At 39.4% G+C, this 144,179-nt stretch overlaps 1 protein-coding gene across 2 annotated transcripts; it reads right to left on the reverse strand.

Annotated features, from left to right (window-relative positions):
* Nucleotides 1-60,247: 60,247 nt before the first annotated feature.
* Nucleotides 60,248-89,438, reverse strand: VSIG4 (V-set and immunoglobulin domain containing 4). 2 transcript variants are annotated; one of them, XM_079910368.1, is made up of 8 exons: nucleotides 89,326-89,438; nucleotides 83,264-83,620; nucleotides 82,215-82,496; nucleotides 64,515-64,577; nucleotides 63,902-63,979; nucleotides 63,469-63,573; nucleotides 61,219-61,240; nucleotides 60,248-60,879 (listed from the first exon to the last, which is right to left on the reverse strand). In XM_079910368.1, the coding sequence occupies exons 1-8, from the start codon at nucleotides 89,378-89,380 to the stop codon at nucleotides 60,642-60,644; spliced, it is 1,200 nt and encodes a 399-aa protein (XP_079766494.1). In that variant the 5' UTR covers nucleotides 89,381-89,438; the 3' UTR covers nucleotides 60,248-60,641. The 2 variants fall into 2 exon arrangements, with proteins under 2 accessions (XP_079766494.1, XP_079766493.1); XM_079910367.1 differs by lacking the exon at nucleotides 61,219-61,240 and having other exon boundaries at nucleotides 60,248-60,921; nucleotides 63,465-63,573.
* Nucleotides 89,439-144,179: the final 54,741 nt, after the last annotated feature.

Here is a 144,179-nt window from a genome sequence, read left to right on the forward strand (position 1 = left end):
ATATATGTATAAATATAACTGATTCATTTTGTTGTGAAGCTGAAACTAACATACCATTGTAAAGCAATTATACTCCAATAAAGATGTTAAAAAAATAAAAAAAATAAAAACCAAAAAAAAAAAAAAAAACACAGTCCATCTCCTTTCCTTCTTCAGCAGGTGATATCTGATCTAGGGGTTGTTTGATGTGTTACAATTTAACATAGATGCTTTTCAGTTTGACAGGCTCTGCCTGTTAAGATACCTACTAGCCAGTTGTTCCCAATGTCCTTCCTCAGGCTGATGGGGTCTGCTGCCACAGGCTCCATTTTTATGGCTTTTAGTATCTCTGAATCTGTGGTCACTTGCCAGTTCAGTGTCTGGCCTCTGCTGCTGACTCTTTACATGGGACTTGGCTCCCAAGCTTTTTGGACTTTCCCTACCTTCTGATACTCAGGGCTAATATTCAGGAAGTTCAAACCTGTACCAGCTTTTAAATATTGAAGTCTTCCTATACCAGCTGGTAAATAGTCACTGCCCTAAGCTCCCTACATAACCCCAACTGCCCTAGTCCCTCACCTGGAACCCCTAAGCCCTCCTAGAATCCAGCAACTAAAGGGGTAATGTTTCTAGAACCTTGTTTCAGCATCACAGGCCTATATTCATTCAGATACTTTGGGGCCATTGCTATACATGTTGTTAAATATTTTGAATATTACTCCTATGTGTGCCCAATCTTTTACAATATACTTGACTACTTGGGATCCTGTCTTGTCCCTAGCTGTCTTGGTTCTAGTATCAGGCCTTAAGATCTCCAAATTTTTGCATTCAAAGCCCAGTTTTGGGGTTCAAGATTTCGTAGTCTATATAAGGAATTCTAGGCAGGTGAGAAGGCCTTGAGAATTTTATGGTCCACTTGCTGCCTATAAAAATCATACTATGCCCAATTATAAACCTATCCAAGGGTTATCCAGGCTGAGATTTTAGAAAATCAGAGGTTGGCTTACTATCAGATGGATCAATTTAAGTGTAGACTCTGTTCCATACTAATTGTGTAACATTAGATGAGTCACTCAATTTTGTGAGTCTCAGTTACCTTGTCTATAAAATTGAGATAATGCTATTATAATAGGGTTATTATATGAAACAAATTAATTGATCTAACAAATACTGAGGTCCTACTATGCGGCAGTAATTGTTCCAGGTCCTTGCTCCTCAAAGTGTCGTCCATATCGACAGTATTGACATCACAGAATACCAGTCCCACCGCTTAATCAGAATCTTCATTTTAACAAAAATATCAATAGACATTAAAGTTTGAGAAGCACTGATCTAAACAGACCACATTCCTCGAATATAGACATGATCATTCCTAGATAAAACACCTGTTTGAAGGAGTAGACATTTTGGTTTTGGTGTCCTGGAACCATGGAGTTAGAATAAAAATGAAGGTCAGAGAGCGCTGAAGAGTAGAAATCATGGTTCAGATGTTTGCTGGAGCTAAGCAGGAGCTACTAGGCAGGTGCTATGTCCCTAGAAAACAGCAGGTGCACCCAGCTCCAGTTGATTGTTGCAAGGTAGAAATGCCAGCCTAGGGATGCTAAACCTGATTTTTCAAGAGAAGCTAGAAAGCCAGAGGTCCACAGAGAAGGGCACAAGCTCTTTCAGGTGGATCTCAAATTCTTTCACTTCTACCTAGAGATCTCTATCATCTTGCTATTCAATGCATGGTCTGTGGATGAACAGTATCTGCATCACCTGGGAGCCTGTTAGAAATTCTGAATTTCAGGCCCCATTTCAGACCTTCTGAATCAGAATCTAAATTTAAACAAGATTCCCCAGGTAACTTTTACACACAAAGTCTGAGATGCATGATTTAGCTGCTGGAAATATAATAGTGAACAAGGCCTTTTGTTCTCATGGACCTTACATACTAGTGGGACAAGATATACAATAGAACTGTAAACTAGTGTATAAACAAGGGTAGTTTTGATGGTGATAAATACTATGAAGAAAATAAAATGTCCAGGATGGCTTCTTTCCTCACATGGATGGTGTTTAATCTGGGGCCATAGACAAACTAGAAGGATCCAAAATGGGATGGCTAGAAACACTGGCTTGGCATGTCTCTCTTCATGTGACTTCTCCACATGGCTAACATGGGCTTCTTCATAGCATGGTGATCTTAGGGTAATCATACATCTTACATGGTGGTTAGCTCCACCCAGAATAAGCATTCTAATAGACCGGTGAGGCAACTCATTAGTCCAACAGAAACTGAGGACCTACTCTGTGCAAAGCACTATTCCAGGCCCTGGCTACAAATATTCTTCTGATGTAGCCTCAGAAGTTATACAGCATCACTTCTGTCACATTCTATTAGTTACAAGGGAGGTACAGGACCATCCCAAATTTAAAGAGATAAGCTATACAAGAATACGAAAAATGAAGCAGTGTGATTCCTTGGGGAGTCATCTTTGGACACTGACTACCACAGGAGGTAACATCTGAGCTGAGACCTGAATAGAGCAAAGTTGCCAACCATGCAAAATTCTCGGCAAAAACACTTCAGGTGGAAGAAACAGCCTGCAAAGGCCCTGAGACAGGAGAGAGCTTGAAATATCCAAGAGATATAAGGAGGACAATGTTATTAGAGCAAAGTGCATGGAAGGAAGAGTCATAGAAAATAAAACTGGAGAGGTAGGCAAGAGCCATAATATAGGTGAGAAGTTCATATTTTACTCTAATCACCATGGCAAGGATTGGAGGGTTTAAAGCATGGAAGTATTAAAAGATAATCTGAGGCATATTACAAACTTTGAGTTTATTTGAACAAAAATCATTTGGAATCAGACAGTGCCAAACTGAAAATGGTTAGGAGTGTTCCACGAACAGGAGCTAAAGGAAAGACTTTATAGAGAAAAGGCAGGCAGATGCAAAGAAGAAAACCCATTATTTACTTGGCTATAGTTTAAGCAGTTGCATTACTTAACTGTTTGTGATGGGTTGTCCTTAGGTTTTAATTTGTTAACCTTGAGACATTACAGGCTTAGGTTTTGGTTTGTTTACACAGACGCCTAAGGCATTCAATCCATCTCTGTTTAATGGCTTTCTTATTTAACTAATTTAACAATTTCTCTGTTTTGGTCACCCTATCAGACATGACAGATTGACCAAATATTTGGTATTAGCACTACTCTCAGTCACCATCAGGGTTAAGTTGTTCTTGCCTCATAATTGTTTTTGCTGCTCATCTTGCTTCTGTTTCTCCAAGTGCAGTGAGACCATCTGATGTACTGGTGATGGCTGCAAATATATATTTAATACACTTGAAAGAACATAGCACTCCAGGGAGACTACAGTGATAACTATAAGGAGGAAAAAAATCAAGAGACTGAAATATGATCCTTAGTTAGGGACCCCATGGACCAAACAAATTTGTATCAAATAAAGAATGTACCTGAAGAGGAAGTAACCTGTTTTAGTCAAGTGTCTTGTTTGCTAACTTCTTATATTTGTTGTCATACCATAGCTGTTGATTCAGGTACAGTGGGAGGTATTTACTGTGGCACAGACTCCTGCTTGTTCAGCTAATAAGTAATCTAAAGCAATTTTATTATCTAAAACCTTCTGAGCAAGAAAGCCTGGGAATTTTTTCTGTGCATCTATGACCTTAGTGGTAGATTCAGTAATAGAGTTGCCAGAATTAATATATATTATCTTCCCAAGCATTAACAGAAAGGAAAAATAAAGTAGCAAAAAGGCAAAAGGAATAAAGTTTTCAACTAGATGAAGATATTGATCTGTAATCTTGGGAGATCTTGTCCACCACAAGATGTTGTCTGCTTCTGGGGAGGAAGCTCTCTGGTCAATTTTAATTTTAGGTCTCCAGCTGGTGTGCAGTTGCAAGAGTCTGGAGGAGCCTTTTTAAATTGGGACATGTGGTCCTGAGGTTCAAAGCCTTAAAGTTTGGCTGCCCTCTGGATAGTGAGGATGACCTCATATGGCCCCGTGTATAATAGCAAGTTTCAAGGAGAGTCTTCATCCTTAATGATTCCAAGACAGAAGGTTGGGGAAAAATTGGAAACATTAGTCTGAAGAGTCCTAAACAGATATTTGAGGAAATAAGAAAAATTTAGTATCCAGTCCAGTTTACAGGTAGATAACAAAACCTCAAAGACAATGAACAGGACTAGAAATTAATACCCACAAGAGTGTGCTATAGTTTTCCATTGAAACATAACTTTTCTTTCTACAGTAACACCCATTTCTACCAAAGATAATCCAAATTCTGGAGGCATAAAGTAGGGGGGAAAAGTAAATGTCTCAATTCTGTTTACAAAGGTATACCTTACCAAATATCTCTAAGTTATATATAGCTTAGAAAAAAGATAAAAATGTTTTCCTTAAATGTGGAAAACCAAAACTTTAAAGAACCAGCAATGTTTCAAATAAAAAGTCATTAAAAATGATAATCATCCTCATCAGTTCAAGATATCCCATGTTATTAATTCTTGTTCTGCCTGAATCCAGTTTTTCATTTTTATTTCTTTGTGTTTAAAAAATTTTTTTTTAGTTTTATACAATTTTTAAAGGTTACACTTCATTTACAGTTATTACAAAATATTGACTATATTCCCCATGTTGTACAACACATTCTTGAGCTTATCTTACACCAACAAGTTTGTTCCTCCCACTCCCCCACTCCTATATTGCCCATCCCCCTTCCCCACTGAAAACCACTAGTTTGTGAGTCTGCTTCTTTTTTACTATATTCACCAGTTGGTTGTGTTTTTTAGATTCCACATATAAATGATATCATACAGTATTTATCTATCACCATCTGATGTATTTCACTTAGCTTAATGCCCTCCAAGTCTATCCATGTTGCTGCAAATGACAAAATTTTGTTCTTTTTTATGGCTGAGTAGTATTCCATTGTATATATATACCACTTCTTCTTTATCATTCATCTGTTGATGAACACTTAGGTTGTTTCCATGTCTTAGAAATTGAAACTAATGCTGCAATAAACATTGGGATGCATGCATCTTTTCAGATTAGTATTTTTGTTTTTTACAGGTATATACCCAATAGCAGAATTGCTGGATCATATCAATTTTTAGCTTTTTGAGAAACCTCCATACTGTTTTCCACAGTGGCCAATTCACATTCTCACTGACAGTGTAGGAGGGTGCCCTTTACTTCACATCCTCACCAACATTTTTAATTTGTGGTCTTTCTGATGATAGCAGTTCTGAGAGATGTGAGGTGATATCTCATTGTGGTTTGATTTGCTTTTCTCTGATGACTGGCAATGTTGAGAATATTTTCATGTGCCTGTTGGCCATCCGTATTTCCTCTTTGGAAAAGTGTCTATTGTTCTTCTGCCCATTTTTTAATTGGGTGGTGTGCTTTTTGACGTTGAGTGGTATGAGCTGTTTATGTATTTTGAATATTAATTCCTTAGAAGTTATATTATTTGCAAATATTTTCTCCCATTGAGTAGGCTGTCTTTTTGATTTGTTGATGCTTTCCTTTGCCATTCAAAAGAGTATTAGTTTAATTAGGTCCTATTTGATTCTTTTTGCCTTTATTTCCATTACTCGAGGAGACGTATCCAAAAATCATACCTGCAGTTTATTTTTTTATTTTATTTTATTTTTCTTTACTTCTTTATTGGAGTATAATTGTTTTACAATGGTGTGTTAGTTTCTGCTTTATAACAAAGTGAATCAGTTATACATATACATATGTTCCCATATCTCTTGCCTCTTGCGTCTCCCTCCCTCCCACCCTCCCTATCCCACCCCTCCAGGCGGTCACAAAACACCGAGCTGATCTCCCTGTGCTATGCGGCTGCTTCCCACTAGCTATCTACCTTACGTTTGGGAGTGTATATATGTCCATGCCTCTCTCTCGCTTTGTCACAGCTTGCCCTTCCCCCTCCCCATATCCTCAAGTCCATTCTCTAGTAGGTCTGTGTCTTTATTCCTGTCTTACCCCTAGGTTCTTCACGACATTTTTTCCTTAAATTCCATATATATGAGTTAGCATATGGTATTTGTCTTTCTCTTTCTGACTTACTTCACTATGTATGACAGACTCGAGGTCTATTCACTTCATTACAAATAGCTCAATTTCGTTTCTTTTTAAAGCTGAGTAATATTCCATTGTATATATGTGCCACATCTTCTTTATCCATTCATCCAATGATGGACACTTAGGTTGTTTCCATCTCTGGCCTATTGTAAATAGAGCTGCAATGAACATTTTTGCACATGACTCTTTTTGAATTACGGTTTTGTCAGGGTACGTGCCCAGTAGTGGGATTGCTGGGTCATATGGTAGTTCTATTTGTACTTTGTAAGGAACCTCTATACTGTTCTCCACAGTGGCTGTATCAATTTACATTCCCACCAGCAGTGCAAGAGGGTTCCCTTTTCTCCACACCCTCTCCAGCATTTATTGTTTCTAGATTTTTTTGATGATGGCCATTCTGAATGGTGTGAGAGGATATCTCATTGTAGTTTTGATTTGCATTTCTCTAATGATTAATGCTGTTGAACATTCCTTCATGGGTTTGTTGGCAGTCTGTATATCTTCTTTGGAGAAATGTCTATTTAGATCTTCTGCCCATTCTTGGATTAGGTTGTTTGGTTTTATGTTATTGAGTTGAATGAGCTGCTTATAAATATTAGATTAATCCTTTGTCAGTTGCTTCATTTGCAAATATTTTCTCTCATTCTAAGGGTTGTCTTTTGGTCTTGTTTATGGTTTCCTTTGCTGTGCAAAAGCTTTAGTTTCATTAGGTCCCATTTGTTTATTTTTGTTTTTTTTCCATTTCTCTAGGGGGTGGGTCAAAAAGGATCTTGCTGTAATTTATGTCATAGAGTGTTCTGCCTATGTTTTCCTCTAAGAGTTTGAAAGTTTCTGGCCTTACATTTAGGTCTTTAATCCATTTTGAGCTTATTTTTGTGTATGGTGTTAGGGAGTGATCTAATCTCATACTTTTACATGTACCTGTCCAGTTTCCCCAGCACCATTTATTGAAGAGGCTGCCGTTTCTCCACTGTACATTCCTGCCTCCTTTATCAAAGATAAGGTGACCATATGTGTGTGGGTTTATCTCTGGGCTTTCTATCCTGTTCCATTGATCTATCTTTCTGTTTTTGTGCCAGTACCATACTGTCTTTTTTTTTATATTTATTTTACTTTTTATTGAAGTATAGTTGATTTACAGTGTTAATTTCTGCTGTACAGCAAAGTGACTCAGACACATATATACATTCCTTTTTATATTCTTTTCCATTATGGTTTATCGAATATATTAAATATAGTTCCCCATGCTATACAGTGTTATTATTATTAAATTTTTGTAGGAAATGACCAAGTGCACTCCTGGACACTCGTCACCAGCCAAGCCTTAGATACCGCGTGGAGAGTAGGAAAGGGGTCAGTGACACTGGCAGTTTCATTTCTGGTGGGCACCCTCTGCTACTTCAGAAGGCTACATTTATATTTAGGGCACCGGCTGAAAAGGTATGTGGCTATGTCATCTTTAATTTTCAAAAATGCCCTTGCTGTTTAAAATAGAATTTTGATATTATCGTTCCCTTATCTTTTAGGTGGATTGGATATCTGCAGAGGAGATTCAAAAGTAAATATTTTCATGCATATGTTTCCTTATTTTTAAAGTGCAGAGAGGGTTCAAGAAGGGAAAGGAAAGGGAAAATTCACCACCTTGTATCTTTGATTTGGTCCAGGGAACCTCAGTGTGGAGGCAGAAGTTGATTTACTCAGTTATTGTGCAAGAGAATGGAAAGGAGAGACACCCCATGCCAAGCTGATGAGGAAGGTGTGTCTGTTTATACAGCTCGTGGTGGGTGGAGAATTTGTGTGTAAAAATCGGGAAACACGCATTCCATTCTGCTTTACGAAATGTGGCACCAAGAACAACTGTGGCTCTGATTAAAAGCCAAAGAGCTGCTAGACATTGCCTTCAGGCCTTTCACCTAGAGCTAGTGCCTTCGAGGACTTGGGTAAATTAGGCCCGTAATTTCAGGACACTTGAGCGTTGTACCCTTTTCAGCTCCCTGCTGACCAAGCCTATGAACACATCTGCACATGCAGTGGAGACTTCTGTCCTTGAAGGGATTCAGGCACCTTGACATAAAACATTTTGAGGATTTTTAGAACTTTCCATCAGACCAATCTTGGTAAATATTCCCAGCAGTGCTGTCCAACCTTGTCACTAGATATTCAGTCAGTCCTGGACCAGAAGGCTCTGTAGAACAGCCAGAAGTGCGTGCCATATGTCTGCACTGGAAGACCATAGAATGCACTTTAGGAAACAAGAGCTCAGCATGGAATGAGTGTGGTTCAAAGCCAGCGTGGATGAGTGGACCACATGTGGGACATTCAAGTTATATTCCTATCCGGTGTCTCTGGAGAAAATACCACTCTCTTCAAGTCTCGGCTTTTGTCCACTGCTCAGGGTGTGCATGGACTTCCTTTGGTTGCTGGCTTCTCTGTTGGACCGAACTTCATGGGAAGGACCCCAGGGCTAGGTGATGAGAAGCAGCTGGTGTAAACTGACGGTGGGGGTGAAGACCTGAAAAGCTGCGTGAATGTTCTGGAACTTCCCGTATGTGATTCCAAGTAGACACATTTATGACTCCCTGGTAATTAATGACCCACTATCCGCCAGCCACTTCTCTTCACAGGAGCATTCTAACTGTTTCTCAGTATCCAGCCATACGTTGGGTCCCTCTATGCAACTGCAGGAAACCTCAGTTCCATGTTCCCTCACAGCAACTCTTTGGTCTCAAGCAGCCCGAGAGGCTTGTCTGCTCACCCGCCGGGGCGGGCGGGGCTGGAAGCCGAGGCTCGGGCTTCGGTCGGAGCACCAGGAGAGGACCGGGGCCGGTGGCGTGAACACAGCCTGCAGGGGGCCAGTGCACCACGGCTGGCCGGAGGGGAGTCCGGAAAAAGTCTGGACCCGGAAGAACACACGGCATGCCCCAGGAGGGTGCAACGTCACGCCGGCCTCCCTACCATACTGTCTTGATTACTGTAGCTTTGTAGTATAGTCTGAGGTCAGGGAGCCTGATTCCTCCATCTCCGTTTTTCGTTCTCAAGATTGTTTTGGCTATTCGGGGTCTTTTGTGTTTCCATACAAATTGTGAAATTTTTTGTTCTAGCTCTGTGATAAATGCCAGTGGTAGTTTGATAGGGCTTGCATTGAATCTGTAGATTGCTTTCGGTAGTACAGTCATTTTCAAAATGTTGATTCTTTCAACCCAAGAACATAGTATATCTCTCCATCTATTTGTATCATCTTTAATTTCTTTCACCAGTGTCTTATAATTTTCTGCATACAGGACTTTTGTCTCCTTAGGTAGGTTTATTCCTAGATATTTTATTCTTTTGGTTGCAATGGTAAATGGGAGTGTTTTCTTGATTTCACTTTCAGATTTTTCATCATTAGTGTATAGGAATGCCAGAGATTTCTGTGCATTAATTTTGTATCCTGCCACTTTACCAAATTCATTGATTAGCTCTAGTAGTTTTCTGGTAGCATCTTTAGTATTCTCTATGTATAATATCATGTCATCTGCAAACAGTGACAGCTTTACTTCTTCTTTTCCGATTTGGATTCCTTTTATTTCCTTTTCTTCTCTGATTGCTGTGGCTAAAACTTCCAAAACTATGTTGAATAAGAGTGGTGAGAGTGGGCAACCTTGTCTTGTTCCTGATCTTAGTGGAAATGCTTTCAGTTTTTCACCGTTGAGGGTGATGTTGGCAGTAGGTTTGTCATACATGGCCTTTATTATGTTGAGGAAAGTTCCTTCTATGCCGAGTTTCTGCAGGGTTTTTATCATAAGTGGGTGTTGAATTTTGTCAAAAGCTTTCTCTGCATCTATTGAGATGATCATATGATTTTTCTCCTTCAACTTGTAAATATGGTTTATCACATTGATTGATTTGCGTATATTGAAGAATCCTTGCATTGCTGGAAAAAATGCCTCTTGATCATGGTGTATGATCCTTTTAATGTGCTGTTGGATTGTTTGCTAATATTTTGTTGAGGATTTTTGCATGTATGTTCATCAGTGATATTGGCCTGTAGTTTTCTTTCTTTGTGACATCCTTGTCTGGTTTTGGTATCAAGGTGATGGTGGCCTTGTCGAATGAGTTTGGGACTGTTACTCCCTCTGCTATATTTTGGAAGACTTTAAGAGAGATAGGTGTTAGCTCTTCTCTAAATGTTTGATAGAATTCGCCTGTGAAGCCATCTGGTTCTGGGCTTTTGTTTGTTGGAAGATTTTTAATCACAGTTTCAATTTCAGTGTTTGTGATTGGTCTGTTCATATTTTCTATTTCTTCCTGATTCAGTCTTGGCAGGTTGTGCCTTTCTAAGAATTTGTCCGTTTCTTCCAGGTTGTCCATTATATTGGCATAGAGTTGTTTGTAGTAATCTCTCATGATCTATTGTATTTGTGCAGTGCCAGTTGTTACTTCTCCTTTTTTATTTCTAATTCTATTGATTTGAGTCTTCTCCCTTTTTTTCTTGATGAGTCTGGCTAATGGTTGATCAACTTTGTTTATCTTCTCAAATAACCAGCATTTTAGTTTTATTGATCTTTGCTATTGTTTCCTTCATTTCTTTTTCATTTATTTCTCATCTGATTTTTATGATTTCTTTCCCTCTGCTAACTTTGGGGATTTTTTGTTCCTCTTTCTCTAATTGCTTTAGGTGCAAGGTTAGGTTGTTTATCCGAGATGTTTCCTGTTTTGTAAGGTAGGATTGTATTGCTATAAACTTCCCTCTTAGAACTGCTTTTGCTGCCTCCCATAGATTTTGGGTCGTTGTGTCTCCATTGTCATTTGCTTCTAGGTATTTTTTGATTTCCTCTTTGATTTCTTCGGTGGACACTTCATTTTTAAGTAGTATATTGTTTAGCCTCCATGTGTTTGTATTTATTACAGATCTTTTCCTGTAATTGATATCTCATCTCATAGCGTTGTTGTCAGAAAAGATACTTAATACAATTTCAATTTTCTTAAATTTACCAAAGCTTGATTTGTGACCCAAGATATGATCTATCCTGGAGAATGTTCCATGAGCACTTGAGAAAAATGTGTATTCTGTTGTTTTGGGATGGAATGTCCTATAAATATCAATTAAGGCCATCTTGTTTAATGTATCATTTAAAACTTGTGTCTTCTTATTTATTTTCATTTTGGATGATCTGTCCATTGGTGAAAGTGGGGTGTTAAAGTCCCCTACTATGAATGTGTTACTGTTGATTTCCCCTTTTATGGCTGTTAGTATTTGCCTTATGTATTGAGGTGCTCCTATGTTGTGTGCATAAATATTTACAATTGTTATATCTTCTTCTTGGATTGATCCCTTCATCATTATGTAGTGTCCTTCTTTGTCTTTTCTAATAGTGTTTATTTGAAAGTCTATTTTGTCTGATGAGAATTGCTACTCCAGGTTTCTTTTGGTTTCCATTTGCATGAAGTATTTTTTTCCATCCCCTTACTTTCAGTCTGTATGTTTCACTAGGTCTGAAGTTGGTCTCTTGTAGATAGCAAATATATGTGTCTTGTTTTTGTATCCATTCAGCAAATCTGTGTCTTTTGGTGGGAGCATTTAGTCCATTTACATTTAAGGTACTTATCAATATGTATGTTTCTACTCCCATTTTCTTAATTCTTTTGGGTTCATTATCGTAGGTCTTTTCCTTCTGTTGTGTTTCTTGCCTAGAGAAGTTCCTTTCGCAGTTGTTGTAAAGCTGGTTTGGTGGTGCTGAACTCTCTCAGTTTCTGCTTGTCTGTAAAGGTTTTAATTTCTCCATCAAAGCTGAATGAGATCCTTGCTGGGTAGAGTAATCTTGGTTGCAGGTTTTTTTCCTTCATCACTTTAAATATGTCCTGCCACTCCCTTCTGGCTTGCAGAGCTTCTTCTAAAAGATCAGCAGTTAACCTTATGGGGATTCCCTTGTGTGTTATTTGTTGTTTTTCCCTTGCTGCTTTTAATATGTTTTCTTTGTATTTAAATTTTGACAGTTTGATTAAATGTGTCTTGACATATTTCTCCTTGGATTTATCCTTTATGGGACTCTCTGTGCTTCCTGGACTTGATTAACTATTTCCTTTCCCATATTAGGGAAAATTTCAACTATAATCTCTTCAAATATTTTCTCAGTCCCTTTCATTTTCTCTTCTTCTTCTGGAACCCCTATAATTCGAATGTTGGTGCATTTAATGTTGTCCCAGAGGTCTCTGAGACTGTCCTCAGTTCTTTTCATTCTTTTTTCTTTCTTCTGCTCTGCAGCAGTTATTTCCACTATTTTATCTTCCAGATCACTTATCCGTTCTTCTGCCTCAGTTATTCTGTTATTGATCCCATCTACAGTATTTTTTACTTCATTTATTGTGTTGTTCATCATTGTTTGTTTCATCTTTTGTTCTTCTTTCTAGGTCCTTCTTAAATGTCTCTTGCATTTTTGTCTATTCTATTTCCAAGATTTTGGATCATCTTTACTATCATTATTCTGAATTCTTTTTCAGGTAGACTACCTATTTCCTCTTGATTTGTTAGGTCTGGTTGGTTTTAATCTTGCTCCTTCATCTGCGGTGTGTTTTTCTGTATTCTCATTTTGCTTATCTTACCATGTTTGGGGTCTCCTTTTTGCAGGCTGCAGGATCGTAGTTCCCATTGTTTTTGGTGTCTGTCCCCAGTGGCTAAGGTTGGTTCAGTGGGTTGTGTAGGCTTCCTGGTGGAGGGGACTAGTGCCTGTGTTCTGGTGGATGAGGCTGGATCTTGTCTTTCTGGTGGGCAGGTCCACGTCTGGTGGTGTGTTTTGGGGTGTCTGTGGCCTTACTGTGATTTTCGGCAGCCTCTCTGCTAATGGGTGGGGTTGTGTTCCTGTCTTGCTAGTTGTTTGGCATAGAGTGTCCAGCACTGTATCTTGGTGGTCGTTGAGTGAAGCTGGGTGCTACTGTTGAGATGGAGATCTCTGGGAGATTTTTGCCATTTGATATTATGTGGAGCTGGGAGGTCTCTTGTGGACCAGTGTCCTGAAGTTGGCTCTCCCTCCTCAGAGACACAGCACTGACTCCTGGCTGCTGCTCCATGATCCTTTCATCCACATGGCTCAGAATAAAAGGGAGAAAAAGTAGAAAGAAAGAATTAGTAGAAGTAGAAAGAGAGAAAGAAAGAACGAAAGAAAGAAAGGAAGGAAGGAGGGAGGAAGGAAGGAAGGAGGGAAGGAAGGAATAAAAGAAAGGAGATGAAGTAAAATAAATTAAAGTAAGATAAATTATAATAAATATATTAAAATGAAAATATAATTAGTAAAAGAAAAAAAATTAAAAAAACAACAACTACAAAAGAAAAGGACAGATAGAACCCTAGGACAAATGGTGGAAGCACAGCTATACAGACAAAATCTCACACAGAAGCATACACATACATACTCACAAAAAGAGTAAAAGGGGAAAAAATCATAAATCTTGCTCTCAAAGGCTACCTCCTTAATTTGGGTTGACTCGTTGTCTAAAGGAGGGAAGGAAGGAAAGAAAGAAAGAAAGCAAGAAGATAAAGTAAAATAAAGTTATTAAAATAAAAAATAATTTTTAAGAAAAAAAGTTTTTTAAAAATGGATGTATAGAACCCTAAGACAAATGGTGGATGTAAAGCTATACAGACAAAACCTCACACAGAATCATACACATACACACTCACAAAAAGAGGAAAAGGGGAAAAAATAATAAATCTTGCTCTCAAAGTCCACCTCCTCAGTTTGGGATGATTCGTTGTCTATTCACGTATTCCACAGATGCAGGGTACATCAAGTTGATTGTGGAGCTTTTTTTTTTTTTTTTTTTTTAATACGGTACGCGGGCCTCTCACTGTTGTGGCCTCTGCCGTTGCGGAGCACAGGCTCTGGACGCGCAGGCTCAGCGGCCATGGCTCTCGGGCCCAGCCGCTCCGCGGCATGTGGGATCCTCCCGGACCGGGGCACGAACCCGTGTCCCCTGCATCGGCAGGCGGACTCCCAACCACTGCGCCACCGGGGAAGCCCTGATTGTGGAGTTTTAATCCACTGCTTCTGAGGCTGCTGGGAGCGATATCCCTTTCTCTTCTTTGTTCTCACAGCTCCCAGGGGCTCAGCTTTGGATTTGGCCCCGCCTCTAAGTGTATGTCGCTGGAGGGCGTCTGTTCTTCGCTCAGACAGGATGGGGATAAAGGAGCCGCTGCTTCGGGTGCTCTGGCTTACTCAGGCTGGGGGAAGGGAGGTGCACGGAATGCAGGGCGAGCCTGCAGTGGCAGAGGCCGGCGTGATGTTGCACCAGCTTGAGGCACACCGTGCGTTCTCCCAGAGGAGTTGACCCTGGATCCCGGGACCCTGGCAGTGGCGGGCTGCACAGGCTCCCCGGAAGGGGGTGTGGAGAGTGACCTGTGCTCGCACACAGGCTTCTTGGTGGCAGCAGCAGCAGCCTTAGCGTCTCATGCCCGTCTCTGGGGTCCGTGCTTTTAGCCACGGCTCGCGCCCGTCTCTGGAGCTCCTTTAAGCAGCGCTCTTAATCCCCTCTCCTCGCGCACCAGGAAACAAAGAGGGAAGAAAAAGTCTCTTGCCTCTTCGGCAGTCCAGACTTTTCCCATGACTCCCTCCCAGCTAGCTGTGGCGCACTAACCCTCTGCAGGTTGTGTTCACGCCACCAACCCCATTCCTGTCCTGGCGCTCCGACCGAAGTCCGAGCCTCAACTCCCAGCCCCTCCCGCCCCCGCGGGTGAGCAGAGAAGCCTCTTGGGCTGGTGAGTGCCGGTCGGCCCTGATCCTCTGTGCGGGAATCTGTCCACTTTGCCCTCCACAGCCCTGTGCCTGCGTTCTCCTATGCAGCTCCGAAGCTTTCCCCCTCCGCCACCCGCAGTCTCCGTCCACGAAGGGGCTTCCTAGTGTGTGGAAACCTTTCCTCCTTCACTGCTCCATCCCACTGGTGCAGGTCCCGTCCCTATTTTTTGTCTCTGTTTATTCTTTTTTCTTTTGCCCTATCCAGGTACGTGGGGAGTTTCTTGCCTTTTGGGAGGTCTGAGGTCTTCTGCCAGTGTTCAGTAGGTGTTCTGTAGGAGTTGCTCTACGTGTAGATGTATTTCTGGTGTATCTGTGGGGAGGAAGGTTATCTCTGCATCTACTCTTCCGCCATCTTCCCGGAAGCCTCCATACCTGCGGTTTATGTCAAAGAGTGTTCTGCCTAGGTTTTCCTCTAAGAGTTTTGTATTATCCTTTCTTACTTTTAGGTCTCTAATCCATTTTCAGTTTATTTTTGTATATGGTGTTAGAGAATATTCTAATTTCATTATTTTGCATGTAGCTGTCCAGTTTTCCTAGCATAATGATGTACTGAAGAGACTGTCTTTTCTCCATTGTATATTTTTGCCTCCTCTGTCATAGATTAACCAACCAAAAGTGTGTGGGTGTCGCTGTGGGCTTTCTATCCTGTTCCATTGATCTATCTTTCTGCTTTTGTGCCTGTACCAGACTGTTTTGATTACAATAGCTGGGTAGTATGGTTTGACGTCAAGGAGCCTGATTCCTCCAGCTCTGTTCTTCTTTCTCAAGGTTGTTTTGGCTATTCAGAGTATTTTGTTTCCATACAAATTAAAAAAAATGTTCCAGTTCTGTTGTAAAATTCCATTGGTAATTTAGTAGGGGTTGCATTGAATCTGTAGATTGCCTTGGGTGGTATGGTCATTTTAGCAGTACTTATTCTTTCAATCCAAGAACATTGGATTTCCATTTGTTTGTGTCATCTTTAATTTCATTCATCAGTGTCTTATAGTTTTTGGAGTACAGGTCTTTTGTCTCCTTAGGTAGGTTTATTCCTAGGTATTTTATTCTTTTTGATGCAAAGGTAAATGAGATGTTTCCTTAATTTCTATTTCTGATCTTTCATTGTTAGTGTATAGAAATACAACAGATTTCTGTGTGTTAATTTTGTATCCTGCAACTTTACCAAATTCATAGATGAGCTCTATTAGTTTTCTGGTGGCGTCTTTAGGATTTTCTATGTATAGTACCATGTCACCTGCAAACAGTGACCGTTTTACTTCTTTTCTGATTTGAATTCTTTTATTTCTTTTTCTTCTCTGATTTCTGTGGCTAGGTCTTCCAAAACTATGTGGAATACTAGTGGTGAGAGTGGGCACCCTTGTCTTTTTCCTGATCTTAGAGGAAATGGTTTCAGTTTTTTCACCATTGAGAATGGTGTTGGCTGTAGGTTTGTCATACATGGCCTTTATTATGTTGAGGTAGGTTCCCTCTATGCCCACCTTCTGGGGAGTTTTTATCATAAATCGGTGTTGAATTTTGTCAAAAGGTTTTTCTGTACCCATTGAGATGATCATGTGGCTTTTATTCCTTAATTTGTTAATATGGTTACAGTTTTACTTCCTCCTTTCCAATTTGGTTTCCTTTTATTTATCTATTTTTTCTTCTCTGATTGCTGTGACTAGGACTTCCAAAACTATGTTAAGTAAAATTGGCGACAGTGAGCATTCTTGTCTTGTTTCTTGATCTTAGAGGGAATGCTTTAAGTTTTTCACTGTTGAGTATGATGTTACCTATGGGTTTGTCACATATGACCTTTGTTATGTTGAGGTAGGTTCCTCTATTCCTACTTTCTGGAGAGTTTTTTTAATCATAAATCGATGTTGAATTTTTTTTTTTTTTTTTTTTTTTTTGCGGTATGCGGGCCTCTCACTGTTGTGGCCTCTCCCGTTGCGGAGCACAGGCTCCGGACGTGCAGGCTCAGCAGCTATGTCTCACGGGCCCAGCCGCTGCGTGGCATGTGGGATCTTCCCGGACCAGGGCACAAACCCATGTCCCCTGCATCGGCAGGTGGACTCTCAACCACTGCGCCACCAGGGAAGCCCTGGATGTTGAATTTTATCAAAAGCTTTTTCTATTTCTTTGGGAGGTAGGTCAAAAAAGATCTTGCTGTGAGTTATGTCATAGAGTGTTCTGCATATGTTTTCCTCTAAGAGTTTGATAGCTTCTGGCCTTACATTTAGGTTTTTAATCCATTTTGAGCTTACTATTGTGTATGGTGTTAGGGAGTGTTCTAATTTCATAGTTTTACATGTACCTGTCCAGTTTTCCCAGCACCACTTATTGAAGAGGCTGCCTTTTCTCCACTGTACATTCCTGCCTCCTTTATCAAAGATAAGGTGACCATATGTGTGTGGGTTTATCTCTGGGCTTTCTATCCTGTTCCATTGATCTATATTTCTGTTTTTGTTCCAGTACCATACTGTCTTGATTACTGTAGCTTTGTAGTATAGTCTGAAGTCTGGGAGCCTGATTCCTCAGATCCGTTTTTCTTTCTCAAGATTGCTTTGGCTATTCAGGTTCTTTTCTGTTTCCATACAAATTTTGATTTTTTTCCCCTAGTTCTGTGAAAGATGCCATTGGTAGTTTGATAGGTATTGCATTGAATTTGTAGATTGCTTTGGGTAGTATAGCCATTTTCACAATGTTGATTCTTCCAGTCCAAGAACATGGTATATCTCTCCATCTGTTAGTATCATGTTTCATTACTTACAACAGTGTCTTATAGTTTTCTGCATACAGGTCTTTTGTCTCTATAGGTAGGTTTTTTCCTGGGTATTTTATTCTTTTTTTGCAATGGAAAATGTGAGTATTTCCTTAATTTCTCTTTCACATTTTTCATCATTAGTGTATAGGAATGCAAGAGATTTCTGTGCGTTAATTTTGCATCGTGCTACTTTACCAAATTCCTTGATGATCTCTAGTAGTTTTCTAGTAGCATCTTTAGGATTCTCTATGTATAGTATCATGTCATCTGCAAACAGTGACAGCTTTACTTCTTCTTTTCCAATTTGCATTCCTTTCATTTGTTTTTCTTCTCTGATTGCTGTGGATAAAACTTGCAAAACTATGTTGAATAATAGTGGTGATAGTGGCCAACCTTGTCTTGTTCCTGATATTAGAGGAAATTGTTTCAGTTTTTCACTGTCGAGAAAGATGTTGTCTGTGGGTTTGTCATATGTGGCCTTTATTATGTTGAGGTAAGTTCCCTCTATGCCTACTTTCTGGAGGGTTTCTATGATAAATGTGTGTTGAATTTTGTCGAAAGCTTTTTCTGCATCTATTGAGAAGATCATATTGTTTTTGCCCTTCAATTTTTTAATATGGTTTATCACATTGTTTGATTTGCATATTTTGAAGAATCCTTGGATTCCTGGGATAAAACCAACTTGATCATGATGTATGATCCTTTTAATGTGCTGCTGGATTCTGTTTGCCAGTATTTTGTTGAGGATTTTTACATATATGTTCATCAGTGATATTGGCCTGAAGGTTTTTTCTTGTGACATCTTTGTCTGGTTTTGTTATCAGGGTGATTGTGGCCTATTAGAATGAGTTGGGGAGTGTTTCTCCCTCTGCTATATTTTGGAAGAGTCTGAGAAGGATAGGTGTTAGCTCTTCTCTAAATGTTTGATAGAATTTGCCTGTGAAACCATCTGGTCCTGGGCTTTTGTTTGTTGGAAGATTTTTAATCACAGCCCCATTTCTCTGCTTGTGATTGGTGTGTTTATATTTTCTGCTTCTTCCTGGTTCAGCCTCAGAAGATTGTGCTTTTCTAAGAATTTGTCCATTTCATCCAGGTTGTCCATTTTATTGGCATATAATTGCTTGTAGTAATCCCTCATGATCTGTATTTCTGCAGTGTCAGTTGTTACTTCTTGGTTTTCATTTCTAATTCTATTGATTTGAGTCTTCTCCCTTTTTTTCTTGTTGAATCTTGCTAATGGTTTATCAATTTTGTTTCTCTTCTCGAAGAACTAGCTTTTAGTTTCATTGATCTTTGCTATTGTTTCGTTCATTTCTTTTTCATTTATTTCTGGTGTGTTATTTGTGATTTCTTTCCTTCTGCTAACTTTTGGGGTTTTTTGGTTCTTCTTTCTCTAATTGCTTTAGGTGTAAGGTTGGCTTGTTTATTTGAGATGTTTCTTGTTTCTTGAGGTGGGATTGTATTACTATAAACATCCCTCTTATAACTGCTTTTGCTGTGTCCCATAAGTTTTGTATTGTCATGTTTTCCTTGTCATTTTTTTCTAGGTATTGTTTATTTCCCCTTTGATTTCTTCAATTATCTCTTGGTTATTTCATAGTGTATTGTTTAGCCTCCATGTGTTTGTATTTTTTACAGATTTTTTCCTGTAATTGATATGTAGTCTCATAGCATTGTGGTTGGAAAAGATACTTGATATGATTTCAATTTTCTTAAATTTACCAAGGCAAGATCTGTGACCCAAGATATGATCTATCCTGGAGAATGTTCCAGGAGCATTTGAGAAGAAAGTGTATTCTGTTGTTTTTGGATGGAATGTCCTATAAATATCAATTAATTCCATCTTTTGTAATGTGTCATTTAAAGCTTGTGTTTCCTTATTTATTTTCATTTAGGGTGATCTGTCCATTGGTGAAAGTGGGGTGTTAATGTCCCCTACTTTGATTGTGTTACTGTTGATTTCCCCTTTTATGGTTGTTGTATTCGCCTTATGTATTCAGGTGCTCCTATGTTGTGTGCATCAATATTTACAATTGTTATATCTTCTTGGATTGATCTGTTCATCATTATGTAATGTCCTTCTTTGTCTCTTGTAATGGTCTTTATTCTAAAGGCTATTTTGTCTGATATGAGAATTGCTACTGTATCTTTCTTTTGATTTCCTTTTGCATGGAATACATTTTTCCATCCCCTCACTTTCAGTCTGTATGTGTCCCTAGGTCTGAAGTGGGTTTCTTGTAGACAGCATATATATGGGTCTTGTTTTTGCATCCATTCAGCCTGTCTATGTCTTTTTTTTTGGAGCTTTTAATCCACTTACATTTAATGTAGTTATCGATATGTATGTTCCTGTTACCATTTTCTTAATTGTTTTGGGCCTGTTATTGTAGGTCTTTTCCTTCTCTTGTGTTTCCTGCTTAGAGAAGTTCCTTTAGCATTTGTTGTAAAGCTGGTTTGGTGGTGCTGAATTCTCTTAGCTTTTGCTTGTCTGTAAAGGATTTAATTTCTCTGTCGAATCTGAATGAGATCCTTGCTGGGTAGAGTAATCTTTGTTGTAGGTTTTCCCCTTTCATCTCTTTAAATATGTCCTGCTGCTCCTTTCTGGCTTGCAGAATTTCTGCTGACTGATAAGTTGTTAACCTTATGCAGATTCTCTTCTATTTTATTTGTTGCTATTTCCGTGCTGCTTTAAAATTTTTTCTTTGTAGTTAATTTTTGATAGTTTGGTTAATATGTGTCTTGGCATGTTTCTCCTTGGATTTATCCTTGTTGGGACTGTTTGTACTTCTTGGAATTTATTGACTATTTCCTTTCCCATATTAGGGAAGTTTACAAATATAATCTCTTCAAATATTTTCTCAGTCCGTTTATTTTTCTCTTCTTCCTCGGGACCCCTATGTTTCGAATGTTGGTGTGTTTAATGCTGTCCCAGAAGTCTCTGAGACTGTCCTCAGTTATTTTCATTCTTTTCTCCTTATTTTCCTCTGCAGTAGTTATTTCCACTAGTTTATCTTCCAGGTCACTTATCCATTCTTCTGTCTCTGTTATTCTGCTATTGATTCCTTCTAGAGAATATTTAATTTCATTTATTGTGTGTTCATCATTGTTTGTTTGCTCTTTAGTTCTTATACATCATTGTTAAATGTGCCCTGTATTTTCTCCATTCTAATTCCAAGATTTGGATCATCTTTACTATCATTACCCTGAATTCTTTTGCAGGTAGACTGCCCATTTCCTTGTCATTTGTTTGTCTACTGAGTTTTTACCTTCCTCCTTAATCTGCTGTGTGTTTCTCTGTCTTCTCATTTTGCTTAACTTTCAGTGTTTGTGGTCTCCTTTTTGCAGGCTTCAGGTTCATAGTTTCCATTGTTTTTGGTGTCTACCTCTGGTGGCTAAGTTTGGTTCAGTGGCTGTGTAGGCTTTCTGGTGGAAGAGACTGGTGCCTGTGTTCTGGTGGATGAGGTTGGATATTTTCTTTCTGATGGGCAGGGCCACGTCCAGTGGTGTGTTTTGGGGTGTCTGTGACCTTATTATGATTTTAAGCAGCCTTTCTGCTGATGGGTGGTGTTGTGTTCCTGTCTTGCCAGTCATTTGGCATAGGGTGTCCAGCACAGTAGCTTGCTGGTGGTTGAGTTGAGCTTGGTCTTAGCATTGAGATAGAGATCTCTGGGAGAGCTTTCATCATTTGATATTATGTGGAGCCAGGAGGTGTCTGGTGGACGAATGTCCTGAACTCAGCTCTCCCACCTCAGAGGCCCAGGCCTGACACCCAGGTGGAGCATGAAGACCCTGTGAGCCACATGGATTATAGGAAAAGGGATTAAAAAAACAATGAAAGAATAAAATAAAGTTTTAAAAATTAAAAAATTATTAAATATAAAAATTAAAAAGTAATAAAAAGATAGAAAAAGGAAAGAAGAGAGCAACCAAACCAAAAAACAAATCCACCAATGATAACAAGTGCTACAAACTATCCAAAAAACAAAAAAGCACGGACAGATAGAAACCTAGGACAAATGGTAAAAGCAAAGCTATTCAGACAAAATCACGGAAAGAAGCATATACATACACACTCACAGAAAGAGAAAAAGGAAAAAATATATATATATAAAAAGGAAGAGAGCAACCAAATCAATAAACAAATCTACCAACGATAATAAATTCTAAATACTAAACTAAGATAAACATAAAACCAGAAACAAATTAGATGCACAAAGCAAACCCCAAGTGTACAGTTGCTCCCAAATTCACCACCTTAATTTTGGGATGATTTGTTGTGTATTCAGGTATTCCAGAGATGCAGAGTACATCCAGTTGATTGTGGAGATTTAATCCACTGATCCTGAGGCTGCTGGGACAAATTTCCCTTTCTGTTCTTTGTTTGCACAGTTCCTAAGGTTCAGCTTTGGATTTGGCCCCGCCTCTGCATGTAGGTCACCTGAGGGCATCTGTTCTTCACTCAGACAGGGCGGGGTTAAAATTGCAGCTGATTAGGGGGCTGTGGCTCACTCAGGATGGCAGGTGGGAGAGGGAGGGGTATGCAATATGAGGCGAGCCTGCGGTGGCAGAGGCCGGGGTACGTTGCAACAGCCTGAGTTGCACTGTGTATTCTCCTGGGGAAGTTGTCCCTGGATCACAGGACCCTGGCAGTGGTGGGCTGCACAGGCTCACAGGAAGGGAGGTGTGTATAGTGACCTGTGCTTGCACACAGCCTTCTTGGTGGCTGCAGCAGCAGCCTTAGTATTTCATGCCTGTCTCTGGTGTCTGCAGTGATAGCCGTGGCTTGCACCCTTCTCTGGAGCTGCTTTAGGTGGTTCTCTGAATCTCATCTCCTCGCGCACCCCGAAACAGTGGTCTCTCTCCTCTTAGGCAGTTCCAGACTTTTTTCTGGGACTCCCTCCTGGCTAGCTGTGGCACACTAACCCTTTTCAGGCTGTCTTCACGCATCCAACCCCAGTCCTTTCCCTGGGATCTGATCTCTGAAGTCCGAGCCTCCAACTCCCAGCCCCCGCCCACCCCACCGGGTGAGCAGACAAGCCTCTCAGGCTGGTGAGTGCTGGTCGGCACCAATACTCTGCACGAGAATCTCTCTGCTTTGCCCTCTGCATCCCTATTGCTGTGCTCTCCTCCGTGGCTCTGAACCTTCCTCCCCCCCCCCATCTCCACCAGTGAAGGGGCTTCCTAGTGTGTAGAAACTTTTCTTCCTTCGCATCTCCCTCCCAGAGGTGCAGGTCCCATCCCTATTCTTTTGGCTCTGTTTTTTCTTTCACCCTACCCAGGTACGTGAGGGTATTTCTTGCCTTTTGGGAAGTCTGAGGTCTTCTGCCAGCATTCGGTAGGTATTATGTAGGGGTTGTTCCACATGTAGATGTATTTCTGATGTATTTGTGGGGAGGAAGGTGATCTCCACATCTTACTCCTCCACCTTCTTGAAGGTCTCCTATGGATATTTCTAAAAATACAAATGCACTGGGGCAGGCCCCAGCCCCTGATGCTTCCAATATCTATAGCTGAGGAAGCAGTATATCAGTTGGCTTTCTTTGGGGTTAACACAGCGTGTTTAGCCCAAGACCTAATTGGAGGAAGATATACAGACAGAGGCTACAAAGTCCATAAATCTTGTGACTTTTGTCTGTCTTCTTCCCACAGGGCTATCCTCTGGAAATAGGAAGCAATGTTCGAATTGCGTATGTGTTAGTCACAGCACCCCAAAGCACTGTGGCACCAACAAATCTCCCAGCAACCCTTCCTTTATAGATGTGCTGGGGACCCCAGGCTTCCAGATGTGTTGGTTGGCAATCTCCTTTGTGTCTGCAGGGCCATCAGGAGGGGCTGGACTGCACACAAGCAGCCTGCCTTTCAGTGCCATGCAGCAGAGGCCAGCTCACCCATAGAGTGTGAATTCCTGCCTCTTCCTTCACACCAAGTCCTGTTTGCTTAGTGCCTTCCTCTCCTTCCCTGTTGTGCCCCTTGTAGCACAGTTCATGCTAAAAATGGACTGAGGAGAGACAGGAAAGTGGCTGTATTGTCCCAACCTGCCTCAGCATCCTCTGGATAAGAAGCAAAGAGCTTGCAGGAAGCAACTCTGGTTAGAAAGAGAAAATTGTACATTGACCTCTGTACTTTTTCTGCCTGAGTTGTCACACCAGTTAGTCATAATCATTTATGGAGCAAGTGAAAGAAGAGAAATATATGGAAGACTTGGTTTCTTCTTTCAAACAGTTCACAGCCATGGCTAAAAGGACTGAGGAGAGTACCTGATATGCTAATTGATTATAATAAATTATAATCAATGTTATTAAAGACAGATTAACTAAATTTAGGATGAAACAGCAAATTTACTTTGGGAAAGTTTGGGAAGATTTCACATTTAGAATTAAATTTGCAGTGGGTTTTGAAACTGAGTTTTGTGTACTGAGGCAGCATAATGTGCAAAGAAATGAAAGGGCATAGCTAATGGAAAGTAATTTTTAATTGCCAGGGATTAGGGTATGTGTCAGTGGGAGAATGGAAGATGGTAGAAGGAGTGACTATGAATAGGATGTTTGAGATCCAATTTTGATGCTGCACTAAGAAGTTGGCCTTATTCTGTTGATGATTGGGAATCATTAAATTCCTATCAGAAAAGTGACATAAACAACTAATTATCAGACAGAAGTATAGAGGATGAAAGGAAAGTTGCAGTTGAAGTCTTGAAAGAAAATTTTGTTTAAAAAATTAAAGTGAATTAATTTAATTAATTCACTTTAAATAAATCACTTTATTTAAATCACTTTATTTAATTCACTTTAAATAAAATTAAAGTGAATTAAAAAAATTAAAATGAAATAAATAAATTACAAAGACATAGAAGTGGACAAATGAAAATAGTAGATAATGTATGTATTAAGAACCAAATTCTAGCCATAGGATGCCTTATTTGATCCAATTTCTGGCTATGGAGACCCCGGGCAGGTGGTGGAAGTGGCTCAGATAGCTTTTGATTCAAAGACAACCAAAGCATATTGACAAACTACTATACGTCTGGGAACATGCTAAGCAATTTTACATATATTTGATGATTTTCCTCTGGTTTTGGGATATCAGATTTGATTGTTCCTCTATGCCAGGTTACCACTCATCCCCCTCTGTACCCCCTGTCCCAACATGGATGTAGGGATAAAAGCAGGAGAACAAAAATCAGGAGACCTTTGATCTAGTCTCAGTTATTACTTTGCTCTACTGTGTGACCTTGGGCAATTCCTTTCCCCTTTCTGGGCTCCATTTTACCCATTAGTGCAAAAGTTTGAATTATCTCTAAGGATCCTTCCTACTCTGTCATACAATTTTCTAAGTAAGTAATTCAGATACAGTGAGTACTACATAAATTCTGAGCAGAGAGAATCCTATGGGCTGGGCTGATCAAGAAGGGGTTCTTGGAGGAGGTTAAATATGAGCAGAAGCTGGTAGAACTGGGTATGTCTTTCATAACTTTGTTCTCCTTTCCCTATTGTACTGAGAATAGCTGAGAGGCAGGGACATGTACTTAAAAGTATACCATAATAGAAAAATATGAGTTTTGGAGTTGGATGAGTTTAGAGAGGAATCCTGGATCTGCTATATTATGTGACCCCAACTGATACTTCCAGCCCTAACAAACATCTTGATTTCAGCTTTATGAGATCTTGAAACAGAGGACCTCGTTAAGCTATGCACAGACTACTGACCCACAGAAACTATGAGATAATAAATCTGCTAGATTTATAGTAATATTATTACAGAGCAATAGATGACTAATACTATGGAACAAAATGAAATTATTTCAAAAGCATGCTTAGTGAAAGAAGCCAGATCCAAAAGTGTACATATTGTGTGATCACATGTATGTAAAGCTCAAGGTCCTTTCTAAATTGAAAATTGCTTGATTCTAGAAATACCATGTCTACCATATAAGGAAGACCCTTACAAATCTAGCTCACATTATCTCCACTTCCAGACACCATAGAGAGTTTTCATCACATTGGCTGGAATAACTTAGCCTCTAGTGTTTGTGTCAAAATGTGATGAGAATTTGGTTCAGGTTTACTTTAAAAAATGTATCTTCAGTTCCAGAGCATTGTATAGAGCCTGGTGGCCCCAATCTTGCTCTTCCAAACAGTTTGATTTCTACTCCAACACAGTATCTGAACATCCAGGCTGGGATCCTGTTGCCCAGCTGCTCTCCCTTTGTGCAGCTCAGCCTCAATGCCCTCTGCTCTAAGAACTTGTGAAAAATGGCCTTTCAACTTCCACAAAGAAAAACACTGTCTGGAAATTATAATTTTCCTTTCCTTTCCTTTTCTTTCCTTTCCTTTCCTTTCCCTTCCTTTCCTATTCTTTGCCCTTCCCCCTTGGCAGTAGCAAGGAAGAAGAGCCAAGCAGAGGAAGTGGGTAGTTACAAATTGCTTAGAGGTCTCAGAGCAGCTCATTGGTCATTATGCTTGTTGCTAAGGCAAATGTTCCAGGCTATGAGGTAACTTTTGCAAAAGTATACATGTTCGAGATTAAGACTAAATGACGAATGATGTCAATTGGGGGCCTGTTTATTCTCTAAAGTGAAGGGTAATCATTTGTTAGCTGATGTAAGACAGGGTGCCTTGATGACAGGGAATATATTCAATTCTACTCAACAAATATCTTGTAGGTTCTGCCCCAGATCTGGCTCCAGATCTTTAGCTAGTCACTTCTCCGCTTTCGGTCTCATTCTCCCCATGCATATAATGGGATCTAGATCTTTCTTAGTGTTCCTCTGAAACCAATATGCTGGAGTTATGTCAGATCTTTACTGTTGAGGGGGAGATCTCAGCTATGATGAGGACTGTTGAAGGTTTTGAAGTATGAGATGTAGAGGAAGTGCACTGAACTTTGAGTTCACAGTCTTAACTTTTATACTAACAAGGAGGATGACTCTGAGCAAACCACCTCATTTCTTAGAATTTCCTTTTCCTCATTTGTAGAGCAAGGGCTAGATGATCCTTAAGGCCCCTCCAACTTTGGAACACTACAAATGCATACATTTCCAATAACAAAGACTCTATTTCATGTGCTGTGGAGACATAATTGGATAAGACAATTTTTGCTCTGAAACAACTTCATATCTAGTAGGAAAAATGGATGTTTACTGTAATTGTCCTCCTTATATCACTTGGAATCCTTGGCCCAATTCACAAATTATCAGCCCTCTCCAATTCAAAAATTCATTCAAATGACATTTTCTACTGATTGAGTGATTCACTAAACACATGTTAACATGCTAAGTATTTGAAGAAAATTTATCCTAAGACATATCTTAACTCTTATCTGGCTCTAACCTAGTTATCTCAGTCCTTTTGTATACCTCTATTATCACATAACACATATACTACTAAGATTTTGTGATATATCTGTCATTCTCCAGGTGGACACTTAACTTCTGGAGGGCCATGACTAAGCCTTGGTAATTTCTGAGCTCTTTTCATGGCACTTGGCACATAATAAATGCCCAATAAATATATGCTAAACAAAAGAATAAATGAATAAGTGAATGAATGAAACAAATGTAATATAAGTGAGAGGCGTATATAAATCACAGAGGAGATTCTAGCTTCTGGTAACTTGTGACTAGTGGAATTAAAGGAGGTTCCATGGGAAAAAATGTTATGTAACAATGTTATTAAAGATTATTAGAGTCTCATCTTGGGGAGTATTCCAATGGAAGGAGCCAAGTAAAGCCAATAGAATTAGGCAGGGAGGGGTTATGTTCAGAGACTGGGGAGCAGTTCAGCTTGGCCATTCCATGCAGGTTGATGAAAAGGTAAGGAGTGACACAAGAAAAAGTTCTTTGGGAACAGATTATAGTAAATTTCGAGTACCAGGCTAAGGGTTTTTAACTTCCTTCTGTAGGCAATGAAGAGTTACTTGTGGCTTCTGAGCACGTAAGTACTGTAATCCAAGGTGTGCTTGATGGAAAGGATTGTGGGAATGGGGCTGAGGAGGCACTGAAAGTTTGGGCAGTGACATGAGACAGCCTCAGAGACAGGAAGACAGACCCAAGACCCTGCTGTGAGATGACAGAAGAGTGGCATTCTAGCGTGCTTGTGAGAACTCAAACCATCATAATTGTGATAGATGCCAAAAATTTCATGAAGGATGGCCTTATTTTCAACAAATAAATAATGAATCATTCTTTCCAGCTGTGAACACTAAGGCAGCTGTGGCCCATATATGTAGTGACAACCACCCGGGACATGACATACCAGTTTAACAGGGGACTCTAAAGTTCTGACTGAGGCTCCCTTCAGCAGTACTAATTCCTGTGTGACTTGGCCCATTCCAGCTGTGGGCTGTTCCCTGTACTACTGGGGAAATTGTTATTGTCATAATATTGCCCTCTAGTGGTCTTTATTCTTCCTACAAGCAGAGGCACTCAACCCCATCTTTAAACTGTTCCCCTTTTCTCGCAAGTTGCAGTTTTCTTTTATGTCATTCTCTTCTTTCTCTCTCATCTCTACTTCCTTTCTCTCCTTCTCTTGTTCCATGGTAGAATGAAGTAAGTGAAGCAGACAGGACTAGACTGTATTCACCCAATATTACAGATAAGGAAATTGAGGCTTAGAAAGTTGAAGTAATTTGCTCTATATCACTCAGTTAAAAAGAGGCTGGAATGGAATTCAAACCTTATCACTTGACGTAGAATTCTGGGTTCCTTCCAGGTGTCTTTCCTCATTCTCTCCTCTCCTTTTCCATACTCTCTCTTTTCCCTTTCTTTCTTTCCACAAATGCCAAGTGACTAGTCTGTACCAGTGACGGTGTTAAGACCTGGAGATGAATAGATCCCACCTTAGAGGGAACTCCCAGTCTCTCTCTCAGTACAGGCAGACATATAATAATTATAACCCAATGTGATTAAAGCATTGATAGCATCATATTGAATGTGCTGGGTCACCAAGGACGTAGGGTAATTTACCTGTCAGAGAAAAGGGGGAAAGGGAGGTGAGTTCAGGACAAGGGACCAGCAAGCAATAAGGCTTGAGGAAAAGATACGGCATTTTCAGAGAAAGGGTAAAGGGGTGGAAGAAGGAGTGGGGTCTGCAGCCAGATTGTAGCAGCCTTTGTGTGCCAGGCAGAGTACTTTGGACTTTAACCTCTTTATTTACACAATTTCTGAAGCTTATAGTCAAATATGTTTTCTAAGTTATTGCCACCCACCCACACCCCCAGATACACACTAACTAAGCTGTTTCGTTCATTTGTCAGGCAGATCAAAAAATAACAAGAAAATTATTATTACTATTATTAACATCTTTATTGGAGTATAATTATTTTACAATGGTGTGCTAGTTTCTGCTTTATAACAAAGTGAATCAGTTATACATATACATATATTCCCATATTTCTTCCCTCTTGTGTCTCCCTCCCACCCACCCTCCCTATCCCACCCCTCTAGGTGGTCACAAACCACAGAGCTGATCTCCCTGTGCTATGCAGCTGTTTCCCACTAGCTACCTATTTTATGTTCGGTAGTGTATATATGTCCATGCCACTCTCACTTTGTCACAGCTTACCCTTCCCCCTCCTCATATCCTCAAGTCCATTCTCTAGTCGGACTCTGTCTTTATTCCCATCTTGCCCCTAGGTTCTTCATGACCTTTTTTTTTTCCTTAGATTCGATATATATGTGTTAGCATACGGTATTTATTTTTCTCTTTCTCACTTACTTCACTCTGTATGACAGACTCTAGGTCCATCCACCTTACTACAAATAACTCAGTTTTGTTTCTTTCTATGGCTGAGTAATATTCCATTGTATATATGTGCCACATCTTCTTTATCCATTCACCTGTCGATGGACACTTAGGTTGCTTCCATGTCCTGGCTATTGTGAATAGAGATGCAATGAACATTTTGGTACATGACTCTTTTTGAATTATGGTTTTCTCAGGGTATATGCCCAGTAGTGGGATTGCTGGGTCGTATGGTAGTTCTATTTGTAGTTTTTTAAGGAAACTCCATACTGTTCTCCATAGTGGCTGTATCAATTTACATTCCCACCAACAGTGCAAGAGGGTTCCCTTTTCTCCACACCCTCTCCAGCATTTAATATTTGTAGATTTTTTGATGATGGCCATTCTGACTAGTGTGAGAGGATATCTCATTGTAGTTTTGATTTGCATTTCTCTAATCATTAATGTTGTTGAGCATTCTTTCACGTGTTTGTTGGCAGTCTGTATATCTTCTTTGGAGAAATGTCTATTTAGGTCTTCTGCCCATTTTTGGATTGGGTTGTTTGTTTTTTCATATTGAGCTGCATGAGCTGCTTGTAAATTTTGGAGATTAATCCTTTGTCAGTTGCTTCATTTGCAAATATTATCTCCCATTCCGAGAGTTGTCTTTTGGTCTTGTTTATGGTTTCCTTTGCTGTGCAAAAGCTTTTAAGTGTCAGTAGGTCCCATTTGTTTATTTTTGTTTTTATTTCCATTTCTCTAGGAGGTGGGTCAAAAAGGATCTTGCTGTGATTTATGTCATACAGTGTTCTGCCTATGTTTTCCTCTAAGAGTTTGATAGTTTCTGGCCTTACATTTAGGTCTTTAACCCATTTTGAGTTTGTTTTTGTGTATGGTGTTAGGGAGTGTTCTAATTTCATATTTTTACATGTACCTGCCCAGTTTTCCCAGCACCACTTATTGAAGAGGCTGCCTTTTCTCCACTGTATATTCTTGCCTCCTTTATCAAAGATAAGGTGACCATATGTGTGTGGGTTTATCTCTGGGCTTTCTATCCTGTTCCACTGATCTATATTTCTGTTTTTTTGCCAGTACTGTACTGTTTTGATTACTGTAGATTTGTAGTATAGTCTGAAGTCAGGGAGCCTGATTCCTCCAGCTCCGTTTTTCTCTCTCAAGATTGCTTTGGCTATTCAGGGTCTTTTGCTTTTCCATACAAATTGTGAAATTTTTTGTTCTAGTTCTGTGAAAAGTGCCAGTGGTGGTTTGATAAGGATTAAAGCAAATTATTTTTAAACTTATCCAGAGACACAGTGTAAGCCCAGGGCCAAAAGGGGACCAAACACTGATTTCCTACCTTCCAGGTGTCCTGATGTTGATCAAAATTGAGGAGAAGAGGCCAATGTGGAGAAAGAAATTCAAAAACAATGAGAGATATTCCAAACATCTAGTCCAATCTCAGGTAAATAATTATTAGCCTGGGGCTTACCATGAGCGAAGTCCTCTCACAACCACTGGGGTCTTCAACAATCCTAAGAGGGATGTTAAGAGGCAAGTTCAGCTCTTTGTTTTCCAGAAGAAACAAAGGTTCAGAGACTGACTTGCTCCATGCTAAGGGAAGGAGGCAGAACAGGATTCCAAGTTCAGTACTGTTGATAACCATCTAGTTCCTGTCAAGAAATATAATCAAAAGAACACTAAAGCCTCAAGGTTTTTGAAGATTCATTAACAACACTTTAATTTAAAATACCTCAAAGTCAATTTCCATTTCCTGCACATTTTCTTCAGACTTATGTTCTTAGGACCCAGAGAAGCCACATTGAGCTGTGGCTGTGACCAGTATAACACATTTACATTCTGAACCAAAATATCAACAAAGGTCATTCTTACTCAGGGCCAGTTGAGCAGCATTTAGGCCTAGGACTCCAGGAACAGGAAACATACCAAGAAATTGACTTATTTTCCCCCACCAGATAAAACAGTGCTTGAAATTTGTTCAGTGATCTTTAGACATTCTTCTGCCTTTAGATGCTTCTCCTTCATAACTGACTTTCTCTCTGTTTGCACCTCCTAACCTCAGGGCATGGACCTCAGGGATCTGCTACTGTTCTCTAAATGCTCTGTCTTTTTGTGTCTTATATCTCCATCACTCTATGTGTATGTATCCATCTCTAAGAGAGATCTCATCTCCTCTATGCTGAGACTCCCACATGTCCTCATGTGGTACCAAGCCATAAACATTTATAAATTCCTTATAAATCCTTACAAAACACTATGAAGCATGTGTGTAGCATCAATAACGTTTTTTAACAGATGAGGAAACTGAAGCCCAGGAAGGTTAGGTTATTTTTCCAAAGTCAAACTGTTTAGAAATGCAAGATTTGAACCCAAGTAGTAGATTCTAGAGCCTGTATACTAAAGCACTGTCCACGTTATCTTGCTTTTAATTTCAACATTCAGGGCCTCTCACCTCTTGCTTTCACCCCTTGGCCCAATCAGTTATCCTAATATATTAGGTTCATTTCAATCTTTATATATTGGTTTAAGCTGCTTCCCCTACTCCCAACACCAGCCGGTTTTTATTTCTCTGTACCTATACAGATATTTGGAGGATTAATTCAAAGTCCTATGTTTTCCACAAAGCCTTCGCTAAACACTCCAGGATACATAACAACATGATTGCAGTTAGCATGAAATCTTAGAATGTCTTTTCACTGATCTTTTAGTATTCAGGGATAGATATCTTTTCAATTCTATCTTAGTTTTTTCAAGAACAGACACTTCTTTCATGGCAGTCAGATAGCTTTAGCACAACACTTAGGTATATACTTCTAGTGAACCGATTTTCCAAATCTAAGTAAATACTGGTGTGACAACAGGTCAAATTTCTTGAATCTGGAATGAATTGTCCCAGTCCACAGGGTAGACTTTAGCTTGTGCAATAAATAATTTAACCAATGGTTAACTAAATAATCGTCTTAGTTAATCAACTCATGTTTATCAGAATGTTAGCAGATTTGTTACAGCAGGCAGATAGCTAGATATGAGCAGAGAAAGGGGGGGCAGGGGCCAGGTGACAGGAAAGCATGCCTCTTGTAAACAGCGGGGGTCCATGGGCAGACAAAGAAAAGTAGGAACCTCCAGACTGACAGGAAACCACACATTTTGGGGGAGAAATGTCCTGGAGGTGGACAGGCTGGACAGGTGGGTGAGGTTGGTCTAAGAGGCTTGTTCAGGCTTCCTGGTGGGAGGTACTGGTGCCTGCCCACTAGTGGGTGGAGCTGGGTCTTGTGCCTCTGGTGAGCAGGGCCATGTCAAGGGGTGTGTTTAGAGGCAGCTGTGGGCTCAGGAAGACTTTAAGCATCCTGTCCACTGGTGGGTAGGGCTGCATTCCTGCCCTGTTGGTTTTTTGGCCAGAGGCATCCCAGCAGTGGAGCCTATAGGCTATTGGGTGGGGCCAGGTCTTGGTGTCAAAATGGCAGTCTCCAGGATGGCTCATGCCAGTGAGTACTCCCCAGTACCTCTGCCACCAGTGTCCTTGTCCCTGCAGTGAACCACAGCTGCCCCCCATCTCCCTAGGAGACTCTCCAAGTCCACCAGGTACGTCTGGCCCAGGCTCCTATGAAGTCACTGTTTTTTATCCTGGGTCTTAGTGTACATGAGACCTTGTGTGTGCCCTCCAACAGTGGAGTTTCTGCTTCCCTCAGTCCTGTGGAGTTCCTCTGATCAAGGCCCACTGGCCTTCAAAGCCAAATGCTCCCCACTAGCTATCTACCTTACATTTGGCAGTGTATATATGTCCATGCCTCTCTCTCGCGCTTTGTCACAGCTCACCCTTACCCCTCCCCATATCCTCAAGTCCGTTCTCTAGTAGGTCTGTGTCTTTATTCCTGTCCTACCCCTAGGTTCTGCCGTATAGCACAGGGAGATCAGCTCGGTGCTTTGTGACCGCTTGGAGGAATGGGGTAGGGTGGGTGGGAGGGAGGGAGACGCAAGAGGGAAGAGATATGGGAACATATGTATATGTATAACTGATTCACTTTGTTATAAAGCAGAAACTAACACACCATTGTAAAGCAATTATACCCCAATAAAGATGTTAAAAAAAATGCCAAATGCTCTGGAGGCTCCTCCTCCTGATGCCAGACCCCCTAGGCTTGGGAGCCTGATGTGGGGCTTAGAACTCTCACTCCTGTGGGAGAACCTCTGCAATATAATTATTTTTCAGTCTGTGGGTCGCCCACCTAGTGGGTATGGGATTTGATTGTATCACAGATGCACCCCTCCTACCATCTCGTTGTGGCTTCTTTTTGTCTTTGGAAGTAGAATATCTTTTTTGGTAGGTTACAGTCCTTTTTGTCAATGATTGTTCAGCAGGTAGTTGTGATTTTGGTGTTTTTGTGAGAGGAGGTGATCTCAGGTCCTTCTATTCCACCATCTTTTTCTCAGACCTCGTGCCCCAGCCCAGGCTCCCTCACCCAGGGCAGCACCCGCCCATTTGCTGTGGGTCTCTATGAGGAGCACTCAAGACAGAGTGCAGGGCCTGCTCCCCGTGCCAAGGTCACAGTCTTGGAGAGGTGCCCATCCTTAGGTCCAAGCCACAGCAGACCCAGCAGATCCTCTATATATTTAACAAACATCTGTTTTTCCTTTTCCGTGAAATGCCTGTTCAAATCCTTTTGCTGATACTTCCATTTTGGTTTATCTTTTTTTTTTTGAATCACATTAGAGGTTTATATATAAAATGCCACTAAATAAATGTACACAATGTTAGCTTGTGTTAGCATTTTCAATGTTAAGAGGCAAGTGGACTTTTCTTAATATCCATTGATTCTTTTTTCAACTATTTGTTGAACACCTGCTATCTTCCAGACTCCAGAATATATAATGTTGAGCAAAAGAGATATAACTCCTGCCCTCATGAAAATTATGATCAGTTAAATGGGTAGAAAGATATTAATTAAACTATTAATTAAATAGTTACAAATAATTATAAGTGCTGTAAGAGAAAAGTACCTTGACTAAAAGGATTGAGGAATCCAGGCTGGTGGGCCATTAGGTAGGCTGCAATAGAGAAAGGATGAGTAGCAGTGCTCCCATTCAAAGAGCCAGAAGCAATGGGAAAGGATCTCTCATCTCCTGAAGACAATCACCTTCTAAGGCTCTTTCTCATTAGCTCTAGGATCACAGTCTGCTTGAAAAGTATGCTTTATGAAATAAAGTTAGCTATAAAAGTACTGGGTGAATAGAGAATCTAGCACTTCACTATTAATCTTTGGCCAAAAACGAGGAAAAGACTATCCTCTGTATCCCCGGCACAAGTCCACTGCTGGAATCCTTCTAGGAAAGCCAGGAGAAATATGTGATGGGTAAACCAAATGTTTTCTGCAGAAACTAGGGAAACTGTGACTTGTGGAAATCCAGTAGGACTGTGTACTCCATTATAGCACTATCAACACCAGCAAGAGCAATGATATTAGCAACATCAAAACTCAGAGCAATGGCAAGAATATCAAGATGCTTAAAAACAGGAGCAACAATATCAACACGAACAAGAACATCAATCACAACAACAGGCAGTATAATGACAGAGGATGATAAGAGCACCTCAGACTGTTTTGTACTTACTCTCAAGAAGACAGTAACAGCATGTTCAAGGATGCTTGCCACTTCTGTCATGCTATGCACTGAGAAACCACCTTCAACCTCAAGAAACATGGAATGGAAGATAAAGTGTGGGCCCAGAGTGTGATCCATCAAACTCTTATGATCCATTGGAGAGACACCATCCACTGTGAGGAAAACCACAATCCTGAGCAAGAATTGCTCCTAAGAGTTGTATGAGGAAATCCAAAAAATTTGGAGAAGTTGTCCATTTCATCTGGTCTCTACTCCCACATTTCCAGCCTTTCCATGCTTGACTGAGAAACCCATCTAGGCTTGGGACCTAAGAAAGTCTTCCTAGCACAGAAAACAGTTTGGGTTGTGGTAGGCAGCATTGGCCTAAATAGTTTCTATTTATGATGCTTTATAACAAAATAGAATGGCCTTTACTTTAATTGACTCATCATTTTAAGACCTTAAAACTTAAGAAGCAGAAGAATATAAGACTTCAAATTCTCCAGGACTCATGGCTCTCTGGCTGATGCAAGCTTCACAATATGGTTTGAGGCTAGGCTGTGATAAGGGCTGGGCTGTAGTGATCTTGGAAGTTAGGGCTGCTCCAGGGAGAGGTTTGAACCCATAGCCCCTCTAGGGAAATGTGGGGGCCTTGGCTGTCCCAGTTTGTCAATGTTCCTCTCAGAGTGTGGTGCCCATAAGGGAAAACATTCTGTAGTCTGACTTTTTGGCCACCACATTTCACAATTGATGCATACTGAGCTCACTGTCCACCGAAATCCCAAAGCTGTATTACACATGCTTCCTCTAAGCCACATCTCATCAGTGGCCCTTCTCCTTGGATAGTGTCAGCAGCACATCAACACATTCTTTTGTTTTTGTCTCCTCTTTCTCTAGCCTCAAAGGAGACTATCCCCCTCAACCTCCTGTCTGTTGTGACAACACAACAGTAACTTCAGCCAAATTACAACGTAATTGAATAGGTTACTGTTTTCTATATACTAAATTCCATTCCTGCTATGTCTTCCTAAACACTGGACTTGGGATACAACCTGGTCCTTTCATCGAGACTTGGGACACATTCGAGTTCCATCACACCAGTAATATGTGTCCAAATCCCTTTATCAGGCTCAACTCTTTCTGCAAAAGGCTGAGCTCATATGTTTATTGTTGATTATGTTTGATTCATTTTCCAAACAATCAAATTTGGTCTAATTTGACCTCTGTAGGAGCAAGTAGAGGAGATGGGGTTGGTTGGAGGATGTGATCCTTGTGGGATTTGGCACACCTTCACGATAACTATACAAAGTTCAACTCCTCCAGAATTTATAATAATCAGCTCTTACATACCATTTCTTTTGAAAGGTTAAACAAGTCTGATTTTATTATAAAGAGGCTTTACTATTTATTTATTTATTTATTTATTTAGGGCTGTGTTGGGTCTTTGTTGCTGTGCACAGGATTTCTCTAGTTGTGGCCAGCAGGGGCTACTCTTCGTTGCAGTGTGCAGGCTTCTCATTGTGGTGGCTTCTCTTGTTGTGGAGCACGGGTTCTAGGTGCGCGGGTTTCAGTAGTTTTGGCACATGGGTGCAGTAGTTGTGGTTCGTGGGCTCTAGAGTGCAGGCTCAGTAGTTGTGGTGCACAGACTTAGTTGCTCAGGCAGGTTCTTAACCACTGCGCCACCAGGGAAGTCCCTGCATATCATTTCATTTAGTCTCTGTAAGAGTCCAGTGAGATACACATTGTCACCTGTTTATTGATGAGAAAGCCAAGGTTTAGAGAGACTAAGGGTTGTGTTTAAGAGTTACACAACTAGTTATGAGCAGAGCTGAACACAGAAACTCTCTTGAATAATAATGCAAGACTTTTCTGCCTTTCCATTTGGCTTTACCTAAGAGTTGGTGGGACCTCCCAGCTATGCTACTCCTGCCATGACTATCCTGTTTCTGACTGTTTATGGAGACCTCACAGTGGGACAAAATATGCCTGTGACAAAATCATGTGATGCCTTGTCCAGACCTGAAGTAGAAGAGAAAGGAAACTGGCCTCATTGCTTAGGTGCTGCTGCCAATGAGGTGGCCTGGTCATAGTGCTTAAAGAGGAGGAGAGAGATTTTACCAGACTACTAAGAAGGTCTCCCTTTGCCAGGGACTCATAATGCCCTGAGAGAGACATCAGTGGACAGTGGACTAAAAAAAAAATTGGTCTCTGCCTGTATTAGTTTTTTAGGGTTGCCATAATAAACAATTCAGACTGGGTGGCTTAAAAAACAAACAAAAAATATTTCCTTATAGTTCTGGAGGTTAGAACTTTAAGGTGTCAGCAGTTTTGGCTTCTCCTGAGGCCTCTCTTTTGTCTTGGAGGTGGCCACCTTCTCACTGTGTCCTCACATGGTCTTTCCTCCATGTGTACACATTCTTGGTGTCTCATTTTGTGTCCAAATTTCCTCTTCTTATAAGGATACCAGGCGGATTGGATTAGGGCCCATCCCAATGGCCACATTTTAACTTAATTACCTCATTAAAAGCCCTATATCCAAATACAATCACATTCTGAGGTAGTGGGGGTTCAACATATGAATTTTATAGGACACAACTCAGCTCATAATACTGTTCCTCAGAGTTTGGACTGAATCTAGTCCTCCTTTTAGTTTTAAATACATAAAGAATAGCTGCATAAAGAGACACATAAATAAGGTAGTTTTGAGAAGAAGGATGTGTGGTGAGAGGGGTCAAGATATTGATTACCATCTAGTATCTATACCTGTTCTGCCAGGTTCCAATTCCTTCACCCCTAGGACTAGAATTTCAGAGTTTCTTGGCAACCCCTTATTGCCTTCTTGCTACCAGAATCTTATTTTTCTTGCTGAACTGTCTCTTTTCTCCTGTTTGGCTAATATTTGATTCTTTGAGAAAGTTTGGTTTTCTGGAAACAAGTATACAAAATAAAATTTTGATCTATATTTATAGATCTTTGATCCAAAAATGGACATTCTATCTTTAGACAGTGATAATCATAAATATGGTAGACATAGATTTCAGATTTCCCAGCATAACTTCAGGTCTAAAAGTTTGGTCTTATTGCTCCCATAATTACATACACATTTGTTAGACTGTTTGTTTGCATCTGGGTTCAGAAAATATACTTCAGGAAGTTACTAAATAAATTTTAGTATTCCCTTCAATAACTTTCCATTATTTGGGGGACAAATTCTAAACTCAGCATGACATTCTATGTTCTCAGTGATTTGGACCTGCACATCTATCCAGTTTCATCTCCTGCCACTCCTCAACATAAATTTTGTGATCAAACCACACAGAATTTTAGTCACCCAAAATTACCTGCTTCATCTACATTTCTGCACATGTGTTTTAGGATACTCTTCTAGAATGCCTATGATGTTCTTCTTCCCACCCCTACCCGTAAACTGCCTGCTATCATCTTATTTATCCTTCAAGTCTGATTTAAAAGTTTCTTCTCTGTGAAACTGCTCCTGCCCTCCCCAGGAAGTTAATCACTTCTGTTTTGCCACTGTGGTTTATACATACTATATTACATATTATATATACTATAATATAGCTTATACATATTGTATTACATATTACACTTGAATATATCATAGTGATTAGCACTTTGTACTAATTGAACAATTCTGTTTATTTGGCTATCTTCCCCACTAAACAGGGACCTGACTCAGAGTAAGTACTCATGTGTTTGTAAATTAATGAATAAAAAAATATGAAGAGGACATTGCCAAAGATGTGTGTCTTCCCCTTCTTACCCTCCAACATGATCAACATAATTCCTGTGATTAATGATATGGGAGTGAGGTAGAGATAAGAATAGCTAAACCTAGGCTTCTAACCTGTTTACCAATTATGGGATCTGATCTGATCTAAGCTGAATTACCAATGCTGGGCCCTAAGAAGACCAATCCAAGTTGTCAAATTAACCTAAACTCCAAAAGGTATAAGTAGTTCAGGGGAAGGCAGGATGGCCTGATAGACATGTTCCCAGACAGGCCAAGTGTCATGTTGAGGGTTTCAGAAAACCTGGCTTCTCCCACCTCCATCACCTGAGGTCCCCATCCCAGGGTCCCTGAGACTCTGAGAAACCAGAATATTGCCACAGAAGTGGGGAAATACCAGCTTGGAAATTACCACACATAGGCTTTGGGGAGGTAGTATGGGGGTAGGATGGAGGAAGAATGGTACAGAGGGACTGATGCAAAAGCCAACTGTCATTCTTGAGCAACTGAGGAGGTATGGGCTAGAAGTCCAGACTGTTGTTGCTGGGACTTCCCTTTCACAATGACTCTGCAGTGAGTAACCGCTGGGGAGGCGGTTACAGAGGCCACCTCAGGCCAAGCGTGGGCTAGGGGTGGTGGCAGATAAGCCACCCACTCATGAGTTCCCACACCATCCTACTTTCCTTCTTCACATCTGTTATTACATCAGATCTGACAACAGCCTTGTAGTGTAGGCAGGGCAAAGATTATGACCTTTGTTTTATATTTGAGGATGTTGAGGCCCAGAGCAGTGGTCCGTAAGGCAGCCTCTTTCCCTACTAAACTGCTCAACTACACTCAACTAATGGTCCCTCCATGCCCAGAGCTTGAGCTCTGCTCTTGGTGGAGCCTCATGTCCATCCAACTTAATAGCTGTTTGACCTTTCCATGACTTCAACTTCTCCATTTCAGCCTAAGCATAACACTGACCCCAGTAATGTCAACTTCTCTCATCCTGACTTATGTTGGGTCAGAGGCAGCAGTCATTTACTCACTAAATATTATTTAATGTCTCCTACCATGTGCCAGGTACTAAGCACTAGCTAATATATCAATGAATAAAACACAGTTTCTGTTTTTCTCACAGAGCTCACAGTCACAAAATGCAGTGTCCAGAACCAGGGAGGTGACCAGCAATAAACATGTAAATTGACTCAAAATTAAATTATTCCAAATGGTAGGAAGCAATATACTGTGAAAAAAATCAGTACGGTTTTTACTATGTGAGAGAAAAGGGATAAGGAGAGCTACTCTTGGGTTGGAAGGGGGGCCATCCCATGAAAAGGATATTTTAACACCTGAAGGATGAGAAGGATTCAGCCATGGGTTGAAAGGAATTTCAAAGGTCAGGAGGTAAAAAAGAGCCAGAGATGTACATAGTCCACCTGACTAGGGTTAATAGCCATCTGGAGGCAGTGTAGTATGCAGGAACAGCACTGGATGCAACTTGAGGAATCCCTTTGCTTTTAGAGCCATTCCTGCTAAAAGTTCTTTAAATGGCACAGAAAGGAGCTGGCATTTAGTAAGTGTCTACTATGTGCCAGGCATAAATTAATCCCTTTCCCGCATGGATTTTTAAATTTTGTTCAGTCTCAGTATTCTCATCTGTATAACAAGGAAGTGGGGATATTTGTTCCCTAAGAGCTCTTATAGCTTGGAGACATTAACTAGTCCATGACCCCATCTTCCTGTTAGAAAGTTGAAGCCTGCAGAGATGAAGCGCTTTTGCCTCAGGTTGTCTGATGGATAAGAACATCACTCTTCAGCTCTAGGCCTGATCAACTAAGGTAGGACTGAGATAGTCTCATCTGAACTAAAAACTAAATGGGCACACCGGACTCTTGGCACTGCTCAGGAAGAAGTGTACGGGGGGGACTCCATCTTGGATGCAGAGGGAGGAAGTCATCTGTGAACCCATTGACAGTATGGTTTTTCCTTTGGATGTCAGCAAAGCTTTTCTTAGCAGCAGATATTTCCAGGAAGAGCAGAAACTGCAACACAGTGTTTTGGGTAGATAAGCTTTATCCTGGTCGGGGCAGAGGCCTTGGAAGAGGGTTAGATATAAAGTCCAAAATCTTTGTGCTTTCATGGGAGGAGATCTGATGAAAGCTTCAAATCCATTTTCATTTGTTTTCTATAGCCCTCTTTTCTTCTACTTCTCCTCTGCCTCCTTCTCCTCCTCCCCTCCCCCTTCCCCCTCCACCTCTTCGCCCTCTTCCTCTTCCCCCTCCCTCTCCTCCTTCTCCCTCTTCTCCTCCCCTCCCCCTCCCCCTCTTCTCTCTGCAACTCAAAGTGCTACAGCCAGTTATAACCTCAGGCTCAGGTTTACCTTAGCACTTAGTCCTAATATCTATCCCATCTCCCAGCTTGAGGGAGAGAATAGAAGAAGATAAAGGAGAGAAGGAGAGGAAAATGGGAGAAGAAAGAAGGAAGAGAAGATGAGAGAGGAAGAAGTAGAAATAAAAAGGAAAGTAGAGGAAAGGAGTGCAGGGGAAAGAAGGAGAGGATAACTTCTCTTTGAACAGTATTCTCACCAATACTGCCTCACCATGAAAGCAACTTCAGCGAGGCCTAAGGCTTTTCCTATGAAATAGTATTTCACCTTGATAATAATGCAACACTTTGGTTACCAAACTTCTCAAATCAATAACCTCAACAGAAATAAAATGCATCTGCAAATCCCCTGAATCTTCCAGAGTCCCTTGAGCTCACTCCAATTTCTATCAGGGGAGAGAGCAGAGCTCTTTGTACATAGGAGTAGGGGCAAAGTGAGACCCTCTTCCTCCTTTCCCTCTACCCAAAGCAAAGGTTCCTCTGAGATTTTGCTCAGTAAAATCAGCATGTACTAGATTAGCCATCTGGAGAAGTCCTTAAGGGGATAGAAGCTCTCACTAATCAAAGTAGGAAAGAACAGAGCCTCACAGAAATCAAAAATCTAATTAAGGTGGAATTTCAAGAGGTCTGATAGGATATTAAAGAAGTTCTAGAAGGCTCATCAACAAGATTAGCTCATCTGCAGAAATAACACAGAAGGGTGGGTGGGGATTCTGTATGAACACTGGAAAAAAACAGGACCTAGAGCTGAAAGTGCTCATTGTATCCATGGTAGTGTCTCAGGGACAGAGAAAATAAATAGGTTACCCTGACCCTCCTTTTCACTCCATTTTAGTTGAGGCAGTTTGGGGAAAGGAAGAATTCATTAAGTTCATCTAATGTCCTTTGTCCGGTCTGTGTTTTCATCAAGCAATTTTGTGATTAATTTGGCTTCCAGAATGAATTTTTCTGAGCAAGAGAGAAATTGTTGTTCAGCTAACAACTCCTCAGCTGTTTGGGGATTATATTTGTTCTGGAATTAAAAATACAAAAAACAAACAAAAAACCCTTTGTTATTACATCCATTTCCTGTGATTTTGCCTTGTATGAGTCAGTTCATTGACTACGGTCAGGTCAACTCCAGGTATCTTCTCAGAAATGGAGTTTGGAGGTCATGTAAAACTGAACCCTGTACCCCAAGATGAGAGATCTCTGAGAAGTGTATGGTCAGGCCACTCAAGATGGCTGTTCTCTTGCTTTCTGTACATCCCTGAGTCGACCAGTGCCTGCTTTACCTACACCCTACTAACATGACTGACTTTCCTACATACTTGCCCCAGGCCCCAGCTAGTGACTGTTCTTATCAAAGGGGCTGTGTGGGGCGTTCCCCTCTGCTAGTTTCCCTGGTAACTGGTGAGTTAACCTGACGTCAATTCCCACTATAACTGGCAACCTCCCCTTTACCCCTAGGAGCGAGGCCTGCTGCCACGTCCTGCCCATCTTCCACCCCACACGGTGTGGTGCTGCTCCAGCACCTTGCTTCAGACATGTAAGATCCCCCATCCATTAAACCACTGATGTCTCTGTCGCTGACTCTGCACACTTTATTTGGTCTTGAAGCTGGGCAAGCACAGGGGCTTGTAGGCCCGTGGATTGCAGCCCAAGAAGTAAGCCCAAATCCTTAGAAGGCACTTCTATCTCATTCTGTAATGTCAAGTAGCCAATTTATTTATTTTGAAGATGGGGACAGTGAAGTGCAAGAGGGTAAGAAACTTGCCCAAGTGTGTCAATGGCAAAGCCAGGATCTAGGCCTAGGTCATAACCTTGTTCTACCTAGGCTCTTGTCCTATACCATTCTATGTCTGCATTTTGTAAACTCTCTCTTAGCCTCTAAATAAGGATCAGGAGTTCTGTGAACTCTCAGAAAAGTAGTCATTAAATCAATTGAACCTAGTTACTTTTCTAGTAACTTCCCAAGGGACAGAAGTCTATTTATAACTTTGCTCCTTTTGACTTTAGATGACAGATTTCCTCCATCTACTGCCCCCACCCCCCATGCCTGGGTTTTCCCTTTTCTCTCATTTAATTTCCTTCTCTTCCTTACTTAAGGTGACAGGAATATAACCCTGATTGAAACTGTGTTCATTCCTTTTCAAATTTTCTATCAGTATGTCCATGGGAAGAAAGTAGAAGTTTAGAAGAAAACCCAATTGCTGTGCCATCCTATTTTCACCTCCAGCCAGAATCTGATTCTAGGTCTTTCACTAAGAGCCTACTCTGGGCTAGGTATGGAGCCTAAGAAAAGAGATAACCCTGTCATCTGAAGAGATTTGGACTGGAGCAAGACTGGAGTTGGAGACTGAACATGTATGGAAAGGATCTTTCAATAAGCATTTTAATCAGATTTAGCAAGAGTTTACAGAAAGTCTGCTTCATGCTGGAACTTACTCTAAAGGCTCTGGGAATCCTAAAACAAGTTAAGTTAAGGTCCCTGCCTGATAGATCTCTCCTTCTAGCCATGTAAACAGATAACATAAATGCAATGTTTTCAGGCCATAATTGGGGTATATACATAGTACAGGAGACTTCGTCTAGGGGAGCAAAGAGTGGTCCCAGAGATGATAATTGAGCTGAGCCTGAAGAACAAACACAAGGTCACCTGTCAGGATAGATGTGACGGGGCCAGGAAACCTTCCAGGTCCACAGAGAGGCATATAGAAAGGTCAGAGGTATACTACTAGCGTATAAGGGGTGTCGTAGTTGGAGCATAGGATGTGTGGATAAGGGTGAAGACATAGGTTGTAGACAGGTTGTGAAGGGTCCTGACTAATTGGTTGAGGAATTTTCAACTTTTAGCTTCAGGCAATGGGGAACCACTGATCCTTTTTAAGCAGTGAAGTAACACCATTAGAACAGTGTTGCTGAAAGACCGTCCTGGCAATAAATACCAAACCTTAAGGAGAAAGAAATCATCAACTGAAAATAAGCATTATATATATATATATATATATGTATATATATATATATATAAATTATATATATTCATTTTCATCTTAATCATTAAGAATAAGATTATCCTCTCCCTTAATACAGGTGCTCTGGGGGCTGACCTAATTACCACTCATTCATTCAGCTATCATTTCTTAAATGCTAACTTACTTTGTGCCCCAAACTGAGGATACAGAAATTAACCAAGAGACCCTTGCCCTTGAGGGAACTCCAGGCTATAATGAGAGGAAGGCAGGGGCATAAAATATCATGATACAAGGAAGTGTTATAATCAGAGTATTAATAAAAATATATAATGGTGGTCAAAGATGACTGATCTCTCTATCTTGGATTCCCTTCATGGAGATATGGATTCCCTTCAGGATGATGAGAAGGTTTGAGGTATAGGGTCAGGGACATGAGGACTTAGACATTCAGGGAGATATGCTCAATATTCAATTGAATCTACTAATGTAGATGTGAGGGAGATAGAGGGTGAGCAAGCTGCAGACACATGCACATACACACAGAGAAAGATACAGAACTCAGGGAAACACTAACGTAATAAGGAGTAGGAAAAGAAAGAGGAATTCATGAAGAAAACAAAGGAAAGTAGTCAGGAAGATAAGCAAATCAGAGGAATATAGGCAAGCAAATTCAACTATTCTCACCGAACACTACTCTGGATCAGGTGCTGTGTTAGGGACTAGGGAAACAAATGAAGAAAACAGTCCCTGCCATAAGCTATGATCTTCTGGCAGAAAGTTGATCTTTACATCTCATCTGAACCATGCTTGTGTGACACTGATGACAAAATTCATTCTGAAGAGAGAGGATAACTTCTAAACCACAGGACTTTGAGAAAGAAGGAATGGCTGACAGAGTCATCTGTTGCAGAGACATTGAGGGAGATGAGAGCTAGTAAAGAGGCTTTTGGCTTTGTTGAGAAGGCGTTCATGGTAATTTGGTGACACCAGATAGCAGGGTCAGTGCAGAAAGGGGGATAGAAAACAAATAGGAAGCTAAGTTATGGTGAATTAGGAGGATAAACAACGAGTCAACATTTAGAAACTACTTTTGCAAGAACTTTGAGTGAACTGAAGAATGATGGAGTGGGCATTGGAAAGAGATTTTTTTTAAGTTGGTTGTGATCAACATATGAAGGACCAAACAGGATGACATCTGAGAAGAGGCCATTGAGTTGGATGAAGTTTCTGTGAGCAGAGCCAGTGGAGTAATGGAAGCAGGTGAAGTGAGAGTGGCCTTAATCTGAGTTCTGAAATGCCTTTGTTTGGATTAGGAGTCAAAGAGGGAGGTTCAAAAGGAGCACAAGAGGCTGGAGGCTTACAACTCAGGGGCGAATGTTTGGAGGAGAAGTAGGATAAGGGGAGAGGAAGTTGACTTAAACCACAACAGGCATGGTTCAGATGAGATGAGAGGATCAACTTCCTGCCAGAGGAAAATAGCTCATGGCAGGAGAAGTGAGAGAAACTCTATATTTGCAATCTCCCCAAATTTACAAACAATTCGCCCCCTGCTTTGCAATAAAAATTGGTACTGTCCACCCTGGAGGTAGTGGAAGTTACTAAAATGACTCTTCCAAGTGGCATGTGGTATAGAAGAAAGTGGGAAAGTTGGTTTGAACTTCAAACACTCAGCTGCTAACTGAGTGGCTTGAAATGAATCATTTGAGCACTCTGAACTTCATTTTTATCATTTGTGGAAAGGGAAGAACAACTGCTACCTCCTAGAATAGTTGTGAAGGTTACATGAGAGGATGTGCATAAAGCATCCAGCACAGTGCCTGGGACATAGTAGCCATTAGCCAACTGTTGGCACCCTTCCCCTACTTGCTGTATCCCTAGTCCTATCAACACAGTGTGCTAGAGTCTCCAGATGCCAACCCCCTTTCTTCTCCCTGTTTACACTTAATAGATAATGAGAATATGGGAAAACCTGTGGATGCTGGGAATCCATGCCACAATGTCCAAGAGCTGACCATCTCCTGGAAAAGGTCAAGTTGTCCAGAGGGGCCCACAAAGTAACCCTCATCCTACCTCCTTTATCAAGCATTGAGACAAGCCAAGCTGCTTTCCAGGATATCTGATAGCATCAGTGAGTCAGAGAAGTGGGCCTAATATGTAGTTAGGGACACTCTCAGGCTCCAAAACAGGTCTTTGTTTGTCAGAGACAGATGGTATTTGCTTCACACTACTAAAGGAGCAGCAGATCCCCCTATGAGTCTCAGGTTCAGGCTCAGGTTCAGCCTCAAAGGGTCCTGGAGTAAAAGCCACCCACGAAGTTCCAAACAGGTCCAGAGAAATCCCCAGCCACATGAAAAACGTCATCCCTCACATTCATATTATCATTTTATAGTTTAGAAAACTTTTCTCACACATGTTAGGTTAGGATTTATATGTATATGTTTGTGTTTAACATAATATAAATATAGTTTATAATAAAATTATAAATTGTATAATAAATATTATATATAATAATAAAGAATATATAAACGATATAATTAATATTAATTATATATATAATTAATATATATATATATATATAAAAAAGAACCAAGGCCCAGAAAACTTTACTTAGTCTGGATCATCATTCAGATGTCAGTTTTAGGCCGTTTGGAAGAAAGACTTACCTAAACTCTTATATAAGATTAGATTTACTATTATTTTCTCTCATAACACCCTATATTTATCTTACATAACCTTGTATTTTTACTGTGAGATTGTTTGGTGAGTGCTTTTTTCTCATTAGACCGTGAGTTCTGGGAGGGTAGGGTTCTAGTCAGTTGCATTATCTTTGGTATCTCTATCACCCATACCATTTCAAAAATTCTTAAATGGGAGAAGGGGATTCTTAAAGACCATATAGTCCACCACATTTATAAAGAAGAGCAAAGAAGGAAATTTCCCAAGTTCATACTACAAGCCATGGCATAGCTGGGCCTGGAACTCAGTCTTCTGCCACTGTGTCTAGGGCTTTCTTTAATGAATCTCCAATCTCGATTAATTCTGGGTCCTAGGTCATTAGGCACCAGGGTCAAGGGATGGTCAAAGCTTTCAATATTTACATGTCACCTCATTTTCAGGCCTGTACAACAGGAATAATTATTTTTCATTAACAAATATTTATTGAACACCTACTAAAAGCAAGGCATTAGGAATATAGTTGTGAATAAGATAAAATCACTGCCCTCATGGAGCTTGGTAGAAGACACAGACAATAAACAAAAATATAAAATGCTAGAAGCAAAGTCAAAAGACGAATGATAAACTAGTGAAAATATTTGCAATTCTTATTACATACAAAGGGGGGAATCTCTCTAATATATAAAGAAGTCCCAAACACAAGAAAAATAAATTAACAACTTTATAGAAAACTGGATATAACAAACATGGTTCTTGACCTCATGGAACTTGTAATCTAGCGGGAGAACCTCCTTTTCTCCAAGGCTAGGGAGTGGCTGGACTGCATGGTTTTAGGACACCAAAGGAGATGGTGAGTCCTTGAGTAGCCCCTCTCATGTCTTCTTAGGTACACAGCTAATAAAAGTCCAAATATCAACTCTGTCACTTACTAAATATGTAACTTTGAGGGGAATTGCCTTTTTTTTGAGCTTCAGTGTCTTTATTTTGTGAACTGGGAATAATTCTAATTCTACAGGTTTGTTGAGAGGACTAAGTGATATAATAGATGTGAGAGTATGTGGTACGTAATAAACACTCAACAAAACCTTTTTTCCTTCCATTTCCCCCCTCTCATTCTGCCTAGAACTGAGAATAGAGGAGCAGTGCCTCTTCTTCTGTGAATATTTAGTTTTTTTTTTTTTTTTTTTTTTTTGCTTCTTACCGTGTAATGTCTGGCCTTGAGAGTTCTCAGTTATACCACTTTCCTGAAATCCCATGAGGTACCTATTTATTAGCTCAGTTTTGAGATGGGTAAATGGATAGTCAGAAATATTAGTAATTTACCCAAGGCCCCACAGCTGGAAAGTGGCAAACTGAAATTCAAGTCCAGGTCTTTGAACTTCAAGCTCAATGTTCTTGTCACTATAGCACAAGGCCTTGGGTGACAATCTGCAATGCCTGCCACCAATCAAGCGCCCACTTTTAACATCTTTGATATTTTTATTTCCCACTTAATCAAACTGTAACACTCTTTATGAGTAAGAGACATTAGACCCTCTACAGCATAGCATCTGCTTTGGGATTAGAAAAGTTCAGGTTATACATTGGAGATTCTGAACTACCTATTGCCATACACATTGTGATGGTTGACACTCTTTAGATGAGACAGTGGAAGCTAACATATGCAAATAAGGGACAGGAGCATTAAGGAAAGCTGTCTGTGGTGACTAACCCTAGAGAGAAGTATGTAAAAATTGACTACCTCCTAAATCAGTGCTAAACTAAGTTCTGGCACCCTAGTTCTAGAAGATGTTTAGCTGTGATGTAAGCACAAAGGCTTGGCCTAAATTCTCTTTTTGTCCCCACAAATGCACCATTCTTGCCCTTTGTTTAGTCAGAGGAAACTCTAAGAAGATGAAAATGGTCTGTGTGTCAAGTCAGTGAAACCAGGGGCACCCATCCCAGTCTGAATTAGAGACTATATATTTTAAAGAAATGCTGTTTTGTTCCTTCCAAATATATGCAATGGACTATCACAAGTTTTTCCTCCTTCCTTCCTTCCCTGTCCACAATTGTTGCCTAGGGGTTTTTACCTTTAGGTGGGCCATTGTGGAAAATAGATGAGTGGTTGGCTAGTTATTTCTTCTGTTATTTCTGTCATAGATGGAAGTTTCTGAAGGACTCTGATTGGGAGTAAGGTATAAGAAGTGAGGAGCACAATCAGTTTACTTTTCTAAGTCTTTAAACTCTCTGGAACTCCTATCTTATCTTATCTACCTTTTTTTTTTTTTTTGGATCACACCGCATGGCTTGCAGGATCTTAGTTCCCTGACCAGGGATGGAACCTGCGCCCTCAGCAGTGAAAGCGCAGAGTCCTAAGCACTGGACCACCAGGGAATTCCCATTAATTAGTTTATTTTTTTCTTTCCAAGAAGCTAAGCAAGGGTCAGCTCAGCTCAACCCCTCTAATAGTCATAAATTGGAAATTAATTGAGTTTTTTCTGAATAAGACTGCCCTTGTAGACTGAGATGATAACTGACTTGAATTTGCTACTTCTTAACCAGAGCCATATTATATATTTTTGTAGATTGCTTCAAAATTCCTACCTTTCATAAATTGTTGCATAGCATTTGGGCAAGTGACATGACCTCCCTGAACCTCAGCTCCTCTTATGTCATATGGGGATAATTTTAGTATCTCCCTTATAAGGTTGTTATGAGGATATTACTAAACTAATACATGCAAAGGGCTTGAGACAGTGCCTGGCACTTACTAAATTCTCTTGGTAGGTCCAAGGTCTTTGCCTGGTTTCTCCCAGAACACATTTTGTGAGTTGGATAGGCTTTGGGGTGGCTATTGTTCTAGTGCATCTATAGATATTCAAAAATATACTTAAGCTTATATTTACCCTGTTACATCAGTTGTCCCTCCATTCACACAAGCTCACCATGTTCTTTCCTACCTCTGCACTTTTACTTGTGTTCTTCTTTTTGTCTGGAATGCTCTTCTCTGACTATTGATCTTACTATCTTTCAAGGCTCTTTTTAAATGCTGCCTCTTCTGTGAAGTCTCTAGTCCACCCAGTTGGAATTAACTTTTTGTTCCATGGCCTAAACTCCAGAATTCCTTGTCTTGAAGATGGAAGAGTATTGCACCACTTGTACATTCTCTTGTTTCTCATGTCACATTGGATAAGTTTCAAACCCTCAACATAGTATACAAGGGCTTCCTCAGTTTGGCCTCCTGTTACGTCTCCCACTTTGCTTTGAGCTATTCTTTCCTTTGCTTGCTCTATTCCAGACCACATCAGCCTCCTTATCTTCTTGGAATATGCCACATATTTTCCCATCTCAGAGCTTTTACACATGCTGTTTCTTCTGCTTGGAATGGGTTTTCAACAATTATTCACTTGGCTCACCTGGTCATTTGTTCTTATTCTTCAGTCGCACTTCAAAGGTCACTTCCTTTGAGAGGTTTTCTTGACCTATCCAAGCCTTGTGGATTAGGTTCCCTGTGTTCTCCTAGCTTTCTGTGATTCCTCCTTTCTTTTCATATTTACCTGTAATTATTTGTTCAATAGCTATTTTCCACCACACTGCAAGTGCCAAGAAGGTAGGCATCTTATGTGTCTTGCTCTCCTCTGTATCCCAAGTGCCTCGCACCATGCTTGATACTTAGAAAACTCTCAATATATATTTGTTGAGTGAATGAATCTAGTCCAGCCTCATTGTAGATATGGCCCATAGAGGGAGAGGGTTTTACTCAAGGTCACACAGATAATCAGTGGCAGAGAATAGACTGTAGTCTGGGTCTCCTGACTTCAGGTGCACTGCTCTTTTCCATACATTCACCTCCACTATAGTATTTGTTCTTTGTACATGCTTATGTATTAATTTGGATCCTGGACTAGGCTGTAAATTCCTTGAGGGCAGGGACTACATTTTATACTTTTGTTGTCCCACATGGTAACTACTAGCTATGTGTGGCGATTGAACACTGGAAACATAGGTAGTCCATATTGTGGTGTACTGTAAATTTAAAACACACACCACATTTTAAAGAGTGTAAAATACCTCATTAAAACATTTTTACATTGTTTACTGGTTAAGATAACATCTTGGATGCATTGGGTTAAATAAAATATACTATCAAATTACTTTCACCTATTTATATTTCAAATTTTTAATGTCGCTATTAGAAAATTTGTGGCTCACATTGTATTTCTGTTAGATGTATAATACTGCTCTGCTGTGTATTTATTTTTCCCCTTGGTGCCAACCATAGAGCTTTGCAGCCAGTAAGTGCTCAACACACCCTTGTTGAATAAAGTTGACCTATAGTTGGTAGGTTAATTGCTGCCACATTTCTTGTCATTGTGACTGGGTTTGTGGGGAACCTCACAGTGAAACATCTATCCCCAAGCCCATGAGTACATGAAGTTCTTCAGTCTTGGCCTGGAGGTGCCCTGTACATTGCATCAGTCTTTGTATTTCCTTTCAGAGGAAGCCCCAGTGCAATCATACACATAGCAATCACCAGGGATGAGGTGGAGTGTGTGGACACTGGCTTCTTGCACAGGAAGTGGCCTCAGCTTTGCAGTTGTCCCTGGGGCATTTTCTTGACAGGCTTCCTATAGGAAGTGGGGGTAGGTGAGCACGAAGTTGAACTCAATGTTGAGAGGGGCTTCTCAGTTCCTTCATGAAGGTGAGGTAAGCTAAGGAATGTGAGGATCTTGGGCTCTTTCATTTGCTTATGCACTGATGCATTCACTTATTCACCTCACAGTTCTGGGGCAACTATTTCATCCTTGGACCTGTGAAGAAAGGTAGGGATCAGACACAGCCCTATTTTTGGCAGTTCTTGGTCTTTTTGGAGAGACAGACACATAAATGCAGTGTGGAGAGGTTTTTGAGACTAGAGGCAGGCAAAGCCAGGAGCCATTAATTTTGTCAGGAAAGGGGTGGTCATGAAAGCTTTCTAGAGACAGTGAGCATCATTATTTTATTTCCCCATCTTTTAGAATCTAGCTAAAATCCTACTTTTCTATGAACCTTTCTAATCACCACCACTTCCTCACTCTCTGCCCTGGAAGAATCATGTCTTTCTTACCCACTCTTCTGATTTCACTTTGTACCTTCATCAAATCACTTGTCTCACACTGTAGAGATATATATTTCCTTGGGTGCATGCCTGAATCCCTCTCCCCTCTAGCCTGACAATCCCTCAGTATGATGTAGTGACTGATGCTCAGACAGGCTGTGCATGATTTTTCAAGGGTGTATAGTTAATGTTACAGAGGTTGGTCTATAACCCAGGGTCTATAACACAGGATCCAAGACACAGGGACTCAGACTCAAAATTCAGTGTTTATTTTCATTCCAGCACTGAGTGAATAAATGCATGTATCTACAGTGTGGGACTCCCGCACTGTCTGCCTGCTCCCCCTATCCAACTCTCTTCTCCCTCATCCCGCCTCGTAAGCATGGTCAAGCCAAAGAGCATCCAAAATGGAAGAACTCTATGTCTTTTGGTTGGACAACAGACCTGAAGGAAAAGTCCCGTTTGTGCTGTTGCTGCAAATTGGCCCTTCCAAGCATGCTTTGTGTTTGTGAGGTAAAGAGGAGCTCTGAGGAGCCCCATGCCATTTTCTCTAATTCAGACCTTTTGCATAGTAGGTATGATTTGTAGATCCTCCTGGCTCCTAATGCTTTTTTAATTCAGGTATAGTTGTTTTACAGTGTTGTGTTAGTTTCTACTGTACAGCGAAGTGAAGTAGAGTTCCCTGTGCTATAAAGCAGGTTCTTATTAGTTATCTATTTTATACATATTAGTGTATATATGTCAATCCCACCCTAAAGTTTTTTTTTTCATGGATCTACTATGAAGCTCAAGTTGGCCATCATTAATTACTACTTTAATTGAAGGCATTGTTTCCAGAGGGCCCCTGTTAAAAAGCTAGGAGAGTACCTTAACTGATAAGAGGAAAAAAACCTGAGTGGGTAGCTGAACTTAATCTCTAGGATATGAGTAGGGAGGAAGGGTCCCTCCCTAGAAAAGTGCCCACAGGACAACCCTGACTCCACCACAAGCTTTAGTCAGAAACCAAAATAAAAAGGAATTGAATCTTTCTAGAAGCCAGATCTGGGGAAACTGGTTTCAAGGACTAAGCCAATAAATTATTCTGGTAGAAGGAAGTTTTCTGCAGAGTAGTGTGAGTGTAAGTGAATTCCTATCCCAGGTAGTCCCCTAGAGCCTCTAGGCTCTGCATACACAGGAAAGACCATAGTGAGAGAGGGGCAGGTATGGAAGGGGTTATAAAGGAACCAGGGAATGTTTGAGTTGGAGAGGCCACCAAGATCATCTAGTTCAGCCTCTGTTGGTTAAATGGGAAACTAAGACTAAGGGAGGGAACAGAGCTGACAGATCTGGGAGTAGGACACCAAACTCCTGGCTTCCAGGATGTGGTCTTTTCTCTTGAACCCGAATTTATATGACTGTATGTAGCTTAGATAGATTATTCACGGAGGCTTGAGTACTGTCAAGGGTCTTATTTCTTCTATGTAGACTAAGGACTGAGACTTGGGCACTGCAATCATTGAAGGTGATCCTGTAAGTATACCCTGAAAGCATTGCAAGAACTGCCTCTCCCGTCTGCCATATCATCAGGATTTATGATGTAGAGCACTGCATAATGGGAATCCAAAGTCTTCCTGGCTGTGAATGGGGACTGCCCAAGGATTGCAAGCATAAGGCTCTAGGAAGTCATTCACTTTCTTCTCATAACTGTCATGTCCCTCATGAAGCCTAAAGGTCACAGTTGAACTTAAGTGTCTGGCACTATCTTTTCCTTCTCAAGGTCAACCACTTTCTTCATAACCAACATAGGAGAGTAGAAAAAGCCTAACATTTTAAGTCAGAAAGACCTGAGTACAAATTCTGCCTTCTCCATTATTTCCTAGGTTTGTGTCCTTAGACAAGCCACTTTACTTCCATGTGTCTCAGTTTCCTCACCTATAAATAGGAATAATGATAATACCATATTAGATGGTTGTTGATTAAATGAGATAACACATGTAAAACACATAATAAATACTTTCATAGATGTGAATTTTCTTTTTTCTGTCTGTGAGCTCCCTGGATGCCAGAATGTGACCTGTGGGCAGAGCTGTGCTAGCAGGCCCAGCTTCATAGGCATGTGACCTGTAAATTTTCACAGGTCCTCATACTTAGAAAGACCCCAAACTTAGCTTAATGTTCTGCTGTTGCCATCTGGAATTTTTAATTTCTTTTTTACAAAGGGCCCTTCCTTTTCATTTTTCACTGGGCCCTGCTAATTATGTTTGTGTGCCAGGGGAGATAAAATGGGTGTTTCAGGACTAGGAGGCATTCTGACAGGGTGAGAGAACACATGATTTGGAGTTGACAGAAATGGATTCAAATTCTAGATATACCACTAATTTTCTTTTTGATATCAGGCATTTCCTTTTATCCCTCAGGGGGTCAGTTTCTCAATTTTGACAATGGGGATTTTTATTTGATAATGTCTCAGCTTTGACATTCCAGGACTCCTTCAGTAAATCTGGGGAAACCTCCCTGTCCATAGGTCGAGCCTAGGGCAGCCAGGGCTTTCTGCTCAGACTCTCTGCAGCTTGGGGAGTTAGTATCTGTTGGAGTTCAGCTGGCAGTGGGTGAGGACATGGCAGTGAGGACTGTTGCTTCAGTAGGAGACCCTTTCACAACGGCACTCTTTTGTCATTTTGCACCCAGATTTCCGTTGGCTAACCTCAGCCTTATCTTCCTCATTTCTGTTTCCTCTTGAAGACACCAAGGGCCCTTCAAAACATAGGACCTTCCTGCTCACAGCATAAAGCCCAGTTCCCTCTGGTCTCTGCAGTTTGACTCATCACCAGGGAACCTATGCCTCCTACAAGATGAAGGCACCACTCCAGTAACAGGTATAGTATCAACTTGTCCTCTCTGCTTGGATTCCCAAACTGGGGCAGTGTCCATGGCTACCAAATATGGCTTGGATCTGCTCATCCCATTCTCCTTGGACCCTTCTCAGGAATTCTGGATCAAGGGTGGGGGAGAAGAAGTGTCCCATTTGTACCCTTCTCTCCTGGAGCCTATAATGATGAGAAAGGAGGATGACATTTCCTCTCCAAACAGGCTGTTTAGGGGACAGCAAAATGGAAGTGGAATGTTCTCTGGAACCAGGATCAGGATATTTAAATAATGGTCCTGGTTTTGCCATTTACTCATTGTGTATCTTTGAACAAGTCCTTTCTCCATTCTAGGACTCATATTTTTGACCACTTCTGAAAAGAAGAGGAGGGGAAGGATTAGATGGACAGTGTCTAGAGACTCTTTTAGTTTTTATATCCCTTATTTTGATAGTTTTTAGCCCTCTGTTGAGAAAGGACTTGAGAGTGATGCTGAGTAAATATCTCTGGGTAGGGTTGAGCAGGGGGTTGAACTATGCCTGAAAAAAAGTCCATACTGCTCCCAGTATGAGGGGGCCCAACTGGGTCAGTTGCAGAGCAGGTCTTACTGCTTGGTGTGTTAGCCCTCCCAGGGTAGACAGGGAGCAAATGATATTTTATGTAGTATAACAGACCAAGAGAAAACTTTCAGAGACCCTCAGTATCACTCCACGTAGATATCCATCTTTTCTTCCTATGGGTCTGGCCAACCTTCCTCAGCTGAACCTGCTTTCCTTATATACACTCTGTTGGAGAGGCATGGACTAAAACATCCAATGTGGAAATAAAACCAATATAGTTTCAGCTCAGCCACTGCCTCTTTCCATTAATACTGGGGCAAAATGGTCTATAAGGCTCTTAAACTTCATGTACTAAGAAAGAATCTTTAACCTCCTCATACCTGTCTTCCTTTTTGATGAAGTCAGAAAGGGCATTCAGGAGGCTGTGGACATCTTCAGTTTATCCAGGTCTTCACACAGAAGCTGGTAGCCAGTAAGGGTAATGATAGAAGAAAGGCATCAGTCCAGTTCTCTCTCTCCCACCACCCTGAACTCAAACTCTATTAATCAGCTTCCTTGATTGGCTTCCACTCACAGCTCCAGGGACTGAGCCAAGGTGCCTGTGAGCTCCTATATGAGAGGCTCTGGAAAGCTCACCAAACACTTTCCTGACAACTTTGCCAGGTAAGTCTTCTTGTCCCCATTTCCAGAGAAGACAACTGAAGCTCAAAGGGCAACTGAAGCCTAAAGGAAAACTTTCCCAAAGCCATGATTGGCTAATTAGTGCCCCAAGCAGCATTAGAATCCAAGTTTGTCTGATTCTTTCCACTATGCTATATCTGGTGACCAAGATTGTTGCTTTGGCTGAAAAAGCCACACTTCTGGGTGGCTTGGAATGGCTTGGGTAAGTAGAGAGGGAAATGAGGGGATGGAAAATATCATTTAGAGCTTTAGGTTTGAAGTCACTCTCAGATATCAAATTGGAGGAGCATGTCATCTGCTTACCAACATACATTTACCTGAAAGGGTTAAGTGTTTTTTTTTTCAATGCACTATGATTTTTTGCTGAAAGACAAGTCCCTCTGCCTTGTCTTAGCTGGGATAAGGCTTTCTGGCCTCATAGGGTAGTTTTATGTTCCTCGGAATGTTTGCCTCTTTTCATGCCGGTATATAATATAAGCCAGCTACTTTCTCACAGATCAACTACCACATCTGGAAAAGGGAGGAATTTAACACGGACTATCTGGAATTTTTAGCAACAGTATCTGGGTATTGCCAAGTGAATTCTCTCGGAAGTTCCAGGCCTGATCATGCTCCTGGCAGCTTCTTTATTTCTCTGATGGCTGTGGGTTGAATGATCCCAGTACCTCACTGCCAAGTCCACTGCCTATATTTTGCCTTCCGTTTTGATGTGTCTCCCTTTTCCCAGAGAGATATACAGAGCATGGAGGTAAAAGGACCAGTGAGGAAAACTGGAGGGCATAATAAGGTGACATAGGGCACAGCCCCAAACTGTGTACAACTTGTATGATCTTTAGCAACTCTCATCCTCAGTGTGAGCCTTCATTTCCTCATTTATAACATGAGTAGGTGAAACTAGATGAAGGTCCTTTTATAGCTGCTATTCTTGAGTCCTGATTTGTTAAGTGCATCATGTTAGGTAAGTCTGAGACCATAAGAAATTCCTGTTTCATTGTCCTGACCCTGTTAAGTCAGTGGTCAATGGCCCTTGCTTTCCTTGTGGTAGTTCAACCACCTTTTGTTTTTCCTTTGGAGCATTTGTTATGTATCAAATACTGACCTAAGGGCTTTACATACATTATTTCATGTCATTCTCACAATAACTTATTAGGTAAGTACTATACTTACGCCCATTTTGTGGATGTGGAAAACTAGAGCTCAAAGAGATGAAATGATTTATCCAAGATTTCTCAGCTACTCAGTGGAAGAGCCAGAATTCATGCCCATGCTTAAACTCAAAGCCTATGTCCATAGTCATAACACTGTGAGAACATAAACTGAGAGAGTTGGGAAGGTGGGACATGGACATTGACTCTGGGACCTGGTCCTTTCCTGAGGTCAGGGAGGCAGGACAATGACCAAATTGTACATTCTCTGCTGCATAGAGAATCTCATTGGAGCTCCGGATCCCTAGAAATGCCATAGCTATAGGACTCAGGCCTGAGGACCTCCCCAGCTGAGCACTGGGGTTTCACCTGCAGTATCAAGTGGGCTTTTCTTACATACCCTAAGGATGCCTCTTCTGGTTAGAAGCCTTATTGCCTATTTTGTTCACTTCCTTATTCCGGTGCTTCAGCTAGTCCCTATAGCCTCTGCAGTTTCCCTGGTGCTCAGGGTGTGACTCCTTTCTCTTTCTTTCCCTCCAGGGCCATATCTCCCAGGAAGATCTTGCCTCCCCACTGAAGCCCCTGGCCCAGCCTCCTGCAGTGCCACGCTCCGTGTATTTGACAAGCTGAGTTAGACACTCCATGTAGTAGAGTGTCAGTTTGTCAAATACCCCAAGTGCGGCATATGCCTAGCAGCTCCAGGCCAGGACAGTTGAAATACATCTGATAGACTGACAGCTGGATGCAAGAACACACACCAAATACCAACTAAGCTCTCAGAAGTTATTTTCGGTGACTTTGAGGGAATTAAAGCATTGTACCTGAGGGTGTTGGGGGGCGGGGAAATGAAGCAGCTCTGCTTATACACAGTGGGAGCCCTAGGTGGATACAATAGTCTTGAAAAGGCATATGGGCCCCAGGGATGGCAGTACTCCTTTATTCATTACTTTCTTCCTTCACATTCCCCTCCCAGAGTCCCCTAAAAAGGACATCTGAATTCTCACACAAGCATCATCACAGGGCTTAGACACCCAGTTTCTGGACACTTAACCTTGGCTTCTAAACACACTTTGACCTTACCTATCTCTCTCCTTTTCTTCATGCTTTTTCTCCTCCTGGGAACACCTTCTTCATTTCTCTCTTCTTATCCAATTCTTTCCCATACTTCTTGGCCAAGCCAAAGTCCAGTCTCTCCAAGGACTTTTGAAAGTCAACCTATACTCTTTCCTTCTTCATTCTCAAAGCACTCCTTGCCTGGATGCTTGTATGTACCCTTTTATCTCCTACTGCCAAATGGTACACCTTGAATTGTTAGTGGACTTTTGCAGGGGATATTTTTGAATTCCCCACTAGATTGTGAGCTCCTAGAGAACAATACTCTTTCCTTAATTGCTGTCTCCCCATTCCATCCCTACTCCAGCCCCAGAACAGTACTCAGGTAACAGAAAATACTTAATAACTGTTTATTGGTTGATAGACTTTCCACTAGTCTATTAGTTTTGGGCCTTTGGGCCAAATGCTACCCAGGAATTTTGTAAGAAAACAATTAAACTTTGGTCGCTGCAGTGCTATAGGGTGTGTGAGGCAATTGCCAACATGGAGGGTTTTTCTTCCTGAGAAATAGGGTCAAAAGTCAGAGAAGGAAGGCAAAAATGTAGACTCAGAGGGCAAGTAAGTTTTGGAATTACTTGGTAACAAAAAGTTATACAGATGCTTTATTGCAGGATTTTTCAGAGACTTTAATATTGTAATGTTCCATTGGAAATCTCCAAGAGAGGGCCATAGAATGAAGCAGTTCCCATGCTTATCTGATCATGGAAATGTTTTTCTGTGGGCCATTTCCTGGATCGAGTGTTCCATGGAACAAAATTTGAGAAATTGCCTTAGAGGAACTTCATATCTTTCCTCTCTTCTGGAGATCTTGTCTTTTTACTCTTCTACTTTTCTCCACCCAGCTACCTGCCTAAGACAGGTCCTGTTTCATTATACCATTTTTGTTTAGCCTATCCTGCATATTTGGGCTAGCCTTATACTTAGGACTTTCTCACTGGCTTGTCTTGCATGAAAAAGATTATCAGGTTTTAGGCAGAGATGATCTCTAGAAGTTTCCTGCTGCAATAAGTATGTGCTCCTAGGTCTGTAATTTTATCTTGTTTTATCTTGTTATCTTGTGGCATTTAATAAACTTGCAGTATCAGTGTCAACCTGCATCATAGAAAGAGTTTAGAAGTTTACTTTCATTTTTTCCTACTCTGGAACAATTTATGTAGCAACAACAAAAGGCTTATGGGTCCCAGGGATGGATGTACTCCTTGATTCATTACTTTCGTTCCTTCCTGTAAAGCGAAGGACTCTTTGTTCACTTTTATGTATGATTTTGACTTCTGTAATCAATTCATAGGGGAGCAGCTGCTGGTTAAACCTGAGCTGACCTTGGAATTGCATTGTAACCAAAAGTGGCACATGTCAGCTTCCATAAAGGGTGAAGAAGTTGATTTGACATGCATTACCTGAGGGAAAGGAAACAGTGTTGAACTGACCCAGAACAGTTCCTCTCTGAGGACACTGATTTAAAGGTGTATTGTGTGTGCACATATACAGACAGATAAACACACACACACGCACACACACACTCACACTCCTAGTGTTTATTCCTGTTTGAGAAGAGAGACTTCCCTGCTCTGACCTCTACCCCACAGTGTAAGAAGGGGCCAAGAGATAAAGACGATCTATGAAGAGTACAACTACTCCAAAGATTTTAGGATTCTAGGAGGTGGAAATCCTTGAGGGTGATGCATTCATACTTTGGAGAAAGGGGGATCTCTTTATCTCTGCACCCACAGTCCGCTTTTTTAGGTTTCCAATTGACCTGGGAAGAGTCACCCAGGTGGAGCTGGCAGGATGATTAAAAAGGGAATAGAAGGCAGTTGAGTACTGTTTTACCAAATGTTCATTGTGTTCCAGTGAGCTCACTGCTGAAATGAGGTAAGGGTAGCATAGGTGGGAAGAAGGAAAAAACAAAAAAGCAAAGGTGCTATCCATACTCCCAGGGCCCCAACCATCTCAACTAGTCTCACTTTAATCACTCTTGGTAGGTCATTGAGAGAGGACCAATATGACCAAAGTTGCTGTTATGTTTAGATATTTATTGAGCATCAGAAGAATACCAGAGCACTAGACTCACAGTACAGGAGCAGAACTGAACCCTGGCCTCTTACATGACAATCTCAATTAAAAGCTATCTGGCACTAGAGAAAAGGAAGTGATCCTAAACCTAACTGGTTCCCTGAGCTGCCAGAGCTGAGCCTCCCTCTGGTCATTCAGTGGTAAGAGGCCAAAGTTGACTGGTGTCTGGATGCATGATGACCAAGTCCTAGTGCTATAGGCACTTCCCTCTGGTGTTTGGAGTGAAGCAATGGAAACTCCAGGCAGGGACACTAGAAGGACCTAAGGCATGATCCAGCAGCAGGCTTGCTTGAGGTGCATATGGTAACTTCTTAGGCAAAGCCATTCACTCTTAGCAACCCCAGTGTTGGCAAGGAAGACACTTTGGACTATCCAGGAATAAAGATAGCAGGGAAAGGGGCCATGCAGAATGCCAGGGATGAATAGGCAATTATGTCAACAGACTTTGACCCAGTAGGACATTTTTAGCAGCTGCTCTTGCCCTTGGTGACCAGAAGCTCATAATCTGGGGGAACCGTGTGCAGCAGGCGAGCATAGTCACCGTTGATCTGGGCGATGATCTGGTACTCCTGGCCCAGGCAAGGTTCATCAGAGTAGTCGTTGTCCAGTGTCTGGGAAGCTGGCTCTTCACTGGAGCAGCCACTTGTGAAGATGGCCACCCTCATGGTTTCACCAGAGTCACTGGCCTCCCCGGCATGCACCCTGTGTTCCAAGAGCCCACCATCCATGAGAAGAAACTTGAATCTGGTACCCTGGTTTCCCACTTTTCTGCCCCAATTCTTGCCAACTGACCCTCAGGCACTTGCCACCCAGGGATTCTGGGAATGGAGGGCTAGAGGACCTGAATTATTTTGTGTGTTCAATAGGCCAGGACAGTACCACAGAAGATGCTTCAGAGAGGGAAGAAAGTTGTGCCCTGACCCTGAAGGCCTCTGGGCTTAAGATTGGGCCTGTGCCAAACCCCCTTTCCTCTATGCCAGTGACGAACAAAATCGAGGGCAAGGAATGGGTCAGAAGATAAAAGAAGAGAGGTTATCTTACCTGACCACTTCACAGACATGCTCTGGAAAAAAAGGAAGAATCAAGTCAGAAGTCTCCATGGGGAGTGAGTAAGAGCCAAGCATGAGTACTTGTCAAAAGGTAAGGGAAGGGGAGACAGAAAGGGGGATCTCAATATGTCTCAGCCTTCCAACAAATAGGAGCTGTTGGGAAGGTGAGTTGAAATACAGGGATGCAGATTTATCAGGGAAATGAAAAGGAAGCACACTTTATCACTGTCATCTTTGACTGACTCTGGACATTGGGCTGGAGCATTTGCTTGGTATGGTGGGGGGAGGGACACTGGAACTGGATCCACTCTCCACCCAGGAATCTTGCCAAAGATCCCCAGGCAGTCCTTGTGAGAAACTTGGCAGCCATCCAGAGCCCAGGTAAAAGGGTCTGAATTAGTCTGATGTCTGGGACTTTGGTTTGAGCCATTCCCAAATTCACTTATCCCCACCCTGCACCCAGGAAAGATCTTGGAATAAGTCACCATTGCCCCCTAGTGTCAGTGGAGGAGAAGTATCTACATTCCATGCAGGCTTAAAGGCTCTAGCCTAGTACAAAGATAGATATCTCTTGGTACTGCCCTCTAGGAGCTTGTAATCTTTCGGAGATGCAACAGGGAATGCATACATTAAACCACAACAAAGCAAACATGGCATGCTGCAGCAATTTTGCTTTGTGATAGAGCCCTGTATTTCCATGTCTTACCTCCCCAGTTGGCCTGGCAGCTCCTATATTGTAGGGTCTTTTTCATTTTTATATGCCTAATGCATGGTACATAGTAGGCACTCAATAACTACATGTTAAATTGGATTGATGCCCTAAGGCTGTCTCCCTTATAGAGAGGTAGAAAGCAGGAATTCTGGGAAGGCAATCCAGGAAGGAAAAATTATAAAGGCATGAGGTGTGTGGCCAATTTGCCTGCTTGACTCCAGTGTCTGGAAATGAAAATGAGTATAAAGGCATGGTGGGGATTGACAAGATAGGCCAGAGCCACATTATAGAGGGCTTTGAATAGAATGCTACATTTTGACCTCTACCCCCTGAGTCATGAGGAACCCTGGACTGTTTTTGAAAGGAAAATAATCATATGATTACAGTTTATATCCAGTCTCATTAAGACTATAATGAATGTTTTCCTTTTAGTACTCCTGGGATTTGTGACCACTTGAGATATCTCCACATCCAAGTTTAGCCTCATGGGTCGTAGCCATGGCAGTTGGCCAAGACCAGAGCTTACACTTGAGACCCAGGAAAAGGAAACACTCAAGGCTCCCTTCTCCTTTTTGGTTGGAGAGACCCATGGTAGAAACCAGACTATTTGGGAGTAAGAGCTACTACAAACGAAGAGACACACAAATGCTAGTTAAAATAGCTAGTGCAACAGGAACTGAAGTGCAGTTAGGTTTTACTTATAAATCAACATTCAAATTCTTTTTCCTCCTCTGCTGGCAAATAGATGTTAAATGACCCTGACAACTACACTGTAATCATGTCACTCCTCGGCTTAAATATTTTTTAGTAATTTTTAATGCAAGGCTTAGAGAAGAAAGTCCAGATTCCTTAACCTGTCATTCAAGACCTTCTATAATCAGGAATAAGCTTTCCTTTTCCCCTGTATTTCTCTATTGCTTGGTTACATGAATTTTCTTTATTGATGACCCCACTCACATTCATATTTCACCATTTTACCCATTTATTCTTGTAGTTTCTCCTTCCTAGACTATTGCTCCCTTTCAAATGGTTTTCATCCTCCAAGGAATGGTCTAAGCCCCACCTCCTTCTGAAATCCCTTGCTAATTACTCTAGCCCTAACTGACTCCCCTGTCCTCTGGATACCTTTAGCACTGATTGTCTTCTCCAGGCTTTGAGTCCATAGCCTTTATAGCTATGTATTGTTATTGATAAACTCCACGCTTCTACCTTGATTCCATTAATCAAATTGTAAGCAACTTGAGGTCAAGGACTGTGACTTCTCCTTCTCTTGCATCCTCATTAGAAAACTCATTACATAGATACTGTACTCAGTTGGGTACCAAAGATTTGTGAATTAACTTTCATAAGTTGTATTGTCATTGTTGCCTTGCAGGTCTGTCTCCATGGACCCCCTACCTTCACTTTCAAACTAGGCTAGGAGCCCTTTGAAGTGCCTAACATAGTGCTTGATACTAAGTTTATGCTCAACTATACTGCTGAATGAATGAATAAATGAGCAAGAACCACCCAATCATACTTATCACTCACCCTGTTGGGATGTCTTCCGGCAGACCATGATATAAGTCATTGTGGTGACCACAATACAGCAGAAGGAGATGATGAGAATTATGGCAAAGATAGGCAGACCATTTCCTAGGAGGTAAAACAAGACCAAGTGGTATCTGGTTGAAAATGAATCTAGCAACTCCAGGGATCAGTCCAGACCAGCTCACACTTCTTTCTTTTCCATCTTCTCCTAAATTTCTTAGCTAGCCAGAGAGACAAACAAAACCCTAGGCCCATGAGAAAGACTTGAGAGAAGCTAGAGACTCCACGTATAAACAAGTTATTTCAGACCCACTGGTTGATGGCTGATTGGCCTGGGCATTTGAATGACATAGAACATTGTATATAGTGGAAAATTTCAGTTACAAAGTTCACAGCCAAAAGGGAAAGCTAGAAGTCTTAACATTGCCCTTACCTGGCCCAGCACTTGTCTTTCCAACGTAGCCATCCACTTCAGTGATCCAGCCCTGGGATGAGTTCACTGTGGATGTTGCTATGATAACAAGTGTGTTAGGGTTAGAGGCCTCTCTTCCAGCAAGTAACTGTGAGGTGAAGGGTGGCTGCAAAGTCTGAAGTCCTTCTGTGGGTATCTGTGCTAAGCTTTCTGCAATTCCTGGCCATGTCACTGACCACTATTACCATAAAGTGAGGTATCTTAGTTTTTCACTGTTTATGATGGGAAGAACGCCAATAGAGGGGAGACAATATACCTAAAGTCCTATAGCAAGTCAGACTAGGAGCAAAGCAGAAGTCACAGTTTTTTCTTTTTTCACTTTTCCCATGGGATTATTCAAATTCTCTCCTTCCTTTTGCCTCAAACATTTTCACGAAGAAGAATATATATATTCATGATTCCACTTCATCATGACCCTTAAATCTTTCTTATTTCCATTTCTTTACTACTAATTTCTTTCCGGAGAACACAATGACCTCTTATTACCCATCTAATGGCATTGGGCCTCCTCTCTTGGCTTCTATGAAGCCATTTCAGACCTTTCCTACTCCCGCAGAACCCTAGTAAAACTCACCTTCGAAGGGGGATTGCATGGTTGGAGGTGCCTTAGTCTTGGTCTCGAGTGGCTTTGAGGAATCTGCAAGGAAAAGGGAGTCCATTCAAGGGCCCTGGCACCTTTGAGTGAACAGTTGAATGCCTTAGGGAAAATGGGAAGTAAGTTAGGGCCAGTCAGGTCCTTAATTAATCTGGATGGGAAAACATTTTGTTTTAACTAACTTCTGATTGAAATTTAGCTATTCATTCTCTTGAGAGGGTCTTAGAAGGATTACAAAGAAGGTGGGTGTGGTGATGTCAGTAAAAATGGTAGAGTAATGACCTCCAAATATTCACTTCTTCACAAAAGCAATGAAATAACTGAAAAAAATTCATAACTTTTTTTTTTCAGATTTGGGGAAATTAGCCAAAGATTTGCATCAACCCAAGTAGCATTTATGGAAGAAAAACACCCCAGTCGTGTTAAGAACAGGGAGCTCTGTGGCATTTTAACTTACCCCAACCCTATCACCCTGCCCCAGGCCAGTAGTAGCCTTGAAAATAAACCCCATTCTAGGTGCTGGAGTGGACAGAGCAGATTTAATTCCCAAACAATTGTCATTATTTGACCTGTGTGGTGGTTCCCTGAAAGACCTGACTCAAAAGCCTTATATTTATTGGTCACCCAGTGCTAAAACTGTCCCCAGGGAAGGGATGTATTTATCACACAGCTGCCTGAGGCAAGAGATAATAGTTGAGGTAAACAAGAAACTAGCCAGAAAACTTAAAAGAAAAAAAAGTAATTAGATGTTCATAGAGACTTTGAAAATCTCTGACACATTCCTGGTAATCTAGAAGACCACAGACATGCCTAGGGTTTTGTGCATGCTCAGGAAAGACATGAGAACATCATAAGTTCTTTCCTCTGGCTAACCTTGAGGCTCTGCATTAGCAGGAAGTAAAGGCTACAGCACAGTTATAAACTTCCTGGGTAAGTGTTGAAGACATAGTTCAAAAGGCAACAGAGCCCTGGGAGTTTTAGTGGTTCTAAGTATTTAAGGAGATATCTACCCAATCAGTAGCTGACCACTAAGCTACCAAGCAGAGACTTCAGTGGCAATCCATGACAAAGAATACAAGAGACTACTTAAAATTATCTTAGAAAAGTTACTGAACAAACAAACAGTAACTAGTACAATAAGCAGTGCCAAAAACAAGCCCTGGAGAGAGAAAGGGAGAGTCAGATTTCTAGATTTGCCATATTATATTATTTAAAAAGTCAAATTTTCAACAAAAATATGAGATATACAAAGAAACTAGAAAGTAGAGCCCATAAACATATAAAAAAGCAATGAATACAAACCATCCCTGAGGAAGCAGAGATACTGGACTTACTAGACAAAGATTTTAAATCAACTAAATTTGTTAAAAAAGAAATAAACCAAAGGAAAGATTGTGCAAAAATCTAAAAGAATGAGGACAATTCAAGCCAAATAACGAATATCAATAAAGAGACAGAATTTATAAAACAGGAACCAACTAGAAATACTAGAGTTGAAAAGTACAATAACTGAAAGGATAAAAATCAATAAAGAGAAGAAAAATTCACTAACGGAGATTAAAGCAGGCAGAAGAAGAATCAGTAAACTTGATAACAATTGAAATTAACCAATTAGAGAAACAGAAAGGAAAGTGAATGAAGAAAAATGAGTAGCACCTCAGAGGTCTGTGGGACACCTTCAAGTGTACCAACATACACATAATGGGAGTTGTAGAAGCAGAGGATAGAAAAGGGTAGACAAAATATTTTAAGATATAATGTCAAAAAACTTTCCAATTTGATGGAAAACAATCTGCAAGTACAAGAAGCTCAATGAACTCCAAGTAGGGAAATATTTTTTAAATTCACACCTAGATACATACTCAAAAGCCAAAGCCAAAGAGAGAATTTTGAAAGCAGCAAGAAAGAAGCAACTCATCATGTACAAGAGATTCTCAGTAAGACTAATGGCTAAGACCATAAAATTCCTAGAAGAAAACATAAGCAGAATACTCTTTGACATAAATAATAGCAGTATTATTTTAGATCTGTCTCCTAAAGAAAAGAAAGCAAAAATAAACAAATGGGAACTAATTAAACTTAAAGACTTTTGCACAGCTAAGGAATCCATCAACAAAACAAAAAGACTGCCTACTGAATGGGAGAAAATATATGCATAATATGAATGATAAAGTGTTAATGCCAAAAATACATAGATAGCTCATGTAACTCAATATCAAAAAATAAAAACAAAAAACCCATTGGCTTAGTTTTGTTTTTATTTCCCTTTCTCTAGGAGGTGGGTCAAAAAGGATTTTGCTGTGATTTTTGTCACAGAGTGTTCTGCCTATGTTTTCCTCTAAGAGTTTGATGGTGTCTGTCCTTACATTTAGGTCTTTAATCCGTTTTGAGTTAATTTTTTTGTATGGTGTTAGGAAGTGTTCTAATTTCAGTCTTTTACATGTAGCTGTCCAGTTTTACCAGCACCACTTATTGAAGAGGCTGTCTTTTCTCTACTGCATATTCTTGCCTCCTTTATCAAAGATAAGGTGACCATATGTGTGTGGGTTTATCTCTGGGCTTTCTTTCCTGTTACATTGATCTATATTTCTGTTTCTGAGCCAGTACCATACTGTCTTGATTACTGTAGCTTTGTAGTATAGTCTGAATTCCGGGAGCCTGATTCCTCCAGACCTGTTTCTCTTTCCCAAGATTGCTTTGGCTATTCAGCGTCTTGTGTGTTTCCATGCAAGTTGTGAAGTTTTTTGTTCTAGTTCTGTGAAAAATGCCATTGGTAATTTGACAGGAATTGCACTGAATGTGTAGATTGCTTTGCGCAGTAGACTAATTTTCACAATGTTGATTCTTCCAATCCAAGAACATGGTATATCTCTCCATCTCCTTGTATCATCTTTAATTTCTTTCATCAGTGTTTTATAATTTTCTGCATACAGGTTTTTTGTTTCCTTTCATAGGTTTGTTCCTAGATATTTTATTCTTTTTGTTACAATGGAAATAAAAACAAAAATAGACAAATGGGACCTAATGAAACTTCAAAGCTTTTGCACAGCAAAGGAAACCATAAACAAGACCAAAAGACAACCCTCAGAATGGGAGAAAATATTTGCAAATGAAGCAACTGACAAAGGATTAATCTCCAAAATTTACAAGCAGCTCATGCAGCTCAATACGAAAAAAATGAACAACCCAATTCAAAAATGGGTGGAAGACCTAAATAGACATTTCTCCAAAGAAAATATACAGATTGCCAACAGACACATGAAGGAATGCTCAACATCATTAATCATTAGAGAAATGCAAGTCAAAGCTACAATGAGATATCACCTCACACCAGTCAGAATAGCCATCATCAAAAAATCTACAAACAATAAATGCTGGAGAGGGTGTGGAGAAAAGCGTACCCTCTTGCACTGTTGGTGGGAATGTAATTTGATATAGCCACTATGGAGAACAGTATGGAGGTTCCTTAAAAACTACAAATAGAACTACCATACGACCCAGCAATCCCACTACTGGGCATGTACGCTGAGAAAACCATAATTCAAAAAGAGTCATGTACCAAAATGTTCATTGCAGCTCTATTTACAATAGCCAGGACATGGAAGCAACCTAAGTGTGCATCAACAGATGAATGGATAAAGAAGATGTGGCACATATATACAATGGAGTATTACTCAGCCATAAAAAGAAACAAAAATGAGTTATTTGTAGTGAGGTGCATGGATGTAGAGACTGTCATACAGAGTGAAGTAAGTCAGAAAGAAAAAGACAAATACCGTATGCTAACACATATATATGGAATTTAAGGAAAAAATGTCATGAAGAACCTAGGGGTAAGACAGGAATAAAGACACAGACCTACTAGAGAATGGACTTGAGGATATGGGGAGGGGGAAGGGTGAACTGTGACAGGGCAAGAGAGAGGCATGGACATATATACGCTAACAAACGTAAGGTAGATAGCTAGTGGGAAGCAGCCGCATGGCACAGGGATATCAGCTTGGTGCTTTGTGACCGCCTGGAGGGGTGGGATAGGGAGGCTGGGAGGGAGGGAGATGCAAGAGGGAAGAGACATGGGAACATATGTATATTTATAACTGATTCACTTTGTTATAAAGCAGAAACCAACACACCATTGTAAAGCAAATATACCCCAATAGAGATGTTAAAAAAGAAAGATACATGCACCCCCATGTTTATTGCAGCATCATTTACAATTGCCAAGACATGGAAAGAACCTAAATGTCCATCAACAGATAAATGGATTAAATAAGACGTGAGAAGAATGGAATGACATAGAAACAAAGTTTTTATATGCTATTGAAATTAAGTTGACATGAATTCCACCTAGATTGTAGTAAATTAAGAGTTAATGGTAATCCCCATAGTAACCACCAAGAAAATAACCAAAAATATATATGGAAGAAACAACAGAGGAACTACATAGTACACTATATTATATTTATTTACTACCAAAGACAGAAGTAATGAAGGAATAAAGGAATGAGAAAAGACAATATATATAGCAAGCTGGCAGACATAAACCCTACCTTACCAGCATTTACATTAAATGTAAATAGCTTAAATTCTCAAATTTAGAGACTGGCAGAATGGATAACAAAACACAATTCAACTATAAGCTATGTATATGTATGATTCAAAAGACACAAATAGTTTGTAAGTAAAAGAATGGAAAAAATATGCCATGCAAATAGTAACCAAAATAGAGCTGGAGTAGCTATACTAATATCAAACAAAATAGACTTAAAACCAAAAAGTGTTATTAGAGAAAGAGAATCACATTTTATAATTATAAAAGGATCAATCAATCATAAGACACTACAATTATAAATATATATGCTCTTAACAACAGAGCCCCAAAACACATGAATCAAACAGTGACTGAATTTTTAGGAGAAATAGACAATTAAACAATAATAGCTTGAGATTCGAATACTACACTTTGAAGTTTGGATAGAACAATTAGAAAAAAGATGAACAAGGACATCATAGAACTGAACAATACTGTTAACCAATGGACCTAACAGACAGATACAGAACACTTTACAAAGCAACGGAATACACTTACTTTTCAAGTACGTATGGAACATTATCCAGAATAGACCATATGTTAGGCCATAAAATAAGTCTCAATAAACTTGAAACAATTGTAATAATGCATCACAATAAAATAAAATTAGAAACAAATAACAGAAGGAAATTAGGGAGATTAAAAAATATGTGGAGATTAAATAACATACTTCTAAATAACCAGTGGGTTAAATAAGAAGTCATTAGGAAATTAGAAAATACTTTCAGATGATTGAAGATAAAAACACAGCATACCAAAACTTATTGGATGCAGTGAAAACAGTACTCAGGGTTCAGATGTAAATACCTACATCAGAGAATAAGAAAGGTTTCTGATAATAATTTGATCTTCCACCTTAAAAATAAAATTAAAAATAGAAGAGAAAACTAAACAGAAAACAAAGCAGATGGAAGAAAATAAATATTTAGCAGAGATAAATTAAATAGAAAATAGAAATCGATAGAGAAAATCAACAAAACCAAAATCTGGTTGTTGAAAAAGATCAATGCAATTGGCAAGCCTTTAGCAAGACCAACCTACGAAAGAGAGAGAGAGAGAGAGAGAGAGAGAGAGAGAGAGAGAGAGAGAGAGAGAGAGAGAGAGAGAGAGAGGGAGAGAGAGAGAGAGAGAAAGAAAGAAAGAAAGAAAGAAAGAAGAAAAAAGAAAAAAAGCAGGCTCAAATTATTAAAATCTTTGATGAAAATGGGGACATATCTACTAACTTTGTAGAAGTAAACAGAATGACAAGGGAATACTATGAACAACCATATGACAGTGGATTAACTAAGATATAAACAACAAATTCCTAGAAATGCACAATCTACTGAAAGTGACTAAAGAAGAAATAGAAAATCAGAATAGGCAGAACTTTAACAAGTAAAAAGGTTGGATTGCTAATCAAACAACTTCAGATAAAGCAAAGGCTAGGCCCAGGTGGCTTCTCTGGTGATTTCTATAAAGGTGTTTTTTTTTTTTTAATGGCAACTCTTCACTAATTCTTTCAAAAAGTAGGTGTGGTAACACCTTCAAACTCAGTATATGAGACCAGTATTATCATGATACAAAAGCATAGAATGACATCAAAACAAAAGAAAACTAAGAACCAATATCCCTTATGAATATAGATGCAAAACTCCATAACAAAATACTAGCAAACCAAATCCAGCAGCATATTAAAAGGATTGTGCACCATGATTAATTTATCTCAGGAATGCAAGATTGGCTCAATATTTGAAAATGAGTCAAGGTAATGCAGTCTCTTAATAGAATAAGGACTAAAAGAAACACAAAATCATCTCAATAGACACAGAAAATGAACTTGACACAATCCAATTAACTTTTCATTATAAAAACACTCAACAAGCTAGGAAAAAAAGAAGTGGTCTCAAACCAATAAAGGGCATCTACGAAAATAAAGGCATCTATCATCATAATGGTGAAAGAAAGAATATTTTCCTGTAATATCAGAAACAAGTCAATTATTTCCATTCTTTCCATGCTTATTCACCATTGTACTGTAAATACTGGCCAGGAAAATTATGCCAGAATAAGAAGTAAAAGGCATCCAAATTGGAAAGAAAGGAATAAAATTATTCCTATTTTCAGATGACAAAATCATATATAGAAAAGCCACAAGAATCCACAAAACAGGAGGGAAGATGGCGGAAGAGTAAGTCGCAGAGATCACCTTCCTCCCCTACAGATACAGCAGAAATACATCTACACGTGGAACAACTTCTACAGAACACCTACTGAATGCTGGCAGAAGACCTCAGACCTCCCAAAAGGGAAGAAAGTCCCCACGTACATGGGTAGGGCAAAAGAAAAAACAGAGACAAAAGGATAGGGATGGGACCTGCACCAGTGGGAGGGAGCCGTGAAGGAGGAAAGGTTTCCACACACTAGAAGCCCCTTCGCGGGCGGAGACTGTGGGTGGCGGAGGGGGGAAGCTTCGGAGCTGTGGAGGAGAGCACAGCAACAGGGGTGCGGAGGGCAAAGCGGAGAGATTCCCGCACAGAGGATCGGTGCCGACCGGCACTCACCAGCCCGAGAGGCTGGTCTGCTCACCCACCGGGATGGGTGGGGCTGGGAGCTGAGGCTTGGGCTTCGGTCAGAGCGCAGGGAGAGGACTGGGGTTGGCAGCGTGAACACAGCCTGCAGGGGGTTAGTGCACCATGGCTAGCCAGGAGGGAGTCCGGGGAAAAGTCTGGACCTGCCGAAGAGGCAAGAGATTTTTTCTTCTCTCTTTGTTTCCTGGTGTTCGCGGAGAGTGGATTAAGAGCACTGCTTAAAGGAGCTCCAGAGACGGGTGTGAGTCACGGATAAAAGTGCGGTCCCCAGAGACGGGCATGAGATACTAAGGATGCTGCTGCCGCCACCAAGAAGCCTGTGGGCGAGCACAGGTCACTATCCACACCCCCTTCTGGGGAGCCTGTGCAGCCCACCACTGCCGGGGTCCCGGGATCCAGGGACAAATTCCCAGGGGGAGCACACAGCACGCCTCGGACTGGTGCAGCGTTACGCCGGCCTCTGCCACCGCAGGCTCTCCCCGCACTCCATGACCATCACCCGCCCTGGCCTGAGTGAGCCAGAGCCCCTGAAGCAGCTGCTCCTTTAACCCCGTCCTGTCTGAGTGAAGAACAGACGCCCTCCAGCGACCTACACGCAGAGGAGGGGCCAAATCCAAAGCTGAGCCCCAGGGAGCTGTGAGAACAAAGAAGATAAAGGGAAATCTCTCCCAGAAGCCTCAGAAGCCGTGGATTAAAGCTCCACAATCAACTTGATGTACCCTGCATCTGTGGAATACATGAATAGACAACGAATAATCCCAAATTGAGGAGGTGGACTTTGAGAGCAAGAATTATGATTTTTTCGCCTTTTCCTTTTTCTGTGAGTGTGCATGTGTATGCTTCTGTGTGAGATTTTGTCTGTATAGCTTTGCTTCCACCATTTGTCCCAGGGTTCTATGCATCCGCTTTTTTTTCAAAAATAATTATTTTTTATTTTAATAACTTTATTTTATTTTACTTTATCTTCTTTCTTTCTTCCTTTCTGTCTTTCTATCTTTCCTTCTTACCCTCCTTTAGACAACAAATCATCCCAAACTGAGGAGGTGGACTTTGAGAGCAAGTTTTATGATATTTTCCCCTTTTCCTCTTTTTGTGAGTGTGTATGTGTATGCTTCTGTGTGAGACTTTGTCTGTATAGCTTTGCTTCCACCATTTGTCCTACGGTTCTATCCGTCCGTTTTTTAAAAAATTATTTTTCTTAATAATTATTTTGTATTTTAATAACTTTATTATATTTTATCTTATTTTATTTGATTTTACTTTATTTTCTTTATTTCTTTTTTTATCCTTCCCTCCTTCCTTTCTTCCTCCCTCCTTTCTTTCTCTCTTTCCTCCTTTCTTTCTACTTCTACTAATTAGTTTTTTCTACTTTTTCTCCCTTTTATTCTGAGCTGCGTGGATGAAAGGCTCTTGGTGCTGCAACCTGGAGTCAGTGCTGTGCCTCTGAGGTGGGAGAGCCAACTTCAGGACACTAGTCCACAAGAGACCACCCAGCTCCACATAATATCAAACAGCGAAAATCTCCCAGACATCCCCATCTCAACACCAGCACACAGCTTCACTCAACAACCAGCAAACTACAGTGCTGGACACCCTATGCCAAACAACTAGCAAGACAGGAACACAATCCCACCCATTAGCAGAGAGGCTGCCTAACGTCACAATAAGTGCACAGACACCCCAAAACACCCCACCAGACGTGGACCTACCCAGCAAAAAGAAAAGATCCAGCTTCATCCACCAGAACACAGGCACTAGTCCCCTCCACCAGGAAGCCTACTCAACCCACTGAACCAACCTTAGCCACTGGAGAGAGACACCAATAACAGCGGGAACTATGAACCTGCAGCCTGCAAAGAGGAGACCCCAAACACAGTAAGATAAGCAAAATGAGAAGACAGAGGAAAACACAGCAGATGAAGGAGCAAGATAAAAACCCACCAGAGCTAGCAAATAAAGAGGAAATGGGCGGTCTACCTGAAAAACAATTCAGAATAATGATAGTAAAGATGATCCAAAATCTTGGAAATAGAATAGACAAAATGCAAGAAACATTTAATAAGGACCTAGAAGAACTAAAGATGAAACAATGATGAACAACACAATAAACGAAATAAAAAATACTCTAGATGGGATCAATAGCAGAATAACTGAGGCAGAAGAATGGATAAGTGACCTGGAAGACAAAATAGTGGGAAAAAAATTGTGCAGAGCAGAATAAAGAAAACAGAATGAAAAGACCTAAGGACAGTCTCAGAGACTTCTGGGACAATATTAAACGTACCAACATTCAAATTATATGGGTTCCAGAAGAAGAAGAGGAAAAGAAAGGAACTGAGAAAATATTTGAAGAGATTGTAGTTGAAAACTTCCCTAATATGGGAAAGGAAATAGTTAATCAAGTCTAGGAAGCACAGAGAGTCCCATAAAGGATAAATCCAAGGAGAAATATGTCAAGACACATTTAATCAAACTGTCAAAATTTAAATACAAAGAAAACATATTAAAAGCAGCAAGGGAAAAATAACACAAAAGGGAATCCCCATAAGGTTAACTGCTGATCTTTTAGCAGAAGCTCTGCAAGCCAGAAGGGAGTGGCAGGACATATTTAAAGTGATGAAGGAGAAAAACCTGCAACCAAGATTACTCTACACAGCAAGGATCTCATTCAGTTTTGATGGAGAAATGAAAACCTGTACAGACAAGCAAAAGCTGAGAGAGGTCAGCACCACCAAACCAGCTTTAAACCAAATGCTAAAGGAACTTCTCTAGGCAGGAAAAACAAGAGAAGGAAAAGACCTATAATAACAGACCCAAAACAATTAATAAAATGGGAATAGGAACATACATATCTATAATTACCTTAAATATAAAAGGACTAAATGATCCCACCAAAAGACACAGAATGGCTGAATGGATACAGAAACAAGACCCATATATTTGCTGTCTACAAGAGACCCACTTCAGACCTACAGACACATACAGCCTGAAAGTTAGGGGATGGAAAAAGTTATTCCATGCAAATGGAAACCACAAGAAGGCTAGAGTAGCAATTCTCATATAAGACAAAATAGACTTTAAAATAAAGACTATTAGAAGAGAGAAAGAAGGACACTACAAACTGATCAAAGAATCGATCCAAGAAGAAGATATAACAATTGTAAATATTTATACACCCAACATAGGAGCACCTCAATACATCAGACAAATACTAACAGCCATAAAAGGAGAAATTGACAGTAACACATTCATAGGAAGGGATTTTAACACCCCACTTTCACCAATGGACAGATCATCCAAAATGAAAACAAATAAGGAAACACAAGCTTTAAATGATACTTTAAGCAAGATGGACTTAATTTATATTTATAGGACAGTCCATCCAAAAACAACAGAATACACATTTTTCTCAAGTGCTCATGGACCATTCTTCTGGGTAGATCATATCTTGGGTCACAAATCAAGCCTTGGTATGTTTAAGAAAATTGAAATTTTATCAAGTATCTTTTCCAACCACAATGCTATGAGACTAGATATCAATTACAGGAAAAGATCTGTAAAGAATACAAACACATAGAGGCTTAACAATACACTACTTAATAACGAGTGATCACTGAAGAAATCAAAGAGGAAATCAAAAAAATACATAGAAACAAATGACAATGGAGACACGATGACCCAAAACCTACGGGTTGCAGCAAAAGCAGTTCTAAGAGGGAAGTTTATAGCACTACAATCCTACCTTAAGAAACAGGAAACATCTCGAATAAGCAGCCTAACCTTGCACCTAAACCAGTTAGAGAAAGAAGAACAAAAGAACCCCAAAGTTACCAGAAGGAAAGAAAGCATAAAACCAGATCAGAAATAAATGAAAAAGAAATGAAGGAAATGATAACAAAGATCAATAAAACTAAAAGCTGGTTCTTTGAGAAGATAAACAAAATTGATAAACCATTAGCCAGACTCATCATGAAAAAAAGGGAGAAGACTCAAATCAATAGAATTAGAAATGAAAAAGGGCAAGTAACAACGGACACTTCACAAATACAAAAGATCATGAGAGATTACTACAAACAACTCTATGCCAATATAATGGACAACCTGGAAGAAATGGACAAATTCTTAGAAATGTACGACCTGCCAAGACTGAATCAGGAAGAAATAGAAAATATGAACAGACCAATCACAAGCACTGAAGTTGAAACTGTGATTAAAAATCTTCCAACAAACAAAAGCCCTGGACCAGATGGCTTCACAGGCGAATCCCATCAAACATTTAGAGAAGAGCTAAGACCTATCCTTCTCAAACTCTTCCAAAATATAGCAGAGGGAGGAACACTCCCAAACTCATTCTACGAGGCCACTGTCACCTTGATACCAAAACCAGAAAAGGATGTCACAAAGCAAGAGAACTAGAGGCCAATATCACTGATGAACATCGATGCACAAATCCTCTACAAAATACTATCAAAGAGAATCCAACAGCACATTGAAAGGATCATACACCATGATCAAGTGGGGTTTATTCCAGGAATGCAAGGATTCTTCAATATACGCAAATCAATCAATACGCAAACAATATGGTGTATGTGATACACCACATTAACAAACTGAAGGAGAAAAACCATATGATCATCTCAAGAGATGCAGAGAAAGCTTTTGACAAAATTCAACACCCATTTATGATAAAAATCCTGCAAAATGTAGGCATAGAGTGAACTTTCCTCAACATAATAAAGGCCATATATGACAAACCCACAGCCAACATCGTCCTCGATGGTGAACACCTGAAAGAATTTCCACTAAGATCAGTAACAAGACAAGGTGGTCCACTCTCACCACTCATTTTCAATAAAATTTTGGAAGTTTTAGCCACTGCAATCAGAGAAGAAAAAGAAATAAAAGGAATCCACATTGGAAAAGAAGAAGTAAAGCTGTCACTGTTTGTAGATGACATGATACTATACATAGAGAATCCTAAAGATGCTACCAGAAAACTACTAGAGCTAATCAATGAATTTAGTAAAGTAGCAGGATACCAAATTAATGCACAGAAATCGCTGGCATTCTTATGCCAGGAATAGGATGAAAAATGATTTTTCATAACTAATGATGAAAAATCTGAAAGTGAAATCAAGAAAACACTCCCATTTATCATTGCAACAAAAAGAATAAAATATCTAGGAATAAACCTACCTGAGGAGACAAAAGACCTGTATGCAGAAAAGTATAAGACACTGATGAAAGAAATTAAAGATGATACAAATAGATGGAGAGATATACCATGTTCTTGGATTGGAAGAATCAACATTGTGAAAATGACTCTACTACCCAAAGCAATCTACAGATATAATGCAATCCCTATCAAACTACCACTGGCATTTTTCACAGAACTAGAACAAAAAAATTCACAATTTGTATGGAAACACAAAAAACTCCGAATAGCCAAAGCAATCTTGAGAACGAAAAATGGATCTGGAGGAATCAGGCTCTCTGACTTTAGACTATACTAGAAAGCTACAGTAATCAAGACAGTATGGTACTGGCACAAAAACAGAAAGATAGTTCAGTGGAACAGGATAGAAAGCCCAGAGATAAACCCACACACATATGGTCACCTTATCTTTGATAAAGGAGGCAGGAATGTACAGTGGAGAAAGAACAGCCTCTTCAATAAGTGGTTCCGGGAAAACTGAACAAGTACATGTAAAAGTATTAGATTAGATCACTCCCTAACACCATACACAAATATAAACTCAAAATGGATTAAAGAACTAAATGTAAGGCCAGAAACTATCAAACTCTTAGAGGAAAACATAGGCAGAACACTGTATGACATAAATCACAGCAAGATCCATTTTGACCCACCTCCTAGAGAAATGGAAATAAAAACAAAAATAAACAAATGGGACCTAATGAAACTTCAAAGCTTTTGCACAGCAAAGGAAACCTTAAACAAGACCAAAAGACAACCCTCAAAATGGGAGAAAATATTTGCTAATGAAGCAACTGACAAAGGATTAATTTCCAAACTTTATAAGCAGCTCATACAGCTCAATAACAAAAAACAAGCAACCCAATCCAAAAATGGGCAGAAGACCTAAATAGACATTTCTCCAAAGAAGATATACAGACTGTCAACAAAAACATGAACGAATGGTCAACATCATTAATCATTAGAGGAATGCAAATCAAAACTGCAATGAAATATCATGTCACACAAGTCAGAATGGCCATCATCAAAATATCTAGAAACAATAAATTCTGGAGAGGGTGTGGAGGAAAGGGAACACTCTTGCACTGCTGGTGGGAATGTGAATTGTTATAGCCACTATGGAGAACAGTATGGATGTTCCTTAAAAAACTACAAATAGAACTACCATATGACCCAGCAATCCCACTACTGAGCACATACCCTGAATAAACCATAATTCAAAAAGAGTCATGTACCAAAATGTTCATTGCAGCTCTATTTACAATAGTCAGGAGATGGAAGCAACCTAAGGGTCCATCATCGGATGAATGGATAAAGAAAATGTGGCACATATATACAATGGAATATTACTCAGCCATAAAATGAAACGAAATTGAGCTATTTGTCATGAGGTGGCTAGACCTAGAGTCTGTCATACAGAGTGAAGTAAGTCCGAACGAGAAAGACAAGTACCGTATGCTAACACATATATATGGAATTTAAGAAAAAATAATATCATGAAGAACCTTGGGGTAAGACAGGAATAAAGACACAGACCAACTAGAGAATGGACTTGAGGATATGGGGAGGGGGAAGGGTAAGCTGTGTCAAAGCGAAAGAGAGGCATGGACATATATACACTACCAAACGTAAGGTAGATAACTAGTGGGAAGCAGCCGCATATCACAGGGAGATCAACTCGGTGCTTTGTGACCGCCTGGAGGGGTGGGATAGGGAGGGTGGGAGGGAGGGAGATGCAAGAGATATGGGAACGTATGTATATGTATAACTGATTCACTTTGTTATAAAGCAGAAACCAACACACCATTGTAAAGCAATTATACTCCAAGAAAGATGTAATATGTATAAATAAATATATAAATAAATAAATAAGTATATATATATATATATATATATATATATATATATATGTAAAGAAATTATGCCTCCTATAAACAAGAAACCAAAGTGGTTATCTAGGGGTCTGGTTTTCAATGTTTTATATAAAAAAAATGAATCCGCAAAACAATGATTAGAGCTAATAAATGAGTTTAGCAAGATTGCAGGATATAAGTTCAATATACAAATATCTGTTGTATTTCTGTATGCTAGCAATGAATAATCCAAAATTAAATTTAAGAAAATAATTTTAGAATAAAAGCCTCCCAAATTGGAATGGAAGAAGTAAAATTTTCACTATTTGAAGATAGACGTGATACTATATAAAGACAAACCTAAAGACCACCAAAAGTCTTTTAAAACTAATAAATGAATTCAGTAAAATAACAGGACACAAAATCAATATACAGAAATTTGTGGCATTTCTACATACTAATAATGAACTATCAGAAAGACAAATGAAGAAAATAATCCAATTTATAGTTGTATCAAAAATGTAAAATACTTAGGAAAAAATTTAACCAAGATGGTGAAAGACCTGTACACTGAAAACTGTAAGACACTGATGAAAGAAATTGAAGACATAAATAATTGGAGAGATATCCCATTTTTATTGATTGGAAGAAGTAGTATTGCTAAAATGTCTATACTATCCAAAACAATCTACAGATTTGATGCAATCCTTGTCCCAATTCCAATGGCATATTTCCCAGAACTAAAACAAATAATTCTAAAATTTGTGTGGAACCACAAAAAATGCAGAATAACCTAAAACAATCTTGAGGAAGAACAAAGCTGGAGGCATCACAGTCCCTGATTCCAAACTATACTACAAAGCTGTAGTAATCAAAAGAGTATGTTGCTGGCACAAAGACAGACACACAGATCAATGGAACAAAATTGAGAGCCCATAAATAAACTCACACTTATATGGACAATTAATTTATGACAAAGGAGCAAAGATGTGAATAAAGATATCTTGGGTTTTGGAGATTTGGAAGTGATGACTCCAGTTTACAAAGTTATGTTGTGCTAAATAGGGAGAGACAGCCAGTGAAAACTACCGTTTTTAGTAGGTTGGTAGTGGCCATAGGAGAGAGGTGGTGTGGCAGATGAAGAAAACGTTTATTTTTTATTATTTTTAATTTTTTTGTGGAACGCGGGCCTCTCACTGTTGTGGCCTCTCCCATTGCGGAGCACAGGCTCCGGAAGCGCAGGCTCAGCAGCCATGGCTCACAGGCCCAGCCGCTCCGCAGCATGTGGGATCTTCGCGGACCGGGGCACGAACCTGTGTCCCCTGCATTGTCAGGCAGACTCTCAACCACTGTGCCACCAGGGAAGCCCGAAAACATTTTTTAAAATAACATATATATGTATGTTATTTACATATATATGTATATTAGGCTTACATTATACATATATTATACATACATACATACACACACACGTACATACATACATTTTAGGCTTATGTAGAGGATAATGGGTGAAGCAGGGAGTTGGAGTAGTTGAGGTAAAGAGCTGAGGTAGAAGGTTTACTGTGGAGAGAAGAAAGACACATCTTACTCTGAGCCAAGAGAGAATAGGCAGGGAAATGTCAAAGTAGAGAGGGTGGTTGATAGAATTCACATCTGAGGGCAGGGGTCTGGGTCTTCTCAAAGAAGGAGAAGGTGACCTCATCTTCTGGGAGCAGGGCTGGGGACATGAGATAAGGCAGAAAGTATTCTGAATAGCTGTTATAAGGAATGGAACATAGATGAGCAAATTGATTGGCATACAGCATGGGGACAGGCAGTTGATGTCACAGAGCATGAAACTAAAGTGGCATCAATGCATCTCTGCTTTTTCCAGAATTAAGGAACATCACAGAGGGTGAGGGGATGGATGAGGAGCTGAGAGCTATGTAGGACAGAGATGAAACAAGTGACCAGACTCATGGGACCAGGTTGAGGTGCAAAAGAGGCAGGTAGAGGAAGCCAAGAGATAGTAGCTTGGCTTAGAGAACAGGGAAGGGTGTAACTTCTCTGAGCCTCAATTTCCTTATCTGTCAGAGAGCTCAATTGTGAGCACTGCCTAACAGCTCTGTGACCTGTGAACATGGACTAGATAAGGAATAGACAGGCTGATTAGTTGTGAGCAAGATCCTCCCCAGATGGACTAGAAACAAACTCAGAAAGGTGAGAATGTTCAACTTGTCCCTTTATGAAGTACACATTCTTGAACTTTCTGGCCATGTCTTGCTCTCTCTGCTTGACCAGATTATCGACTCTCAGAGAACTGGGCCAGTGTCCATATAATTCTCTCAGAATGAGACTGCCCTTATTCCCACTTAAACTAACAGACCAAATCCTACAGCACACACATCCTCATTACAATTCAATTTTGGGAAACAAATCCTTGCAGGCGAAACAGGAGTCTCAAACCAACATCAGTCTCCTAACCCAAGTGGAAGGAGACAGTTTGTTCACTTTTGTTATACAGAGTTGGCCTCAGAGGATAATAATTTTCAGGTGGCTCTGAGGATAATCTCCTAAAGGCAGTTAGTACTCAACATGTTTTTGGAAATAGAAACCTTATTGAAATAAGTATCTTTCCTTCCAAGGAGATTTCTTGAAAGGTAACAAGACTCATTTGGACATATCACTGCTGAGCTGATCACTTAAATCCCAGCCTACAATCTTTATGTAAACAGTTTGTAGTATTCCCAAATAATTCTTTAATAAATAATCTGACCTTGATTAAGCATAGTCAATCTTCATCGAGACTTCAACCAGAACTTGCATTTGGCTTTAGGAAAAAAGAGCAGGGGGGGGGATTTAAAGAAACTATGCAGAGATCTGGGCTTTATTTCATAAAGCAAAACCAAACAAAATCAACCAAAAAAATAACAACAAAAAACACACCAAACAAAGCACAACAAAAAGAAACAAACAAAAAGTATCCCGAAGGGTGCCCAGGAGCTGGTACAGGTTCCACCATGAGAGGCAATCAGACATAGTGGAAAGAGCATGAAATCTGAGTACAAATACCGCCTTGAACTTCCAAGCTCTGAGCCCCTGGACAAGTAGGTTTCCCTTCCTGACTTTTAGTTTCCTCTTCTGTAAAATAAGGGTATCTCATGAGTTATTTGTGGGATTCAATGAGAAGACATGTGCCGACTTCTTGTGCATTGTATCTGGCAAATAAATGTACCAGTAAATGTCACTTTTCCCTTTACCATTTTCATCTACTTAACCTACAACATGACAGGCATTGTCTCCACCCCTATTGTCCCCAGTGCAGAATTTTTTCTTTGTGATTGAACAACACAGGACTCCCTTCCCACCGTGCCCCAACTTCTCTTCTCTGGAATAAAGACATATACTGACGTATCTCTGGAACAAGGTAGTCCATTGAAATGCTCACCAGGAAAGAGAATTGCTCACCTTTGACCACAAACTTCACAGTGTCACTGTGCTGCTCAGAGCCTAACCGGCCCTTGGCAGTACAGAAATAGGAGCCTGAGTCTGTCACCACTGCAGGCTTGAAGAGTAAGGTACTCAAGACTCCTACTTTGATGGGTTCTTGGTTGTTAGTCTGTTCCTTGTACCAAACATAACTGATGGGAGGAGAACCCCGAGCCTGGCATTGAAGGCTAATTCTCATTCCCTGGGGTACCATGAAGCCATAGCCACTGCCAGTCGTCACTGTGGGCTTGGAAACAGAAACTGCAAAGGGAAGACAAGAGAGGAGGCTCTGAGAAGTTACAAGGGTATGGGAACACAAGGCTGAGTCATCCCTGCTGAGTCTAGGGGTATGAATATATCTGCAAAGGGAACTAAAAGGGACTCCTGACATGGGGAGGAAAAAGGGAATAGGACAACTTAAATAAAAAGAACTTCTTTTTGGAAGATTAGGTACCATTTTGGATTATCTGGGGATTTGGGTTATCTGGAGTTAAAACAATCAACTGACTAAAAACAACAACAACAACAAACAGGCTTTGTTGTTGTTGTTTTGCTCAAGTAGAGTTTTTGGATTATATGCAGTTTGGGATTACCAGGGGTCAGAACTCTGTAAAATTGTCAAGCCAGTTAAGTTTATCTTGGCTAATCCATGCATTCCTTTTCCCAGAGTTTCTCTGCCAGCATCTATCCACTCTCCAATATCCTGATCAGATATACTCATTTTTATGGATTTTAAGACTCAGAGTCCAAGGAAGCAATCAGGCTATCGATGCAGGAATTTCTGGGACACTTGAAGGGGTAGAGATTTGAAGGCCAGAAAGCCTTCCTAACATTTATTAAATTCTGCCACGAGAGTGATATCACTGAGGATGCTCTGCCTGTCCACTTCCTCTGATTAGCACATATAACTGAAGAGAGACTATGTAAATGTAAACAGAGGTCTCTGGGTTTCTCAGGGTTTTCTAGGATTACAGTCCTCTCTCAGGTTTTTGCTTACCAATACTTTCCTAACACCCACAGTGACTCACGTTTCTGGACACGGAGTTCAATGATCTTATCTCTCACGACTTGCTTGCCATTAGGGGTCTGCCAAGTGACTTCACATGTGTAGTGGCTCCGGTCATCCATCTCCAGGGTATTCAGTTGGAGGGACACATCTCCTGGAACCTTGTCGTTTACATGCAGGCGGCCCCGGTACTTTGCTTGCTGGATATGGTCTCCAGAAGCGTCACGTAAAAAGATGGTGACTGGGTCTGAGCCACGTTCTACCAGCCACTTTACCAAGACTTGTGTATAGCCTTGCAGAGGACCATAGGTGCAGGGAATATTTACATCCCCTTTCCAAGGCCCTGTTACACTCTCAGGCACTTTCAGGATGGGATGGCCTGAAGAGGGGGAACAGAAGAAGGAAGCAGACACAGATGGCACACCCACCTGGGTGCTAAGATGGCAATGGAAGAGAGGCTTTTGAGAAACACAGCCTTAACTCATAGTTTCAGATTTCCCATGCCCTTTTGTTCTCTGCCAGCCCTCCCATCAATCAGAACCAGTCCTTAGAAGGAAAGCCCTTAAGGTTGTTTAGCTCTTGTGAGTTTCAAGTCCTTTCCCTGTCACTGCCTTGCTGTGAGGTGACCCTGGGTAAGTCACCTTTCACCATGGAGGACCCATTTTCTTTGTATATAATGTAGAGAATCTGAATGGAATGATCTCTAACGATTCTACAAACTCTAACATTCTGTAAATCCATGAAAGATACGTCTTTCAACATTTTGCAAAAGAAGTGTGGAAGCAAATGCTGAGCAGTTGGGTCTGGGCTATTTTACTGTATGTAATTATGTACCTGGAGAAATGTGGTGGCTTCAAGGCTCAGAAAGAAAGGGCTATCTGCCCCACTAATTCCCCATTGCTCCTTCAGAAAGGCTCAGATTGGGTCCTTAGACTAAAGCTCTTTTCTGGAAGGGAGGAAAGAGGCAGACAAAGGACAATTTTGAGGGTGGAAACTTGTGTGAGATGCATTCCTGTTTAACAAAATCTTTAGTTATTGTTAAGTGTTAAACCTGTAATTTGTAAGCTTGACTTTTTTCTTCTGATTTCTATCCTTTCTTTGTTTATTTCCCTATTGGTTTCTCTGAGTTCTCAGCAAAGGTACATTGGAAAATTTCATCCTGAGGAGGAATGGAGATGAAAAGGTCTGGAGGGGAAAAAGTTCTGAGTATAATCCTAGAACTGGCTGTGGTAGGAATGATGGTAGGACCAAAGGGTGATTAATTCTTGGCTTGCTGGGAAAGGAAACTAAGGGGGGAAATTTGTGGGTGTTGAGAGAGCCACCACCTTCCATCAGCAGTTTCCATCCATAAGCTAATATCTTGAGGATTTTGTGTTTTATTTAACTGGGGTCAGGAGTGAGAGATTGTATTTAGATATGTCTTTATATCTCTCTCAGGAGAGGTTGTTTCAAAGTGTAAGCTATTGCTGAATAAAAACTTTTTATATAGCCTAGTATTCCCAGGCTTCAGTCAAGCAGATGGAAGTTGGGGTGGGGGCTAGCTCCCATAATGTATTGCCAAGTACCAGGGCTTCTATCAATGAGGTTACTAAAGTTTAGCCTTTGGCCTGTGCCCTCACCTGGGACTCTAGTACATAACCAGCATATTTTGGCCAAGATAAAAGCCTTGAATAAACAATAATAAATAAACATGGGTCCATGTTGCTAGGTCCACCACATTCTCTCTGGAGAGTTTCAAACTGGGCAGAGAGAAAAACTCAGATCCACAAATGGGAGCACAATACAGGCAGATTTTGGTTTTCCCTAAAAATGAATTTTGTAATTAATCAGAGCTGTCCATGATGGACTAAGCTGTCTAGGGCAAGTTCTGAGCTTTGTTTAGGTCTTGAACAGAATTATTCTTTAAGGTCTCTTCCAATCTTAGATGGTTCAGTGCTAATAGACTTAATGAAAGCATAAATTAAATAATTACATGTTCTAGCTGGTGGTGAGCTTTCACCAGGTAGTGGGTTTCACTGTGCTATTGACAGTTCCTGCCTCCATATGCATGCAGATACAGCTTATCATCGTCATGAGCACACATGCCCATATATATTTTTGCTCACCTGTAAGCACAAGCCCCTTGAAAACCATTTGACCCTTTCAGTTTAATCTTTCTCCAGCCCTCCCAAATATCCTTCTCCAACTCTGAAAAGTATTCTCATACTTCCCTTCCTTCTAGGGCAACAAAACAGCATTTTGCTGTGAGGACAGCTGGAGCAGCCAAAAATGCCTGTCTGTGAATATATATGTTTTCCCTTTGACATAGGGGGACTGCAAGGCCTGTCATGCATTACTCTCTCTGGAAACTTGCTAGAGATTCTCACATAGCTCACTCTGGTCTGTCAAAAATATGGGCAGTCAGTCCCAATTTCCCAGTCTCACTTCTAGAAGTGGGTCAGGCTTCACTTCTCCATCCCAGAATAGGAGAGTGGGGCGTAGTTAGTAACAAGACATCCAAGAATGGCATATTTTCCCCCTTTTACTCTTTTTCTTCCCTTCTCCTTTATTCCTTTCACCCATTATTCCATCTTGCTCCTACTACTCCTCCTTTTTCTTCTTGTTCTGCTCTCCTCTTATTCTTCCTGTTTCATCAGTAGCATGAAGAGACAGTGTATGGTAGGCACAGGGTATCACAAGAAAGAGGACAATGTACCATTCCTCATGTACCCTGACCTCCAAAATGAAGGTAACTTCAATAGCATAGGTTTTTACTTTCCAACTCTTCCTCTGGTGCACAAAGAGCCTAGAGAAACACTGAGTAGGAGCACTGCACCTAGTGAGATCAGGAGGACAGTGAAGGACTGCATGATGTAGTAAGAAGAGTAACACCAATCTAAGTTTAAGGTCTGCCTTACCATATATCTCTCTGTGTGACCTTGGGTAAATTGCTAAGCCTGACTGAGTTTTAGGTCATTATCAGCAAAATAGAGGTAATAGTAAACCTTCCATGGAGTGTTATTATGATGATAAAATGAGCTCATAAGTGTGAAAGCACCTAGCATAGTGGCTGGCATTCAGTAGGTGTGGGATAAATGCTAGTCCTGTCCCATGCCTCAAGAGAAACTTCACATATTTGTATTGATTCTTCTTATCCTGGAAATCCTCAATACGTCTTACCCACGGTGGACAGATTCATTAGATTGGATCATTGTCTGCTTTAATAATGACCTGAAGGAGAAGTTAATACATGAGAAAGTAAGGAGTTTGCCTTTCCATTCTGCTGGGACCTACCAAGTTATGGGTAGGTAATAGGTCATCCCTGGGTTATAAGGAAACCAGAGAGGACACTTTAGCGACAGGACTGGCTTGGCAGCCAATGTGAAATGTTGGCCAAATTAAACAATACTCCTGACTTTCCTGGAAGATTGGGTAGAGGAAAATCTATTTCAGGAAAGTCCCAACTCTTAGGGGGATGTTCTGCCCATTATGGATCTATGCAGACCACCAAATGGTGAGGTACTTGGTACAACAGGGTTTGAAGTATCAGGCAGGAGAGAATTTGGAGACTTCCAGTATGGCATAGCTCAAAGGGCTTTTAGAAACCACTTAGTCACACTCTCTCACGGTACATGTGGACAAGCTGAGGCCCAGAGAGAGAAAGTTGCTTACTCAAAGTCACACAGAGAGCAGGAGCAAAGCTTGGCCTGGAGGCCTAGAATGAAGTCTTTCAGCTCCTACACTGCCTTTTTACTTTTTTAACTGATTAATCCACCAGCCACAACAGAAACCAGCAACCCCTTATCTGGGCCTATTTGACATGGTTTAATGGGTGTTATCCTAGGGCTAGATAATATCCTCCTGACTTCCTGAAAAGTAATTCCCCCATCTGCCAGCTGCTTCCTGAGAAACCTTTCCCAGAACTTCAGAGCTTAGCTCTCCTCCCTCATGGAAGGATTGAATTTCCTGCAAATATTGCATCCCCTCAGAAGAAAGAAAAGGGCTGAGCATGGACTCAAAGGGCTTTGTTGAAAAAAGTTTTGGCTTGAGAAAGAACGCATATTACTGAGGCCCACTCTGGTCCTGGGACCTGGACTTTGAAAATCAAAGTTCTGTGGTCTGTGTGATGATACTAAATCAAGAAAAGGCCTAGTTTGGGGTATGTGGCCCCTTTTATGAGATCCATTATGGGTCCCATCTTGAATTTTCCTTCTCCCATCATTAAACAAAGATGGTGAGATCTTCCAATGACCCTGCACCTCTGTGTTTGGCCTCTCTCCCCCTCTTGGGATGCTTCCTCAAAAGAGGATTAGCTAAGATAATAGGTATTTATAAAATGTTTATAGTTTTTATAAAATGCAAATATTAGGACTTATTTTTATTGTGATTATTTCAACATATGTCTTAGATCTAGAGGCTTTTTAGAAGTTAAGCCACAGTCTTACAGATCTGTCCAGCTGACAGGATCTTCTAAGGCCAGCCAAGCTGATCTAACTATATAGATGGGTTGGGGATACTGAGATGAAGGGAGACAGAAAGCATTATTGGCCATTGAGTTTGTCCACAGTCTCAGGTCTGTGGTGTAAGACCCTCCATGCAAATGGAAGACCTGCTTCCAGGTCTAAAGGACCCTCACAGGCTGTGGAGGGAACATGCACACACACACATACACAAGTGATTTAAATTTAACATTTACAAAATGTTCCTCTGAGCTCCAGTCCTGCCTCTTTAATTCCCAGCTCAAATCAACAGATTTGGAGAAGGTAGAGTGGTGCACTCTAAAACATGTTAGATAGTGAAAATATTGTAGTTGTAGAAAGAACGGTAATTTTTAGGAACATTAACTCTGCTGCTAATGCTCTGTGCCCTGGAGCAAATTATTTTCCTTCTTGGGTGACTTAACTCAGTGTCTCTTTTCTAACTTTGAGGTTCTAGAATTTAATGGGTCACAGAGCCCCAGGACAAGGTGGTTTAATCTGAGTCAGTTATGGAAAGTTGGGTTCTTTCTAACCACACAAAGCGCACCAAGTTAACACTCATCTAGTCTCTCCCTCTAAGGATATGGAATAAACAGGGGTGCATCAAAGAATCTTTTACCCTATCCTGGATTTCACTTAGCTATTATCAGGCTCAGTTTCCTAAAAAAGCTATTTCAATTTTCAGGGGTATAAATGAGGATGGAGTAAGACCCCACAAAATAATGCTACTATGGGATAGTCAATCCTCCTTTGGGGTATGTGTCCAGCATTAAGCCCCCACAAATAGCCCAGACAAACTGGGCTATGTCCACAGGGAAGTGAGATAACCCAGGAAGTGGTAAGAAACCAAGTTCTGTGAAGAACAGTTGAAGGAGCTAAGGCTGTTTAGCTTGGAGAAGAGATGAATCAAAGGGACATGGTTTCTGTCCTCAGGACTCTAAAGAGCTGTCACAGCATAGAGGGAGAAGATATATTATCTGTGTCTCCAAGAAACAGGGCTGGGGTTTTTGGATGGAAGCCACAGGGAATTTGATTTAGTTCAACACAAGGAAGAACTTTCTAACAGTTGAAGCTGCCTTCTTAGATGGTCTGGACAAGTAGTGAATTCTCAGTCACTGCAAGAATGTGAACAAATATTCTGAACACCTGTTCATAACAGTGAAATGTGGATCTAGGTTACTTCTAAGGTCCCATCTAGCTCCTGACAACATTACTTCTTTTGGGGGTTGTATACCTTAACAAGGATCAAAACCTGGTAGCATAGGGGTAAAGGTATAGTGGTAGAATTTAAGATGAAGGGCAACAGATTGGGGAGGGATTTGGGTGGCATTGGGCACATTTTTAATGCCCCTGAGATATGACAGGTACTAGAAAATCATGTGGATGTTTTCCGAGAGAGAATCCTTTCCAATTTCTACCCAAAATTATCTCCTAGCTTCTTCAATAGACTTCAACCTCCTCCCTTCCTTCTGCCAAAAGCTGAGAAAGCCGGGAGCATTGGCTGAGAACACTCACCTAGTCAGCAGGAGTAGGCTTTCCTCAGTAGGCGTTCAATCCCGCCTCTCCCCAACCCCCAGCTTTTTGCCTGTGCCAGCAGTGGCAGCCAGGCCCCCTTTTGCTACCTTACCATAGGTGACCACCAGTAGGTGGCGCAGGAGCAGTAGGCCCAGTAAGAGCTCCATCACAGCCAGAACCACGTCTGTCCTTTCTTCCAGCCTCCTGCTGTCAAAAAGACTTGAACTCCTGATGGCTGCCAGTGTCTGTGCCTGCTCACTTCCTTTTCTTCCCTATATCTCTCGCTCGGACTCCCAGTCCCATCTCAAATTCCCCTTCCTTCCCTATTTCAGCACAAGTCACATGAGCACACCCTTCCCTCCCCTGCCTGGGGTTGGAGGTTTAAGTGTGAGTGAAGCAATTCCTCCCCCTGCTAGACTATTGACTTGACTTTCCCTGGAGCCAATAGGGGTTTCTGGTCTTTGATCTCTCAAGCTGTGTTTACTTGTGTTTCCTCAACAAGATGAGGTTGAGGAATGACTTTTGGGATGAGTCTGCTCCCTTCAGTATGGGAGTGTTTTCCTTTCTGGTGGGCCCAAGTAGAAAAGATCAACTTTGCTGGCCTATGCAATATTCAGCAGTCATAGAGTTAACCCCGTCTGTTCAGCGTATGCAAATAAAGAGTGTTGGAGGTGGGTGCCTATGGGCCTCAGAATACAGAAATTAAGTTCATGAAAGACATTTTTATACACCAATGCTTAAATAATTTGTAAGCCCATGAGTAAGATGGTTATGAGGGAATATACCCCCATATCTCATATAGGGAAAGCTCTTTGAATTACTTTCTCCAATAGCTCTGCCTCTTTGGTGGTAAGGGTACACATTAGTTCCCATTACTGCTCACAAGGAATCTATTATTTATTTATTTTGTGGGAAAGTTAAGTCTAGCATCCAATATACTTGCCAATTGACCTGAGTGGTACGCTCTATTAGGTTGATGTTTTCAGTGGCTTTCAATTGGTACATACCCCTGATCTGTGAGAGAGTGATATTAAGCCTTATGGGAAGCTTAATTACTTCTTTTCACATGCCCAAGAGTGACTGTAAGTCCACCAGAAGTCTACCTCCAAGTTTGGCACTGACAACAATCCACTAATATTTGAAAATATAAACACTTCCAAAAGAAAAATACATCCAACAAATTCATACTGAAGTGTGGGTAACATCTGAATTTAGCTTTCTTTTTGATTAGAGGGATAGAGAGAACTTGGTTGGGGAGGCATGAGCTTTAAAGAGAGGGGGAGTGGGACTCCAAAGAGAGACATTATCTCCTCCACATGCTTGTCAAAGCATGTTTACATACAGATGATTTGGAGCTGTTCAAGGGCTAAGAGGAGACTTCAGATTTTCAGGCCCTGCCATTATCACAAGGAATTCTGTCAAGCCCCTCTGCCTCCCAGTTTCAATCCCACTTGTCTGGTTGTCCCTTGATTTTTGGTTACTTCATTCAGTCTACCTCACTGGAACTTCTAGTCATTCATTCCCATAGGGTCCTCACTCAGGGAACTCTGAACTTTGGAGAACTCTCCTATTGTATTTTCCAACCAACACCCTACCACACTACCACCATTCACATACAAACACACACTCACACACACACACACACACACACACTCCTCTTCACCTATACAGTCTTTCCTGATGAAGAGCTGGAAGCCCATGCCCTCTTGGACTGGTGTCAATTTCTGTCTGGCCTGGTGACTGTATTTTTTAACTGCCTCTTGCCTCTTGTTAGGATCTCCTAGATCTGAAGATAAAGAAATATCCTCGAGAGCATGCACAGCATTTCTCTGGGGAAGACTTCCAGTCCTGCAGTGGGCTCAGTAACTGTTGAGCAAGAAGAACATTGAAGGTGAAATTAGGAAGCCCAGAGACAGGCCGGGCTCTGCATCTATTTCATTCTGAGACTTTAGACAAGTTAAATCTCTCTGCGCCTCAGCTTCCCCAATTGTAACATGAGCACTGTTAGCCTTGATATTTGTATCTTTTCTGATCTTTAAAAATCAAACTATAATATACATACAATAACAAGTATAACAATGACAGCTACTATTTCTTAATCATTTGCTCTTCCAGGCACTGTACTAAGCACTTAGTGCAGATTATTTCATTTGGCATTTACAGTCACTCAGGTAGGTATTGATATTATTGTATTATTGTACTTACTCTTGTGTCTCTTTTATCACTCTATTCCCTCTTATGCTGTTATTCTTTTTCTTTGTAGAAATCACTTGGCATGTTGCATTTTTATTGGTTTATTTGTTTGTTGTCTGTCTTCCACTCTAGAATGTAAACACTATGAAGTCATGTTCACTGCTATATACCCAGTGCCTAGAACAGCGACTAACATATAATAGATACTCAGTAAATATTTTTTGATGAAGGAATTGAATAAATCACCATTTTACAAATGAGACTGAGGCCCAGAATAGTGAAATCACTTACCTGTATAGAGCTACCTAGACAAGATCCAAATTGTTAAGCACAGTGTGAATGTACACCTTGGGTTTGGCTGAGCTGGAAGGAAGCAGTGGTGCAAAAAGGAAATCCACACAAATCCTGCTCAAGAACATGCATACACACAAACCCATAAACCCACAAATATCATATATAAACATAGATACATATGGACACATAGTTATACATATGTGTATATAATGACCATAGGCATAAAATATTAGCACATTGACACACAATACATGAAATGTACATGCAGAGATACACAGACACACAAAACAGTCATACAGACATGCAAATATACACAGACATGCACATGGACACAAAAACAAGGATTGAAACACAGATCCATTTATCCAAGCAGAACACAAGCAGACAGTACATGCATATAAGCATGTAAACACACAGATACACACATACAAACATTAACTCAAGGAAACATTTAAAAAGAGGGAGATGTATTTAAAAGTAAACTAACAATAACAGGCCTCACATACTAAGAGAGAAGGGAATGACAGAAACTTATTTGTACAATGGGAATACAGAGGTGGTAACAAATCCCATGAACTTCATTGGTCTAAGAAAACTTCTGAGAGGAGCTGGAATGTGGGCTGGGACCTGAGATTTGGTTAACACTGTCTAGGCAAAGAGAATGGGGAAGGAATTCCAGATAAGATGGGTAATGAACAAATGCATATTATTTACCTTTAACATTCCCGACACTGTTCTAGGTACTGGGGATATAGTACTGAACTAAACAGACATGGAGCTTATTTTTCTAGTGGAAAGTATCTATTAAACAAACAACCAAACAAATAAATATGGAAATGAAACGTTATATATGATATGGCTCAGCCACGAAGTCTCAGCATCATAAACACTGAATCTTACTCTTACCAATAAAATTATATTTGAATGCATTGAGATAATGGGAAGACAGGAAATATGCATGAGTTTATGTGTGCAGGACTAGAGTGAATGGATACAGGGGAACAAATGAGAGCTAGATTCTCATCTTCTATATAAGATAGAAGAAGGAGTAGCAATATAAGCATGTTATTTAGAGTTATGGAGTCAAAGCTCCCCCAAATCAGTTAAAAGCGTTGATAATATTTGTCTCTGAGGACGGAAAAATGTTTTAACAAGCATCATAGAACTATTTGATTGTTTTGATTACATGCATGTTTAACTAAAACATACGTGTGTTGTATATACTGCATCAGGCGGTGATGAGTACCATGAAGTTAAAATGAAGCAGTGCTGTGGGACAGTGAGTATGGTAGGAAGAATACTGGACCCCGAAAAATGTCTATATGCTAATTCCAAAATTTTGTAAATATGTTAATTTACATGGCAAAGGAGGATTAAATTTGCAGATGGAATTAAGGTTGCTAGTTAACTGACTTTAACAGAGAGAATATTTTGGATTATCCAGGTGATGTCAGTGTAATCACAAGGGTCCTTAAAAGTGGAAGAGAGGGAGGCAGAAGAGTCAGAGTTATAGGAAAATGTTACTATGAAAAAAAGGTGCAGATAGGTGCAACATTGCTGGCTTTGAAGATGGAGGAGGAGAGCCATAAGCCAATGAATGTGGGTGGCCTCTAGAAGCTAAGAAGGACAAAGAAATGGATTATTCCCTTTCAAAGCCTTCAAAAAGGAATGCAGCTCTGCTCACATCTTGATTTTAGTTCAGGAATATCCCTGGCAGACTTCTGACCACTAGAACTGTGAGGTAGTAAATTTGTGGTGTTTTAAGCTACTAAAATCATGATAATTTGTTATGGCAATGATAGAAAATTAAACAGAGAGTAATAAGGTGGCATGTACTCTTGGAGGAAGTAACATTTGAATAGAGGCTTGAATGAAGTTAAACAGCAGGTTTGGCCAATATCTGGGAAAGATAATTCCAGGAAAGGAGGACTGCAAGTGGAAAGATCCTGAGGAGGGAGTATGCCTGGCATTTTCAAGTATGTGTGGTTGGAGTACAGTGAGTGAAGGGGAGAATTGTTAGAGGATGTAATGGGAAAGGGGATGGTTGAGGGGGAGTATATCATGCAGGGTTTTGAGGGTCATTTAAAGAATTTTAGCTTTTACTCTGAGATAAGGAATGATTGGTTGTATCTGAACATGGGAATGATGTGATCTGGATTGTGTTTTAAAATCATTTCCATGACTTCTCTATGGTAGACACTAGAGGGGCAAGGGTAGAAGCAGGGAGACCAATCTGGATGCTTTTGCCACAAATGAGTAAATGTACAATGGTGGCACTTTAATCAGAGTAGAAACAGTAGATGCCAGAGACTGAGGAAAGAAGAGTGGCTAGGACTTGACAATGTGTCAGAGTGAATCATGGTTAAGTGTAAGGTGCAGATATTGTTCATGTGGTAGATCTGGATGGCGTGGGCAGCAACAAGGCCACAAGTAAAACTCAACGAATTCTGGACGGGAAGTGGTGGTCTTTATGAGAAAACAGTTTGGAACCAGCTTTATGGGAATAGAAGTGATGGGACTTCTGCACTGAGATGTCCTCGTAGGGAGAATATGAGAGGACTGGAAGTCATAAGAGAGGTCATGGCTAGAGGGAGAACTTTGAAAATCATTTAGAAAGAGATGATGGTGAAGACATGGGAGTTTGCCAAACCGCTGAGGAGAGTAGAGAAAAGGAGCAGAGAGTCAAGGATGGAGAACCAAGAGTTCCTAGAGGACACCCAGCTCCCTCCTTTACCACTAATTCCAGACCCATACTTAGAATCATTAAAGGTCAGAGCCTAGAGAACCTTTGAGGTCACCATGGATCTTACATTGTCTCAATTGTACAGGTGGGAAAAACTGAAGCCTAGAGAGAGAATGGAATTTGTTCAAGTCTACAGAGTGAAGGTCAGTGTTAGAGGAAGAACTGGAACTCAGAATACTTTTATTTACTTATTTACTTATTTTTTTCACATCTTTATTGGAATATATTTGCTTAACAATGGTGTCTTAGTTTCTGCTCTATAACAAAGTGAATCACTATACATATACATTTACCCCCATTTCTCCTCCCTCTTGCGTCTCCCTCCCACCCTCCACATCCCACCCTTCTAGATGGACACAAAGCACCGAGCTGATCTCCCTGTGCTATGCGGCTGCTTCCCACTAGCTATCTATTTTACATTTGGTAGAGTGTATATGTCCATGCCACTCTCTCACTTTGTCACAGCTTACACTTCCCACTCCCCATGTCCTCAAGTCCATTCTCTACATCTTCGTCTTTATTCCTGTCCTGCCTCTAGGTTCTTCAGAACCTTTTTTTTTTTTTAGATGCCATATATATGTGTTAGCATACAGTAATTGTTTCTCTCTTTCTGACTTACTTCACTCTGTATGACAGACTCTAGGTCCATCCACCTCACTGCAAATAACTCAATTTCATTTCTTTTATGGTTAATATTCCACTGCATATATGTGCCACATCTTCTTTATCCATTCATCTGTTAATGGACACTTAGGTTGCTTCCATGTACTGGCTATTGTATATAGAGCTGCAATGAATATTTTGGTACATAACTCTTTTTAAATTATGGTTTTCTCAGGGTATATGCCCAGTAGTGGGATTGCTGTGTCGTATAGTAGTTCTATTTGTAGTTTTTTAAGGAACCTCCATATTGTTCTCCATAGTGGCTGTATCAATTTACATTCCCACCAACAGTGCAAGAGTGTACCCTTTTCTCCACACCCTCTCCAGCATTTATTGTTTGTAGATTTTTTGATGATGGCAATTCTGACCAGTGTGAGGAGATATTTCATTGTAGTTTTGATTTGCATTTCTCTAATGATTAGTGATGTTGAGCATTCTTTCATGTGTTTTTTGGCAATCTGTATATCTTCTTTGGAGAAATGTGTATTTAGGTCTTCTGTCCATTTTTGGATTGGGTTATTTGTTTTTATAATACTGAGCTTCATAAGCTGCTTGTATACTGTGGATATTAATCCTTTGTCAGTTGTTTCATTTGCAAATATTTTCTTCCATTCTGAGGGTTGTCTTTGAAGCTTGTTTATGGTTTCCTTTGCTGTGTAAAAGCTTTTAAGTTTCAGTAGGTCCCAGTTGTTTATTTTTGTTTTTATTTCCATTTCTCTAGGAGGTGGGTCAAAAAGGATCTTGCTATGATTTATGTCATTAAGTGTTCTGCCTATGTATTCCTCTAAGAGTTTTATAGTGCCTGGCCTTACATTTAGGTCTTTAGTTTATTTCTGTGTATGGTGTTAGGGAGTGTTGTAAATTCATTCTTTTACATGTAGCTGTCTAGTTTTCCAGCACCACTTATTGAAGAGGCTGTCTTTTCTCCGTTGTATATTCTTGCCTCCTTTATCAAAGGTAAGGTGACCCTATGTGTATGGATATATCTCTGGGTTTCTATACAGTTCCATTGATCTATATTTCTGTTTTTGTGCCTATACTATACTGTCTTGATTACTGTAGCTTTGTTGGATAGTCTGAAGTCAGGGAGCCTGATTCCTCCAGCTCCATTTCTCTTTCTCAAGATTGCTTTGGATATTCAGGGTCGTATGTGTTTCCATACAAATTGTGAAATTTTTTTTCTAGTTCTGTGAAAAATGCCATTGGTAGTTTGATAGCGATTGCATTTAATCTGTAGATTGCTTTGGATAGTATAGTCATTTTCACAATATTGATTCTCCCAATCCAGGAACATATTATATCTCTCCATCTGTTTGTATCATCTTTCATTACTTTCGTCAGTATCTTATAGTGTTCTGCCTACAGGTCTTTTCTCTCCTTTGGTAGGTTAACTCCTAGGTATTTTATTATTTTTGTTGCAGTGGTAAATGGGAGTATTTTCTTAATTTCTCTTTCAGATTTTTCATCATTAGTGTATAGGAATGCAAGAGATTTCTGTGCATTAATTTTGTATCCTGCTACTTTACCAAATTCATTGATTAGCTCTAGTAGTTTTCTGGTAGCGTGCTTAGGATTCTCTATGTATAGTATCATGTCATCTGCAAACAGTGAGAGTTTTAATTCTTCTTTTCCTATTTGGATTCATTTATTTCTTTTTCTTCTCTGACTGCTGTAGCTATGACTTCCAAAACTGTGTTGAATAATTGTGGTGAGATTGGGCAACCTTGTCTTGTTCCTGATCTTAGTGTAAATGCTTTCAGTTTTTCACCTTTGAGAACAATGCTGACTGTGGGTTTGTCATATATGGCCTTTATTATATTGAGGTCAGTTCCCTGTATGCCTACTTTCGGGAGGGTTTTTTTTATCATAAATGGGTATTGAATTTTGTCAAAAACTTTTTCTGCATCTTTTGAGATGATCATATATATTTTGTTGACAATACAAGAATTTAGGAACTTTATTGGAAATATGTGTGATATACAGTGGGAGCACAGGAGACCAGGACGAAACCTGTAAGTCAGGAAGATAAACCCAATTTTATCTAAGGGAACCTGTCCTAAGCTTTTAAATTAGTAAATTTCCAGGCCCACAAGGCTCTTCCATTTCTTCCAGATCCCCCGTCCCAGTCTGGATGGCAGGTCTCCTCTACACCCTAGAATATGCACTGTGTACCATAGCCTGGCAGGTTATGCAGTGCTTCTCATCTGGGGCAATTTGCCCCCCAAGGACATTTGGCAGTGTCTGGAGCATTTGTGGTTGTCACAATGTGGGAGGTGGGTAATGGGGAGAGGACACTGGCATCTAGTGGGTAGAAGCCAGGGGTGCTGCTAAACATCCTATAATGCACAGGACAGCGCCCACAACAAAAAAACTATCTGGTCCAACATGTCAACAATGTCAAGGTTAAGGAACCCTGGACAATGGTGATGTCTTCATATTTTATTCTGAGTCAGATGCAAACACAAGCACCTTCACCATTTCTGCCTTAATTCAGAACCACCTTCCTTCATCCATCCATCATATCTAATTACAATGTGTGACCAACCCTTCCAAAGGATAATCTTGCTGCCTATTCTACCGTTTACATTGTCACCTTGGCCTTTGGGGCTTGATGTTGGGTACCATTTTCTAAGACAGGACCCTGGCTATTTCCAGTTCAACCCCCAAGTCCTCTAAACTTGGGGCTGCACTCCTGAAACATGTTCCCACTGGGCTCATCCCATTTCCACAAATATGCCTCCCAACTACCTCTGCTCCCAAACTTGGTCTCCTGCCCCCACCCTATATTCAGCTAAAACTGTGGACACATCACTAAAACTACCACTCCCCAAGTCTCTAACCAGAATCCCTCCCTCCCAAAGGTCACATCCTTCAGCACTACATCTCACTTGGGCACAAACACAGGTGGTCCTAGCACACAGAAAAAGGTTGGGTGAATGGGTGTCACCCACATTTGCCAGCACCTGGCTGGGTCAGGGTATTGACCCAAGGATATGCCTGCACCCAAAAGTTTTGAGTCATTTCCAGTGTCTTAATTTATTTTTATTTTTTATGATTGTGTAGCACAGGGAAGTATATTCAATACCTTGTAATAAAGCATAACAGAAAAGAATATGAAAAAGAATATATATATATATAAAACAATCATTTTGCTGTACACCAGAAACTAACACAACATTGTAAATAAACTATATTTCAATTAATATATATATTATATATATGCATATAGTTCACTGATTTTTGACAATGGGGCAAAAACAATACAATGGAGCAAAGGTAGGCCCCTCAACAAATGCCGCTGAAACAACTAGACATCCACGTGCAAAAACGTGAATCCAGATACAGACTTTACACCCATCACACACAAAAAATCTCAAAATGGATCACAGACCCAAATGTAAAACACAAAACTATAAAACTCCTAGAAGATAACATAGGAGAAAATCTAAATGACTATTGACTTGGCAATGACTTTTTCTTTTTTGGGGGGGGTCTAGGGGAATTATTTTTGGTTTTGAATTTTATTTTATATATATTTTTTATACAGCAGGTTCTTATTAGTCATCAATTTTATACACAGCAGTGTATATATGTCAATACCAATCATCCAGTTCACCACACCCCGCACCCCCCTGCCGCTTTCCGCCCTTGGTGTACAAACTTTTGTTCTCTACATCTGTGTCTCAATTTCTGCCCTGAAAACAGGTACATCTGTACCATTTCTCTAGATTCCACGTATATGCATTAATATACGATATTTGTTTTTCTTATTCTGACTTACTTCACTCTGTGTGCCAGTCTCTAGATCCATCCACGTTTCAACAAATGACCCAATTTTGTTCCTTTATATGGCTGAGTAATATTTCTTTGCATATATGTACCACATCTTCTTTATTCATTCGTCTGTCAATGGGCATTTAGGTTGCTTCCATGACCTGCCTATCGTAAATAGTGCTGCAATGAACATTGGGGCGCAGGTGTCTTTTTGAATTATGATTTTCTCTAGGTATATGTCCAGTAGTGGGAGTGCTGGATTATATGGTAATTCTATTTTTAGTTTTTTAAGGAACCTCCATACTGTTATCCATAGTGGTTGTATCAATTTACATTCCCACCAACAGTGCAAGAGGGTTCCCGTTTCTCCACACCCTCTCCAGCATTTGTTATTTGTAGATTTTCTGATGATGCTCATTCTAACTGGTATGAGGTGATACCTCATTGTAGTTTTGATTTGCATTTCTCTAATAATTAGTGATGTTGAACAGGTTTTCATGTGCTTCTTGGCCATCTGTATGTCTCCTTTGGAGAAATTTCTGTTTAGGTCTTCTGTCCATTTTTGGATTGGGTTATTTGTCTTTTTTAATACTGAGCTGCATGAGCTGTTTACATATTTTGGAGATTAAGCCTTTGTCCTTTGATTCCTTGGCAAATATTTTCTCCCATTCTAAGGGTTGTCTTCTTGTCTTGGTTAAGGTTTCCTTTGCTGTGCAAAAGCTTTGAAGTTTCTTTAGGTCCATTTGTTTATTTTTGGTTTTATTTCCATTACTCTAGGAGGTGGATCAAAAAGATCTTACTGTGATTTATGTCAGTGAGTGTTCCTCCTATGTTTTCCTCTAAGAGTTGTATAGTGTCCAGTCTTACACTTAGGTCTCTAATCCCTCTTGAGTCCATTTTTCTGTATGGTGTTAGGGAGTGTTCTAATATCAGTCTTTCACATGTAGTTGTCCAGTTCTCTGAGCACCACCTATTGAAGAGACTGTCATTTCTCCATTGTATGTCCTTGCCTCCTCTGTCATCGATTAGTTGACCATAGGTGCCTGGGTTTATCTCTGGGCTTTCTATCTTGTTCCATTGATCTATGTTTCTGTTTTTGTGACAGTACCAAATTGTCTTGATTACTGTAGCATTGTAGTATAGTCTGAAGTCAGGGAATCTGATTCCTCCAGCTATGCTTTTTCCCCTCAAGACTGCTTTGGCTACTCGGGGTCTTCTGTGTCTCCAAACAAATTATAAGATATTTTTTTCTAGTTCTGAAAAAATGCCATTGGTAATTTGATATGGATTACAATAAATCTGTAGACTGCTTTGGGTAGTATAGACATTTTCACAATATTGACTCTTCCAATCCAAGAACATGGTATATCTCTCCATCTGTTGGTATCACCTTTAATTTCTTTCATCAGTGTCATAGTTTTCTTCATACAGGTCTTTTGTCTCCCTAGGTAGGTTTACTCGTCAGTATTTTATTCTTTTTGTTGCAGTGGTAAATGGGAGTGTTTATTTAATTTCGCTTTCAGATTCTTCATCATTAGTGTATAGAAATGAAAGAGATTTCTGTGCATTAATTTTATATCTTGCAACTTTACCAAATCCATTTATTAGTGCTAGTAGTTGTCTCGTGGCATCTTTAGGATTCTCTATGTAGAGTATCATGTCATCTGCAAAGAGTGACAGTGTTACTTCTGTTACAATTTGTATTCCTTTAATTTCTTTTACTTCTCTGATTGCTGTGGCAAGGACTTCCAAAACTCTTGAATAATAGGTATGAGAATAGGACATCATTTTCTTTTTCTTGATCCTACAGGAAATGCTTTCACTTTTTCACCATTGAGAATGATGTTTGCTGTGGGTTTGTCCTATATGGTCTTTATTATGTTGAGGTAGGTCCCCTCTATGCCCACTCTCTGGCGAATTGTTATCATAAATGGGTGTTGAATTTTGTCAAAAGCTTTTCCTGCATCTATTGAGATGATCATATGGTTTTTATTCCTCAATTTGTTAATATGGTGTATCACATTGATTGATTTGCATTTATTGAAGAATCCTTGCATCTCTGAGATACATCCCACATGATTATGGTGTATGATCCTTTTAATGTATTGTTGGATTCTGTTTCCTAGTATTTTGTTGAGGATTTTTGCATCTATATTCAACAGTGATATTGGTCTGTAATTTCTTTTCTTTGTAGTATCTTTTTCTGGTTTTGGTATCAGTGTGATGGTGGTCTTATAGAATGAGTTTGGGAGTGTTCCTTCTTCCGCTATTTTTTGGAAGATTTTGAGAAGGATAGGTGTTACCTCTTCTCTAAATGTTTTATAGAATTTGCCTGTGAAGCCATCTGGTCCTGGATTATTGTTTGTTGGAAGATTTTAAATCACAGTTTCAATTTCATTACTTGTGATTGGTTTGTTCATATTTTCTATTTCTTCCTGGTTCAGACTTGGAAGGTTATACCTCTCTAAGAATTTGTCCATTTCTTCCAGGTTGTCCATTTTATTGGCATAGAATTTCTTGTAGTAGTCTTTTAGGATGCTTTGTATTTCTGCAGTGTCTATTGTAACTTCTCATTTTTCATTTCTAATTTTATTGATTTGAGTCCTCTCCCTCTTTTTCTTGATGACTCTGACTAATGGTTTATCAATTTTGTTTATTTTCTCAAAGAACCAGCTTTTAGTTTTATTGATCTTTGCTATTGTTTTATTTGTTTCTATTTCATTTATTTCTGCTCTGATCTTTATGAATTCTTTCCTTCTGCTAACTTTGTGTTTTGTTTGTTCTTCTTTCTCTGCTTCCTTTAGGTGTAAGGTTAGATTGTTTATTTGAGATTTTTCTTGTTTCTTGAGGTAGGCTTGTATAGCTATAAACTTCCCTCTTAGAATTGTTTTTGTTGCATCCTAAAAGTTTTGGATCATTGTGTTTTCATTGTCATTTGTCTCTAGGTTTTGTTTGTTTGTTTTTTTTTTTCAGTACACAGGCCTCTCACTGTTGTGGCCTCTCCCGTTGTGGAGCACATTCTGTGGATGCACAGGCTCAGTGGCCAAGGCTCACGGGCCTAGCTGCTCTGCAGCATGTGGGATCTTCCCAGACCGGGGCATGAACCCGTGTCCCCTTCATCGGCATGCAGACTCTCTACCACTTCGCCACCAGGGAAGCCCTCTAGGTATTTTTTGATTTCCTCTTTGATTTTTTCAGTGATCTCTTGGTTATTTAGTTACGTATTGTTTAGCCTCCATGTGTTTGTGTTTTTTAAGTTTTTTTCCCTTTAATTCATTCCTAATCTCATAGCGTTGTGGTACAAAGAGATGTTTTATATTATTTCAATTTTCTTAAGTTTACTGAGGATTGATTTGTGACCCAAGGTGTGATCTATCATGGAGAATGTTCCATGCGCACTTGAGAAGAAAGTGTAATCTGCTGTTTTTGGTTGGAATGTCCTATAAATATCAATTAAACGTGAGTTCTCTACTGTGTCATTTAAAGCTTCTCTTTCCTTATTTATTTTCATTTTGGATGATCTGTTCACTGGTGTAAGTGAGGTGTTAAAATCCCCCAATATTATTGTGTTACTGTTGATTTCCTCTTTTATAGCTGTTAGCAGTTACCTTATGTATTGAGGTGCTCCTATATTGGGTGCATATATATTTATAATTGTGATATCTTCTTCTTGGATCAATCCCTTGATCATTATGTAGTGTCCTTACTTGTCTCTTGTAACATTCTTTATTTTAAAGTCTATTTTATCTGATATGAGTATTGCTACTCCAGCTTTGGTTTGATTTTCATTTGCATGGAATATCTTTTGTCATTCACTCACTTTCAGTCTGTATGTGTCCCTAGGGCTGAAGTGGGTCTCTTGTAGACAGCTCTTGTTTTTGTATGCATTCAGCAAGCCTGTGTCTTTTGCTTGAATCATTTAATCAATTCACGTGTAAGGTAATTAATGATATGTATGTTCCTATTACCATTTTCTTAATTGTTTTGGGTTTGTTTGTGTGTCCTTTTCTTGTCTTGTGTTTCCCACTTAGCACAGTTCCTTTAGCATTTGTTGTAGAGCTGGTTTGGTGCCGCTGAAGTCTCTTAGCTTTTGTTTGTCTGTAAAGCTTTTGATTTCTCCATGGAATCTGAATGAGATACTTGCTGTGTAGAGTAATCTTGGTTGTAGGTTCTTCTCTTTCAGCACTTTTGTCCCACTCCCTTCTGGCTTGTAGAGTTTCTGTTGAGAAATCAGCTGTTAACCTTATGGGAGTTCCATTGTATGTTATATGTCATTTTTCCCTTGCTGCTTTCAATAATTTTTCTTTGTTTTCACTATTTGCCAATTTGATTATTATGTGTCTCGGTGTGTTTCTCCTTGGGTTTATCCTGTATGGGACTCTCTGCCCTTCCTGGACTTGGGTAGCTATTTCCTTTCCCATCTAGGGAAGTTTTCAACTCTAATCTCTTCAAATATTTTCTCGTGTTCTTTCTCTCTTCTCTTCCTGGGACCCCTATAATGCAAATGTTGTTGTTTTTAATGATGTCCCAGAAGTCTCTTAGGCTGTCTTCATTTCTTTTCATTCTTTTTTCTCTTCCACAGCAGTGAATTCCACCATTCTGTCTTCCAAGTCACTTATCCGCTCTTCTGCCTCATTTATTCTGCTACTGATTCCTTCTACTGTAGTTTTCATTTCAGTTATTGTATTGTTCATCTCTGTTTGTTCTTTAATTCTTCTAGGTCTTTATTAAACATTTGCTGATTCTTCTCGATCTTTGCCTCCATCCTTTTTTCGAGGTCCTGGATCATCTTCATTATCATTATTCTGAATTCTTTTTCTGGAATGTTGTCTATCTCCACTTCATTTAGTTGTTTTTCTGGGATTTTATCTTGTTCCTTCATCTGGTACATAGCCCTCTGCCTTTTCATCTTGTCTATCTTTCTGTGAATGTGGTTTTTCTTCCACAGGCTGCAGGATTGTAGTTCTTCTTGCTCCTGCAGTCTTCCATCTGGTGGATGAGGCTATCTAAGGGACTTGAGCAAGTTTCCTCCTGGGAGGGACTGGTGGTGGGTGGAGCTGGGTGTTGCTCTGGTGGGCAGAGCTCAGTAAAACTTTAATCTGCTTGTCTGCTGATGGGTTGGGCTGGGTTCCCTCCCTGTTGGTTGTTTGGCCTGAGGTAACCCAACACTGGAGCCTACCCAGGCTCTTTGTTGGGGATAATGGTGGACTCTGGGAGGGCTCACACCAAGGAGTACTTACCAGAACTTCTACTGCCAGTGTCCTTGTCCACATGGTGAGCTACAGCCACTCCCACCTCTGCAGGAGACCCTCCAACACTAGCAGGTAGGTCTGGTTCATTCTCCCGTGGGGTCACTGCTCCTTCCCCTGGCTCCTGGTGTACACTATACTTTGTGTGTGTTCTCCAAGAGTGGAGTCTCTGTTTCTCCCAGTCCTCTCAGAGTTCTGCAATCAAATCACACTAGCCTTCAACATCTGATTCTCTAGGAATTCCTCCTCCTGTTGCTGGACCCCAGGTTGGAAAGCCTGACGTGCGGATCAGAACCTTCACTCCAGTGGGTGAACTTCTGTGGTATAAGTGTCCTCCAGCTTGTGAGTCACACACCCAGCAGTTATGGGATTTGATTTTATTGTAATTGTGCCCCTCCTACCATCTCATTGTGGCTTCTCCTTTGTCTTTGAATGTGGTGTATATTTTTTGGTGAATTCCAGTATCTTCCTGTCGATGATTGTTCAGCAGTTAGTTGTGTTTCTGGTGTTCATACAAGAGCAAGTGAGAGCACGTCCTCCTCTGCCATCTTGGTTCACGGCTTTGATCATATGGTTTATATCCTTCAGTTTGTTAATATGGTGTATCAAATTGATTGATTTGCATATATTGAAGAATCCTTGCATTCCTGGGATAAACCCCATTTGATCATGGTGTATGATCCCCTTAATGTGCTGTTGGATCCTGTTTCCTAGTATTTTGTTGAGAATTTTTGCATCTATGTTCATCAGTGATATTGGCCTGTAATTTTCTTTTTTTGTGGCATCTTTGTCTGGTTTTGGCATCAGAGTGATGGTGGCCTTGTAGAATGATTTGGGTAGTGTTCCTCCCTCTGCTATATTTTGGAGGAGTGTGAGAAGGATGGGCATTATCTCTTCTCTAAATGTTTGATAGAATGCACCTGTGGTAGCATTTGGTCCAGGAATTTTGTTTGTTGGAATTTTTAAAATCACAGTTTCAATTTCATGCTTGTGATTGGCCTGTTTATATTTTCTATTTGTTCCTGATTCAGTCTCAGAGGGTTGTGCTTTTCTAAGAATTTCTCCATTTCTTCCAGGTTTTCCATTTTTTTGGTATATAGTTCCTTGCAGTAATCTGTCATGATCCTTTGTATTTCTGCAGTGTCAGTTTTTACTTCTCCTCTTTCATTTATAATTCTATTGATTTGAGTCTTCTCTCTTTTCTTCTTGATGGGTCTGGCTAATGGTTTATCAATTTTGCTTATCTTCTCAAAGAAGCAGGTTTTAGTTTTATTGACCTTTGCTATCATTTCCTTCATTTCTTTTTCATTTATTTCTGATCTGATCTTTATGATGTCTTTCCTTCTGGTATGTTGGGGTTTTTTTTGTTCTTCTTTCTCTAATTGCTTTTGTTGTAAAGTTAGGTTGCTTATTTGAGATGTTTCTTGTTTCTTGAGTTACGATTGTCTTGGTATAAACTTCCCTCTTAGAACTGCTTTTGTTGCATCCCATAGGTTTTGGGGCATCGTGTTTTCATTGTCATTTGTTTCCAGGTATTTTTTGATTACCTCTTTGATTTCTTCAGTGACCTCTTGCTTATTCTGTAGTGCATTGTTTAGCCTCCATTTGTTTGTATTTTTTTACAGATTTTTTCCTCTAATTGATATCTAGTGTCATAGTGTTGTGTTTGGAAAAGGTACTTGATACGATTTCAATTTCTTTCAATTCCCAAGGCTTTATTTGTAACCCAAGATATGATCTATCCTGGAGAAAGTTCCATAAGCACTTGAGAAGAAAGTGTATTCTGTTGCTTTTGGATGGAATGTCCTAAAAATATCAGTTAAGTCCATCTTGTTTAATATGTCATTTAAGCTTGTGTTGTGCTATTTATTTTCATTTTGGATGACCTGTCCATAAGGGAAAGTGGGCTGTTAAAGTGTCCTACCATATTTGTGTTACTACTGATTTCCCCCTTTATGGTTGTTAGCATTTGCCTTATATTTTGAGGTGCTCCTATGTTGAGTGCATATATATTTACTATTGTTATAACTTTTTCTTGGATTTTTCCCTTGAACATTATGTAGTATCCTTCTTTGTCTCTTGTAATAGTCTTTAATTTAAAATCCATTTTGTCTGATATTACAATTGCTACACCAAGTTTCTTTTGATTTCCACTTTCATGGAATATCTTGTTCCATCCCCTCACTTTCAGTCTGTATGTGTCCCTAGGTCTGCAGTTGGTCTCTTGTAGACAGCATATACATGGGTCTTACTTTTGTATCCATTCAGCCAGTCTGTGTCTTTTGGTTGCAGCATTTAACCCGTTTACATTTAAGGTAGTTTTTGATATAGGAACCTTGTTCCTATTACCATTTTCTTAATTATTTGGGGTTTGTTATTGTAGGTCTTTTCCTTCTCTTGTGTTTCCTGCCTAGAGAAGTTCCTTTATCATTTGTTGTAAATCTAGTTTTGCGGTGCTGAATTCTCTTAGCTTTCGCTGTCTGTAATGGTTTTAATTTTTCCGTCGAATCTGAATGAGATCCTTGCTGGGTAGAGGAATCTTGGCTGTAGTTTTTCCCTTTCATTGTTTTAAATATGTCCTGCCCCTCCCTTCTTGCTTTCAGAGTTTCTGCTGAAAGATCAGGTGTTAACTTTACGGGGATTCCCTTGTATGTTATTTGTTGTTTTTCCCTTGTTGCTTTTAATATTTTTCCTTTGTACTTAATTTTTTATTGTTTGATTAATATGTGTCTTGACATGTTTCTCCTTGGATTTATCCTGTTTTGGACTCTCTTTGCTTCCCAAACTTGATTGATTATTTCCATTCCCATATTAAGGAAATTTTCAACTATAATCTGTTCAAATATTTTCTCAGTCCCTTTCTTTTTCTCTTCTTCTTCTGGGGGCCCTATAATTCAAATGTTGGTGCATTTAATGTTGTCACAGAGACCAGAGGTCTCTGAGACTGTCCTCAATTCTTTTCATTCTTTTTTTCTTTATTTTGGTCTGCAGTAGTTATTTCCACTATTTTATCTAACAGGTCACTTATCCATTCTTCTGCCTAAGTTATTCTGCTATTGATTCATACTAGAGAATATTTAATTTCATTTATTGTGTAGTTCATCATTGTTTCATTGCTCTTTAGTTCTTTTAGGTCCTTTTTAAACATTTCTTGTATTTTCTCCATTCTGTTTCCAAGGTTTTGGATCATCGTTACTATCATTCCTCTGAATTCTTTTTCAGGTAGGCTACCTATTTGCCCTTCATTTGTGTTTTGGGTCTCCTTTTCTCAGGCTGCAGATTCTTAGCTCCCATTGTTTTTGGTGTCTGCCCCCAGTGAATTATGTTGGCTCAGTGGGTTTTGTAGGCTTCCTGCTGTAGGGAATTGGTTCTGGTGTGCTGGTGGATGAGACTGAATCTTGTCTTTCTGGTGGGCAGGACTGCATCCAGTGATGTTTTTGGGTGTCTTGAATTTATTTTGGTGCCTTGAATTTGAATTTATTATGATTTTAAGCAGCCTCTTCTAATGGATGGTATTGTGTTCCTGTCTTTCTTGTTGTTTGGCATAGGGTGTCCAGCACTGTAGCTTGGTGGTTGTTAAGTGCATCTAGGTCTTAGTGTTGAGATGAAGATCTCTGTGAGATATTTCACATTTTGATATTACATGAGACTGGGAGGTGTCTGGTGGAGCCATATCCTGTACTCATGTCTCCCACCTCAGAGGCTCAGGCCTGACACCTGGCCAGAGCACCACGATCCTGTCAGCTAGGCAGTTTAGAAGAAATGTGACATATTAACAAACTGAAAGAGAAAATCCATATGATCATCTCAATAGATGCAAAGAAAGCTTTTGACAAAATTCAACACCCATTTATATAAAAACCTGGCAGAAAGTAGGCATTTCCTCAACATAATAAAGGCCATATATGACAAGCCAACAGCCAACATCATCGTCAATGGTGAAAAACTGAAAGCATTTCCACTAAGATCAGTAACAAGACAAGGTGGCCCACTCTCACCACTCTTATTCAACATAGTTTTGGAAGTTTTAGCCACAGCAATCAGAGAAGAAAAGGAAATAAAAGGAAGCCAAATCGGAAAAGAAGAAGTAAAGTTGTCACTGTTTGCAGATGACATGATACTATACATAGAGAATCCTAAAGATGCTACCAGAAAACTACTAGAGCTAATCAATGAATTTTGTAAAGTTGCAGGATGCAAAATTAATGCACAGAAATCTCTGGCAGTCTTTTTTTTTTTCTGGCAGTCTTATACACTAATGATGAAAAATCTGAACGTGAAATCAAGAAAACACTCCCATTTACCATTGCAACAAAAAGAATAAAATATCTAGGAATAAACCTACCTAAGGAGACAAAAGACCTATATGTAGAAAATTATAAGACACTGATGAAAGAAATTAAAGATGATACAAATAGATGGAGAGATATACCATGTTCTTGGATTGGAAGAATCAACATTGTGAAAATGACTCTACTACCCAAAGCAATCTACAGATTCAATGCAATCCCTATCAAACTACCACTGGCATTTTTCACAGAACTAGAACAAAAAGTTTCACAATTTGTATGGAAACACAAAAGACCCTGAATAGCCAAAGCAATCTTGAGAATGAAGAACGGAGCTGGAGGAATCAGGCTCCCAGACTTCAGACTATACTACAAAGCTACAGTAATCAAGACAGTATGGTACTGGCACAAAAGCAGAAAGATCAATGGAACAGGATAGAAAGCTCAGAGAAAAACCAACGTACGTATGGTCACCTTATATTTGATAAGTGAGGCAGGAATTACAGTGGAGAAAGGACAGCCTCTTCAATAAGTGGTGCTGGGAAAACTGGACAGGTACATGTAAAAGTATGAGATTAGATCACTCCCTAACACCATACACAAAAATAAGCTCAAAATGGATTAAAGACCTAAATGTAAGGCCAGAAACTATCAAACTCTTAGAGGAAAACATAAGCAGAACCCTCTATGACATAAATCACAGCAAGATCCATTTTGACCCACCTCCTAGAGAAATGGAAATAAAAACAAAAATAAACAAATGGGACCTAATGAAACTTCAAAGCTTTTGCACAGCAAAGGAAACCATAAACAAGACCAAAAGACAACCCTCAGAATGGGAGAAAATATTTGCAAATGAAGCAACTGACAAAGGATTAATTTCCAAAATTTATAAGGAGCTCATGCAGCTCAATAACTAAAAAACAAACAACCCAATCCAAAAATGGCCAGAAGGCCTAAATAGACATTTCTCCAAAGAAGATATACAGACTGCCAACAAACACATGAAAGAATGCTCAACATCATTAATCATTAGGAAAATGCAAATCAAAACTACAATGAGATATCATCTCACACCAGTCAGAATGGCCATCATCAAAAAATCTAGAAACAATAAATGCTGGAGAGGGTGTGGAGAGATGGGAACACTCTTGCACTGCTGGTGGGAATGTGAATTGGTTCAGCCACTATGGAGAACAGTATGCAGGTTCCTTAAAAAACTACAAACAGAACTACCATATGACCCAGCAATCCCACTACTGGGCATATACCCTGAGAAGACCATAATTCAAAAAATGTCATGTACCAAAATATTCATTGCAGCTCTATTTACAATAGCCTGGAGATGGAAACAACCTAAGTGCCCATCATCAGATGAATGGATAAAGAAGACGTGGCACATATATACAATGGAATATTTTTCAGCCATAAAAAGAAACGAAATTGAGCTGTTTGTGATGAGGTGGATAGACCTAGAGTCTGTCATACAGAGTGAAGTAAGTCTGAAAGAGAAAGACAAGTACCATATGCTAACACATATATATGGAATTTAAGAGAAAAAATTGTCATGAAGAACCTAGCAGTAAGACAGGAATAAAGACACATACCTACTAGAGAATGGACTTGAGGGTATGGGGAGGGGGAAGTGTGAGCCGTGACAAAGCCAGAGAGAGACATGGACATATATATACTACCAAACCTAAGGTAGATAGCTAGTGGGAAGCAGTCGCATAGCACAGGGAGATCAGCTTGGTGCTTTGTGACAGCCTGGAGGGGTGGGATAGGGAAGGTGGGAGGGAGGGAGATGCAAGAGGGAAGAGATATAGGAACATATGTATATGTATAACTGATTCACTTTGTTATAAAGCAGAAACTAACACACCATTGTAAAGCAGTTATACCCCAATAAAGGTGTTAAAAAAAAGAAATGCGAGAAGAAAATGAAAGAAAGAAAGAAAAAGTAATAAAATAAAATAATTAAAAAAATATATATTATTAAAAATAGAAAAATAAAAATGTAACAAAAAAAGAAAGAAAGAAGAGAACAACCAAACCTAAAACAGAAATCCACCAATGATAACAAGTGCTAAAATCTATACAAAAGCAAAAAAAAAAAAAATGGAGAGACAGAACACTAGGGCAAATGTTAAAAGCAAAGCTATACATACCAAATCACACAAAGAAGCATATACATACACACAAAAATAGAAAAAGAAAAAATATATATATATAAAGAAGGAAGAGAGCAACCAAATAAATAAACAAATCTACCAATGATAATAACCTCTAAATACTAAACTAAAATAATCATAAAACCAGAAACAAATTACATGCAGAAAACAAATCCCAACCCTTTAGTTGCTCCCAAAGTCCTCCACCTAAATTTTGGGATGATTTGTTTTCTATTCACTTATTCCACAGATGCAGGGTACATCAAGGTGATTGTGGAGATTTAAGCCACTGCTCCTGAGGCTGCTGGGAGAGATTTCACTTTCCATGCTTTGTTTGCACAACTCCTGGGGTTCAGCTTTGGATTTGGCCCCACCTCTGCTGGTTGGTCGGCTGAGGGTTTCTGTTCCCCCCCCCAAACAGGAGAGGGTTAAAGGAGCAATTGATTAAGGGGCTCTGGAAACTCAGGCCTGGGAGAGAGAAGGGTACGGAATGCGTGGTGATCCTGTGGTGGCAGAGGCCCATGTGACATTGCAACAGCCTGAGGCGCAACGTGTGTTCTCCCAGGAAAGTTGTCCCTGGATCATGGGACCCTAGCAGTGGTGGGCTGCACAGGCTTCTGGGAGGGGATGTGTGGATAGTGACCTGTGCTTGTACACAGACTTCTTGGCGGCTGCAACAACAGCCTTAGCGTCTCATGCCCAAATCTGGTGTCTGCACTGATAACCGTGGCTCATGCCCGTCTCTGGAGCTTGTTTAGGCAGTGCTCTGAATCCCCACTCTTCACGCACCCTGAAACAATGGTCTCTTGCCTCTTAGGCAGGTCCAGACATTTTCCTGGACTGCTTCCCAGCTATCTCTGGAGCACTAGCCCCCTTCAGGCTGTGTTCACACAGCCAACCCCAGTCCTCTCCCTGGGATCTGAATTCCAAAGCCCAAGCCTCAACTCCCAGTCCCCACCCAGCCCAGCGGGTGAGCAGAAAAGTCTCTCAGGCTGTTGAATGCTGATCAGCACCTATCCTATGTGCAGGGATCTCTCTTCCTTGCCCTCTGCAACCCTGTTGCTGCACTCTCCTCCATGGCTCTGAAGATTCCCCCACCCACCCACCCCCCGTCTCTGCCACTGAAGGGGTTTCCTAGTGTGTGGGAAGTTTTCCTCCTTCACAGCTCCCTCCAGTGGGGCAGGTCCCATTCTTATTCTTTTGTTTCTGTTTTTCCTTTTTTCTTTTGCCCTACCCAGGTACGTGTGGAGTTTCTTGCTTTTGGGGAAGTCTGAGGTCTTTGCCAGTGTTCAGTAGGTGTTCTATAGGAGTTGTTCCACACGTAGATGTATTTTTGTGTGTGTGTGGTATGCGGGTCTCTCACCGTTGTGGCCTCTCCCATTGTGGAGCACAGGCTCTGGATGCACAGGCTCAGTGGCCATGGCTCACGGGCCCAGCCGCTCCGCAGCATGTGGGATCTTCCCAGACCGGGGCATGAACCCATGTCCCCTGCATCAACAGGCGGACTCTCAACCACTGCACCACCAGGGAAGCCCTGTAGATGTATTTTTGATGTATTTGTTAGAAGGAAGGTGATCTCCACATCTTACTCCTCCGCCATCTTGAAGGTCCCTCCCAGACTACTTTTAACTACTTTTAACTACATCACACATCATGCTGCTAATCCCCTAATTGTGAAGGTTCTGTTCAATCACCTACAGAAATATACTTGGGAGAGGCCTCTTCTAGCTTGGCCAGAGTGGAACTTCTTTGTCCTTACTGAGCCCCAGTTTCTCTCTCTAAAGTATAAAGCCAACAGAAGTGATCAGTCTAGTGGAATAATGAAGAATGCACTTGAAAAATCAAGACTGGACCCATTGACCCTCCAACTCAGATGGTTTATGTATAATTCTAGATACTTTAAGAAAAAAATACATTGTGTACATCTTGGTATCTGTGAATGACCTTGCTACTGTTGTGAGTAAAACAAGCTCAATCAAGCTCACACTTTTCAGCAACAAACAGGGTGCCCAGAGAAGGGTATTGATTTTTAGGGACCACTAACCCCAGCCCTTCTCCATTACTTCTAAGAGATGAGTTTATTTTATAGCTCCAAGGGCAATAATAATATATCACATAATAATATCTATATCTATAATAATATCTATAATTTATTGAATGCTTACTATGTGAAAGTTTCTTGATATCTGTAATCTAATTAACTTTCAAAAGTAAACTGTGGGGCTTCCCTGGTGGCACAGTGGTTGAGAGTCCACCTGCCAATGCAGGGGACATGGGTTCATGCCCCAGTCTGGGAAGATCCCAAATGCCGTGGAACAGCTAGGCCCGTGAGCCATGGCCGCTGAGCCTGCACGTCTGGAGCCTGTGCTCTGCAATAGGAGAGGCCACAACAGTGAGAGGCCCGTGTAATGCGCAAAAAAAAAAAAAAAAAAAGGAAACTGTGACACTAGTTGGTTTTATTGTCCCATTTTTTCATATGGAGATAGAATAAGAATCACTGTCACATAGTTAATAAGTAGCAGAGTTGAAATTGCGGCCCAGATTTGTTTGACTCCACAGCTCGCTCTTTTACTGAACACTTAGAATAGGAATTTCAAGAGTATATAAGAGAATAAGAAATGAAGCAGAGGGCGGAGCTTCAAGACAGTGGAAGAGCAAGATGCAGAGATCACCTTCCTCCCCACAAATACAGCAGAAATACAACTACATGTGGAACAACTCCTACAGAACACCTACTGAACACTGGCAGAAGACATCAGACCTCCTAAAAGGCAAGAAACTCCCCATGTACCTGGGTAGGGTAAAAGAAAAAGCAGACAAAGAATACGGGTGGGTGATCTTAAGATTTTTCTAACTTGTTTTTCTAAAAATTCACTTATTAGATTCTCAGAATTTATGCTTTTAACAACATGATTTCAATCAATATAATCAAAATGAAGTCAGTTGCTCTTAGCAAATGTAAGATCAGAAATAAATTTCCAAAGTATTTTCCGTATAATATTAAAAAAATAAAAGAATAGGGGTGGGACTGGCACCAGTGCGAGGGAGCTGTGAAGGAGGAAATGTTTCCACACATGAGGAAGCCCCTTTGCGGGCGGAGACTGCAGGGGGTGGAGGGGGGAGCTTTGGAGCCCCGGAGGAGAGCACAGCAACAGAGGTGCGGAGGGCAAAACAGAGAGATTCCTGCACAGAGGATCGGTGCCGACCAGCACTCATGAGCCCTAGAGGCTTCTCTGCTCACCCGCGGGATGGGTGGGGGCTGGGAGCTGAGGCTTGGGCTTTGGTGGGATCCCAGGGAGGGCACTGGTGTTGGCTGTGTGAAAACAGCCTGAAGGGGGTTAGTGCACCACATCTAGCTGGGAGGGAGTCTGGGAAGCAGTCTGGAGATGCCGAAGAGACAAGAGACTTTTTCTCACCTCTTTATATCCTGGTGCGTGAGGAGAGGGGATTAAGAACACCACTTAAAGGAGCTCCAGAGATGGGGGCGAGCTGCGGCTATCAGTGTAGACACCAGAGACAGGAATGAGATGCTAAGGCTACTGTGGCAGCCATCAAGAAGCCTGTGGGCAAGCACAGGTCACTATCCACACCTCCCCCTCGGAAGCCTGTGCAGCCCGCCACTGCCAGGGTCCTGTTATCCAGGGACAACTTCACCAGGAGAATGCACGGCATGCCTCAGGCTTGTGTAATGTCATGCAGGCCTCTGCTGCGGCAGGCTTGCCCCACAACCGCACCCCTGCCTCACCATGGCCTGAGTGAGCCACAGCCCCCGAATCAGCTGCTCCTATAACCCCGTCCTCTCTGAGCAAAGAATAGACGACCTCAGGGACCTACACGCAGAGGCAGGTCCAAATCCAATGCTGAAACCTGGGAGCTGTGCAAACAAAAAAGAGAAAGGGAAATTTCTCCCAGCAGCCTCAGGAGCAGTGGATTAAATCTCCACAGTCAACTTGATGTACCCTGCATCTGTGGAATACCTGAATAGACAACAAATCATCCCAAACTGAGGAGGTGGACTTTGGGAGCAACGGTATATATATACATTTCTTTCCCTTTTTCTCTTTTTGTGAGTATGTATGTGTACGCATCTGTGTGTGATTTTTTCTGTATATCTCTGCTTTTACCATTTTTCCTAGGGTTCTGTCTGTCCATTTTTTTAATTACTTAAAAAAGTTTTTTCTTAATAATTATTTTTCATTTTAATAACTTTATTTTATTTTATTTATCTTCTTCTTTCCTTCTTTCTTTATTTTCTGCCTTTATTCTGAGCCATGTGGAGGAAAGGTTCTTGGTGCTCCCGGCCAGATATCAGGGATGTGCTACTGAGGTGGGAGAGCCAAGTTCAGGACACTGGTCCACAAGAGGCCTCCAAAATCCACATTAATATCAAATGGTGAAAATCTCCCAGAGATACCCATCTGAACGACGAGACTCAGCTCCACTCAATGACCAGCAAGCCATAGTGCAGGACACCCTATGCCGAACAACTTGTAAGACAGGAACACAAATCCAGCCACTAACACAGAGGCTGCCTAAAATCATAATAAGGCCACAGACACCGGAAAACACAGCACAAGACATGGTCCTTTCCACCAGAAAAACAAGATCCAGCCTCAACCACCAGAACAAAGACACTAGTTCCCTCCACCAGGAAACATACACAACCCACTGAAAAAACCTTAGCCATTGGGGACAGACACCAAAAACAATGGGAACTATGAACATGTAACCTGGGAAAAGGAGACCCTAAACACAGTAAGTAAAGCAAAATGACAAGACAGAGAAACACACAACAGATGAAGGAGCAAGGCAAAAACCAACCAGACATAACAAAATGAAGAGGAAATAGTCAGTCTACCTGAAATAAAATTCAGAATAATGATAGTAAAGATGGTCCAAAATCTTGGAAATAGAATGGAGAAAATACAAGAAATGTTTAACACGGACCTAGAAGAACTAAAGAGCAAACAACAAACAGTGATGAACAACATAATAAAAGAAATTAAAAATTCTCTACAAGGGATCAATCACAGAATAACTGAGGCAGACGAACCGATAAGTGACCTGGAAGATAAAATAGTGGAAATAACTACTGCAGAGCAGAATAAAGAAAAATGAATGAAAAGAACTGAGGACAGTCTCAGAGACCTCTGGGACAACATTAAATGTACCAATATTCGAATTATAGGGCTCCCAGAGGAAAAAAGAAAAAGAAAGGGACTGAGAAAATATTTGAAGAGATTATAGCTGAAAATATCCCTAATATGGGAATGGAAAATGTTAATCAAGTCCAGGAAATGCAGAGAGTTCCATACAGGATAAATACAAGGAGAAACAAGACAAAACACATATTAATCAAAGCATTAAAAGTTAAAGAATACATATTATAAGCAGCAAGGGAAAAACAGCAAATAACACACAAGGGAATACCCATAAGGTTAACAGCTGATGTTTCAGCAGAAACTTGGGAAGCCAGAAGGCAGTGGCAGTACATATTTAAAGTGATGAAAGAGAAAAACCTACAACCAAGATTACTCTACCCAGCAAGGATCTCATTCAGATTTGATGGAGAAATTAAAAGCTTTACAGACAAGCAAAAGCTGAGAGAGTTCCGCATTACCAAACCAGCTTTACAACAAATGCTAAAGGAACTTCACTAGGCAAGAAACACAAGAGAAGGAAAAGACCTACAATAACAGACCCAAAACAATTAAGAAAATGGGAATTGGAACATACATATTGATAATTACGTTAAATGTAAATGGATTAAATGCTCCCACCAAAAGACACAGACTGGCTGAATGGATACAAAAACAAGACCCGTATATATGCTGTCTACAAGAGACCCACTTCAGACTTAGGGACAAATACAGACTGAAAGTGAAGGAATGGAAAAAGATATTCCATGCAAATGGATATCAAAAGAGAGCTGGGGTAGCAATTCTTATATCAGACAAAATAGACTTTAAAATAAAGATTATTACAAGAGACAAGGAAGGACACTACAAGGGATCCTGATCAAGGGATCGATCTAAGAAGAAGATATAACAATTGTAACTATTTATGCACCCAACATAGCAGCACCTCAATACATAAGGTAAATACTAACAGCCATACAAGGGGAAATTGACAGTAACACAATCATCATAAGGGACATTAACACCCCACGTTCACCAATGGAAAGATCATCAAAAATGCAAAAAAATAAGGAAAAACACAAACTTTAAATGATACATTAAACAATATGGACTTAATTGATATTTATACAACATTCCATTCTAAAACAACAGAATACACATTTTTCTCAAGTGCTCATTGAACACTCTCCAGAACAGGTCATATCTTGGGTAACAAATCAAGCCTTGGTAAATTTAAGAAAATTGACATCGTATCAAGTATCTTTTCCAACAACAATGCTATGAGACTAGATATCAAATACAAGAACGGATATGTAAAAAATACAAACACATTGTGGCTAAAAAATACACTACTTAATAACGAAGTGATAACTGAAGAAATTAAAGAGGAAATCAAAAAATACCAAGAATCAATTGAGAATGGAGATACGAAGACCCAAAACCTATGGGATGCAGCAAAAGAAGTTTTAAGAGGGAAGTTTATAGCAATACAATCCTACCTTAAGAAACAGGAAACATCTCAAAAAACAACCTAACCATGCATGTAAAGCAATTAGAGATAGAAGAACAAAAAAAAAAACCCAAAGTTAGCAGAAGGAAAGAAATCATAAAGATCTGATAAGAAATAAATGAAAAAGAAATGAAGGAACTGATAGCAAAGATCAATAAAACTAAAAGCTGGTTCTTTAAGAAGATAAACAAAATTGATAAACCATTAGCCAGACTCATCAAGAAAAAAAGGGAGAAGACTCAAAACAATAGAATTAGAAATGAAAAAGAAGTAAGAACTGACATTGCAGAAATACAAAAGATCATGAGAGATCACTACAAGCAACTCTAAGGGAATAAAATGGAAAACCTGGAAGAAATGGACACATTTTTAGAAATGCAAACCTGCAGAGACAGAACCAGGAAGAAATAGAAAATATGTACAGGCCAATCACAAGCACAGAAATGGAAACTGTGATTAAAAATCTTCCAACAAACAAAAGCCAAGGATGAAGGTGGCTTCACAGGTGAGTTCTATCAAACATATAGAGGAGAGCTAACACCTATCCTTCTCAAACTCTTCCAAAATATAGCAGAGGGAGGAACACTCCCAAACTCATTCTACGAAGCCAACATCACCCTGATACCAAAGCCAGACAAAAATGTGACAAAGAAAGAGAACAACAGGCCAATATCAGTGAAGAACATAGATTCAAAAATCCTCAACAAAATACTAGCAAACAAAATCCAACAACACATTAAAAGGACCATACAACATGATCAACTGGGGTTTATTCCAGCAATGCAGGGATTCTTCAATATACGCAAATCATTCAACATTATACACCATATTAACAAATTAAAGGAGAAAAACCATATGATCATCTAAATATATGCAGAGAAAGCTTTTGACAAAATTCAACAACGATTTATGATAAAAACCCTGCAGAAAGTAGGCATAGAGGGAACTTTCCTCAACATAATAAAGGACATGTATGACAAACCCACTGCCAACATCACCCTCAATGGTGAAAAACTGAAAACATTTCCACTAAGATCAGGAACAAGACAAGGTTGCCCACTCTCACCGCTCTTATTCAACATAGTTTTGGAAGTTTTAGCCACAGCAATCAGAGAAGAAAAGGAAATAAAAGGAATCCAAATCAGAAAAGAAGAAGTAAAGCTGTCACTGTTTACAGATGACATGATATTATACATAGAGAATCCTAAACATGCTACCAGAAAACTACTAGAGCTAATCAATGAATTTGGGAAAGTAGCAGGATACCAAATTAATGCACAGAAATCTCTGGCATTCCTATACACTAATGATGAAAAATCTGAAAGTGAAATCAAGAAAACACTCCCATGTACCATTGCAACAAAAAGAATAAAATATCTAGGAATAAACTTACCTAAGGAGACAAAAGACCTGTATGCAGAAAATTATAAGACACTGATGAAAGAAATTACAGATGATACAAATAGATAGAGAGACATACCATGTTCTTGGATTGGAAGAATTAATATTGTGAAAATGAATCTACTAATTAAAGCAATCTAGAGATTCAATGCAATCCCTATCAAACAACCACTGGCATTTTTCACAGACCTAGAACAAAAAAAATCACAATTTGTGTGGAAACACAAAAGACCCCGAATAGCCAAAGCAATCTAGAGAATGAAAAATGGATCTGGAGGAATCAGGCTCCCTGACTTTAGACTATACTAGAAAGCTACAGTCATCAAGACAGTATGGTACTGACACAAAAACAGAAATATAGATCAATGGAGCAGGATAGAAAGCCCAGAAATAAAACCAAACACATATGTCACCTTACCATTGGTAAAGGAGGCAAGAATATACAGTGGAGAAAACACAGACACTTCAATAAATGGTGCTGGGAGAACTGGACAGTACGTGTAAAGGTATGAAATTAGAACACTCCCTAACACCATACACAAAAATAAACTCAAAATGGATTAAAGACCTAAATATATGGCAAGACACTATCAAACTCTTAGAGGAAAAGAAAGGCAGAACGCTCTATTGCATAAATCACAACAAGATCCGTTTTGACCCACATCCTAGAGAAAGGGAAATAAAAACAAAAAAAAAAAAACCAAATGGGATGTAATGAAACTTAAAAACTTTTGCACAGCAAAGGAAACCATAAAAAAAACAAAAAGACAACCGTCAGAATGGGAGAAAATATTTGCAAATGAAGCAACTGACAAAGGATTGATCTCCAAAATTGACAAGCAGCTCATGCATCTCAAAACAAAAAACCAAAAAACCCAATTCAAAAATGGGCAAAACACCTAAATACACATTTCTACAAAGAAGGTTAACAGATTGCCAACAAACAAATGAAAGAATGCTCAACATCATTAATCATTAGAGAAATGCAAATTGAAACTACAATGAGATATCATGTCACACCAGTGAGAAAGCCATCATCATAAAATCTAGAAACGATAAATGCTGGAGAAGGTGTGGAGAAAAGGGAACACTCCTGCAGTGGTGGTGGGAATATATATTGATACAGCCACTATGGATAACAGTATGGAGGTTTCTTAAAAAACTACAAATAGAACTACAATACGACCCAACAATCCTACTACCGGGTGTATACCCTGAGAAAACCATAATTCAAAAAGAGTCATGTACCAAAATATTCAATGCAGCTCTATTTATAGTAGCCAGGACATGGAAGCAACCTAAGTGTCCATCAAAAGATGAATGGATAAAGAAGATGTGGCACATATATACAATGGAATATTACTCAGCCGTGAAAAGAAATGAACTTGAGTTATTTGTATTGAGGTGGATAGACAAAGAGTCTGTCATTCAGAGTGAAGTAGGTCAGAAAGAGAAAAATAAATATCGTATGCTAACACATATATATGGAATCTAAGAAAAAAAAAAGGTCATGAAGTACCTAAGGGTAAGATGGGAGTAAAGAAACAGACCTACTAGAGGATGGACTTGAGTATATGGGGAGGGGGAAGGGTAAGTTCTGACAAAGTGAGAGTGGCATGGACATATATACACTGCCAAACGTAAAGTAGATAGCTAGTAGGAAGCAGCTGCATAGCACAGGGAGATCAGCTAGGTGGTTTTTGACCACTTGGAGGGGTGCGATAGGGAGGGTGAGAGGGGGAGAGATGCAATAGGGAAGAGATATGGGAACATATGTATATGTATAACTGATTCACACTGTTACAAAGAAGAAACTAACACATAATTGTAAAGAAATTATACTCCAATAAAGATGTTAAAAAACATTAAATACAAAGAAAAAACATTAAAAGCAGCAAGGGAAAAACAACAAGTAACACATAAGGGAATCCCCATATGGTTAACAGCTGACATTTCAGAAGAAACTTTGCAAGCCAGAAGGAAGTGGCAAGACATATTTAAAGTGATGAAAGAGAAAAACCTACAACCAAGATTACACTACCCAGCAAGGATCCTATTCAGATTTGACAGAGAAATTAAAAGCTTTACAGACAAGCAAAAGCAAAGAGAATTCAGCACCAACGAATGAGCTTTACCACAAATGATACAGGAACTTCTCTAGACAGGAAACACAAGAGAAAGAAAAAAATCTACAATAAAAAACACAAGACAATTAAAAAATGGTAACAGGAAGATACATATCAATAATTACATTAAATGTAAATGGATTAAAAGGTCAAACCAAAAGACATAGAATGCCTGAATGGATACAAAAACAAGACCCATGTACATGCTGTCTACAAGAGACGTATTTCAGACCTAGGGGCCCATACAGACTGAAAGTGAGGGGATGGAAAAAGATATTTCATGGAAATGGAAATCAAAAGAAACTTGGAATAGCAATTCTCATTTCAGACAAAATAGACTTTAAAACAAAGACTATTACAAGAGACAAAGAAGGACACTATATAATGATCAAGGGATCAATCCAAGAAGAAGATATAACAATTGTAAATATTTATGCACCCAAAATATGAGCACCTCAATACATAAGGCAAATGGTAACAGCCATAAAAAGGGAAATTGACAGTAACAGAACCATAGTAGGGGACTTTAACACCCCACTTTTACCAATGGGTAGATCATCCAAAATGAAAATAAATAAGGAAATACAATCTTTAAATGATACATTAAATAAGAGGGACTTAGTTGGTATTTATAAGACATAACATCTAAAAACAACAGAATACACATTCTTCTCAAGTGCTCATGGAACATTCTCCAGGATAGATCATATCTTGTATCACAAATCAAGCTTTGGTAAATTTAAGAAAATTGAAATTGTATCAAGTATCTTTACTGACCACAACGCTATGAGACTAGATGTCAATTACAGGAAAAAATTTGTAACAAATACAAACACATGGAGGCTAAACAACACACTGCTTTATAACCAAGAGATCACTGAAGAAATCAAAGAGGAAATCAAAAAATACTTATAAACAATGACAATGAAAACACAGTGACACCAAACCTATGGGATACAGAAAAAGCAGTTCTAAGAGGGAAGTTTATAGCTATACAAGCCTACCTTAAGAAAAAAGAAATATCTCAAATAAGCAACCTTACCATACACCTAATGCAATTAGAGAAAGAAGAACGGAAAATCCTGAAAGTTAGCAGAGGGAAGGAAATCATAGAGATCAGACCAGAAATAAATGAAAAAGAAATTAAGGAAACAATAGCAAAGATCAATAAAAGTAAAAGCTGATTCTTTGAGAAGATAAACAAATTAATAAACCATTAGCCAGACTCACCAAGAAAAAAAGGCAGAAGACTCAAATCAATAGAATTACAAATGAAAAAGGAAAAGTAATAACAGACACTGCAGAAATACAAAGGATCATGAGAGATTACTACAAGCAACTCTATGCCAATAAAATGGACAACCTGGAAGAAATGGACAAATTCGTAGAAAAGGACAACCTTCAAAGACAGAACCAGGAAGAAATACAGAATATGAACAGACCAATCACAAGCACTGAAATTGAAACTGTGATTAAACATCTTCCAACAAACATAAGCACAGGACCAGATGGCTTCACAGGCGAATTGTATCGAACATTTAGAGAACAATTAAGACATAAACTTGTCAAACTCTTCCAAAATATATCAGAGGGAAGAACACTTCCAAACTCATTCTATGAGGCCACCATCATCCTGATACCAAAACCAGACAAAGATGTTACAAAGAAAGAGAACTACAGGCCAATATCAGTGATGAATATAGATGCAATAATCCTCAACATAATACTAGCAAACAGAATCCAACAGCACATTAAAAGGATGTATACCATGGTCAAGTGAGTTTTACTCCAGGAATGCAAGGATTCTTCAATATACGCAGATCAATCAACGTGATACACCATATTAACAAATTGTAGGAGAAAAACCATATGATCATCTCAAGAGATGCAGAGAAAGCTTTCCTCAAAATTCAGCAACATTTATGATAAAAACCCTGCAGAAAGTAGGCATAGAGGGAACTTACCTCAACATAATAAAGGCCATATATGACAAACCCACAGCCAACATCGTCCCCAATGGTGAAAACCTGAAAGCATTTCCACTAAGATCAGGAACAAGACAAGGTTGCCCACTCTCAACACTCTTATTCAACATAGTTTTGGAAATTGTAACCACAGCAATCATGAAGTAAAGGAAATAAAAGGAAACCAAATCAGAAAAGAAGTAAAGCTGTTCCTGTTTGCAGATGACATGATACTATACATAGAGAATCCTAAAGATGCTACCAGAAAACTACTAGAGCTAATAAATGAATTTGGTAAAGTTGCAGGGTACAAAATTAATGCATAGAAATCTCTGGTATTCTTATACACTAATGATGAAAAATCTGAAAGTGAAATTAAGAAAACACTCCCATTTACCATTGCAACAAAAAGAATAAAATATCTAGGGATAAACCTACCTAAGGAGACAAATGATCTGTATGCAGAAAATTATAAGACATTGATGAAAGAAATTAAAGACGATACAGATAGATGGAGAGATATACCATGTTCTTGGATTGGAAGAATCAACATTCTGAAAAAGACTCTACTATCCAAAGCAATCTACACATTCAATGCAATCCCTATCAAACTACCACTGGCATTTTTCACAGAACTAGAACAAAAACTTTCACAATTTGTGTGGAAACACAAAAGACCCCGAGGAGCCAAAGCAATCTTGAGAACGAAAAACAGAGCTGGAGGAATCAGGCTTCCTGACTTCAGACTTTACTTCAAAGCTACGGTAATCAAGACAGTATGATACTGGCACAAAAACAGAAATATAGATCAATGGAACAGGATAAAAAGCCCAGAGATAAATGCACACACATCTTTTCACCTTATATTTGATAAGTGAGGCAGGAATGTACAGTGGAGAAAGGACAGCCTCTTCAATAAGTGGTGCTGGGAAAACTGGACAGGTACATGTAAAAGTATGAGATTAGATCACTCCCTAACACCATACACAAAAATAAGTTCAAAATGGATTAAAGACCTAATCGTAAGACCAGAAACTATCAAACTCTTAGAGGAAAAGTTAGGGAGAACACTTTATGACATAAATCACAGCAAGATCCTTTTTGACCCACCTACTAGAGAAATGGAAATAAAAACAAAAATAAACAAATGGGACCTAATGAACGTTCAAAGCTTTTGCTCAGCAAAGGAAACCATAAACAAGACCAGAAGACAATCCTCAGAATGGGAAAAAATATTTGCAAATGAAGCAACTGGCAAACGATTAGTCTACAAAATTTATAAGCAGTTCATGCAACTCAATAACAAAAATCAAAAAACACAATCCAAAAATCGGCAGAAGACCTAAACAGACATTTCTCCAAAGAAGATAATACAGACTGCCAACAAACACATGAAAGAATGCTCAGCATCATTAATCATTAGAGAAATGAAAATCAAAACTACAATGAGATATTATCTCACAGCAGTCAAAATGGCCAGCATCAAAAATCTACAAACAATGAATGCTGGAGAGGGTGTGGAGAAAAGGGAACACTCTTGCACTGCTGGTGGGAATGTGAATTGGTAGAGCCACTATGGAGAACAGTATGGATGTTCCTTAAAAACTACAAGTAGAGCTACCATACCACCCAGCAATCCCATTACTGGGCATATACCCTTAGAAAACCATAATTCAAAAAGTGTCACATACCAAAATATTCATTGCAGCTCTATTTACAATAGCCCAGAAATGGAAACAACCTAAGTGTCCATCATCAGATGAATGGATAAGGAAAATGTGGCACCTATATACAATGGAATATTACTCAGCCATAAAAGTAAACGAAATTGAGCTGTTTGTAATGAGGTGGATGGAACTAGAGTCTGCCATACAGAGTGAAGTAAGTCAGAAAGAGAAAGACAAATACCATATTCTAACACATATATATGGAATTTAAGAAAAAAATGTCATGAAGAACCTAGGGGTAAGACAGGAATAAAGACACATACCTACTAGAGAATGGACTTGAGGATATGGGGAGGGAGATGGGTAAACTGTGATAAAGCAAGAGAGTGGCATGGACATATATACACTACCAAACGTAAAACAGATAGCTAGTGGGAAGCAGCTGCATAGCAGAGCGAGATCCGTTCGGTGGTTTGTGACCACTTAGATGGGTGGGATAGGGAAGGTGGGAGGGAGGGAGACACAAGAAGGGAGAGGTATGGGAACATATATATATATATGTATAACTGATTCACTTTGTTATAAAGTAAAAACTAACACACTATTGTAAAGAAATTTTACTACAATAAAGATGTGAAAGAAAAACAGAAAGCTGGAGTAGCAAAACTCATATCAGACAAAATAGACTTTAAAACGAAGGCCATTAGAAGAGACAAAGATAGACACTACATAATGATCAAGGGATCAATCCAAGAAGAAACTATAACAATTGTAAATATTTATGCACCCAAAATACGAGCACCTCAATACATAAGGCAAATGCTAACAGCCATAAAAAGGGAAATTGACAGTAACAGAACCATAGTAGGGGACTTTAACACCCGAATTTCACCAATGGACAGATCATCCAAAGTGAAAATAAATAAGGAAACACAAGCTTTAAATGATACATTAAATAAGATGAATTTAATTGTTATTTATAAGACATTCCATCTAAAAACAATAGAATAAACATTCTTCTCAAGTGTTCATGGAACGTTCTCCAGGATAGGTCATATCTTGGATCACAAATCATGCCTTGGTAAATTTAAGAAAATTGAAATTGTATCAAGTATCTTTTCTGACCACAACGCTGAGAGACTAGATATCAATTACAGGAAAAATTTGTAAGAAATACAAACACATGGAGGCTAAACAACACACTGCTTTATAACCAAGAGATCGCTGAAGAAATCAAAGTATAAAACAAAAAATACTTACAAACAATGAAAATGAAAACACAATGACACAAAACCCATGGGATACAGCAAAAGCAGTTGTAAGAGGGAACTTTATAGCTATACAAGCCTACCTTAAGAAAAAAGAAACATCTCAAATTAGCAACCTAACCTTAAACCTAAAGCAATTAGAGAAAGAAGAACAAAAAATCCTGAAAGTTAGCAGAAGGAAGGAAATTATAAAGATCTGATCAGCAATAAATGAAAAATAAATGAAGGGATAGGGAGGGTGGGAGGGAGGGAGATGCAAGAGGCAAGAGATATGGGAATATATGTATATGTATAACTGATTCACTTTGTTATAATGCAGAAACTAACACACGATTGTAAAGCAATTATACTCCAATAAAGATGTTTAAAAAAATAAATGAAGGAAACAAGAGCAAAAATCAGTAAAAGTTGATTCTTTGAGAAGATATACAAAATTGATAAAGCATTAGCCAGACTCATCAAGAAAAAAAGGGAGAAGACTCAAATCAATAGAATTAGAAATGAAAAAGGAGAAGTAACAACAGACACTGCATAAATACAAAGGATCATGAGAGATTACTACAAGGAACTCTATGCCAATATAATGGACAACCTGGAAGAAATTGACAAACTCTTAGAAAAGGAAAACCTTCCAAGGCTGAACCAGGCAGAAATAGAGAATATGAACAGACCAATCACAAGCACTGAAATTGAAACTGTGATTAAACATCTTCCAACAAACATAAGCACAGGACCAGATAGCTTCACAGGCGAATTGCATCGAACATTTAGAGAAGAGCTAACACATATCCTTCTCAAACTCTTCCAAAATATATCAGAGGGAGGAACCCTCCCAAACTTATTCTACGAGGCCACCATCATCCTGATACCAAAATCGGACAAAGATGTTACAAAGAAAGAGAACTATTGGCCAATATCAGTGATGAACATAGATGCAATAATCCTCAACAAAATACTAGCAAACAGAATCCAACAGCACGTTAAAAGGATCATACACCATGATCAAGTGGGGTTTACCCCGGGAATGCAAGTATTCTTCAATATATGCAAATCAATCGACGTGATACACCATATTAACAAGTTGAAGGAGAAAAATGATATGATCATCTCAACAGATACACAGAAAACTTTCCTGAAAATTCAACACCCATTTGTGATAAAAACCCCAGTAAGTAAGCATAGAGGGAAGTTACCTCAATATAATAATGGCCATATATGACAAACCCAAAGCCAATATCGTCCTCAATGGTGAAAAACTGAAAGCTTTTTCACTAAATCAGGAATAAGACAAGGTTGCCCACTCTCACCACTATTATTCAACATAGTTTTGGAAGTTTTAGTCACAGCAATCAGAGAAGAAAAAGAAATAAAAGGAATCCAAATCGGAAAAGAAGAAGTAAAGCTGTTCCTGTTTGCAGATGACATGACACGATACATAGAGAATCCTAAAGATCTACCAGAAATCTACTAGAGCTAATCAATGAATTTGGTAAAGTAGCAGAATCCAAAATTAATACACAGAAATATCTTCCATTCTTATGCACTAATGATGAAAAATCTGAAAGTGAAATTAAGAAAACACTCCCATCTGCCACTGCAACGAAAAGAATAAAATATGTAGGAATAAACCTACCTAAGGAGACAAAAGACCTATATACAGAAAATTATATCACACTGATGAAAGAAATTAAAGACGATACAAATAGATGGAGAGATATACCATGTTCTTGGATTGGAAGAATCAACATTTTGAAAATGACTCTACTACCCAAAGCAATCTACAGATACAATGCAATCCCTATCAAACTACCACTGGCAGGTTTCAGAGACCTGGAACAAAAAATTTCACAATTTGTGTGGAAATACTAAAGACCCCGAATAGCCAAAGCAATCTTGAGAAAGAAAAACAGAGCTGGAGGAATCAGGCTCCCTGACTTCAGACTATACTACAAAGATACAGTAATCAAGACAATATGGTAGTGGCAGAAAAACCAAAATGTAGATAAATGGAACAGGATAGAAATCCCAGAGATAAACCCATGCACATATGGTTACCTTATCTTTGATGAAGGAGGCAAGAACATATCGTGGAGAAAAGACAGACTCTTCAATAAGTGGTGCTATGAAAACTGGACAGCTACATGTAAAAGAATGAAGTTAGAACACTCCTTAACACCATACACAGATATAAACTCAAGTCGGATTAAAGACCTAAATGTAAGGCCAGACACCATCAAACTCATAGAGGAAAACTGAGGAAGAACACTCTATGCATAAATCATAGCAAGATCCTCTTTGACCCACCTCCTAGAGAAATGGAAATAAAAATAAACAAATGGGACCCAATGAAACTCACAAGCTTTTGCACAGCAAAGGAAACCATAAAGAAAACGAAAAGACAACCCTCAGAGTGGGAGAAAATATTTCAAATGAAGCAACTTACAAAGGATTAATCTCCAAAACATACAAGCAACTCATGCAGCTCAATATCAAAAAAACAAACAACCCAATCTAAAAATGGGAAGAAGACCTAAATACACATTTCTCCGTCGAAGATATACAGATTGCCTACAAACACATGAAAGAATGCACAACATCGTTTATCATTAGAGAAATGGAAATCAAAACTACAATGAGATATCATGTCACACCAGTCAGAATGTCCATCCTCAAAAAATCTACAAACAATAAATGAGGAGCGGGTGTGATGAAAAGGGAACCTTCTTGCAGTGGTGGTGGGAATATAAATTGATACAGCCACTATGGAGAACAGTATGGAGGTTCCTTACAAAGTACAAATAGAACTACCATATGACCCAGCAATCCCAATACTGGGCATATACCCTGAGAAAACCATAATTCAAAAAGAGTCATGTACCAAAATATTCATTGCAGCTCTATTTACAATAGCCCAGAGGTGGAAACAACCTAAGTGTCCATCATTGGATGAATGTATAAAGAAGATATGGCACATATATACAATGGAATATTACTCAGTCATAAAATGGAACGAAATTGGGGCTTCCCTGTTGGCACAGTGGTTGAGAATCTGCCTGCTAATGCAGGGGACACGGGTTCAAGCCCTTGTCTGGGACGATCCCACATGCCGCGGAGCAACTAGGCCCGTGAACCACAACTACTGAGCCTGCGCGTCTGGAGCCTGTGCTCCACAACAAGAGAGGCGGCGATAGTGAGGCCCGCGCACCGCAATGAATAGTGGCCCCTGCTTGCCACAACTAGAGATAGCCCTCGCACAGAAATGAAGACCCAATACAGCAAAAATAAAAAAAGTAAATACATTAATAAAGTCCTACCCCCAACGTCTTAAAAAAATGGAACAAAACTGAATTATTTGTAGTGAGGTGGATGGACCTAGAGTCTGTCATACAGAGTGAAATAAGTCAGAAAGAGAAAAACAAATACTGTTTGTGAACACATATATGGAATCTAAAAAAAAAGGAAAAGAAAGAAAATTATCAGAAGTACCTGGAGGCAAGACGGGAATAAAGATGCAGACCTACTAGAGAATGGACTTGAGGATATGGGGAGGGGGAAGGGTAAGCTGGGACAAATTGAGACAGTGACATGGACCTATGTACACTACCAAACATAAAATAGCTAGTGGGAAGCAGCCGCATAGCACAGTGAGATCAGCTCAGTTCTTTGTGACCACATAGAGGGTTGGGATAGGGAGTGTGGGAGGGAGAGATGCAAGAGCGACGAGATATGGGGACATATGTATATGTATAACTGATCCACTTTGTTATAAAGCAGAAACTAACACACCATTGTAAAGCAGTTACACTCCAATAAAGACATTAAAAAAAAAGCAGAAATTTTCTGAAAAGCACAGCAGAGTTTTCCACAATCTCATGGAACTAAGTTGGAAAAACTCAAAGTTTAAGGAGGAAGAACAATTTTGGAGTTGATATGTCTATACCTTAATTCTGGTGGATGTTATAAACACACACACACACACACACACACACAAGACTGGAACCTTTGGTTACATGTATGTACAAAGAATGGGAAACCAAACAAATAAAAAATGAAACAAGTATATGCCACCAGGTCTTTTTTTTTTTTTTGATGAAAACATTGTTTCTTGTGTTTTGGTTCTTATGGTGACAGAAAAAAAGGAAGTGAGACATTTGTGGTGACTGTGAGTGGGTGGATGTGATATTCACACACTGCCCAAATATCATGAGTTTCCTACTTCCATTAACTGTACCCACTAACTTGGAGAGTTGAGCAAGAAACACTGATATCCTAATGTCTAGGAAGATCCCTGGCAGGGTGGGTCTGCCTGTCTTTCCTTTACCCCCCTCGTGAATGGCTTTCAATTTAATTCCTATTAATTTCACCAAAATTTTGAAAACTGACTTGTGTCAGGCTTGTCTTATGTTCCTTACAGTGATTGTATCCCTTATTTAACCCTTAACTCTAAAAGCTATGAGGAAGGTACTAATTTTATTCATATTTTACAGATGAAAAGTGTAAGTCTTATGGAATGTAGATAACTTTCTTGAGGCTCTATAGATAATTCGAATCAGAGCTGGAAATTGAACTTATGCAATCTGTAATCCGAGTCCATGTTGTGGCTACCCCTATCTAATACTGTGTCTTGAACTATGAGTTTAATCTCTATAATTCTAAGCCCAGCCAAGGGCCTGGTATGTACTAGATACTTAGTGTCTGTTAGGTTTAACCCAATTGAATGTGGAAGGCACTATAACTAGGAGTTTAAAGTACTATAAAGTCAGAGGGGAATGAAGAATTAAATCCCCAAAGCATCATGAAAGCCTTTGAGGAGAAGGTGGAGACATTTGAAATGGACTTTGAAGACTTGGTAGATCTTCTATAGGGAGAATTGGGGGCAAATGGAGGGTTTCTTCAAGCTCAAGTTCAGGGTGAAGCAGGACCACTTTTACATGGATGGATGACTTCCTTTTCAGCACTTCTAGTCTTGACTAATATGCTAGATTTTAGCCTCAAGATGTGAGAAGCTGTTTTGCCATAAGACAAGATTTGACCTATGGCACACCAAAAGCTACATAATTGAACACCATGTAATAACATGTCTACTGTATTAAGCATAAGTTTACATTCCCTAAGCACATAACATCTGGAGGGTTTCAAGATATCTGTACCCATATTGGTAGGTAGAAACAAACAAGTTATCATTAAAAGTTCATTAACAGATAGGGAAATTTATAGAGTCAGAAAATAGATTCAGTTGTTGCCTAGGACTGGGAGATGGGGGAGGGGATAAGGAGTGACTGCTAATGGGTACAAGTTTTCTTTTGGGAGTTATGAAAATATTCTAAAATTGATTATGGTCATGATTACACTACTCTAAGAATATACTACAATGATTAAATTGTATACATTGAATAAGTAAACTATATAGTCTGAAATTATATTTCAATAAAGCTGTAAAAAAAGTTCATTATAGTTTTGGAGGAATTTTTAAAGGCCTAGGAAAAAATTTATAATATAATGTTAAGAAGTGAAACATAATATGAAACTGTACATTAACCATGATCTCAATTAGGTTAAAAATATGATGTACTTGCCTATAGTGCTTAAGAAAACTTTTAAGTTTTTGAATTTTCCCATTTTTCCAATGATCATATATTTTCTTTAAAAATTTCTTTTTATAATTATATATGTGGAAATTAAGCATCAAATATTAATACTTGTTTTTAATTGGTGGGCTTAAAATAAGTTTTCTTTTTTACTTGTTACTTTTCATCATTTTCTACAATTAAAATGCATTATTTTAATAAACACGAAACTAAAGCATTTGAAAATATCATACAATATGCATTGTGTAACATCTACCAATAAATAAAAATGATTTATATGAACCAATGAAAAAAGTAGCAACCATTAGAGGACAACTTGCACAAGAGGTAATACATTTGGCTAGTTAACACATGGAAATATGCTAAATCTCACCTGTAATAGACAAAAGATGAAAACAGTGGATACTGTCCATTGTTGGCAGAGGCACGGGCAAAGAGGACTCTCCTATGGGAATGGCTAGAGTGTAGACTTGTGCCACCACTTTGGAAGGCAATTTGACAATATCTATAAGGATTTTTTAAAAAGCATATTTACTGAGCTATTGAAGTTTTTAATTAATGTATTTTTTTAATTTAAAAAAATTAAACTATTTTATATTGGAGTATAACTGATTAACAATGTTGTAATAGTTTCAAGTGCACAGCAAAGGGATTCAGCCATACATATACATGGATCCATTCTCCCTTAATCTCCCCTCCTATACAGGCTACCACATAACATTGAGCAGAGATCCCTGTGCTATATGGTAGGTCCTAGTTGGTTATCCATTTTAAATACAGTTTTAAAAAATAATTTTTAAGATATTCTACAGAGGCATTTAGACATGTGTACAATGAAATACAAACAAGGATGTTTATTGCATTATTGATTATAATAGGGAAAATTAGAAGCAACCTAAATACCCATCGATATGGAAGTGAATATGTCCACTGATATGAACTATAATTTAGAATTATTTAAATAATTTAATATAATTTAAATAAATTATAGTTTATCAATATAATAAAGAATAGATGAGGCTATATATATATATATAGAGAGAGAGAGAGAGAGAGAAAGATCTGCATAGCAGAGAATTTAATGTTTAATAATGGACACAATGTTTATTGGCTTGTATTTACACTACAAAAGCAAATATCTGGGGATCTAAATGTCAAATAACAGAAATCCAATAAAGCCCAATAAATAAAAAATAAAAAAGAAAGGGGTAAATCTATATGTACAGATACAGAAATATGTCTATAATATATTCTGAATTGAATAAAGCAAAATTTAAAAGAGAACATACAAGTCCTTTTAAATATATATATATATATATATATATATATATATATGGCAAATGATAAATTGTAATCTATGGGGTGGATTTACAGGGAACTTTCACTTTGTACTAAGGAGAAGGATTGAACTTTAATCCTAGATCTGCTACTTACTAAGGCCTGAGACCTTATGTAAATTACTCCCCCTTTCTAAGCTCTGTTTTCTCATATGTAACAGCTAAAATTTGCACATATTTCATAAGGCTGTCTTGAAGACAAAATGGAAAAAGCATGCAACTGCTCAATAAATATCAGTTATTCTGCTTTGTATTGTTCTGATTTTTAATAATTTCATGCATTGTTTATGAGATCAGGAAAAAATATAGAGAAAAAATAGAAGATCCACAGTCATATAATGGTTTGATGGCTTTGTCACAGTAGCAAGCAAGGTCAGCAGAAATTGTCAAAAACCTCTCTATGGGGAAGAGAATATCCAGTAACTTACAAAGGTGTATGCTGGATGGAAAAGCCTTAGATCTCTGGTCTTAAAGATTATTGGAAACTAAAATATTTTTGCAAGCATTATCCCAACTCTGTCTGTTGTTATTATCACTCTGTAGATGATACAGAGGCTCTGAAGTTAAGTAACTTGGTCAAGGTCAAACATAGTGTAACCAGGAATCTAACCGTGTTCTGTGTGCCTCCAAGTTTGTGCTCTTTCATATTGTACAACACTGTCCAGATTAGTTCAAGTAGAGAGTGAGTAAACTTTCCCTGGTGCATCCCCTTAGTCCCTTGCACAGCCATCACCTTTCACATACCCAGACTGTTGCTTTGCTTTAGGGATGAGAAAGTGGAAGTAGAACTCCCTATGTTCTGTTCTGGGACATTTCCAGACTGAGCCAAGAGTAGTTATGTGTCCTGCTAGGTCATGGGCTTTCACTGACTACAGAGGTTGAGAACCCTTGGGCAAACCAAATACTCCTGTCTCATTGGTTTGAAAGCAAAGCAGAAGTGGCAAAAGCTGACAAAGCCCAGCTGGAGAAGGGATGTTGAAATGGACACAAATAACATGCCCTCATGAACATGACCAATAGAAATGTTTTAAATTTAATTCTTTTCCTATGCTTATACTTTCTCCTATCTTATCCTTAATCTTAGAGGTAGTAGGTACTCTTCCTTTTCCTTTCCTCCCCTCTTTCAGGTGCCTCATTGTGCTGCTCTCAAATGTTTATACTTATAGTCAAATTTCTTATTGAGGTTCTGTGTAGCTCACTGCTGGACTCTTAACAGCTTCTCTTCATGGACTAGCTATCTCAAATTTATCTTTAAATTTATACCAAACACCTTTTGACCATCTTTTCTCAGTCCTTAAAGCTCTTCACCAACTCCTCCTCCTCATCTGGCTTTTATTATCCATGTCCTTAAACTTAGACTTAAATATCCCAGATATTCTAGCAAAAGGCAGGTAGGAGTGGGGAACACAAATATATCTTTCTTCTAATTTTTATTGTCTGCTAGAATGTGAGCTCCCTGAGTGGAGGATTTTGTGTATTATGCTTACTGACATCACAAGTTCCTAGAACAGTGCTTGGAAACTACTGGGGGCTCAATATATATTTGTTGAGTGAATAAATGAGTGAGAATTCTAAGATCTTCTTCATTCTCTTCCTTTCTAGTGCTCAAATACAAGTCAAACCTGTCCCTAAACCTTAGAGGTTATATATTCTAAGGAATAAGACTGCATATTTTCTCAAACACTACTCACTGCTGGAGTTTGTTCTTTTGTCCATGTACTCATTCATTCAGTTGTTGAGTGCCTACTACGTGCCTGAATCTGAGCTGGTGCCAGAAGCACAAAAGTGAGTACAAAATATTCCTGCTTTCGGGACGCCCAAAACCCAGAGTGGGACATAGACACAAAACATCTAACTAGTCTTCTAGGCTGTGTATAATTAGTGCCATGTTATATATACACTAACTAGTCCAGGAGAGGAAGGGGTAGCGATCACTTTTAATTCTGTCCTTTAATATCACCTTTAAATCCAGTACAGGATATCTTTCCTGTGGCAGCTTAAACCCACTAAAGTATTAGCAGAAAATAGTTAGGTGCCATTTAACATAAGTTTCCATGACTGTTAGCAAGAATGCCCACTTCCCTTAATACTCCTCCCAGCCTTTTATTCTCTATAATATATAATCCCAGTTCTTTTAACCATGCTTCACAGGTCATGGTCTCATGATGCTGAGCACTTTCTGAAGGTCCTTATTAGTTTTTCTTCCTAAGGACTATTCCAGTAAGCTATGATAGTCAACCTCATGACTGAGAAGTTGGGAAATTAAAGCACTCTCATTTGTGTTGATTGAGATGGAGAAATTCCCTTGATGACCTAATAGTGAAATCAGCCCTCACTCCCATAGATCAGATCATGGAGCAACTAGGATGATGTAGCAATAGGGTGAAGTTGAGGGACAGAGAGAGCAAGTGAAAGAAACAACCAAATGGACTTAGAGTCGCCGGAATGCACAGAGTTGTATAGGTCACTAACGCTTGCACTTCCTTGATTGGCTTCTTCATTATCATCTAGAGGAAAAGTGGTGATATTAAATTTATTACTATGCTACTTTGTAAAGCTCTTCCTGGCTGGTACTACTGATGATAAGTTACAAACAGGTAGATCTAAAGATCCAGCTACCTGTGGCAAAACTGGATCAATGGAACTATACCAGTGCTGTGTCATGTGAGGGAGTACTGTCCAACAGTAGATGCTGCTTTCTTCAATATACATTGACCACATAACAACTCAAACACAGCTGTTGCCCATCTTGACTTTGCAGTTAGTGATATTTCCATTTGTCCGTCTCCCTTTAATTGTCATAATCTCTCAAAGTGAGAGTTATACATAACTAAGATGTGAAAAAGACATTTTCAATAGCAATTTATTTTTCCAAAGGCTTGATAAATATTTTCTATCTTCCAGGTATATATCTTCCAGGTATTAGGAAGACGTGTGTACTACTTATACTATTTTGGGGCACATAGCCATGCTGTTGCTGGTTGAAGGGACTTCAAGGGTTGAATTTTTTCTAATTACTTCAGGGTAAATTCCCAACTTTATGGATTCAGAAATTTACTATTATCAACTTTGATGAATGGTGTCAAATTAATCAGATATATAAAGCAGTGTTTCTCAGTGTTGATTATACTTTGGAATTATCTGGAGGAAAAAGTCCCAGTGCCTAGATATTACTTCAGACAAATTAAATTGGAATCTTTTGACATGGGTCCCAGACATCAGTATTCCCAGCTGATTCCATGTGCAGCCAAGTTTGAGAACCATTGCATTAAAGTAACCATTGTGTAAATCCAAATGTAATTTGAGTTACTGTGATGACAGTAAGATATGATTAGCAAGAATTCCAGGGATTGCCATTTCTTCTTTCTTCCCCCTTTTTGGTATGGACATGCATAGTAAATACTATCCTGGGAAATCAAGCTAAGTACTACCCTTTGTGAGCATGTGATCAAAGTGTAGAGTCAGGGTCTCATTAGTCATGGGAGGAATTCTTATAATTTGGGAAAGTGCATAAATAAAATAAAGGGTAAGTAGAGATTCTGGAATTAGATAACAGATACCAAATACCCTTCCATCCCAGCAAGCCCTAGTATTACTATTACATAATACTATCCTGTATGTAAAGGGATACAATCATATCAACTAATTCTTTGGTATGTTTCCTACTCTATGACTTCCTACTGTGATTTATTTCTTTAATGGAAACCAATGTTACTTAAAATTTTAAGAAATTCATTTCCTATTCAATTTGTTGGAATACATATGCCATAAAACAAGCAATAACTATACTTATCATGCTAAGATAAAATTAATTAGAATAGGGACCTTCTTGGCATGTTTAGATTGAGCCCTCACAGTATTGTGGAAGAAATCCAATTTGTTTAATAAATGAATATTGGATGATAGAAAAAGGAAAGGACATAAAATGGTTAATAACATTTCAATCACAAAAACAAAGGCATAATTTCTTGCTCAGTATGTGGATATCTTCCACAATGAAAGAGAATATGTTTGGGATCTCCAAAAGAGGTGAAATGACCTCTTGTCCTATTTCAAGCACTTTCCCCAGGCATATTTCTTGATGCTAAGTGGAATAATACATACTGAGCATCCAATTCCATTGGATGTAGAGGCAATTCTTTTCCCAAGACCTTGTAGTTCTGTCCAAGCACTATGAGATGACTCTCTCTGCTCAACAGAGAGCTCTTTCAATGCTTCATCCATTTAGGCACCAAAAAACATATATTGAGAGGTTGCTATGTTCTAGATACTGGGGATCGATGGGAAAACAAGATAAAGTCCCTGCTCTTGGAATTTACAGTCTAGTTAGGAGGAATGAACAAGAAACATGTAAACAAATAAAATGGATGTCCTTTAAAGTCTCATCAAATTAAGTATAGAGGGAACATATCTCAAAATAATTAAAGCCATTTATGACAAACCCACAGCTAACATCATACTCAATGGTGAAAAGCTGAAAGTTTTTCCTCTAAAATCAGGAAAAGGTAAGAATGCCCACTCTTGCCACTTCTATTTAACATAGTATTGGAAGTCCAGTCATAGTAATAAGACAAGAAAAGGAAGTAAAATGTATTCAGATTGGAAGGGAAGAAGTTAAACTCTCACTATTTGCAGATGACATGATACTATATATAGAAAACCCTGAAGTCTCCACCAAAAAAAATTGGAAATAATAAATGAATTCAGTAAAGTTGCAGGTTACAACATTAATATACAGAAATCTATTGATTTTGTATACACTAATAATGAACTATCAGAGAAAGCAAAATAAAACCTGTTTAAAATTGCATCAAAAATAATAAAATATCTAGGAATAAACTTAAACAAGTGAAAGAAAACTATAAAAATATAAAATATTGAAGAAGAAAACCAAAGATGATACAAATAAATGGAAAGATATCATGTGTTCTTGGATTGGAAGACTTAATATTGTTAAAAAGCTCATACTACCCAAAGCAATCTACAGGTAGACCATAATATCTATCTGAATACAGATGATATTTTTCATAGAACTAGAAAAAATAATCCTAAAATTAATATGGAATCACACAAAAATCCAATATGCCAAAGCAATCAAGAAAAATAAAAGAACAAAGTTAAAGATATCATACTCCCAGAATTCAGACTACACTATAAACGTACAGTAATCAAAACAGCATGGTACAGGCACAAAAACACACACATAGATCAATGGAACAGATTAGAGAGCCCAGAAATAAACCCACACACCTATGGTAGATTAATCTATGACAAAGGAGGCAAGAATATACAATAGAGAAAAAGACAGTCTCTTCAATAAATGGCGCTGGGAAAACTGGACAGCGAAATGGAAAGAATGAAATTAGAACATTCTCTAATGCCGTATACAAAAATAAACTAAAATGGATTAAATACCTAAATGTAAGTCCAGAAACCATAAAAATCCTAGTAGAGATCATAGGCAGAACAGTCTTTTACATAAATCAAAGAAATATTATTTTTGGTTCTTTCTCCTAAGGCAAAGGAATAAAAGCAAAAACTTTTTTTCCACATCTTTATTGGAGTATAATCGCTTTACAATGTTGTGTTAGTTTCTGCTGTACAACAAAGTGAATCAGCAATATGTATACATATATCCTCATATCCCCTCTCTCTTGAGCCTCCAACCTACCCCGCCATCCCACCCATCTAGGTCTTCACAAAGCATCGACTGGATCTCCCTGTGCTATGCAGCAGCTTCCCACTAACCATCCATTTTATATTTGGCAGTGTATATATATCAAAGCTACTCTCTTACTTTGTCCCAGCTACCCCTTCACCCCTGTGTCCTCAGGTCCGTTCTCTATGTCTGCATCTTTATTCCTGCTCTGTCACTAGATTCATCAGTACCGCTTTTGTAGATTCCATATATATGCCTCTGCATACGGTATTTGTTTTTCTCATTCTGCCTTACTTCACTCTGCATGACAGACTCTAGGTCCATCCACCTCAATACAAATGACTTAATTTTGTTCCTTTTTATGCCTGAGTAATATTCCATTGTATATATGTGCCACGTCTTCTTTATTCATTCATCTGTCAATGAACATTTAGGTTGCTTCCATGTCCTGGCTATTGTAAATAATGCTGCAATGAACATTGTGGTACATGTCTCTTTTTGAGTTACGGTTTTCTCAGGGTATATGCTAAGTAGTGGGATTGCTGGGTCATGTGGTAGTTCTATTTTTAGTTTTCTAAAGAAATTCCATACTGTTTTCCATAGTGGCTGTATCAACTTACATTCCCACCAACAGAGCAAGAGGGTTCCCTTTACTCCACACCCTCTCCAGCATTTTTTGTTTATAGATTTTTTGATGATGGCTGTTCTGACTGGTGTGAGGTGATACCTCATTGTGGTTTTGACTTGCATTTCTTTAATGATTTGTGATGTTGAGCATCTTTTCATGTGTTTGTTGGCTATCTGTATGTCTTCTTTGGAGAAATGTCTATTTAGGTCTTCCATCCATTTCTGGGTTGGGTGGTTTGATTTTTTCATATTGAGCTGCATGAGCTGCTTGTATATGTTGGAGATTAATCCTTTGCCTGTTGCTTTGTTTGAAAATATTTTCTCCATTCTGAGGGTTGTCTTTTGGTCTTGGTTATGGTTTTCTTTGCTGTGCAAAAGCTGTTAAGTTTCAGTAGGACCCATTTGTTTATTATTGTTTTTATCTCCATTTCTCTAGGAGGTGAGTCGAAAAGGATCTGGCTGTGATTTATGTCAAAGAGTGTTCTGCCTATGTTTTCCTCTAAGAGTTTGATAGTGTCTGGTCTTAAATTTAGGTCTTTAATCCACTTTCAGTTTATTTTTGTGTATGGTGTTAGGAAGTGTTCTAATTTCATTCTTTTACATGTAGCTGTCCAGTATTCACAGCACCTCTTATTGAAGAGGCTGTCTTTTCTCCATTGTATATCCTTGCCTCCTTTGTTGTAGATTAGTTGACCATAGATGCATGGGTTTATCTTTGGGCTTTCTATCCTGTTCCATTGATCTGTATTTCTGTTTTTGTGCCAGTACCATACTGTCTTGATTACTGTAGCTTTGTAGTATAGTCTGAAGTCAGGGAGCCTGATTCCTCCAGCTCCATTTTTCATTCTCAAGATTGCTTTGGCTACTTGTGGTCTTTTGTGTTTCCATACAAATTGTAAAATTTCTTGTTTAGTTCTGTGAAAAATGCCATTGGTAACTTGATAGGGATTGCACTGAACCTGTATATCGCTTTGGGTAGTTTAGTCATTTTCACAATATTGATTCTTCCAATCCAAGAACATGTTACATCTCTCCATCTGTTTATGTCCTCTTTGATTTCTTTCATCAGTATTTTATAGTTTTCTGAGTACAGGTCTTTTGCCTCCTAAGGTAGATTTATTCCTAGGTATTTTATTCTGTATTTTGAATGGTAAATTGGATTGTTTCTTTAATCTCTGTGTCTGATCTTTCATTGTTATGTATGTGGATGCAAGAGATTTCTGTGCATTCATATTGTATCCTGCTACTTTACCAAATTCATTGACTAGCTCTAGTAGTTTTCTGGTGGCATCTTTAGGATTATGTATGTATAACATCACATCGTCTGCAAACAGTGACAGTTTTACAACTTCTTTTCTGATTTAGATTCCTTTTATTTCTTTTTCTTCTCTGATTGCCATGGCTAGGACTTCCATAACTATGTTGAATAATAGTGGAGAGAGTGGGCACTCTTGCCTTTTTCCTGATTTTAGAGGAAATGCTTCCAGTTTTTCACCAAAGAGAATGATGCTGGCTGTGAGTTTGTCATATATGGCTTTTATTATGTTGAGGTAGGTTCCCTCTTTGCACACTTTCTGTAGAGTTTTTATCATAAATATGTGTTGAATTTTGTCAAAATCTTTTTCTACATCTATTGAGATTATCATGTGGTTTTTCTCCTTCAATTTGTTAATATGGTGTATCACATTGATTGATTTGCGTATATTGAAGAATCCTTGCATTCCTGGGATAAACCCCACTTGCTTATGGTATATGATCTCTTTAATGTGCTGTTGAATTCTGTTTGCTATTATTTTGTTGAGGATTTTTACATCTATATTCATCAGTAATATTGGCCTCTGTTTTTTTTGTGTGTGTGACATCTTTTTCTGGTTTTGGTATCAGGGTGATGGTGGGCTCGCAGAATGAGTTTGGGAATGTTCCTCTCCCTGCTATATTTTGGAAGAGTTTGAGAAGGATAGGTGTTAACTCTTCTCTAAATGCTTGTTAAAATTCCCTTGTGAAGCCATCTGGCCCTGGACTTTTGTTTGTTGGAAGATATTTAATCACAGTTTCAATTTCAGTGCTTGTGATTGGTCTGTTCATATTTTCTATATCTTCCTTGTTCAGACATGGAAGGTTGCACTTTTCTAAGAATTCGTCCATTTCTTCCCCGATGTCCATTTTATTGGCATATAGTTGCTTCTAGTAGTCTCTCATGATCCTTTGTATTTCTGTGGTGTCAGTTGTTACTTCTCCATCTTCATTTTTAATTCTGTTGATTTGAGTCTTTTCCCTTTTTTCCTGATGAATTTGGCTAATAGTTTGTCAACTGTGTTTATCTTCACAAAGAACCATCTTTTAGTTTTATTGATATTTGCTATTGTTTCCTTCATTTCTTTTTCATTTCTTTCTGATCTGATCTTTATGATTTCTTTCCTTCTGTTAATTTTTTTGTTGTTCTTTCTCTAATTGTTTTAGATGTAAGGTTAGGTTGTTTAGTTGAGATTTCTTTTGTTTCTTGTGGTAGGATTCTATTGCCATACACTTCTCGCTTAGAACTGATTTTGCTGCATCCCAAGGTTTTGTGTGGTCGTTTCTTAATTGGTATTTGTTTCTAGGTATTTTTTGATTTCCTTTTTGATTTCTTCAGTGTTCTCTTGGTTGTTTAGTAGCATCCATGTGTTTGTATTCTTTACAGATTTTTCCCGTAATCGATATCTAAACTCATAGCCTTGTCATCAGAAATGATGCTTGATATGATTTCAATTTTCTTAAATTTACCAAGGCTTGATTTGTGACCCAAGATATGATCTATCCTGCAGACTCTTCCATGTGGACTTGAGAAGAAAGTGTATTCTTTTGTTTTTGGATGGAATGTCCTGTAAATATCAGTTAAGTCCATCTGGTCTAATGTGTCATTTAAAGCTTGTGTTTCCTTATTTATTTTCTGTTTGGTTGATCTGTCCACTGCTGTAAGTGAGGTGTTAAAGGCCCCTACTATTATTGTGTCAATGTCAATTTCCCCTTTTAGGGCTGTTAGCATTTGTCTTATGTATTGAGGTGCTCATATGTTGGGAGCATAGATAATTACAATTCTTATATCTTGTTCTTGGATTGATCCCTTGATCATTATATAGTGTCCCTCCTTGTCTCTTGTAATAGTCTTTATTTTAAAGTGTATTTTGTCTGATATGAGAATTGCTACTCCAGCTTTCTTTTGATTTCCATTTGCATAGAATATCTTTTTCCATCCCCTGACTTTCAGTCTGTGTGCCCCTAGGTCTGAAGTGGGCCTCTTGTCAACAGCATATATACAGGTCTTTTTCTTGTATCCATTTAGTCAGTCTATGTCTTTTGGTGAGAGCATTTAATCCATCTACATTTAAGGTAATTATTGATATGTATGTTCCTATTACCATTTTCTTAATTGATTTAGGTTTGTTTTTGTAGGTATTTTCCTTCTCTAGTGTTTCCTGCCTAGATAAGTTCCTTTAGCATTTGTTGTAAAACTGGTTTGGTAGTGCAGAATTCTCTTAACTTTTGCTTGTTTGTAAAGCTTTTGATTTCTCCATCAAACATGAATGAGATCCTTGCTGAGTAGAGAAATCTTGGTTCTATGGTTTTCCCTTTCATCACTTTAAATATATCCTGTCACTCCCTTCAGGCCTGCAGAGTTGCTGCTGAAAGATCAGCTGTTAACCTTATGGGGATTCCCTTGTATGTTATTTGTTGCTTTTCCCTTGCTGCTTTTAGTATTTTTTATTTATGTTTAATGTTTTTAGTTTGATTAATATGTGTCTTGTGTGTTTTTCCTTGGATTTATCCTGTATGGGACTCTCTGCACTTTCTGGACTTAACTGGCCATTTCCTTTCCCAAGTTGGGGAAGTTTTCTACTATGATCTGCTCAAATATTTTGTCAGACCCTTTCTTTTTTTTCTTCTTCTACGGGGATGCCTATACTTTGAATGTTAGCATGCTTAATTTTGTCCCAGAAGTCTCTGAGTTTTCCTCCATTCTTTTCATTCTTTTTTCTTTATTCTGCTCCACAGAGTTATTTCCACCATTCTATCTTCCAGCTCACTTATCTGTTCTTCTGCATCATTTATTCTGCTATTGATTCCTTCCAGAATATTTTTAATTTCAGTTATTGTGTTGTTCATTACTGTTTGTTTGTTCTTTAGTTCTTCTAGGTCCTTGTTAAATGTTCCTTGTATTTTCTCTATTCTATTTCTGAGATTTTGGATCATCTTTACTATCTTTACTCTGAATTCTCTTTCAGTTAGTTTGCCTATTTCCTCCTCATTTATTTAGTCTAGTAGGTTTTTATCTTACTCCTTTGCCTGCAAGATATATTTCTGTCTTCTCATTATGTCTAATTTCTATCATCTGAGGTCTCCTCTCCCTAGGCTGCAGGGTTGTAGTTCCTCTTGCTTCCATTCTCTGCCCCTGGTGGTGAGTTTGGTCCAGTGGCTTGTGTGGGCTTCCTGATCGAAGGACTGGTGCCAGGTTCTAGTGTGTGGATGTGAATGTTTTCCCTCTGATGAGCAGGGCCATGTCAGGTGTTGTGTTTTGGGATGTCTGTGAGCTTAGTATGATGTTCTGTAGTCTGTGTGCTGATGGGTGTGTTTATATTCCTGTTTTGTTGTTTAGTGTGAGGCATCCAGCACTGGGAGCTGCAGGCAGTTGGGTGGAGCCAGGTCTTGGATTCAGATAGAGGCCTCCATGAGAGCTCTCAGTGATTAATCTACCCTGGTGCTGGGGATTCTCTTTTCGCTCAGTATCCTGGACTCGGTGCTTTAACCACAGAGCCTCAGGTCTGACTTCCGGTCGAGGAACCAAGACCCTGCAAGTCACTCATACCAGCAGTAAGGGAAATTTTCAAAATTATAAAAAAAAAAGCTGAACAAAACTCCAGACAAATGATAAAAAGTAAAATCAAGCAAACAAAAACAGGAACAAGGAAATATGCACACACAGAAAAGAAACAAAAACAGAACCAAATAAAACATAAAGCAAGAGAACAACCAGACAAATAAAAGAATCCAAAAATGAAATCAATCAATTAGAATCAAAACTAACAAAAATAGCACACTGCAATGAAGAGTAGTCTCAACTCACCACAACTAGAGAAAGCCCATTTGCAGCAAAGAAGACCCAACACAGCCAAAATAGAAAAATAATAAATAAATACATTTATTAAAAAAACTAACAAAAATACAAAACCTAAAGACAAAGCAGTGTGCCAACTGAAGAATGAAGCAAAGAAACAAAGCAAACTGACAAAAATGATTTAAAATAAAGAAATAAAGAAAGTGGAAGGAA

Source organism: Stenella coeruleoalba, assembly GCF_951394435.1.
Source record: "Stenella coeruleoalba genome assembly, chromosome: X".
Lineage (NCBI taxonomy): Eukaryota > Metazoa > Chordata > Mammalia > Artiodactyla > Delphinidae > Stenella > Stenella coeruleoalba.

Bases quoted from the DNA above. Each gene is read 5' to 3' on its own strand.
- VSIG4 (XM_079910367.1), bottom strand. From the start codon at position 89,380: ATGGAGCTCTTACTGGGCCTACTGCTCCTGCGCCACCTACTGGTGGTC. The intron at 82,497-83,263 runs GTGAGTCACTGT...TTCCCTTTGCAG, and splicing joins TGAACTCCGTGTCCAGAAAC to TTTCTGTTTCCAAGCCCACA. The intron at 63,980-64,514 runs GTGAGTTTTACT...TTGTTATCATAG, and splicing joins CATGCAATCCCCCTTCGAAG to CAACATCCACAGTGAACTCA.